Source organism: Lissotriton vulgaris, chromosome 7 (assembly GCF_964263255.1).
Source record: "Lissotriton vulgaris chromosome 7, aLisVul1.2, whole genome shotgun sequence".
NCBI classification, from domain to species: Eukaryota; Metazoa; Chordata; class Amphibia; order Caudata; family Salamandridae; genus Lissotriton; species Lissotriton vulgaris.
The window spans coordinates 461,338,429-461,470,379 of NC_141695.1; the positions used below are offsets into that span (position 1 = coordinate 461,338,429).

The 131,951-nt window shown below is 46.3% G+C and overlaps 1 protein-coding gene and 1 pseudogene across 4 annotated transcripts; one reads left to right on the forward strand and one right to left on the reverse strand.

Moving 5' to 3' along the window:
• Positions 1 to 23,579: 23,579 nt before the first annotated feature.
• Positions 23,580 to 28,129, reverse strand: LOC147701865 (BRCA1-associated RING domain protein 1 pseudogene; annotated as a pseudogene). The gene has a single exon (XR_015297483.1). The product of XR_015297483.1 is annotated as a BRCA1-associated RING domain protein 1 pseudogene (transcript).
• On the forward strand, positions 27,900 to 115,751 carry LOC147701866 (uncharacterized protein ZSWIM9-like). Of its 3 annotated transcripts, none has more exons than XM_086930499.1 (4): positions 27,900 to 27,969; positions 35,984 to 36,338; positions 51,518 to 51,762; positions 111,204 to 115,751. In XM_086930499.1, the coding sequence occupies exons 2-4, from the start codon at positions 36,210 to 36,212 to the stop codon at positions 112,570 to 112,572; spliced, it is 1,743 nt and encodes a 580-aa protein (XP_086786625.1). In that variant the 5' UTR covers positions 27,900 to 27,969; positions 35,984 to 36,209; the 3' UTR covers positions 112,573 to 115,751. The 3 variants fall into 3 exon arrangements, with proteins under 3 accessions (XP_086786625.1, XP_086786627.1, XP_086786626.1); XM_086930501.1 differs by lacking the exon at positions 27,900 to 27,969 and adding an exon at positions 28,114 to 28,181 and having other exon boundaries at positions 111,204 to 113,931; XM_086930500.1 differs by lacking the exon at positions 27,900 to 27,969 and adding an exon at positions 28,159 to 28,474 and having other exon boundaries at positions 111,204 to 113,931.
• The last annotated feature ends 16,200 nt before the right edge of the window (positions 115,752 to 131,951 follow it).

The window sequence follows — 131,951 nt, forward strand, 5'->3', positions numbered from 1 at the left end:
GAAATGGACATAATGCTATTTTCCTGCGCCCAATCAGAGAGCCTCCGCAGTAGAATTCTACCCACTATTTTGACTATGGAATCAATTAATGAAATAGGTCTATAACAATGGGGGCTACCCTTGTCCCCCGTCTTAAAAACTGGGACAATTGTCGATACCCCCCATGATTTCGGGCAGCCGATGTTAGCAGCTGCATTAATGACCAATTCCAGCATTGGTGCCCAAAAACTGGGGTCAGACTTATATAAGTCTGGGGGAATCCCATCAGGTCCTGGTGCCTTCCCAGCTGTAAGCCCCATTATACCCTCAATGACCTCACCTCTATCAAACCTAAGATAATCACCGCTATTGCCTGAAGAGGAATTATAGTTAGCATTCAACGTACCACCGTACAATTGCGAAAAATGTGTTACCCATTCCTCCTTTGTTATGCAGCATTCCAGTCCATCTCCTGGGTCAAAAAAGGTCTTTTTACTACAGCCCAGAATCTAGAGCTGCACTTCAAAGTAGAGGGTTCAAGAATCTCATTCCATGCCTCCTCTCTTAAAAACTCCTTACGTCTGTTAATAACAGTTTTGTATTCCTTTCTGCACTGTTGAATATTTTCCTTAATTCTGGGTTTCATTGACAGGGCTGTCCTTAGATTACGTGAAGCCCTAGAGCAGTCATGATTAAACCATCTTGGTCCCAAGATCTCAGTGCGTTTTACTGGTGCTGACATCAAATGAGACACCTTATCTGTAATACTTTAAAAAGCACTTAAAACCTGACTTGGATCTGGTCCTTCCTGAGTACATTTAGCAATTTCCTCAGTACAGTGTTCCTTAATATCTTTATACAACCGATCTGGTGTCTCCTGCCATCAGTGGTACTCAGTCTGCCATTGATACAGTTCCGTCTCTCTTTGGACACCCAGGGGCCCTTCAAGTGTACAGTCAATGGATTATGATCGCTGAATTCACTGTGTTCAATGATAAAAGAGTCCACAAAAGTCTGTGCCTTATAATTATCAGGCATAGGTATATCCACTGCAGCAAGAGGCGCCTCATCCTGTAGTAGGGGAGCACTACCCCGTCCCAGAGAAGCACTTCTCTCATTATTAATCTGGTTAACCTTTTTCACAAGAAAATTGTTCATGGTACCTATCCCAGAGGTAGCTTTATCTACTTTACCTCTAGACATCACGTTTGCTCACTTTGAATATTAAAAAAACAATTAAATAGTACAAACACCAAACTAAATTGATACAATGCACTTTAAGCAAAAACACCCAGAGTTACAACATTAAAGCTTACTTCTATGATTAATGTCCTTAATAGCGGAGCCAAAGTCTATGGCCCAGTCCAGTCTCCTCCGGCCTCTGAGGGCCCCAAAGGGCCCGCCCTTTGCCCGGGCTTAGCCCGGCGATGCCCGCGCGCGTCCGCGACGCGGAGGAAGCCTCCGTGCTTTAAGCGCCTCCTGGCGCGCTACGGGCGGAAGTGGGCGGTCCAACAAAGCAGCACTGCAACCTGGGAGCTGCAGTCTCCCCCAACTGCGGCCGTACAGCGATGGAGAAACGGCGGCAGAGGAGACCGGCAGCGTCAGGGACCCAGGAGTGGTGCAGCAGGTGAGGCGGTGATGAAATGACCCCAAAATGCCCCAGCGGTAATGCCCCCGCTGTCGGAAGCGTCTCCCCCCTCCACCGAGGGAGCCTCCGTGCTTTAAGCGCCTCCTGGTGCGCTATGGGCGGAAGTGGGCGGTCCAACAAAGCAGCACTGCAACCTGGGAGCTGCAGTCTCCCCCAACTGCGGCCGTACAGCGATGGAGAAACGGCGGCAGAGGAGACCGGCAGCGTCAGGGACCCAGGAGTGGTGCAGCAGGTGAGGCGGTGATGAAATGACGCAAAATGCCCCAGCGGAAGCGACTCAACCGCCCGCGACGACTCATACTGCAAGTGGGCTTCCAATTACTTACCGGCCCTCTCTGCCTCACCCCGCCCAATTTGGTTGGGTGGAGTACAACTGCCAGTTATGGGATCCTGCTGGAACTTTAATCAAGGTTCACGCATCAGGCAATTTTGCAGGTTCAAACACGAATGTTCTCAGTGTGGTGGGAAACATGCCATCATCCAGTGCTTTGCCAATCAGAGGTTTGGGGATCAAGGGAAATCGCCAAGAGGTAGGGGAGCATTTCCACAATTTATTCCAAAGGGCTCATACGCCAATTAAGCGATCGGTCATGACACTGTGGTTGGAAGAGTTGCCTGCTCCTGAATCTGCTTCAAAACTTTATTGGGGTTTTAAGGAAGGTTTCAAGATAGGTTACCAGGGTTCACATCACAATAGATGGTCTGACAATCTAATATTGGCTAAAGAATTTCCTCAAGTGGTTCAGAAAAAGTTGGATGTTGAGATACAAGCGGGTAGGATAGCAGGTCAGTTAAAGCACTGTCCATTGAAGACGGAGATGATATCCCTGTTGGGCTTGGTTCCCCAAAAATTGACAGGTGAATTTAGATTAATTCATTATTTATTGTGGCCGGAAGGCCAATCTATTAATGACTTTATTTCCCCTTAAGATTCTAATGTATCATATACATCTGTGGATGATGCGTTAAGGATGGTACGCATGGTTGGGTATGGTGCTGAACTTGCAAAATGCGATATCCAGTCAGCTTTTTGCTTACTGCCTATTCATCCGTCGGATTTCGAGCTGCTAGGCATGTTTTTCAATTACTCTTTTTACATTGACAGAGTCCTTCCAATGGGTTGTTCAGTGTCATGTGTACCTTTAGAAATGTGCAGTACTTTTCTTTAGTGGTGTTTTTCCGAAAAAAGTGGTCACAAACAAGTTTGTCATTTTTTGGACGATTTTCTGTTTATTGGTAAGACACAGTCACCGAGTTCGAAACATTTTTCAAGAATTGGCTGAGGAGTTTGGCGTTCCGCTGGCTCCAGAGAAAACTGAGGGTCCATGTACCAAACTTACATTTTTAGGCATAAAAATTGACACGGAACTCATGATTGTTGTGTTTCTATCTAGGACCCTAATAATATCCTGATAAAGGCATAAGAATCATATCCATATTCAGTAATAGCACATGCAGTCCAAAGAACAGCACGGCTACTCCCATCGACTCCTAGAAAGCACAACGCGTTCTTTAAACAAACCAAGCCTCCAGCAGCCCGGGAAATCCCCCCTGCTTTTGTTTTGATTTGAACAAGAACTCCTGAAGTCCAGAAAGAACTGTTAGTTCTTAGTGACGTCTTATGTCCAACCTTACGTCAAACCCGGCACCTTTCAGGTATAAATATACCAACAGTTGCCTTAAGCAAACACACGGTGGTTTGGAGCAGAGCGGCCATCTACTTGCCCGAGAGCCCAGCTGATGCGAGAGCCCACGGAAGCTGCCCCTCCCGTTTGACGCACTGAGAGAGACGCTGTCTTTTTCTCCAGCCGAGAAAATCCAGCTCCGGTGTTTCCAGCCTACCCTTACGGGTTGCTGGGAGATCGAGTCCTGAGGAAAGAGATACCAGACCTCCCACATTCTATCACCAAGGTACGGAGCTGACTAAACCCTTAAGAGAATTCTTGATGCAGATTCTTAGCAAAACAATTTTAACCAACTTAACTTAAACTGCTACTTACTTACTCCTTCCCAAGTATTAGGCTTAGGTCAGGTACACCGGGGTAGGCGAAGTTAGAAGCACCAGTTGAGTACGTTAGTCAAATGTTTTTATGTATGTATATATTTTATCCATTTTAAGTATCATATGGCTAAGAAACCATATCAATGCTTTTACAGTACTCACTTTACTTTATGATAAGTATTGCAATTGTGGCAATTCATTTCTCTTGCATGAGAAAGAAGACTGCTCAATAAATAACACCTTTTATTGAAAACGCCCGTCTCTCTATTTCTCTGCACTCTGGTGAAACTAAGTATGCACGGTTGACTGAGTGAAATAGCTGCCTATTGTTTTCACACAACTCTAGAGATACACTCTTATTCTGAGGGAACAAAGTTGTCACGTTTAAACGGTTGTCCGAAACTGAATCCCTTCTTGTCTGAGCCAGGGAAGTTCATCCCTCCCTGTTCATTCAATGGCGCCTTAAAACATAATAATCACATCACCAGGCTCGGTCCTTTAGGTAGACCAGGAGCAACGTGGCCGGTTCTAGCTGTTAAAACCTAGACTGCAGTGTCAACATTATCGGCGCCATCTTGCCCCCTTTTCGAGCCCATTCGTGCGCATAAGCGGCAGCCATTTTAAATACCATGGCCTCTCTGCCCATCGCCAACAGCCAGCTCGTCTCTCTCTCTCTTGACCTCGCAAGCATCCCCCGCGCGCTGACAGCCCCCGCTCTCACATGCCTTGGGCCATAAACCCCTTTTCAGCACAACTCTGCCTCGGAACCCCATCCTGTTCTCAGCTCAGCACCTCCCTCCATTCCTTTCATGATCCCGGGTCCTTTGATAAAACCCCCCTTTTCCTCTGTGCCCGTTTGTCTTACTCGTTCCCAGGCCACCACCTGGCCCTGCGGATACTGTTTGTTGCCCCCCCATACAGTAGGAAGCTTCTCCCATCAAAGGATCCACGAGTTGATTAAAGCCCCCACCCCATGAGATCCGATCAACCTCATACATTCTGTGAATCGGCGGAATGTCCAGCTGCGCGACAATCATCACCTGTTGTAACCGGGGTGGGGACTTCAGCTGTAAATGTGTGTGGGAACGGGCCTGAAGCGGGGATTCCGAGGATGTCCTTCCATACTTCAAAGCATTTGCAAAAATGTGCCACATGCAATAAACTGTGATAGAGATCTTAAACCTGTGTATAAGAGGCTACGCCTCAGAGATGCGGTTAGAGCACCTCGAGAAGATACCCTGTTGTCTGATTTGATGTGTTCTGCTCCGTCGGAATAAAACTTCTGTTTCCTGCCTTCCAGTCTCCAGCGCCTGTCTCTTTGTTTGGTAACTTGATTGGTAATAGAGGCGGTTAACGCCGGGCAACCCTGAAAAAGGTCATCGGCCCTACCTTTTTCCACATAGCCAGCTACACACCACACCCAGACATTGAAAAAATGTCGAACGTTGAACTTTTAGCTCAGCTAGAACTCTTAATTAAAATACATAGACAATTGGTCCAATATGTCATGCGGACTTCAATAGTCCAACCCACAATTAATATTCCACAGCTGACCCCTCATCAGGGGAACAAAAATAAATCACACCACAGAACATACAATCATGTCTTGGTAAAGTACCCACAAAACGGGAACAAATTCCATTCTGGTTAGCACAAAAAATTACTCAAATAGAGGCAGTATTTCTGGATACTACTCCTACTGAGAAACACAGAATTCTGACTATCTGTCTTCCAATGGGGATCGCACCACATGTGGAAGACTGTAACACTTGGGGTACAGTCTTTGCTTCTATCTACACAAAAACACATGGTGTCCCGCCTATGGCGGTCATACCAGATGTACTAAGACAGATTCAAAATGAATACGGTCCAGAATCTGCTTTAACTCTGGGTATGAAATTACTGAAAGACTTCAAGCAGGTCTCGGCTATATTATTAGCCAACATAAAAGGAGAAGCAGCATCTGTGGCGATCCGCCAGAAATTAAAGGAAACAGATATAGCAGACCAACCATTTGAACTCGCCAGAATCATAGAAAAATCCTATGAAGAACTAGGAAGAGATAGTTTGGGTCGGAAACCGGTAAAACCCCAACTAACTGAAAATCCTGAAAAAACATTTATTAAAAATAATGTAAAAACTCCAAAAAAGAGTTGGGATGGTAATAAACAATCCACTCCCAGGGAAAAACATTTGCAGTCCAGAGGAAGGTCTCCTCAGCGGAGATAGAGATCTCCAGGCCGAGAAGACAAGTCTCCCCAAAGGGAGCCCTCTGAAAGAAGATATAACCTTAGAGATAGGGATAAAATAAGAAAACCTGACAGATATCAAGATGTTGATACACGTCCCTCTCGATCCTTCTCACTCAATCTTTCTCGATCTTCCTCACAGAAATCGGAAAGAAGAGGACGGTCAGAACACAGAGAAGAGCACGTCAAGTCCAAAGACAAGGAACCTGCTCATCAAAGTAAAAAATTCCAATTTCCCAGAAAGAAGGTAGCAAGTATTAAAATTAAACATGCCGAGAATTCTGAGGACACAACTGAAAAACGGAGAGTGGGCACAGACAATGCTAGACAGCGCAGCAGAAGTGACAATAGCTCGCAAGATCCTGATGAATCTTCTGGAGACAGTGGACACGAATGAATACATTCAGGTGGAAAATGCAGAAACACGAGTTAGTGTGCCCCATAAACTATATGAAATAACATTACGTATAGAGGGAGATAAAACTAGGAAAATAAAAGGTCTCTTTTGGGAAAAACTTTCTAAAGGCTATGACATCCTGTTAGCTGAGAAAGACTGGCCACCAGAGTTTGTCAGGGAGTGCCCTCATGGCGAAGAAATGATTATGCCTGCCTTCTCAAATCATAATCCGATTAATAAAAAATACACATTGGCAAGAAAATGGGCAGTGGCCCAAGCTCCTGCTTTATACACAAATCATGTAGGATGTGATGAGGATTCTCCTCACCACAAAATCCAGTTAAAAAATCATCCCACTGCACAAAGGCATACCCAGTTAAACAAGAAGCTAAAAAGCAAGTCAGGGAGATCTTAGATCAACTTGAATATCAAGGGGTGATCGAAACATGCACCTCTCAAATGAACAATCCCTTGTTTCCTGTCTCCAAGCCAGACGATTCATATCGTCTAGTTTTGGACTACAGACACCTTACCTCCTGTAGTAAAACATTTGCAGTACAAAACTCACATAGTGCAGCACTAATGAATAACATTGTGCGCAAAAAATATAAAACGACATTAGATATCTCTAATGGATTCTTCTGTCAAAACATTGCACCTGAAAGCAGGTATTTGACCGCTTTCTCAATAATGGGATCGCAAAAACAATTTTGCCGACTCCCACAGGGATTCAATAATAGCCCAGGATTATTCTCAGCAAGGATAACAGAGTTACTACAAATATATGATGATGAGGCATTATCATATGTCGATGACAACTATCTCACAGATGATGACCTGGAGCCTCACTTAAAAAGAGTGAACACCATAATACTTGGGTTCGCATTAGAGGGTTACAAATTCAACTTTAAAAAGTCACGAATTGCCCATCTAACTGTCCTGTTTTTAGGATATGAGTTATCAAGTGAAGGCAAGAGCCTGGCAGACAATTTCTTAGAGAAATGTGCTGTACTCCAAGCACCAAAAACGCTGAAGAATTTACAATCAATACTAGGGTTTCCTGAATTTCGGAAGAACATACATTCTAAATTATGCAGAGAGGGTTAAACCTCTCTATGAATTGATAAGACCTGATTTCAAACCAATAAATTGGACTCAGAAACACACAGAGATCTTGAGATCATTGCAAACAGATATGTTAACTAAAACAAAATTACAAACTCGCCAAAAAAAAATACGCAATCTTGTAATCCGAGTCATCCCAGGAAGATGCAGATTCACATACCTGACCTCTAACGAGGGAGAAACGGTACCTATAGCTTACAAATCGCATTTGTACACTCAAGCTGAAATGAAATTCAGCTCTAGAGAAAAAATTCTGACAGCGGTTAAAACTGCTGTAGCAAAAGAAAGAGCCCTAGCCCAAGGCAAAAGAATATCTGTTTATACAGCAGAATCAGCCCTTGAGGTATTAACAAGTCCACGTAATCTGATTACAGTGGCCTTAGATCCAAAATGGATTGAATGGGAAAATTCTTTTGCTACAGAAGACGTGAAAAACTATTTTGACCCAAAACTGAAAAAACTAGATGATCTAGAATATGAACGAGAATATCCTCTGCCAATCGAAATTCTGCCTCTGGAACAATACACCTGCGTAATCTATATGGACAGATTCCGATGTAGATAAAAAATCCTACAATGCAGCGTGCGCGATTGTTATAGGTCGCTGGCGCTCTGGTAAATTCAAACCGATGATCACCAAAACTGAATCACTCAGAAACTGTTCAGCTCAGCGAGCTGAAATAAGATCTTTAAAGATGGCGCTTGAAAATGCCGATCGCGAATTCCCCACACTAATAGTGTGTGATTCGTATTTCTGCGTCAAATCATACAACAGTGACATGCAGACATGGGGTGAAAACGGTTACAAAGATGACACAGGTCCCACAATAAAGCATAAAACGCTTTGGAAACAAGTAGTTCTTGTAAAGAAAGAACTACGAAAGACTCACGTGATACACGCGCTGAATCATCGACGTGATGGCGTTCACGTTGCAGGGAATTCATTGGCTAACACAGCCACAGCGGAAGCGGTGCAACCGGCTTCCGTAGCCACTAAAAAGCGTTCAGAAAAACAAATAGATGGGGAAACAATGCTGGCAGTAAAAGCCTCATTCAAAGGCGACTATGCAGCATTACCTCTCAACTATCCACTCAGTAATACATACATAATTGATGCAAACTCCGTTCCGTTTGCTCGAATCCCTTTAGTGGGGGATAGAGTAATTCCAAACACGAACCGGAGAGTTTTCTTGATTGAAGACGCACAAATGGGATTGGGTCTGAGGCACCAAGAGATCCTGAAATCTCTGATGGAATTACAATCAGAGTACTGGTGGCTGGGAATGAGCATAGAAATCTACAATTTTGCAAAACATTGTGAGGACTGCAACAGAGATCGCAGTTGTGAACCGGACCAGCCAATAGCCCAGATACCACTATTAGATAGCATCAGACTATCTATAGCGCAGAAATCCAGTCGGAGGAATGCGTCCCCATAATTATTAAGACTGAATTCACTTAAAATGTAGGCCCCAGCACTCGGCTGACGCCAGAACTGTTATAAAAGATTTGGAAGTCTTTATCGGCACATACGCAATTGGCATGCTACATTCTGATCAGGGTCCTGCGTTTAGCTCTCGAGCTTACAAAGAGGCCATGAACAGCATGGGCATTGCATTGCGGTACTCTTCTCCCTTCCATCCTGAGGGAAATGCGGTAGTGGAAAGAAAAAACCGTGACATAAAGCAATCTATAACGGCGAGGGTATTAGGTTCGGGTGTTGGGTGGGTCAAACATTTAACAAGTGTCCAACGTAGTCTTAATAATCTGCCAAGAAATTCTCTAGAAGGTCTCACTCCATACGAACTATTGTTCGGCACTAGAATGCTCATTCAGGACCTTGATTGTCACACTTCAGTGGTAGAAGGAACATCCTTTGATATCAAAGACCGTTTGGCTGTTTTACAGGATTTAAATGAAACAAGAAGAAACCTGAGTAACAAAGTTGAAACAACAGCCGACAGCCACTGAAGAAAAACCACCTTTCCAAGCAAGACCTGTCTGGATTCCAAAGATTGGGCATCTGGTCAGAGAGAAGATCGCGGTGAAGAAGGAATTTGGGCATTCTTACAGAAAAGCAGTACCAGTCTTAGCTATCAACGGAACCAGATCAGTTGTACTACCGCCCCTTGCTGGTAAAAGGAGAACAGAGTTGTATCCATCGACCTGGTAAAACCACAATCTTGTGGCCAATAATAAGTAGTAGGCCCAGTGGACTCCCAAGAAATAGCAGAATATCGAAATTTTCTACAATCCAAGAGGCTCATACTGAGAGACTAATCACATTTGATAAACCCGCAGTGAATAACAAAGGACTATGCAATAATGCCATGGAACTAGTGCCTCTTGAAACCCAAATTGCAACAGTTTGTCAAGAAACACCAGTCTACAATGATGTAGCCTCTGACTATGCTAATGAAACAAAGAAAAATACAAAAGCAAATGAAAATCCAAAAAAAATTCCAACAATTGACAGAACTGCAACTGGCTACTTCATCAATTTCGACGACTTCTCTGAAGATCCAAGCGAGCATGAAGAAACGCCCCCAACAAAAACTTTCAAAGACAAAGTAATTTAACTTTTTCACCAACTAAAAGAAACATATCTGATTTCACTATGGATTGAATTTTGGATTGTGTTAGGTGTACTTACTCTCCTGCTTTGGCTCATCATGGTTCTATGTTTGGGAAAATTAATTAATGGAAAATATAGTACAATGGACACAGCAAGTCAGAACATCAACTTGGTCCTAAAGCCTCACACATCCTCCCACATCGAGAAAAGAGAACTGTCATCAGTAAACATCTCAGCCAATCTAATACCCGGTGGGGTAGCATGGGACAGAACTGATTATGACATTTTTGGCCCGGTTGAGCTCTTGAAATATCCACACCATTTTAAGGTTTCATTAAGTGACTTTGTGACACCAAGTACCTTCTCTGATGATTGGGACTTTGAAAATATTAATAATATGATGTCAGATTTAGTAATGTCAGCCAAATTTACAGAACATGATTACTTACAGGCTTCATCGAATTATGAAGAGTTATACTGTCACAATCATTACGGTGATCACTATTTGCATAAAACTGCTCAGCCTAGAAATGTTTTATCTTATAACCAATGGGAACACTGTCCAACTCCACCAAAAGTCAGTTCGAAAACATTTTATGAGAAATTCCAGTACTTCTCAGGGTTTAATAACAGTGATCCAGAAACGTTTTATTTTAAAAATGTTATTTAAGACAGGAATGAAAACAATGTTGACAAATACTAAATTGATTTATTCAGAAAAATTTTATGACAAAATGTCTACATTTGGTTTCGAATTTTGGAAAAACACCATTGAAACAAAAACGATCTGGGTTTCCAAAGATTGGCAAGTACGAGGCCTAGAAGCATTATTTAGGGCTTGAATGATCCCAGAACAAATGATATTCTTGAATGACACAATTCAACAAACTACTTGTCTTGGCCGAGCTAAGATAAAAGACTTAAATACACTGTCTATTCCGAAACCCATAACTGATAGTGAAAGCACTACAGATGTTGAGATAGACGTATCCCATATTTTACACCAAAACAGAACACATCCTGATTGGAAAAAGTGGTTGATCTGGCCAACAGACATTAATAACTGTCAAGATAGATTCCTGAACAAAACACAGGGGTTCAAAATGACCAGGCCAGACCCAAGATACTCCCAGAGACAACATCCAGGGATAGTTACAACATACAGTGTAGGGAAACTATGCCTTGAGTGGCTAGAGAAATCCACACTGGCTGAAATTAAGCAACACTTGACTTTACTTAAAGATGGTGCTGCCTTGCGTGATTTCATAATGGGACCACGCAAACAGCGTCAAAAACGTTTCATAGCGGCCGGTATATACGCTGCGTACAACGAAGCTTGGAATGTAATGCAAATTGAAACAGCAGAAAAAATACGAGAAATTGATCGTATAAATTTGGAAAAATCACTTTCTGTAGTGGACAATGGGTTAACGACTCTGTCCTCCAGAATATATTCACTGGACAGCATTGGATCATCTGCCTTTGATATAATAGAGCAGGACTTACTAATGTTACAACATGGTCAGTCTCAATTACGTTCTATTGTACAGCTTGGTTGGACGTTGCAAAATCTGCGTTCAGGCTACGTACCATGGCGTTTAATCAACACAACGTCATTATTCGGTATCTTTAACCTTACTGATAAACAAATCAGTTTGGCACAAAAAGGAGCAGACTATACGATTCTGAGCATTGAAAAACTTGAGAGATTACCATTGACAATGTCAGAGAGACCTGTCATTGAATGGATAATACACGGAACGATTACAATTCCAATAACAACTTTCCAGTTTAAATACTGCCAAGAGTATATACCTGCAGGCCAGTATGAAAGGTTGGGTAAAGAATACATCAAATCAACCTGGGATTTACCTTATACACACAGATGTTATAGTGAAGGGAACAAGGAGGTATTTCTTAGTGGTAACAATTCCAAAAAATCACTAAGCGGTACACTTCTGTGTCAAGGTTTTAACTTGCATGGAGCCTGCGAAGGGTCTACGAATAACCTTTCATGTCACCTGCATGGCACGCCTGCAAAACAGATAGAGCCATTTTTTAGACCACTTTCTAACGGCAGTTACGTTTTAATAAGTGACCACCGTTGTTGTGGCATGCTGCCAGGAAAAGCCTATCTGACAACTGTAACTTCCAGGGCTGTTTGTTGTATGTGTTAGACCCGGCCTCGTGGCGTAGTCCTCCATGACCCGTAGCAACACCCTTCCGAGCTGTACACCCCAACAGACCCCTGAGTCCCCCGGCCTAGCCAACCCTTCCCTCCATGTTAACCATAACCGTCCCCGGACTTCCCAGTCCATGCCTCCATCTTTCCGGCCCGTAGGCCCTGTGTACCCACTTCCCGGCACCTAAGATGGCCGCCGAGCCAGCGCGGCCTAGGCCAAGAGGCGCCACCCTGGCTGGAGGACAGAGCGCTCCCCTTGAGTGAGAGAGGGAGGAGCAGTACCTTTCACACCTCCGACCTCCCCTCGAGAAGTGGGTTTCGATCGCCCCTCCGGCCACCCAGAGGGCTGGCTCCACGCCTGCTGTGTGTCTGGGACTCCTCCTGAACCTGAGATGAAAGGATCAAAGGGCCGCGTGGCAGGAAGCCCCAACAAGCGGCCCCCAGGTGCTAAGACCCCTGCAGACCTCCGGAGATCCAAGAGGAGCAGTCCTATAACTGTGTAGTGTGTACGATCCTAGATTTGAGGCTCTCCCCCTGAGAAGTCTCTCGCCGGTGCTCGTCTGCATACCCAGGGAAGTGGGCCCCAGGGTGGTCAGGTACCGTTCCTGCCCTCCCCTGAGGTCGCCTTCTAACAGTATGTAAGTATCGTATCCACACAGCAATCCAGATATGGGGGCTGCGTTATGGCCTTCGTTGAATATCTCTTCTATTCAAATTGATACTTTAAGCAGAATGAAGTCTATTCTTTTACAGACAACTGTGCCTTTAACGTCATCCAAAGAAATGTATGATCTGCAAGTGGCAAGGGCATCGGCAGAGATACATTCCCTTTTAATCGACAAATTGCCCCGTGCATTTCGTAGAACTATTAAGCCAAATCTTAAACATGTCTGATACCAGTGGCATCGCACATGTAATTAAGACAGTTTTTTCGGGACTGTTAGAACCCTTTGAAACAGTTCTGGGCATCTTCCCGAATTTTGTCCATTCTGTCTTTGGCGGCCTACGCTTAATCTTGGGACACGTGGCAGGAATTTTATTTTTGCTCCTTCTGCACCGATATGGCAAGCCAATCCACAGACAAGACTCTAGCAACGATGGAAGAAACGATCCTAGCAATACGATACCAAGACCGTATCACTAAGGTCCTCGGATTGGCCCGGCTAAGAGATCTGAGTACAACCTGGTTTCTTTCCTTCAGACCGATCTGGCAAGATTGCATCTTACCTGTGCTTCGATGTCTGCTATGCGGAGAAGAATGCGTGTTGGACGTCTGTCTTACACTACAATCAGCAGTACCAATGGATATTGATACTTTGCTAGGACCTGTAATGATTCATGCATCGCGTTGTCCCCAGCGACTACCGATTCTGAGGACGGCATTCGACTTCACCACTATGAGTAGGTGGCGGTGAGGTACGAGAGGAAAGCAGCACCAAACAGGTACAACCTTCTGTGAGCATTGCTGATCCAAACATCGATGATAGCAATCACGCAGAAAACTGCACAGTTGCAGTATTTTCGAACTTGGTCGAACTTTCACCTGATGTTGTAGACCAATTTTTTGCGGGTCTGACTGAAATAATGTTCTCTACAGTCAACGAGAATAACTCTTAACCTCATAGATGCGGCGCAAATATCCCTCCCCAGTGCTGCGCTGTCCATTGGAACTAGTGCTGAATGGACGTCCAATGGTCGTGCGCAGCACTGGGGAGGTAGTGCTGCCGTCGGCCAACGCCCCGACGCAGCACTTAAGGGGTGAAAAAAAACAATTTAAAAAAAACAATGAGAACATAGCGTTCCCTGAACTCTGAATTCAGCCTTCAGTTTTGATAAACAAAGTTACAGAAAATATTTGGAACTATTTTTCCCCTGAAAGCGAAATTATTTTTGTCCACTTTCCAAAATATTTACCTTTTTTTGGCACATGGTACTCTGCTTAAAGTAGAACTATTCTTAGAGAATAGAGCTTCTATTTTTGGGATACTAGAGACAATATTTTACCTCAGCCTCTAGCACATATACAGCATTTTGTATACATATGTGATGAAATGGTCTCGACCTTATTTTCTGTATTCAGAGCCATTTCATGTGTAATTTTCGCAATTCATTCAGCTGATATATATATGCATTTATCTGAATGATGACACTGCTTGAAAAGCGTACAGTACCAACACTCATTTTCGTGTATTTACCATATACCATTTCAAATGCGAAATATGTATTTTGGGGTGGGTCGGAAAACACACATGCATCGTTGCATGTCTACTATTCCTTAGTTTTTTAGTAATGATAGACATTAATCCGTGGAGTGGGTGTTGTGTTTCTATCTAGGACCCTAATTCGATATTCCTGATTCTTGCCCTTATGTGGTTATAATCAATAATATCCTGATAAAGGCATAAGAATCATATCCATATTCAGAAATAGCCCAAGCAGTCCAAAGCACAGCACGGCTACTCCCATCGACTCCTAGAAAGCACAATGCGTTCTTTAAACAAACCAAGCCTCCAGCAGCCCGGGAAATCCCCCCTGCTTTTGTTTTGATTTGAACAAGAACTCCTGAAGTCCAGAAAGAACTGTTAGTTCTTAGTGACGTCTTATGTCCAACCTTACATCAAACCCGGCACCTTTCAGGTATAAATATACCAACAGTTGCCTTAAGCAAACACACAGTGGTTTGGAGCAGAGCGGCCATCTACTTGCCCGAGAGCCCAGCTGATGCGAGAGCCCACGGAAGCCGCCCCTCCCGTTTGACGCACTGAGAGAAACGCTGTCTTTTTCTCCAGCCGAGAAAATCCAGCTCGGGAGTTTCCAGCCTACCCTTGCGGGTTTCTGGGAGATCGAGTCCTGAGGAAAGAAATACCAGACCTCCCACATTCTATTACCAAGGTACGGAGCTGACTAAACCCTTAAGAGAATTCTTGATGCAGATTCTTGGCAAAACAATTTTAACCAACTTAACTTAAACTGCTACTTACTTACTCCTTCCCAAGTATTAGGCTTAGGTCAGGTACACCGGGGTAGGCGTAGTTAGAAGCACCAGTTGAGTACGTTAGTCAAATGTTTTTATGTATGTATATATTTTATCCGTTTTAAAGTATCATATGGCTAAGAAACCATATCAATGCTTTTACAGTATTATTTCATAATACTACTTTTACTGTACGCACATTACTTTATGATAAGTATTGCAATTGTGGCAATTCATTTCTCTTGCATGAGAAAGAAGACTGCTCAATAAATAACACCTTTTATTGAAAACGCCTGTCTCTCTATTTCTCTGCACTCTGGTGAAACTAAGTATGCACGGTTGATTGAGTGAAATAGCTGCCAATTGTTTTCACACAACTCTAGAGATACACTCTTATTCTGAGGGAGCAAAGTTGTCATTTTTATGCGGTTGTCAGAAACTGAATCCCTTCTTGTCTGAGCCACCCACTTGTGGGACCCTTGTGGGACACCCCCGCGCCGCACGGCCACCAGCTGCTGCGTGTGCTCCAGTGCCTGCCTCTGCCTCAGCGCCGGCCTCGCTGCCGCCTGATCGCTCCCCTTGGTTTTGACCTACATTTGTGCTTGTTTCTCTGTGTGCCGTATGAGCGTTTGTTATTCTGTTTTTCCTCCGTTTTTGTCCTGCATTTGTGCCTGTTTATTTTCGCCGTTTTTCTTCGTGTTTTGCCCTCCATCGCTGCATTTGTGCTTGTCTCCTTCCTGTTTGCCCGCCTACCTCGCCGCCCCCCGCTCCCGCTTCCCGCCACCGCCATTAGCCCCGCCCCTTTCTCTTCTGTTCCCTCCCCGCTCCCGCCTCCCAGCTGCTCCGCCCACCCGCGCACTTCGCCTTAAATGGCGACCGTGCGAACGCGCAGCGGTCACGTGCAGCGGGCGCGCCGATTGTGCGCCAAAGGCGCGCCAAAGGTAAGCCCGTCTGCGCCCGTCCGCGACCGGATCGCGACCAGCGCCAGGACCCCTGGCCCCCGAAGACCCCGACCGACCCACCTGACGTACTCCGCCGCCACCCTCAACGAACTCAACACCGGCCGACTCCCAGAATGCCACCAAGCCACTCCACGACGTACCCACGGACCTTTCAGCTGCCACGCCTGCAAATTCACCTGCATCCGGACCTGCCTCACACCAGCACCCGCCAAATCGAACACCAACAGCACCCACCTCAAGTGCATCCTGCTCAACACCCGCTCCGTCCACAGACACGCCATCGAACTCTGGAACCTCCTTAACGCCACAGCCCCGGACGTTGCCTTCCTCACGGAGACCTGGATGAACGCCTCTTCAGCTCCCGACATCGCCATCGCTATCCCAGAGGGCTACAAGATCGTCCGGAGGGACCGCAACGCCAACCAGATGGGAGGAGGCATCGCCATCATCCACAGGAACACCATCCGTCTAACGACCAGCACCGACAACACCCTGACCACCGCCGAACACCTGCATTTCCAGATCCACACCAACCCGAACACCACCCTCAGAGGCACCCTGATCTACCGACCCCCTGGACCACGCACACAATTCAGCGAGGACATCGCCGACTTCGTCAGCCCGCTTGCCCTCCCCTCCTCTGACTACATCCTCCTGGGGGACCTCAACTTCCACCTGGAGAACAACAACGACCGCAACACCAGCACCCTGCTCGACAACCTCGCCAACCTTGGACTCAAGCAGCTGGTGAGCACCCCCACCCACCTCGCCGGACACACACTCGACGCAGTCTTCTCTTCCAGCACAGACATCGACGTCAGCCACGCCACAGAGCTTCAATGGACGGACCACAGCTGCGTCCACTTCACCTTCTAGAGAATGACGACCTACCACCACCAGCAACAGACCGCCCGCAGAAGCTGGAACAAGGTCACAGCAGACCAGCTCGCCACCTCCCTGAGCCAGCACCCTCCTGCCAGCTCAGAGGACCCCAGCCAGGCCGCCGACAACCTCACGAAGTGGATCAGCAGCTGCGCGGATGAGCTCGCCCCGCTGAGGACCCCGCCCAGCAGACCCGGCAGCAAGAAAGCCCCATGGTTCACCGACGAACTCAAGAGCTCCAAGAAGAACTGCCGAGCCCTCGAGAAAGTCTGGAGAAGGGAACCTACACCGGACAACAGGACCTCCTTCAAGCTTGCCACCCGGAAGCACCACCAGCTGATCCGCGCCGCCAAGAAAACAGCATTCAAGGAACGGCTGGACAACAACGCACACAACTGCAAGGAACTCTTCAACATCGTGAAAGAGCTTTCCAACCCCAGCGCAGGAAACAACGACATCACCCCATCGCAAGACCTCTGCAACTCACTCGCTTCATACTTCCACAACAAGATCGCGGACATACACAACAGCTTCAACAACCAACCAACGCACACCATGACCGAACAATCACCCCCCACCACCACCCTCCACGCCTGGACCCCGATCAGCACCGAAGACACCATCCGCACGATGAACTCCATCCACTCCGGATCACCGACCGACCCCTGCCCTCACCACGTCTTCAACAAGGCCGACGCTGTCATCGCTCCCCACCTGCGAGACATCATCAACACATCCTTCGACACCGCCACCTTCCCTGAGAGCTGGAAACACGCCGAACTCAGCGCTCTACTCAAGAAACCAACAGCGGACCCCACCGAACTCAAGAACTACCGCCCCATCTCGCTCCTCCCGTTTCCAGCCAAAGTCATCGAGAAGACCGTCAACAAGCAGATGGCCGCCTTCCTCGAGACGAACGGATCCCTCGACCCCTCACAGTCCGGCTTCTGAGCCAATCACAGCACCGAGACCGCCCTCATCGCCGCCACCGATGACATCCGAGCCCTGATGGACAATGGAGAAACAGCGGCCCTCATCCTCCTAGACCTCTCCGCGGCATTCGACACGGTCTGCCACCGCACCCTAGTACAGCGCCTCAGCAACATCGGAATCCAGGACAAGGCGCTGGAATGGATCACGTTCTTCCTCGACGGAAGAACACAGAGAGTCCGCCTACCACCGTACAAGTCAGAGGCCTCCGAAGTCATCTGCGGCGTCCCTCAAGGATCATCTCTGAGCCCCACCCTCTTCAACGTCTACATGAGCCCCCTCGAGGCCATCGTACGCAAACACAACCTCAGCATAATCTCCTACGCCGACGACACCCAGCTGATCCTCTCCCTGACCAACGACCCCGCCTCCGCCAGAGCCAACCTGCACGAAGGGATGAAAGAGGTAGCCGAGTGGATGACGACCAGCCGCCTGAAACTGAACTCAGACAAGACGGAGGTCCTCATCCTGGGCTCTTCCCCCTCCGCCTGGGACGACTCCTGGTGGCCTCCCGCCCTGGGCACCGCACCCAAACCGACAGACCATGCACGCAACCTGGGCTTCATCCTGGACTCCTCCCTCTCCATGACCAGGCAGGTCAACAACGTCTCCTCGGCGTGCTTCAACATCCTACGCATGCTACGGAAGATCTTCCGGTGGATCCCCACCGAGACCAGGAAGACCGTCACCCAGGCCCTTGTCACCAGCCGACTGGACTACGGCAACGCCCTCTACGCCGGTACCACCGCCAAGCTCCAGAAGAGACTCCAGCGGATCCAGAATGCCTCAGCCAGACTCATCCTCGACATCCCACGAACCAGCCACATCACCCGACATCTGAGAGACCTTCACTGGCTCCCCGTCAACAAAAGAATCACCTTCCGCCTCCTCACCCACGCACACAAAGCCCTACACGACCAAGGCCCGCGCTACCTCAACAGCCGGATCAACTTCTACGCTCCCAAACGCCACCTCCGATCAGCCAACCACGCCCTCGCCGCCGTCCCCCGCATCCGAAGAGCGACAACAGGAGGAAGGTCCTTCTCCCACCTGGCCGCCAAGACCTGGAACTCCCTCCCGACCGACCTGCGCCTGACCCAAGACCACCTCTCCTTCAGGAAGAAGCTGAAGACCTGGCTGTTCGAGCAGTAGCGGCACCCCCCCCCCCCCCAGCGCCTTGAGACCCTACGGGTATGTAGCGCGCTCTATAAATGTCATTGATTGATTGATTGAGCCAGGGAAGTTCATCCCTCCCTGTTCATTCAAGAAAATTTCTAGTGACTTCTGAGCTAGCTGGCGCAAACCTAAATTAAGTTTAACATAGTCAGTAGAGACCTAAATGACCTCAGTCCTACGTCTACACTGCTGTTTATGTTATACCAATGCACAGAGCCTATTGGGAAAATAGGAACTACACTACATGATGGCTCGGTTGCCAGCGGCTAAGGTGAGCGAAATCAGATCCTTTTTGATGGAGATTATCGACAGGGAAAACATTCAGCTCAGGCAGGTTCAGCGCTTGTTGGGCTACTTAAATTTTGCTTGCCGGGTGGTACGTGCAGGCAGGACTTTTTGTAGACGTTTGGGGATGGCGATGTTAGGGGCATTCCTTCCTCATCACAGGATTAAACTCACTAAAGCTATTAAGGAAGATTTGTTAATTTGGCTGCAATTTTTTAAGGATTTCAATGGAGCCTCTTTATTTTTTGTGGAGGATGACACCATTTGGCAGTTTCAGATTTTTTCAGACGCTTCTGGGGCACCCGGTTTTGGCATTTTTTGGGAGGGGTGTTGGTGTGCGGAAAAATGGCCTCCTCATTGCCTCAAGCAAGGTCGAAGCATAACATTTCTTGAATTGTTTCCTTTCGTTGTTGCTTTGTTAGTATGGGAGATGAGTTTAAGGACAGGAGTGTTCTTTTCCATACTGATAATATGGCCGTTGTTGAGCTAATTAACAAGCAAAAGGTAAAGGATGTGCAAGTATTACACCTTTTGCGGTTTTTTATGCTGCAGAGCCTTAGATTAAATATTGTGTTTAGAGCGAGGCACATTCCAGGCATTAATAATTCAATTGCGGATGCGTTGTCTCGATTCAATTGGTAGAAATTCTGCAATCTGGCACCGGGGGCAGACAGCTGAAAAACTACGATCCTGCAAGACATCTGGGCGCTGGGGGAATGAGAATTGTTGATCTGGTTGAAAAATCTATAGCCCCTTCTACCAGACGCAGTTATTGTCAGGCCTCGACTGAATTTTTAAGCTATGTTAAGTTGCACAGTTTTGATCGTTATACAGTGGGTAACAAATGTGTTATTTTACAGTTTGGTTTGCATTTGATTAGTTTGGGCTTGTCTCATACAACAATTTCAGGAAAATTGGCTGGCATTTCTTTTTATAGTCAGTTGTGGTGGGGACAGGAATTGGTGGGGGATGTTGTGTTACGACAAATGTTGAAGGGTCTGGGGAAGGAGCGTTCTGTTTCTTCGCCTTTACGCGAGCCAATTACTTTTCCCCTTTTTAAACAACTTTTAAAACAGTTACCAGCTTGTTGCTATGACTTGTGGTAAGTTTTCCATTTTTGACTTTGCATGATTTGGTTGTTTCTGAGCTGTTGGGTTTGTGGGAGCAGAAAGGTATTCAGGCAGAAGATGTTCAGGTAGGGAAGCTGAAGATTATTTTGAGGAAGTCTAAAACCGACCAGCTGGGTAAAGGCACATGGGTACATTTAAATGGTAGTGGAGTTTGAGACTGTTGTCCTTTGGGGGAATTGGAGGCATTTGTCATTTCTGCGGGTCTGCAACATGGAGACATTTGCACATTTATTGGAAGTTTTACGTAAAGCTTTGTTATTGTCTGGGAAAAATACCTCACTTTTTGGGACACACTCTTTTCGCATAGGGGCACCCACTGAAGCGTGTAGATTGGGGTGGGGCTGGGTTGACATTAAAAGGATTGGTAGATGGAAATCTGATTGCTGCACACGTTATATGAGGAAATAAAGCAACGGTTTTACTTAAATAAGGACTACTTTTGTTTTTTCCTGCTCAGGTCGTGTTAACGGTTTAGTATTATCAAAGAGGCGGACATGGATAGTGGGCCATTCTTTCGTTAAATGGTCAGCCAGCTTCGCCCAACAAAATTTACGGCTGATCACTTGGTTTGCCTAGCAAGGGACATGAAGTTTTGTGAGAAGGGAAAGGTGGTATGAGGTGGGAGAGGTTATTTCCTATGCTTTCTGAGCTGTCTTCTGCGAGAGGTTCCCCGGATTTATTAATTATTCATTGGGTAGGTAAAACTTTGGTTTGGACTGATTTTATTAACAGGCACCATTGTAGGGGAGCTCGCAATCACACAGCGGTAGAAAGAGCTCACAGGAAACTCAACCGGGAAATGAAAATTTTTTGTTCTGCAATGGGGATAAAGATTTTGTCTCATGACAATATCACAGGTGCGGAATATTATCTATTTAGGGAAGATGGGGTACACCTATCGCAAATGGGCCAGGCAAACTATTTAATGGAGTGGAGGGATTTGTTGGCATGATTTTTGGTGTGAAAATCTTTGGTGTTCGGTTAATACAAATTATCTGTTTTACTGCTAAAAAATTTAATTGGGGGGGAGGGCAGGAAAACTCTTTGGTTTTCCTGGGTGGCTTTTTTTCTTGGGGGTTTGGATAGTCTGGAGCGGGCTTATCCTTCCCTCTGGGGTGTGGGAGAGGGGTTCGAAAGCTTGATTGGGATTGTGTAGTTCATGGGGTATTTTGATGAAAAGTCTTGTGGGAATATTTGGTTGTCTATCAAAAGTTTCAAAGCGTAATGACAATGTGGTATTTATTTCAACAATGTTTATTCTAGGGAAATTCTACTTTCTGTTGCCTGGCTTAATAAAGTGATCTTTTCTGCTAAGTGATATAATGGTGTGTGGTTTGTTCTTATTCAAAGGGTAACATTTATATCATAAAGAGTCACGTATTCCTGTTGAAAATTCTTCTTTTATTGATACTTTTTTTTCAGCTTTACAAAACGTTTATTCAAGATACAAAAGAGAAGAGTCTTCAGTAGTAGCATTGCTGGGAAAAGTACATATACACAAACTTCAACAAGGGTGTTGTAATAGTTGTTAATATAACTTCCTCTTGCATAATGTTGTGAATAGGTACATAATTTACTTTGTATATGGTTTTTTGCTCTTCTCGCTTCAAACAACAGTATTTTTTCACCCAGACACTAAACTAAAAATGCACCTCTACGCTTAGTCCCATCATCTGTGAAAAAGAACACTTTATAATTAAACCTTAAATGCTTTTGAAGCAAAGTTACGATATTGCTCATCAATATTTTAGCTTTTATACTTTTGACGAAATTCTTAACATGTGACTGCCAACACCACAACCCTGTTTTCACCTCTACTACATTTAGTGGCCACACCACTATTAACATTGTGGCCCCGAACTCCTCTCGTCAAAAGTCTACAAAATCTTTAAAGGATGTTGCCATATTTCACATAGTGGATTCCAAATCTGCACTTCGATTATTGAGGAGGACCAGGTATACTTGCAAAAGTTATCTTCAATTAGACCAGTTATCACTCCGGAAGCAACACCTCTTCCAGGACCGAAAGATCTCAAGCACAATGCATCACTTTTGTACAATTATTTATCTCCAGCTTTCATACAGGGACATGCTCTCTGAGTTTTTCTTTCAAAATAAAGGATGCAATCTCAGCTGTCACTTTTGAAATCTTCATTGCCCTTGGCTGTGCCACTATGCTTTGATTTGCAGTGCTTTCATGTATCGGCTGCATCTGAGGTGGCGAGGCTTAGAGATTTCCTAAAAACTAATGTTCCCAAAAAAAAGCTGGAAGATCAAAGCTAAAGAAGTATCTAACCCACTAGGAAGCAGCAAAATGCAGCTAGGGGAAATCACATTCTTACATCCTTTAGCGGTTCCTAAGGCAACCCAAGCAATATAGTCGGTTATCACAGTCCAAGGTCCTATCAGAAACAGCAGACGACAAAATCCTTAGCAAGCTGCTATTTCTAGTCATATGACATGGCACTATGCGATGTGGACACTAAAGTGACGGATCGACCCAAAGTTGTGTTCTTATGCCAAGTGGAATCTTAAGCATTTTGGGGCCCTGGGCAAAATATATTGTGGGGTTCTTTTTTTGGATCAACCTCTCTTTTAATTATTAATTTCCTGCTCATTGAAGCCCAAATAGCACCAAAGATAACTGAATTATAGTTACATTTTCTAAAATAGGGTGACAAAAACAATGACAATATATGACAGTGTGTTACAAATCCTTAAGATGGCACTATATAGAAATTGCACTTTCCCCTGGGGCCCCCTGGAAGGTGGGAGACCTGGGCAATTGCCCACGCCTTAAAACATCTCTGATTATGCCCAAGTCGACATAGTCCAACATTCAGCCAGAAACTTTGGAACAGTAGCAATGATAGACTTTAGCACCCTGGCCCCTGCAAATGAAATGTCCACCCTTGATCATGAACTTACACCCTCAACAGATGAGCCTTAAAATCATCAAACTTTTTCATCTATTACAATTTTTGGTTCTAATCAACCACTGAAGGCAAAAGAAGTTACACCAATAGAAGAACAATTTAATAGTAACAACCATTTTTCCGTACAATTGTGAAACACACAAAAGATATTCAAGTGGGAGACTTTCAATACTGAAAAATACAAATAGGTACATTTATTTTATAAAGATTCAATTTCAGAAGCCAGCAAAACACAGGCTTCTTTAGCAAAAGTAAAAATCAGAAAGAGTTAGAAAATTTCACTTCCTGGCTGGAGGGTCCAAGCAGATAAATTGATCCATTAAAAGTTAACAGAAAATGTGTACATATTTTTCTATGTGTCAAAGATGGGCAATAGTTTAATTTACCCACTTCCTGTCCCAAATTTTCTCACCTGCACATTCCCTCTAGTAGCCTCTTGTTTTATTCAAGCTACCAAAACACAGAAAAATGCCACATTTGTATGCCCTTCGCAAATGACCTCCTCTTTCTTTAACTGCCACCTTGCAGCGAATCTCACCCAGTAACTTTTCTGTGGTGGTATACACTGCTGGACAGAAACAGGGAGTTGCTTGGCATCTATAAAGTGACAAACAAAAAACACCCACAGTGCCAAAGACGTGGATTTTTTCTTGCCTTGGGTTGAGGCCCCAAGGCAGGGAAGCAAATTCTGCATCTGTGGTTTTCAGTTTTCTTTGCACTGCAAACGGCTAAACTCTATAAGCAATGAAAAATTATTTTTGACTGTTCTGCAGTGGTTGCCTATGTACAGTTCAATAATCCCTTCCAAAAGACCATACTTCACAAACACCTCACACTCTCTTTAAGTCAATAGCAAAAGTGATGGTGGTCTTCAAGGAAAGGCCATTTGCCGGCACTGTGACAGACGGAGCTGCACTTGGACCAAAGGGTGGCTGTCCATTAAAGCTTCTGAAGGGCTCGAGTTTCTTGTTCCCTCAGTAGTGAAAGAGGTTGTGGGATGTGCCTTGTGACACTATGAAGTCTCTCAGACTACCACGGACAAACAGTACATTACTATAAATCCTAACCATCATTATCAAGTGAATGACAAATGAAGTCCGACTTCACAAGAAAACATCTAAAGAAACAATGAGTAATGAGCGAGCAAAAAGCACGCCTTTGCTATGACAATCAGCAATTGACATTCATGACCTACACAGGGCAATCACTAGAGCCCTGATTTGTTTAAACACCGACATCGGTAATTTCTAATAAAAAATATGCAATTATCTGAACATTGAGTCGAGCCAAATAAGGCGCTTTTGTCAAAAACGTTCGGTATCTTATAAATGGTGGCAGTTTTCAGGGTATTAAGTTTGAGAAATGCTCAACTCAGTAGCTATCAACTGGCATTGCTGTGCGACAAAGGCCTTATTTTTAATAAGTTTAGCTGGTAAATGTTACAGCACAGAATCCAGCAGGCAAATCCAGCTATAATTAGAACTGTAATCATCAGAAATGAGTCGCCAATGGCTCTCCTACCTTTCTAGAGGCCTCCAAGTGGGTCACAATCAAGGCCATATTAATCCCGTTGGGATCAGAATCAACTTAGGGAGCAGATCACTTCTGCAAAGATTTCATTTACATTCTCTACAATACGACTGTATGAGTCCTACAAACCTCAAAGCACGTGCTATACCACAGTCCAGCATGTCTATGAACTCACAGCAGCTCGGTATTACCCAGCTTTCAAGCAGCAGGAAATATGCTCAGCCTGGATGGGGTCTGGTAGGTTACAGAACTGTCAATCTCTGTCCAACTACACTATGTCCTAATTTACACATTATCAATAGGCACTGGAAGCAGCTGAAAGGAGGTGATACAATCTACAAGCCAGCTGGAAGGTGCTTTCCAGACTTTGCCCTGACGGACACGTGTCGGGCAATAGTTGGTGGACTTGTCGTAGATGATGTACTGGGTGCAGAAGCTCTGGTCTGAGCTGGCTTCTGCATGATAGGCAACTGTGTTGACCGTCTGCGTTACATCACTGTCTGGCTTTGGTTGCCGTGCCAGAACCTGTCCCCCAGCTGCCTTCACCAGCTCCATCAGGTCTTCCTTGCAGTGAGTCTTAAACCATCCCAGAAAGAAGAAGTAGCAACCATCAAGCAGGTTGGGCAGCAGATGTTCCTTGTTGAGTCGACCTCTTATGGGTCCACCGGGTACTTCATAGGGCTCCTCCTGTTCTCTTAATCTGCTCTTCAGACAGACTTGAACCCACTGAAACCTTACGATCCAGCAGCCAGCTAGAATGCCCAGCATCCCTTTCATGGTGCTCACCACGCCCTCATCTGGTACAATGACATGCGTTACGGTGGTGTTAAACTCAGTACACCTCCCCGCCTTAAGGACTCCACCAAGCTTGCTTAGAACTTTCTGTTGAGCAAAACTGAGGCCACTTCCCATTACGACAACAGGACCCTCGCGCTGCTGGCTCAAGATCACCGGAGCAGGGCCCTGGCCATCTGAAAGGGACTCCTCATTATGTCTTGACTGTAACAGCAGTACTGACTTCATCTCCTCCGTCTCCGCATAGTCCAGAGGCCGCAGACCGAATATATTGACAGCTTCCCGCGAGGCTCCATGCGCCAGAAGTAGCTTCACTATGGCGGTGTGTCCGTTCTTGACTGCGTCATGTAAAGGAGAGTCATTCTGGTAACCAGTTGTGTTCACCAATGCCCGGTGCTGCAGCAACAGCTCCACGACTGCCACATGTCCGTGGTTGCAGGCCTCGTGCAGAGGTGTCCAGCCTGCATTATCTTTAACATTGGGGTCCCCACCATTTTTCAAGAGGTCTTCCACCGCCAAAAGGTCGCCCTTAATGGATGTGATATGCATCAAAGTCTCCCCCTTATAATTCCGCTTGGCACTCTGTCTGGAAGGGCTTAGGAAGGAGGTCTCTGCATGCTTACGGGTGCAGGAAGATGGAGTATTGGGTGTCTCAATGGGTGACTTGTGAGGCGAGCAGGCGCCCTTTTCATCTCCAGATAGCTGATATTTCACTGGCTTTGGAGACTCTGCAACAGCGGATGAGATCTGTGCGATAGTGATGTGATTGTTTCTCAGTGAGACACGCTCTGGCGAACACATCTGGGAAGGGTCTGGAGAACCGCCAACATTGCCAAAGCCTACACTCGGTATTACACGCTGTGGTCTTTTTGAAGCAGGTGATGGAGTGGAAAAAGAATAAGACAGCTTCCTCCCCCTCTTAGGTTTACTTTCTATAGAGGGTGAATCCACAGGTGGAATGTCCTCATTTTCAGCTCTTTTCTCAACAGGGTTCACCTGTATAGACAGCTGTACGTGGCACACACTGCCATTCTGGGAAGGGCCTGATTCTGTAGCCAGTCCTAGCTCCAAGGATGCCTCCTCAAGAGGGCAGCGTTCTGGGCTGCACAGGACAATTGGCTGACTACAAAAAGAGACTGTTCTTTCTTCCTGGGGTTGAATCGCATCTTCATTGCTCCACTTGCCAGAGCCTCCCCTTGGTTGTTTCTGCCCAAAACCCCACTGCTGGTTTATGACATCCAGTCGTCTTTTCTTAGATTTTGTGGGCTTGGTGGATGATTTCTTCAGTTTTTTTGCAGTCCCTTTGTTTGGTGGAGAGGGTAAAAATGCAAATGTAGAACAAGCAGCCTGATATATGGCGCCGCCGCTATCAAGGGGCTGATCTGGCATTAGCGGCTTGTCCAAGACACATTTCACCTTCCCACTTCGAGGGCTGAACCACATTCGGATCTGTTTTTTCTTTGTATCAGCTTTGGGCATGTTTGCTTTCATGGACGTAAACACTTTTTTCTTTTCATCAGGCCTGTGGGAACCATCAAGCACGTTGTGAAGTTTGCTACAGAGATGAATCATATTGGCCAATTGCCGGTTGATCTGCACATCTTTCACCCATGCTGGAGTGTGGCAGACAGGACATTCGCTGCCAATGGATGAGCCCACACATTTTCTGCAGAAAACATGTTCGCATCCACCCAGACACACAGGCTCCTCCAGCATGCCATCACATTGTGAGCACAGCAGCCTCTTCTCCAAAAGTTCAAGTGCGGCACGTGTGTGTACCCAGTCCCGCCGGGCGGACTCCGGGTTATTCTCGAGCTCGATAGACATATCTTTGTGTCTTCTGCTGGGATTCGTCACACGGTTCCCACTGCGGACTCCCAGCGGCGGTGCCATCTGTGTGCGCAAACCAACTTCTGTGCAAGGCGTGCGCGGCAAGCCGACTTCCAATCATCCGCGGCACCGGAGAATTGTATGGCAGATGGTGGTGGCACGTAAGCCCGGGCTTGTTACTCAGTCCTATCAAACCTTTCTCCCATTGGTCCGGCCGTTTTAGTCCTTCGTTAGTTTCACCTACTTTCCTGCACCACTCGTGAAAGGATCCTCCCCCCTGGACCCGACGAGCGTTGCTGCCAGACGCTGTTTTCGAGTTGAGGTGAGTGGCGCGTTCTCCTCAGCTTCCCTCTCCCTGTCCTGGTCCTCGCTTGCTGTGTGCTGCCTGAGGAGGTGCGGGGGGCGGGCCGCGGTCACGGGGCTAGGGGCCGGGGCGGTGGTGAGCCACCCCCGCCCCGCGACAGCCGGCCAAAGTAGGTGAAACTAACGAAGGACTAAAAACGGCCGGACCAATGGGAGAAAGGTTTGATAGGAGTAAGTAACAAGCCCCGGCGTTGCTATTGTTGCGCTTGTGTTGAAGGCACACCGTGCACTACCAAACTCAGGTGCAAGTTGGGAACAAAATAATGAAAGGGAAATCGAAAGTCCGGGGCATTATTTATTCGAAAGCCATTATACAGCCACCTCCCATCGCTCCGGGAAGCAGGACAGGGAGTGAAGGGTGTCCAAAATTTGGTCATCTGTGCACTTGAGCGTACTGTTGTCGCGCATTTCGTCCTTTCATATATCGCTCTCCCCTTGCCATGAGAGCCTACTGCCGAGTTGAGGTGAGTGGCCCGGTCTCCTCCGCTCCCATCTCACTGTCCTGGCCCTCGCTTGCTGTGTGCTGCCTGAGGAGGTGCGGGGCGAGGTGGGCCAGGGAGCCTTCGCGGGTGTCTCGTGTTGCGGGGAGGGGTGTTGCACCTTTTGTACTGGGGTTGCCTCGGCTGGCGGGGAGGGGCGATGGGCTGCTGGTGCTGGTGCTGGCGCTGCCTCGTGTGGCAGGGGGGTGGGGGGCAGGAGCTCTCGGCCAGTTGAGCTGCTGCCAGGGGGCACGGAGGACGCCACCCGCAGGCCTGGCTGTGTTTCTGGGATTGCAGCATGTATGTACATTGTAGAACACGCTTTTAAATGTATAGGTTTACGTTCCTGGTGCATCAGAATTGTAACACTATACGCATTTAAATGGAATTTGCGTCTGCTATGTTCATTTGGGTTAGATTTCGAGTTCTTCTCTTCCATAATTATCTTAAAGCTTTATCTGGCTTGATTCTGAGAAATAAGCAGGGTCTGTGTGCAACCCTTTAGAAGTAGAGCCGCCTTCCAGTTACCACAGCTGGTTCCGCGCCATCCTTCTACAGCACCACTGCGCCGTCCTTCTACAGCACCACTGCGCCGTCCTTCTACAGCACCACTGCGCCGTCCTTCTACAGCACCACTGCGCCGTCCTTCTACAGCACCACTGCGCCGTCCTTCTACAGCACCACTGCGCCGTCCTTCCACAGCACCACTGCGCCGTCCTTCCACAGCACCACCGCGCCGTCCTTCCACAGCACCACCGCGCCGTCCTTCCACAGCACCACCGCGCCGTCCTTCCACAGCACCACCGCGCCATCCTTCCACAGCACCACCGCGCCATCCTTCCACAGCACCACCGCGCCATCCTTCCACAGCACCACCGCGCCATCCTTCTACAGCACCACCGCGCCATCCTTCTACAGCACCACCGCGCCATCCTTCTACAGCACCACCGCGCCATCCTTCTACAGCACCACCGCGCCATCCTTCTACAGCACCACCGCGCCATCCTTCTACAGCACCACCGCGCCATCCTTCTACAGCACCACCGCGCCATCCTTCTACAGCACCACTGCGCTGCGCTGTCCACTACAGCACCACTGCGCCATCTTTCCACAGTACCACCGCGCCATCCTTCTACAGCACCACCGCGCCATCCTTCTACAGCACCACCGCGCCATCCTTCTACAGCACCACCGCGCCATCCTTCTACAGCACCACCGCGCCATCCTTCTACAGCACCACCGCGCCATCCTTCTACAGCACCACCGCGCCATCCTTCTACAGCACCACTGCGCCATCCTTCCACAGCACCACTGCGCCATCCTTCCACAGCACCACCGCGCCCATCCTTCCACAGCACCACCGCGCCCATCTTTCCACAGCACCACCGCGCCCATCCTTCCACAGCACCACCGCGCCCATCCTTCCACAGCACCACCGCGCCCATCCTTCCACAGCACCACCGCGCCCATCCTTCCACAGCACCACCGCGCCATCCTTCCACAGCACCACCGCGCCATCCTTCCACCGCGCCATGCTTCCACAGCACCACTCGCCCATGCTTCCACAGCACCACTCCATGCTTCCATACCACCACTCCATGCTTCCATACCACCACCACTCTATCCTTCCACAGCACCATCCTTCCACAGCACCAGCGCACCATCCTTCTACACCACCACTCCCCCTACACCACCACTCCCCCATGCTTCCACAGCACCACCACTCCCCCATGCTTCTACAGCACCACCGCGCCATCCTTCCACAGCACCACCGCGCCATCCTTCCACAGCACCACCGCGCCATCCTTCCACAGCACCACCGCGCCATCCTTCCACAGCACCACCGCGCCATCCTTCCACAGCACCACTCCCCCAGGCTTCCATACCACCACCACCACTCCATGCTTCCATACCACCACCACTCTATCCTTCCACAGCACCATCCTTCCACAGCACCACCGCACCATCCTTCTACAGCACCACTCCCCCATGCTTCCACAGCACCACCACTTCCCCATGCTTCCACAGCACCACTCCACCATTACATTTCCTAATTGGCCATTATGTGATTAGCCACAATTAGGTAATGCTATGTAATCCAGTTATCGAATCGCAAATAGGAAATCCCTATTTGAGATTTCCTATTTTGCAAATCGCAAAATGTGAATTTTCCTGGGTAGAAATCGCGTTTTGCAACGCCGTATGCCTTTCATACACACCAAAAGGCAGTTTTTGCCCGAAATAGCAATTTGAACACCTAAGAAATGCAAAATTGGTCCCTAACCTCTTCTTTCCTGGTCTAGTGATGATGCTTATTTGATTATGCTGCTTTGCATGTTATAGTGCAAAAGGCTGTCAAATGTTTGGGCTATTGACCATTCAGATAGAATGTTTACTCTGTAGAATGCCATGTTTAGATGACCTAGATCACCACTTTCTCACCCAATACAGTTTGGGTTTTATGTGAGCATAAGAAGCATGCTGGGTACATCATGTGAATTTACTGTTAGCGCAGCTGACACTCAGAATAGAAGTAGAACTACAGTGAAAATATCAAAAAACATGGAAGGGTGTGCGGGTCAACTTGTGTGTAGGGCACTTTCACTTGAAGCCTTTAAATATGTTGGGGACCTTGTTAAGTGTTTATTCATTCTGGCCAGATGAGTGATATTGGAACTCCGATGTATTAGGGCTTGCTCGCCTAGGGGAGTTTTGAAGGTCTTTTTTGTGTGGCAGTTTCCTGTAAGTTGGTATGAGTTTGGCAGACTGGTTCAAGAAGTCAACTTTACAGGCATTCTGTTTCAAACCAATACGAACTGTGTGGCCTTTGACACGTCACACAAGCTTTCAACTTGCATAATACTAGCCCATAGGTCCTTATAGGCACTATTACATTTCTTAGTTATGATGTAGGAAAGTTAAGATTCTGTTAAGGACAAGGAGATGAGGGTTATCACTCCCAACAGTGGTCACTTGATCCTCGCAAGTAAGTTAAGAGCTGGAATATATTGTGCCGTTAGATGTCGTATCAATAAGTTTTATCTCAAACGAGCTTGGAAATTGTACATTTTCTCCTTGACATTCTCCTTGAAGTCTCCAGACGGACAGTTAATTGGATGTGATGAGTTACTTGGTGGACTGCAGTAAGTCTTCTACACATCTGTAGAGGGCAATACTGCAGTTAATACATGGCCAGTAAGCAAATCAAACTGATTTAAGTATCAGTTTGAGTGACTTGTGGTCGAGTAGGTGTGGTAAGCTTACTTAGTGTCTTGTAGCAATGTCTAAAAACTGGTGAGTTGTATGGTTACATACTGTATGTTTCTCCAGTTAAGCTGAAATGTTATGGTTTCTTGCTGAGTGGGAGTTGGTATGTGTCAGTTCGGGAGGGATGTCTAAACACCTAATGTTCTGGAATAATGTGGTTAACCATTTGTCTCTTTATTAAATGCGTCTAGACTGCTTGTCTGAGGTATGCATCCTAGTTAATTAAAAAAAAGAAAGCGAAAATAGGGATACATCTTTCCCTTCAATGTCAAAGAGGTTCTCAGAATTACTGCGAATGAATGAGCAGGGGAGGCCTAAATAGTTTGGAAGTATGGGAAAGATCCAAAAACCAGGACTAGCCGAGGCGTACAAACAATAGTTCATTCATAAACTAGGTTGCAATTCGACGAAAGGTCTTCTGAGGAGCAACTTCTACCCTCTCAGCCAGCCTCTCTAGAGTGATAAGTAATTTCTCACAATGGCACACATCCGGCATTTTCTCACCAGTTCAGGCTGAGCACCTTGTATCCACATTCTTGCCCTCCTTACATTTTAATGAAACAGAAGTGTGATAAGAACATTCATTAGAATCCCCTGAGCAGAAAATATATACCTCGTTCATCACACAAGCCCAAGACTCCATCACATGAAACCTACACTTCAGCAACATGTCGCTAAACCTTTCTCGGGCACAACTGGTATTCAGAATCCAAGCCATATCTTCACATTAAATTACAATAATTCCAGGTCACCAGAGTTCAGTCTTGTCATGAAAAAATAGATAATGGGCCAATGCACCCACGCCTTACTTAAGCAGTGGGAAACTTTCTAAAAAGGTCGGAATATCACTTTTCACATAACATATTGTACAAAGCAAATTACAATGTGTTGTTGTAAGCACCACACTCACCCAATCAGTGCACCTCTCATACAGACAAGCACTGTGCGGCAGACACCATGCTCACTCATCAAGGTAACAATCGTGCCAGTAACATAAAATGTTCCAAGCACCAACACCGTAATTATACCACACTAGCGCCCGTCCCGACGTTGTCCGGGTATGAATTTCTGCCGGCCAGTAGTATATTGTTTTGTAGGATTTCGTTTTGATAGCATTTCTTATCTGTGACAGGCCTGTGAAACGCTCCGATTCACAGTGCACTGCTGATGCACTTAAGAGTGCGCTTTCAGTAGTGTGTGAACTCTAGTTTCCCTACTTTATTTTTCCTTGCAATATTATTTAGCGCGAACTCGACAACATGGCATGAGCACAATTTACATTACAGAAGAACACATTCATTTGTGGTAGGCACTGGGAGACAAAGCGGTTTGCCTGGAATCACAGGATGTTGAGCTGATGCCGAGATTCGAACGTAGCTCCCCAGCTCTAAAGTTCGCAATTCTAGAACTTGTGGCAGGAGGTGTGTCTAAAAGTGTATGTCGGTGCTGTCCATCAATGTGAGAGACCTGTGCATTTTTCAAATGGGTGATGAAAAAATATGAGTATGTTGCTGGAGATGTGGGCCACCGTGCCACCAATGTACTTACCGGGGGAGGGTAAACACCCAATATTCCGCAACTTTCTTTCCCCATAGCATCACTCCGCATACTTTCATTACGAAAGTACCATGACTCCGCAATGCCATTATAACCCATGGCATTACATTTTATATGCATTTACCACGCATATATTTACAATGAAATTTGTTGTAAATGCATGAATGGTAAAAGCATGTTTTTTTTCAAAGTTTGGATAAGGTAAGTATGGGTATAGGGGTATATGTTTTGGGCTACTGAGGTATATGTTTTGGGGTGTTTGGGTATTTTAAGGGTTCAGATATAGTTTTGGGTTATTGGGTACAGGGGTAGTTTTAGGGTTTAGGGATAGGTATGGGTTTTGGGGTACAGGGGTATTTTTAGTGTTCAGGGCTAGGTTAGCGTTTTGGGGTATAGGGGTATTTTTAGGTTTCAGGGGTAGGTTTGGGGGTACAGGGGTATTTTAAGGGTTCAGGGCTAGGTTTGGGGTACAGGGGTAGTTTTAAGGTTCAGGGCTAGGTTTGGGGTACAGGGGTATTTTAGGGCTCAGGGGTAGGTTTGGGTTTTGGGGGTACATGGTTATTTTCAGGGTTAGGTTTGGGTTTTGGGGTACAGGGGTATTTTTAGGGTAGGTTTGGTGTACAGGGGTATTTTAAGGGTTCAGGGCTAGGTTTAGGGGTATTTTAGGGTTCAGGGCTAGGTTTGGGTTTTGTGGTACAGTGGTATTTTTAGGGTTCAGGGCTAGGTTTGGGTTTTGGGGTACAGGGGTATTTTTAGGGTTCAGGGCTAGGTTTGGGTTTTGAGGTACAGGGTATTTATAGGGTTCAGGGCTAGGTTTGGGTTTTTGGGTACAGGGGTATTTTTAGGGTTAAGATTGGTTAGTGTTTAAGGGTGTTGGGGTATTTTAAGGAGTAAGGGTGGGTTATGATTATGGAGTGCAGGGGTATTTAAAGGGAGCAGGGTGGGATTAGCACACGATATGAGACATGGCATGAAGGGCGGAATGTACCACACGCCCCAGCGTTTGTCACGCCCCCAGCACACGCCCACAGCACAACGCAGACACGCCCACAAGGGACTACTTTGCTGGCACGGTTCTTTTACCTTTTAAATGTATATGGTGGGCGTCTGCATAGCCTATGTCCTTCTGCTGCAACTGCCCTTTCCAACGCTTTATTGGGTGTTGTGATTGATGCTGTGGTTCCTGGGATCACCCGCCTCAAAGGTTTGGGCTCTCTCTTTATTATATTAGTATGGATTAACTAAAAGGCATAATGCACTTACCTAAAGATCACTAAACAGCCGCTACTGAAGGTAGACCGCAATCTAGAAATTAGCACCAAAAACTCGCTGTGGGAGACAATTTGGACTAACCCCAAGATTAAATATAGGCAGAAAACACTAGACATGAACACATGGAAGAAGGTAGGAATTCAGTTCCCAGCACAACTGGAAACGGAAGGAAAGCCATACACTTTCAACAATCTGGAAAAAAATCATAACCTCCCGGATATAGAACTCTACAATTTCCTAGCTATCAAAACAGCTGTAACAAAATCGAAACTACACAGGCAAATACCGTCCATCTTTCAATTTATGGATCACATAAACAAGACAGGACACAGTCTCACTTCTATACAAATTACTCCGTCCCGTCACATCCAAACTTAACGCCAAAAAAACGGCCTACTGGGAAACCCAGACAAACCACAAACTTACAGAACAAGAACTACAAAAACTGTGGGCATCCCTATCCAAAAACATGATATCCCCCGTACTAGCTCAGACCAAATTCCGGCTACTTCACCAAGCTCACTGGACACCTGCACGCCTAGCCTCTATAGGTCTAAAGGACACCGACACCTGCTGGAACTGCGGAATAGAGAGTGGGGACCTAGAACACCTCATCTTCAGTTGCACAAAAGTAAAACAATTCTGGAAACAGGTGCTAGACTTCACAAACAGGACGCTAAGCTGCAGCCTTAGGCAAACATTCGCCACAATCGTCACAGCACATAGCACACCAGACATCTCCACACACAAAGACAAAAATCTCCTTGACTTCCTCCTCACTTCAGCAGCAATAATAGTACTCACGAACTGGAAGGACACAACAAAGGCCCCATTTAAAGGGTGGCTGAACTGGGTGATCTTCCTCAGAGGGGCAGACTACTCCATCTCAGAAACACACCAGGGAGACACCCCAACAGAGAGATGTGGTCTAAACTAGATAATCTGACAAACTCCTTCAAACCACCATAGACTAAGAATAACCAAATTTCTAAGAGGGACGGTTTTCTGTCACAAACAAACCACCACCACTCCATGTTCTATGTTTTATGTTCTAACTAAGAACCAACCGACGGCGATAATAAGAACGTCAAGTCTATATGTTTTGTTGATATCTGTAACCTATAAATACCAATAAAAAAATAAAATAAAAAAAAGAACGCACCAATAATGTCATAGCATACGACTTGGGGCCTAACCTCCAGCGGCCACAGCCCCTCACACCACCATGAGCCACAATTGAGAAAGAAAGCACATTAATGCCACACGTGTCCTGTACCCTACTACTTACCACAGCCTCTTCCGACTGCACTTAACAGTTGGCATAGCCCCATTCCACCCCCAGAGAACATTTGTCTAGCACTAATTAAACTGTCTTTTTTTTATTTCTTTTTTTTACAGACCAGCGACTTCAAGCTGACCGAGGTCATGCCGAGGAATACCTTCTCATCACCAAAGGCAAACCATAATCTCAGTAGCAATCTCCTTCACTTGCTCCCGATCTGAAAAGCGGTGGGATCGTCTAGAAACAATTAGTTGAAGGGCCTTATCATAAAAGCAGTTCATCAGTTGTTTCTGTGGTGCACAAACGGAAGGCCACGCCACCCAGACGTTACCACTTGCGCTAATGGCGAATATGAATCCTGTGCCCCATGTGCAGAACACAGTCTCTCAGAGACTGCATGAAACTCATGACATCCTTGCTGAAGAAAAGAAGTTAATTGCCCTCTCCAGAACACGCGTGACAGCTGATCTCGTAAGTTACTTATTTTACAGCTAAATACAAGCCAGATTCTGCTAGTTTCAGTTCAAATAATCACACTGACAACCAGCCAGTGAAAAATGGGCAAATATGATAATTATACACGTGTGCGCTTCCCAAACAACAGTTATAAATATGTATTTCTTCAAACATGTTCCTTTCATAGCCTACCTCCGCTGAGGATACTTGTTCGAAGAATTGCTTTGAGCAGCATTTCTCACTCACTCACTAACAGTGAAACATCAATCCACAAATCATAACTCCCCACCCTGCTTTCTCTTGCACCTAGACGTGACCCTCCTCCTTTCAGCACAAATAAATTATTTGCCTGTCACCACTAGTGTTACTGTGGAGTGTGTCGGATTTGTAGCTTCTGGGTACTTGTGTGTGGAAATGGTATGTGCTTTATTCAAAAACCCTAGAGGATGAAGTTAGAATGTCTCATAGAGTGTAGCATCTGCCCTGCATATTCAGTCTATCTCTGCTGATCTGTCAGTCCTCATAGCGACTACTTCAGCACAATACATTATATCGTCTACCCAGGCTGAGCAGCACCTTTAATACCATACTAGTCTATAGTGTAACACACATTTTCTTACAAAAAAGGGATCTCTTTGAATGTATGTATATTGAAAATTTCAAAAGATGAAGGATGAGCAAAGGTATCATTTATTTCAGAGGTGTGAATGGTTCCACCACTGGGCAGCAGACTATTGCTCATAGGCCCACTAATTCGTATTATGTAGTTACACATTCCATAGTCTCGGTTTTCATTTTTTGTGGCCTACACATGTAATGGGTGTTAATTTAGCAGATAAGTTATGAGAGATTTTAAAACATTATAGTTTAAGAATACAGTTTGAAAGCGACATATTGCCTGTGACTAACTTGCATTCGAGTTTGCCGCATCACAGTGAATTTGTGTGGTTGCAAGAGCAGCTGAAATCCCCAAGGAGTACACATTTTCTCAGTTCTGTGAGTATGTTAATCTACCGAGTTACAGTAAGACCTCTAACAGAATGGGAGTTCTCGCTTTTTTTGTTGTTTTGTTTATTGGCATTTTTAAGACTTACAAAATCAACAACAATAAGCAAACTGACCGTTGCACAACAACATCCATCCTCCAGCTTAAGTACAGTATATTAGACTTCAGAAAATATACATTTGATCATATAGATTAGTACATGCATTTAGTCAATCTGGTACACTTTAACCCCTTAAGTGCTGCGTCGGTGCGTTGGCCGACAGCAGCACTACCTCCCCAGTGCTGCGCACGACCATTGGACGTCCATTCAGCACTGGTTCCAATGGACAGCGCAGCACTGGGGAGGGATGTTTACTAGCATCTATGAGGTTAAGATATTCAATTAAATACTTCCAATAATCTCTGGGCCTGGAATTCGCAGGTAGTTCCTCTTCATATGTTAACAAAGTGTCTTTACAATACGTCAGGTCTACAATCCATTGTTTGATTGTCGGGGCTCTTTTGCCATTCCATCCAATTGATATCCTACGTTTCGCCAGAAGCAATACTACCACCCAGAACTTTCGCTTGGTAGCCCGCACCTCAGGCACCAGCCCTAGTAAACCTGTGCCAACTGTAGTCAATCGGAATTCCCCCCATAGCGCTCAACATTTTAGTTACTTGTACCCAATAGTCTGCTACCTTCGGTGTATAAAATCTGCACCATGTGAGTGACACCGTTTACATTTTGAATCCGTGCTCAGCCCATATCTATGGAGTCAGTCAGGTGCAAAATAGGACTGATGTAGGTATTTATAATGTAGTATACGTAGGTTTCCGTTGGGTGTCAGCAGACCCGTAAGTGTGCAGGTTGTGGTCCACTCCACTATCGTTAGTGAAATGTCTAAACTAGCATTCCATTTTTCGAGGGCACGTAGCGTGTTTCCCACTATGTCCTCTTGCAATTTAATATACAGTGAGTTGCTTTGGGAATCGTAAGCAACAGTTGCAGAGAGGACAGTTGCTGCGGTTCCGTGGGGTAAGAGGGATACAATTTCTGTATCGCTCTCTGCAACCTGTAATATGTAAATTTAAAATGCAAGGTCGGATTGCTTATGAATCATAGGTCCTCAAGGGTCCTAAATTGACCATCCTGATACAGGTCTCCTATAGTATCTATACCAACTTGTCGAAGTAAACCCATTCTTACCTTCTCCTGAGTGACCAAGAGCACCGGATGGTGATGTAACGGTAGTGCAGCTGCGTATAGTGGTAATTTGTTTGCTTTTTTCCCCATTATATACCAGGCTTTGTTTGTCGCATCTATTGTATTAATATCGCGGGCATGTAAAGGGGGCTTCCGATGTCTTATAGCTGTCAATGGTATGTGAAGTGCGTCACCCTCTTCTATGGTCACGTGCGTAAGGTATGGGATCCCATGATACCAGAAATGTGCGTACTGTGCTTGCGCACAAAAATAATATTGAAAAAAATCCGGTACCTTGAACCCTCCCCGTGAATATGGCAATGTTAAAGGGCGCATCTCTATTCTCGCTTGTTTGCCTGCCCATATCAGGTTTAGCACCATAGTTGATATTCTACGAAACACTGCCATTGGCGGCTTAATGGGGATATTATTAAATAAATTCAGAAATGAAGGTAGGATTACCATTTTTACTATGGCCGTACGGTCAGCTAGTGATAGTGGCAAACAGTTCCATCTCTTGATTTTTGTCCTCTAGAGCACTAACCATTCGACTGTAATTTGTACGGATAACAATGTCCGGGTCTCTATGGAACCAGACTCCCAAATACCGTATTCGTTCTGATTGCCATTCTAAGGGGTAGTCCAAAGGTTGCGGGCACGTAGTATCAGTCAACTGAATTATCTGCGATTTAGCCCAGTTGATGGTGAGCCCCGAGTGCTGACCGAATTTAATATATTCACGCAATAGAGGGTTTAAATTTTGCACTGGGTACCGGACATACAGCATCATGTCGTCTGCGTATAATGAAATGTGTAATGGTCGTTGTGGGAATTGAATAGCTGAATGTAAAGCCCCTGCCTAATTTTGCATGCCAATGGCTCAAGCGCTAGTGCAAATAGTAAGGAAGACCGGGGACAGCCTTGTCGTGTCCCTCTGGCAGTTGGGATTAGATCCGATATATAGTTATTAATCTTGATGCGTGCTGTTGGGGCAGTATACAACATTGATGCCCATTGTGAAAAAATGGGAGGGAAACCTATTCTACTTAGAACTGTGTGCAAGTATGACCATTCGATGGAATCAAAGGCTTTGGCCGCGTCTAGTAAGACTGCTGCTGCCTTGATGTCGGGAACTAAGTAATGTGATAATGCAAACAATGTTCTCGTGTTATGTGTCGTGGACCGTGACAGGATAAAGCCCGATAATTCCGGTAGGACCAATAGTGGCATCAATGGTTGAAGACGAGTGGCAATCAGTTTGGTAATCTTCGTATCAACATTTATAAGGGAAAGGGGTCTGTAGGAATCGCAATATTCCGGATCCTTGTCCAGTTTCAACAGGGCGATCAACATAGCTTCCCGTAAAGTTGGCGGGAGCTTTTGTTTATCATGTGCGTCACCATACATTTGAAACAGATGAAGAGCTAATAAATCTGCAAACGATTTATAAAATTCACATGTCAAGCCGTCTGGGCCCGGTGCCTTACCGTTCGGTAGTGATTTAATAACAGCTGTTACTTCCTCAACGCTGTCAGGCAGTGAGAGGTATTCTCTTTGTGCATCCGATAGCCATGCTATCGACACGTCGGCCAAGTATTCCATAATTTCCTCTGCATTTGTAGTGGGGTGGGATGTGTACAGTGTCCCGAATGCTAGCATGAATTCCCTCTGTATACTTTGTGCATCATACCATGGGGTGCCCTCAGAGTCTCTAATCACCTGGATTGGTTGTGGGGCTCGAGCCGTACATATTTTGGTCGCCAAGATTCTGCCGGGCCTGCCTCCCTCACCATAGGAACGCGCAATGTGGGGTTTTGTGATCTATTTTAGTTCGTCATTAGCATATGATTGATACTCTGTTAGGACAGTTCTGATTTCCCCTAACAATTTGGTATTTCGTGTGTGCTCATAGTCCCGCTCTAGGTCACGTAGCTTATTTTCTCATGTGAAAAGCCTGATGCCTTATATCTTTAAGAATGCCTGCAGTGGTGCTAATGCAAATGCCCCTAATCGTCGCTTTAAAAGCCTCCCATAGCAGCACTGGGTCCTCAGTCGTTGGGGCGTTCAGCTCAAAATACTCAGTTATAGCAGTGTGTATAGTGTCAGTGTATACTGAGTCCAGTAAAGCAGTAGCATTAAATCTCCAACTAAAAGGAGGGGGAGTATAGTGTGCTATGGTTAATGAAAGTAGTACCGGGTTATGATCGGACAGTGTTCTGGGTAAATGTCTAATCCTATTTGTCCAGAGCGACATGTCCTCTATACCTAGCCAGTAGTCAATATGTGACCAACTATTGTGCGCTGCAGTTGTGTGAGTGGCTTCTCTATGTGCTGAATAGCGTGCCCTCCATTTGTTAGTAAGTCGCATATCAGACATAATATCTTTTCGTGTAGCTAAGGCACGTTTGTGCGGCTCGGTTGTGTTCCCAGATCTGTCCAGACCCTCCTGTAAAGCGATATTGAAATCCCCACCCCACAGAAACTGAACATCTCGCAGCTCATACAGTGTACGCCACACTCTATGATCAAAGTTAGGGTCATCTACATTAGGGCCATAGGTGTTTACTAAAGCCAGCCGTTGCCCTCTCAAGACCCCTACCACTATGACATATCATCCCTCTTCATCCTTTAGGACCTCCGTGATATTGAAATTCAGACCTTTCCTGATTAAAATGAGGACCCCCCTAGAGTAGGAGGAGTAATTCGAGCCATGTATTGATTCTGCCCATCTACGGCCAATATTATTAACTGTGTGAGGAGCGATGTGTGTCTCCTGAAGAAGGGCAATATACACTTTCTGCCTATCAAAATATGCAAAGATTTGTCAAATCTTCTTCGGATTTTTTAACCCTCTAATGTTCCAACTCAGTAAATTTATATGCTTTGGTTGTAGTGTTTCAGCGAACATCTGCGGACCTAAACATCATACAGAAAATAGAGTGACAGTTGTAGCATGTATAACCTTTAAATGCTGTTGTCTTGAAGTCATAGCGTTACATAGTGCAGTAGAATACTGGAAATCTGCAATGCTTCTCAAGTGCATTGGTCTGTAGAACAAAACCCAACATCCCCACCCCCTCCCACCACCCACTTCAGCATCCTAACTATGCCAAAGACCTACCCATAGAGAAGCAACCTTGAAACAAAACAGTGGTTGGGGAGCACCCACTCGGGGGGGTCCGCCTGGTGCACATATCAACATCCATCATAATGGATGTGACCAGGCACTAGTTAGCTACACGGATGTGGGATAATCTAAGTGTGGTTAGAGAACAACGCAGACATTAGGAATGCATAGGTGAGAACATCTGCATTTAAAAACCCAATATAAGTCACAGCTCTATAACAGCACCTATTAATGAAACACATTGTAGGTTTTAACACGGGGACCGGTAAGTAATGATTCTGATAAAAAAGAAAGTTCCATTTGAGGTGCTACATGAGGAGGTGGATCAGGAGGGTAGATATATTGTGGTGCAGGGTAAACTGTGTGGCAAGCTGATCACTCTTCTCAATGTCTACGGTCCTAATATAGATGACCCTGATTTTTTCATTGCACTTTGGAACAAATTGTATAACCTACCACCGTCGGCCATCCTCTGTGGGGGGGACTGGAATGTTACATTGGACCCTGTATTGGATAGGAGACACGATCGGCCTTGTGAACGGAAAAAAGGGCTGGATGCGGTGCGCGAGGGTGTGACTGAGTTGCAACTGTTGGATATTTGGCGCCTGCAGAATCCTGGCAGGCGGGAGGGTACTTGCTATACATCAGCGCACAATACGTGGTCAAGATTAGATTATTGGTTACTGACCCGGGATATGAGTGGATGTGTGCTGAATGTAGAGCATCTGCCCCGAACGCTTTCGGACCATGCCCCTGTTGCACTGCAGCTACGGATACCTACACATGCTCCTGCCCCGTTTACCTGGCGACTCTCCCCTGGAGTGTTGACGGATCAAGTGTTGTGTGAGCGTCTGCGGCAAATTATTGAGGAGTTCTTCGAGACCAATGTGGGCTCCGTCGATAATATGACCACGGTGTGGGAGGCCTTTAAGGTTTCGGTGAGGGGTGCATGCATTGGGTTGCGGTCTGGAGTCCTCACATCCATCAGAGACTCTATGTCCAAACTGGAGAGGGAGTTGTTGGCTTTAGAACGCCGGATGGAGGAAGGGGCCGATAACACATTGCTAGCGGATGTCAGGACAAAGGTCACAGAATATAATGAATTGGCAGACCAGGAGGTAAAATTTTTATCCAAACGCGCCACAGCCAGGTATTATGGAGAGGGGGGTAGGCCAGGCAGAGGACTAGCTGAAAGGATTCGCGACCCTTGGGCTAGGCACTGTACTGTAGTGGAAATTGAGGATCAGGAGACTGTGGTGACTACGACGGATGGCATACTTGCCTGCTTTTCGAGACATTATGCGCAACTCTATGAACATAGAGTAACAGCGGATGAGGCGGAAATATCGCGGTATTTGGAGGACGTAGCGCTAGTGTGGCTCTCTAGGGGGCAACAGGAATTCCTAATGCATCATGTTACTGAGGCGGAATTCAGGGACGCAATAGCTGCCCTACCGAATGGAAAGGCGGCTGGTACGGATGGCCTGCCCGCCGAATTTTATAAGACGTATGCTGATTTGCTTATTCCGCGTCTGGCCATGGTCCTAGAGGAAGCTTTTGAATGCGGGCAACTTCCGGGATCTATGAGAGAGGCACTCTTGGTGGCGCTTCCTAAGCCTGGAAAGCCTTTAAATAGGTGCGAGTCATATCGTCCCCTTTCCCTGATAAACACTGATGTAAAAATAATAGCCAAAGTGCTGGCCACGAGACTGCGTCTCCTTCTGCCAGTTATGGTATTACCCGATCAATCGGGGTTTATCCCCCTTCGGTCTACCACACACAACTTGAGGACCCTGTTCGCCGTATTACATCTCCTTAAACCAGATCTAGCTGCGGTGGCAGTCATGCTAGACGCCGCCAAGGCTTTTGATTCAGTGGCATGGGAGTATATGATGGCTGTCCTGCATCGGATGGGAGTGCCTTTTTTTTTTACGTCGCTAATTGCCCTGCTGTACAATGCACCCACGGCGAGAGTAAGGATTAATGGTCAGGTCTCTGCCCCCTTTCCAATACAGCGGGGGACAAGGCAGGGCTGCCCTCTGTCGCCCCTACTTTTTGCAATCATGATGGAACCATTGGCCTGTGTCTTGCGTCAGAGATATGCGGAAGCAGCACTGAAGTTCCCTCTCAGATCGCTGGCCGTGTCAATGTATGCCGACGACTTGGTCCTATATGTCAGAGACCCGGCACTTCACCTGGAGCGCATACTCCGTGAGTTCATTAAATTTGGCCAGCACTCAGGTCTAACAATAAATTGGGACAAGTCAGTGGTGATGCCTCTTACGGATGTCACTCACCAAGTACCATTGGAATTCCCGCTGGAGTGGGCGACGGAATCAGTCAGATACCTGGGCGTCTGGGTGCACAGGGATTATCAAGAAGTTATACGTGCCAACTACGGCGTTGCCATTTCCAATCTGGAAGACCAGGTGGCACGGTGGATTCGTCTCCCATTGACCCTGGCGGATCGCGTGTCATTGATCAAAATGGTAGTGCTGCCGAAATTCCTTTACCTATTCGTCAACATCCCGGTCCCGCTAAGACAGCACTTCTTTGCGAGACTGCGTTCCTTGCTGATAGCTCTCACCTGGGCCGGCAAGAAGCCACGAGTGACGTGGGAGGTACTGACCAAGCCATACGATCTGGGTGGTTTTGCCCTGCCGGATATGCGACTCTATTATCTTTGCGCGCAGGCACACTTTGCGAGTTATTGGATACACTCTCCGCCTTACACTCCACACGTAGCATTGGAGGCAAGTGCAGTTCTGCCCTATCCACTGAGGGCTATGATAGTAAATAAGCACTCGGTGTTTGAGAAGGGGGAGATTGATACTGTGCGCCTCACAGCGACTGCATGGACTACCCTGGGTAAACGGGCTGGTAAGCTGCCGCTCTACGCTCCGGCCATGCCACTACTTTACCACTCGGACGTTTCTGTCTCGGGCGAGCCGGGAGGGCTCCTGATCCTACGGGAGGCTGGACTACAGACTATGGGGGACCTATTTCCGGGAGCATCGTTCATCTCCTCTCGGGAGATGACCACCCGCTCGACGAACGCTACTATGTCCACCTTTGTGTACGTCAGACTGCGAGCTGCAGTGCGTGACCTGTACCCAATGTATCCGGAGGAACCACCGGCCCTAGGTGCATTGCAATTGCTCTATACGGTTAAGGACAGGACTAAATTGCTATCTAAATTATATAAGGCTGCGCAGGAAGATGAGGGGGGAGGGGCGATCCTGGCCAGAGCAAGGTGGGATAGAAGTCTCCCGGAACCGCTGAGTGATGACGACTGGAATGAATGTTGTGCTATGACTGGTGGATATGTGATCAATGGCAACTTTCGCCTTCTACATTATAAATTTCTACAGCAGTGGTACTATACGCCAGCCCAACTGGTACGATACGGGCTTAGGTCCACAGCTCAATGTGTCCGTTGCGGAGCTGACGGCGCTGACTTTGTACACCTGGCCTGGGGGTGCCCACGCGTCTACGACTACTGGAAGGAGGTGACTGAAAGACTAACTGTCATGGCCTCTACTGAGGTAAAGATGGATGTACGCCTGTGTCTGTTGGGCATTGCCTCTGGGGTTGCTGCGCCGTCGCGGCGGCTTGTGGTGTTGGCACTTCAATTGGCCAGAAGGAGGGTTGCTATGGTCTGGGGAGGACGGAGAGCGCCTGAGGTGCAAATGTGGCTGAAAGATATGGCCTATTCCAGGGACCAGTTGAACTGTTACTATGACGAGCTACCTGAGGCATCTCGCCCGAGGGATGTATGGGCCCCATTTACACTCTATATGCTCTCTCTCACAGACACTAATAGCGGCGAGAATACGACTGTTGCTTCATCAGACTGCGAGGAAGGAGCGATTGGCAGGCTTTAGGGCGGATGCGGTTGCTTCACCATGTATGTGGTGTGAATGTCTGTGTGACGGTCAAGGCAGTGAGAACGTGGCGGGAAGTGAGGACTGGCTTGGTGCCCATAGTTATTGATCCTCACTGTGGCCTCTGGATGGTTCTGGGAGGGGAACGAATGACTCCTACCTAGGAAGTGCTGGTCGACACGTATTGTATTAGCTGCTCTGCTACATCACGCCTGCTAGACTTGGACTGCTCACTGAAACCAGGATGGGACGGGGGGGTGGGGTTGGGATTTGTTGAAGTTACCTTTCTTTATAAAACCTGAAAAATAGACCGAGATCACATGGGGGCTTACGTCCGCATTCAATAGGTGTGCTATCAATACCACATCTGGATTAACTGTGAGTGCCTACATGGGCTGAGACTTTTGGACTCCTGTAAACGTACTTCTGGTGTTTGATATTGAGCTTGTATAATAATTGCGGTACACCGATTGCGGCCGGCCCTAACAGTGGGTTGTAGGCACACCGCTGTGTATATGAATAATGTGCAATAAAGGTCTGCCAAAAAAAAAAAAAAAAAAAAAAAAAAAAACACGGGGACCGGTAGGTGAACTCCACATATATTGCTAAGTACAGGTTATATATTCAACAAATCGTCGACATAAAAGTGTCAATGGAGGTGCTACCATTTATGTACAATATATGTCAGCAATAGTGAGGGAGCTCTGGATACAGTTCGGTTGACCTCACAGCGCGGACAGCAACAGTTTTCTGATAGAGCGTAGATAGAGAATTTAACCTTAGATAGATGGGTACGACAGCCAGCACAAGTGTCACGTCAGTGCGCACAGGACATCTCTAGATTGAAGCATGTCCCCAGCGATCCACATCAGAGCAGTGCAGTTGGTGCTAGGAATGTTTCTAGAAAGTGGGGGTCTCCGAACATGTCCAAGTCCTGTAATCTACCACTGAGAAGCAAGAAAGATGGCAATCTAATATATAAACAGTAGCGTGTGCGTGTGGCTTACCAGACATTAGGCGCTGGAACTTGTTCCCTCTTACCATACCAGTGATTGCTCAGTCTGAGTCTTGGTGCTGCTCTTCCGGGTGTTTCTCTTTGCACCTGCGGTTGAGCTTTTTCAGAAAGTCCTGTGGAGTTTGGAGAATGATAGAGCGGCCATCTTGTGTCACTTTAAGTCGTGCTGGGTAGAGCATGGCATATTCAATTCCCAGTTTGCGCAATTTCTTCTTCGCCGGGTTGTACTCTTTGTGTGCAAGTTGGACCGCTACTGTGAAATCAGGGTAGAATTCCAACGCATTACCTTGGTAGTTGATGTCACGGTTCTCACAAGCCAGCCTCAAAATGGCATCCCTGTCTCTGTAATTAAGAATACAGGCGACAATGGGTCGTGGGGGAGCGCCGGGTTTCGGCCTTGGGGCAAGGGATCGATGCGCGCGCTCCACCAGCAGGACGGTCGAAAAGGGCTCCATGCCGAACACGCTACGGATCAACTCCTCCACATATGTTTCCATTCTGCCGGTATTGGTGGATTCTGGTACGCCTGTGATGCGGACGTTGTTCCGGCGTGTTCTCGCTTCCAAATCCTCTGTCTTATTACGGATGACCTCCAATATCTTTTCCATGTCCGAACATTTTGTGGTAGTAGCATGAGATTCGTCCTCCACTGCAGAGAGTCTAGTTTCAGCTTCAATCAGGCTCTCCCCATGCTTATCCAATTTGGCCACCATGTTGTCGACGCGTTGTGTAATGGTGTCTAGTTTCCCTTTTTTATGTCCTGGAGACTCTGTTGAATAGCTTGCAATACTTGTTCCATACCTCCCTTTCCCTTTCCCATGTTTGCACTTAGCGACACAGTCAGATATGCCAATGACGCACTATGGCAGGTGGAAAGACCTTTAACACAGGGTACTCAAACACCCGGAGCTTGCAGGGTCGTCGCTATAGTATGGATGGGTCCCTACCAATGTTCATGGACAGCCAACAGCAGAGGCAATAGTACAGATCCAACAGGTTATCAGGTCGGTTATGGATAATCAACAATACCAAAATCCTGGTCCCTTAGATGAAGAAATGTCGGTATTCTTTTTAGCAGTAGGGAAGCCAACCATCAATTTCTACTACTGCAACACCCTGTCTTACTAGAATTTTTCTTAGGGTGTATACCGCACCTCATCCAAATTTGTTATTTTTAAAAAAAGGATTACTTGGTAAACCTCAAATGAGTCAGACAGATCACACAAGATGTCTGGACCAGTAATCTGCACAGTACATCGAAACAAATGTGAAAAAATGTGTGGAGAACAAAATGACACCTCACGGGCGCACCACCCTCGGGGTAACTGGTAGGTACTCACCAGATTAGGCCCCTTTTCTCATCATAGGTAGTCATTTTGTTCAAAATAAAAAGTGTCCAAAACAAAAAGTGTATAAAGTGTATAAAGTGCAATGGAGCAATGAGCTTTTGCTCCAATCGTGACAAACAGTGATTAAAATCAACAGGCACACCTCTGTCACACCTTTATTTTTGATTATTAGCGTGATCTGTTGAATTAAAAAGGCTGGTAGCTAACTTTGCATACCATTACCTATTGCCAACATGTTTCTCTGCCTCTGAATATTTCGGCAAATTCGTCAGGGCTAGACACCTTGTCACCGCACCGATGTTGGACACTGTGTTCTCTATGACCTCTGCCAGCACACTTTTCATACCAGCTGTAGAGGGGAATATTTACTTTCACAGGCTCCTCATGTGAGTCTTCTTATATTGTGTTTGTTTGCCCCCGCGATTGTCTCATCAATCGGACAGAGCCGCTCAGAGCTCTTCGTCTCCTCCTCAGTTATGGATAATGCCAAGCAATATGATCCCTGGATACGTTTACTGCCCACAGTGTGTTAGCAAGGGGAGCCCGCAATCAGTAGCGTCGCCACGTTAAGATATATCCACATACCAGACCTTGGTAGGCAGGGCAGGCTGACAGTCAGCGTAGGAATCGCGCCATGCGACAACCACCTCGACAGCTAGTATTGCCCACCAGATCATCCAACATAGTTACTTCGCAATACTTCAGACGATCACCGCATGTCCCTCGCATAGCTCCCAAAGAAACATATGGTGCTGTGTCTGTGCGCAGCAACAGGAGCTCGTGCGCATATAAGGAGCGGGGAGACGCCGCCCAGCATGTACCACAGCTGTCTTCACCATAGGGGGAATAGAAAGATACCGGAGACGTCTGTTAGGATAGGAGGTCACAGGGCAGTGCCTGCCAGTATTGTTGTTGTGTCGTGGCTGCAGGGTGCGTTACACGTTAGTCGCCAGCTATCGGCAGTGCGAGGCGCCATCTTGTTTCAGCCCCGCAAATCAATATAGGTTTTCACCACAATCCATGCGGTCAGCGCTTTACAACAGTTCAGATAGGCTTAGCGCCGCGCATAGTGCCCACCTAGTGTCGCAAGTTGTTTTGTCCGACCTGGTTTACACTGGAAACGTTACCATAAACGCTCCGACCGAAGAATGCCATAGGGCACCGCCATCTTGCACAGCACACAGTCCGCCCAATGCCGCCGTCGTTACCCCTTGGTTTTCTTGCCGCAGTGGTGTCAAAGCAGCTTGGTGGTACACTCACGTCCCAGTCCGCGCATTCCGACACCCGTGCCTGTCTCTGAGCGCTCGCTGGATATCCGTTAAACGCACTTACAGATCGCGGAATGGACCTGGTCGGTGGAGCTGTCTTATCAGGCAGCCATTCCGCTGTGCACCCTCAGTGCCCCCCGGAGTTCCCGCTTTCCCCTTACTGGACTCTTCAATATTCACTTTTATTTTCTACAATCTGTTGTCCCAGTTTCAGAAATCGTTATAATTTCTTGGGCTTGCTTGGTTTTCGAAAGATATTTAACTGAAGGAAGTTCTCTTCCAGCTTGACTTGTTTTTATCAGTCTTATGTGGATTCCTATTTTGGGGCTCCGCAGGTTGTTGCACATTTAGGCTAACCTGGTAAAGTGATCTTCTCTCCTTGCTTCTTGACCTTTCACACCAACTCCTAAAATCCTTCATGTAAAGTTGCTTATTTCCCATTCTTCACTTGGCATCTGTCCGGATTGTCTATTCTTTCTCAGATATCTCCATCAAATTGCCATCCATGCTTTGATTCAAATTTCCCATCCAAGAATGATCTCTCCGTAGTTTACTCCGTGTCCTTGTGATGAACTTGCTGAGTCTGATTCTAGGCATTAATCAACGTCCCTGTATTCTAGGGGCACTGCTTCCGGTGTGTTCAAAGAAGGATTGCTGCTTCATACGTTGTATTGTCTGCTATTGTATATGTTTCAGGATTGTAATGGTTTGATCTGAACTTACGTGAGTATGCTTTTTTTTAAAGTGATTTCCGTCCAGAACACTACCTAGGTTAGACGTTCTGTTTGGAATACTCTCTAGAACATTTTGCTTGGAATTTAGTCTTCTGACGTTAAAGATAAAACATTGAATAGTGCACTTGTTTCTCACTTTGTTCCACCTGTTATTCATAGCCCTTTCTTACCTTGAGAACAATTATATCCATGGGATTCACTCTATGCCCTAAACTCAAACTATTTTTTTATCAATAACTAAAGTAATTCTCTACCATGACCTAACATATATTATAGAAAGAACAAATATATGTACAACTCAGTTTCTGAAGCTCAATATGCACTGATACTAACAGCGACACTAGTCTTTCTTGAACTTTCGTCCACTCAGCCCTTCCTTCAGATAAACCATGAACTGGGTAATGATCTGTGCCGCCAGCTCTCACTTTTGTTGTACATTATATCTTGCCTTAAACTTTCTTAATGTGTAAAGTTCAATGCCCAGTGGAAACCTGTGGCACGGCCAGCACCAGGCCCAAGAGAGTCAATCTCCATATCCAGTCATAATTTTTTTCTCTCATGATCCTCTTTTGTCAAGACTTTGTCGCGCCATTTGCCACTGTTCTTTTAAAGGCCTGTGCAAGCCATATTGTTCTTGATTAGGGGACAAGGCTGCATTTTCCTCTTCCTCGAGACTTGTGAGCAACAACCCATCAAAAATGATACACCAAGATGAGTTTCATATTCCATCTGAAAATGAACTCAAGACTTTATAGAGTTCTTGCCAGGTTCTTCTGTAATCTACTCAAATGACTCCCGTTTTGCTAAGGTAAAGGGTAACGGTTTGAAGCATCAGATCATGGAACTCTTTAACCAGGGTTCCCAGACATTTTGTCCACTGTGTCTAGCAGGCAGTTGCTTTTGCCCTTTCTTTGGGGGATGACTCTGTATACTATTTAAGTATGGACCTCTATGCCTACCTTCACGTCTAGGACCCAAGAAAAAACCATGCTGTCTTCTGCGGTGCTCCTTGTTTAATCTACATCAAGGGTACTGCTGCTTTTCAGGCTTGACAATTTAGGGCTTCCTGACTCCTAGCATCAAGTCAAGATATGGGCTGATCAAGCTGTTGTGGCCCAGAGCCTCACAAAGTCCTGTCTGCATCTGTGTGTTGACCACATCCCATCCATCCCCAAGAGTCTGTTTTAAATGGACCAGTGTACAGATGTTAGCGTCTCCCATGCAATTCACATTCCAAGCATTATACACAATAAAGAGGCTATCCTTTCTTGTACAGTTTGTATGTCCTTGATATATGATTACTATAAGAGAGCTAGAATGGGTCAGAGTGACGATGGAGTAAGCATCTTTAGAAAAGTACATTTCTGAATAAGGTAAGTAATGGTGAAGGACACATTGAGAGTGTGGGACTCTGGAAGGGACAGTGATGTTGGAAATATACTGGTGGTGACAGTCTTGGAGGAGAATTGAAGTATATGTCTGGAGAGACTAGGAGAAATAGTCCGAAAGTGAGGAGCATAGAGAATATTGAGAGACAGCCATATTGTTAATTTCTGAATGGTAGGGAAAAACGCCATCTTACTTTGTTAGTATCCTGAAGTTTTAACCTTTTATTTTCTTTCTAGTGGTGTCCCACGATGGAAGAGAAAAGCTTGCTTGGCAAGCAATTCTACTCCCTGGAAGAGTTTAGCAAATTTTTCGACAAGTTGTGCATGGATACTAAAGCCCTGTTCTTCGTCAAGAACTCCTCCTCCCTTAGCAAGTGCAAATGGGCGAGTAACCCACCGTCGCCTGAAGTGGTGGAAGCCTTGAAGTACAACTTTCTGCGGGTTGCTTGCAAGGAATTAAACGCCAACATCAGGGTGGACACGTAAGTGCGTTTTTCTCAGATGCTTAAATTGATGTCCCCTGTGGGAAAGTAGAGGGGTAGTCATGCTGCTCAGACCAGTAGAGGCAAATAATATGTCCATGGAGAGTGATGGGTAATAGTCTATCCATGAAATTCGGAGATGAGAATGGGGGTTGGGGAGCCATAGGGGTTTTCCGTGGGTATGGATTCATGGGCTATCCATGAAAGGTAAGAGGATAAAAAAAGCTAACATTGGGTACCAATTGTTTAAAATAATCTGGCCAGTGGAAGATCCAAAGATTTTCTACATATTTATATATTAAACACAGTATCCTAAATAAGTACTGGTTCTAGAGTGCTGGTGTAATGTCCCTGAATGCATCTTGAATAGTGTAATGCAGAATGACCTTTTTCATGGATCCTGCTAACTAGTGGTGGGATTTAAAAAAATCAAACACCCTGCTTACAAGTTTTAATATTTCTTGCACCAAGTCTGTGTCAACCCAAACCCCTCCGTTTCTTAGACTGCAGATACCATCTTCCGGTTTTCGTCGCTCCCCACCGCCACCTCCCCATGCCCCTCAAAACTTCCCCCCCAGTCATCGGAAACAATCATTGGCAAACTCGGTAGGTGTCACCTAAGCGGGACAGGAGGGTTTGGAGGGGAAGCGATAATAATGGCAACCAACTCTGTGGTAATGTTGGTGAGAGGGGACAAGCAGCAATGCTAAACCAGGTTGGAGGAGGCAAGCAACAACAACCAGAGCAAGAGGATGGGGGGGGGGGAAAGCAGCATGGGGCCGGTCAGGAGGAAGCAAGCAACAACACTGGGAGATATCCATCTCAAGGCATGCGTTTGCATCGCGTGCACTTACAACGCACGCGACGTTACGACGCGTGAGTTGTCTACGCACGCCATTACATCGCATGCGCTTTCAGAACGCATGCATTCCCAACCCATGGGATGTAATGGAGGTGCGCCGAGATGGGCTACGGGGGGGCGTCGAGACAACGCTGGAGCAACGACAAGAGCGAGGTAAGGAGGCAGCTCGTATTTAGGGCTTTGGGGATTAGGGCTTAGGGCTAATGGTAGTATAGGTGCTGTTTTTGGCTTCAGGCATTAGGGCCTAGGGGTACTAGCAGTATAGGTGCTGTTTTGGGGTTGCGTTAGGGCTTAGGGCTAGATGCAGTATAGGTACTGTTTTGACCTTTGGGGATAAGGGCTTAGGGTTGAGGTCGTAGTGTAGGCTTGCTTTACAGCCTTTAATGTTTAGGGCTTGGGGTTTAGGGAAGTGTTAGCGTGCCATATTGTAGGGTACTTTATGATTCAAAGATTATGGTCTAGGGTCGGGTGAAGGGAAATGCGCATACAGGTAAAAATTGCAATTTAAAAGCATGCGGGGTGTCTGTATGCGGTGTGAATGTATTTTGCATGCATTGCTATACAAATGCAACGTAATGGTATGCGTTGTGATTACTCGCGATCTAAGGGAACATGCCATGTAACAATTACGATGTTATGGCATACAATGTAAGCGTTTGTGATGTACCATCATATATCGAACAACACTGAGTGGGACAAAGTGGTGAGATGGCCTTCAACCACATGCACTAATACATGGGGGGTGGAGGGGGGTTGCAACAAAAAAAAGGAGCTCTGAAAGCGCCAGCAATGGAAAGAAACTGGACAAAGAAGAATTTCTCTGGCCATGCTCCAGGGGAGGGACAAACGCACAAAGCGGAATTGAAGCCGGCACACGCTCTCCCCTGTAACTAAACAAAATGACTTGGAAGCGACAACGCTTGCGCTGTCTCAGGCAAGACCAAAAAAGAGAACTAAACCCGTTGGAAATCAGAGCTCTTCTGCTTGATGACTGATGGTTTTGGACTTAAGAGGTCAGCTGACATTTCCAGGTTTCATAAACTGATCCCATTTGTCATCAATTTGTGACTGTTACCCACTTCTCAAAGTCAGAAATAGACACAATGTCGATCTGCTTATAACTCATCCTATACATGTGGAAAGACTCCATGTGGCAATCTGCTACTAACTAGTAAAAAGTACTCTCCTGGCTGAGCTTGACTTTTAAAGGTTTTGACTTCGGTTACCCTCCCTTGAGTAAAACTAAGTGTATGTATACATATGCCTATTTTTCTGATCTGAGCTTCCTCATCTAAGATAGGTCTGGACTACTGAGTCAAGTTCAACCTTTGGTCTTCCAACTTGTTCTGTATGTGAAAAGAGAAAAAGCTTTTTTTTCTGCAGCACAATCAAAATTGACAGTAAACAGTATGAAATATTATCTTGGTATTCCCAGTAACAAGAAGGTCAAAACAAAATTGTGACAGAACAGAAATGGTGAAGAAACAATAAGGGAGCCAAACTAGAATATAAAAAGAAATCACAAATTATACGAACCAAATTAACACTAGACTAATATGTCATTCAAACACAATTTCTGCAAAAAATCCACTAAAACATTCTTTCCAAACAGTACATAAATGACCTTCTCAAGCGCTCTGTGAACAACTAAAGAACAATTTTTCTGGGGAAATATCTCTCCTAAGAGGAGGTTGAGTAAGGCCAATTTCTTTAGCCATCAGTGAACTTGTTCCTAATACAGCAGTGCTTATAGATTTCTCCCTTTCTTCTTTTTAAAAAAAGTATTTATTTATTTACAGATGTTTTAATAGCAGAAATAGTACACCGAACAAAAAGAAGAACCCTGGTGGGGGTGGGGGAGGGGGGCGTGGCGTAGCAAGTCAGCATGGCAGATGCTTGCAATTATCCTACCTCTACGATGTCGCACGGACCAAAGCAACGACCCTGTGGTCCCGTGGTGTCCACAGCATCGCCCTGAGTGACTTTGGGACGCCCGTGGCCAGATGGCCTGCGGGGGGTGATCCCGAGAATGGTCGCCCCACAAGGCTGCACTCCTTCATGACGGGACTTGATTGGGTTGATGTATGGCGGCGACTTCGCAAGGATAGTCCGGAATTTACCTACTTGTCTGCGGTTCATGATTCATACTCCAGAATTGACTATCTCTTTGTTCCCAGAGTGGCGGTAGGCAGGGTAGTGTTGGTGGAGACTCTGCCCCGGGGCCTGTCCGACCATTCCCTGGTGGCTCTCACAGTCCAGATAGGTCGGGGACAGCAGCCGTTTAAGTGGTGCCTCTCAGTATGGCACCTGCAGAATATCGACTATAAAGATCCCATGAGTGAAGCTATTGATCACTACCTGACGGTTAATGTGGGGTCTGTATCTAGTGCCAAGACACTGTGGGAGGCCCTGCAGCTCACACTGAGGGGGGTGAATATATCCTGGTGTGCAGCGGCACGTAGGAAGCGCAGGGCAGAGCTGCTGCGAGCAGAAGCAGAAATCGAGGAACTCGAACGCAAGACCAGTCCAGGAGGCATTTATTGATGGCTCAACAGAATTATGCGACTCTTCTGATGGACGAGGCCCGCCAAGCTTGTCTGGCGACGCTTAGCAGAGTATATCAATGGGGCGACAAGTCCAGCAAGATGCTGCACCGTCTTTGTCAAGGTACCTTCCATTCCCAGACCCTGCCGGAAGTCTTGGGCCCGGAGAGAGAGTTGCTTACAGACCCCCCTGGCCATAGCCGAAAGCTTTGCCGCCTACTATGCAGAGCTGTATGCTCTCCGAGAATGCCTATCGGCCGCCGTGATTGATAAATTCATAACTGACCACCCACCTAAAACTGTGTCAGATGAGGTGCGGGAACAATTGGAGCTACCACTGACGGATGAAGAATTGGGCACGGCCCTGGGGGAGCTCCACCCCTGGGTAGGCACCGGGACCCAATGGATTCCCCAGTGAATTTTTTCAACATTATTTTACACAGCTGGCCCCCCATTTTCGACCTGTGGAGGAGGAGGCTCGGGAGCGGAACCCCCTACCACCAGACTGGAGACATGTGGAGGTGGTGGTGTGCCACAAACCAGGCAGGACCCCGGAGCAACATGCTTCGTATCATCCGATTTCCCTCTTAAATGTAGAGGCAAAGGTTCTGGCCAAAGCCTTGGCCAATTGCCGCTTGCCCCACAACTCCACTCTGCGCTCACCTAATATTGTGCCTGGTCGCCATCGTGAGGCATGAACCCAGCCTGGTCAGGGTGTACCAGAGTGGAAATGTGGGGCAAGATGCGATTGGCCCCTGTCCCCATACTTATTTGCGTTCGCTATGGAGCCTCTGGCTGCTTGGGTGGGTATTGATGCGTAGGTCCGGGGATTCCAGTAGGCGCTGGGCCTGTCCGATAGAATCGCATTATATGCGGAAAATGTCTTATTTTTTCTGACAGATCTAGACAGGACGGGGCCGCGGCTATTGCGCACTATGCAGATCTTCAGGGAGACCTCGGGACTCTATATGAACCCTCGTAAGCCGACATTATGGGCTCTGGGGGAGCAGTCTGAAATGGGCGAATGGGTATCCTCGGTTCAGTTGGCGGCTGGGGGACTGAAATATCTGGATGTGTTCTTATCGGATGTACCCGCAGACTCCTGGGAGTGTAATTTGGTTCTGCAAAGATCTCAAGTCCTGGTCTCGCATGCCCCTATCTTTCTATGGCAGATCAGCGATATTGAAGATGGTGGCGCTCCCTCTGCTTCTCTATCAGCTGCAAAACCATCCATATCGGATCCCGCCCCGATGGTTCCGCCAGGTGATTGCGGCGCTTGGGCAGTTTTTGTGGGAGGAGGAAAGGTGCTTGTAGCTCTACACCATGCTTTCTGTCCACCTACTGCGGGGGATTAGTGTCCTCCGATGTTCTTTCCTATTACCAGGCATCCCATCTGCTGGTCCTCAACGAGAAGTGGTACGGCGATAGGGGAGACCTGGCATATGCAGTTGAGCGGCAACTCATGGGGCACCACTCACTACATGCTATTTATTTATTTATTTTATTATGAAAGTTTTATATAGCGCGGACAAGATCTTTGCAGATATCAGAGCGCTTTACATAGAGGGGTACATGAGGGAGCAAAGTCAGACATATAAATCAATAAATCGAACAGTACAAATAGGTGGCTGCAAAGCCAGTCATGCGAATAATAAGACAACTCATACAAATAAGCAGAGGGGTCAAACATGTAGTACAGATTGGTGCAGAGTATTAAGAGAGTTCGAGATAATAGTTCAAGTGTATTTAGCCATGAGGATAGCTTTTACTTCTTTTTTAAAGAGTGTAGTGGAGGAGATGAGCCTGGTTTCGGGAGGGAGTGAGTTCCAGATCCTAGGCGCCATTCCTGAGAAGGAGCGCTTATATGTTTTTTTCCTTCCGGAATCTTCGAGGTTTCAGCAGAAGATTGTTTGTGCCTCTAGTGTTTCTCGCTCCGCCCGAGATTGTCAGTTTCTGAGCGAGGTAGCAGGGTGAGTTTAGGTGTACCGCCTTGTGTGTCATGCAGGCGATTTTCAGATGTATTCTGGCTTCAAAAGGCAGCCAGTTCAGGGATTTCAAGTCAGGGGTAATATGGTAGTGCTTTTTTGACGCAGTGATGAGTCTCGCTGCAGCGTTTAGAGAAGCTCTCAGTGGTGCGGTTGTAGTTAGGGGGAGTCCGCAGAGGGCGGTGCTGCCGTATTCAATTTGAGGGATGACTAGAGCTTGCACTGCGGTTTGGAAGTCTTTGGCTGGGAGGAAGGGTTTAAGTTTCCTCAGGGTATTGATCTGGAAGTTCGCTCCCTTTGTTGCCTTGCTGATATGTTGCTGCATGTTGAGATTGGTGTCGAGTGTTATGCCCAAAGATTTTGCTGAGTCCACGATGGTGGGTTGTACATTGAGTGCAGTTAGGTGTTTAAGCCAAATTTGCGTAGTGGAGATCTTCGCTGGTGGTGAGATCAGAAGGAACTCTGTTTTCAGGGCATTGAGTTTGAGATGATTGTCGGCAAGCCAGGATTGGGTGCATCTGATCGTTGAGTTCAGGAGCAAGATGTCTTTGGGGGATTGTAATTTGAGATAAAGTTGAGTGTCATCGGCGTACATGTGAAAGTGTACATTGGATGCTTGTAGCAGGGTGGTGAGAGGTTCCATGACTAGGTTGAACAAAATTTGGGATAGAGAGGATCCTTGGGGGACGCCTAGCGTTACAGGTATTGGCGAGGACATCAGGTTGTTGCTCTTGAATTTCTGCGACCTGTTAAGAAAGGAAGTGAACCACTTGAGAACAGTTCCAGATAAACCCATTCTTGTCTTTAGTAGATCTAGTAAATTCTCATGTTTAACGGTGTCGAATGCTGAAGAGAGATCAAGAAGGATGAGGAGGCAGGTGTCGTTTTGGTCCAGCATTTGAAGTGCGTCGTCAATTATGTGAGTCATAGCAGTTTCTGTACTGTGTCCTGCTCGGAAGCCTGACTGGTGAGGGTTGAGGAGATCAAATTGTTCAATGTGTTTAGTCAATTGTAGTTGTGCGCATTTTTCCAGCAGTTTGGCGAGAGTGGGAATATTGGTAATGGGACGGTAATTGTTGAGATCAGAGGGGTCGGCTGTAGGTTTCTTTAGTAGAGGTGTGACTTGACCAACTTTGAGGGAGTCGGGTATGCTTCCTTGTTGGAGAGAGCTGTTGATAATTTTAGTCCAGAGAGGGAGAAGCAAAGGGGTAAAGTCTTTTACTGCGGCAGCAGGAAGGGGGTCTGTGAGGTGATTGGATGGTTTCAGGGTGCTGAGCAGTTTGCCAATTTCTTCTTCCGAGTATGTGCCAAAAGTTGACCATGTAGCATTGTTTTTTGGTTCAATGGGTGCTAGGCACTGGGGTTTGGAGTAGAGGCTTGCGTCAATGAGGAGATCGCTCTTTATGTTGTCAGTTTTTTGGATGAAGAAAGCAGCGAAGTCTTCACAGGAGGGAGCCTCACGCACCGTGTTGAATGGTTGGGGTTGATCCTTGGATTGTGATCTGATTAGCTCAAACAGTTTTCTCGGGCGGTTTTTCGCTTGGTCGAGCTGGAGGCTGAAGAAGTCTGATTTTGAGCGTTTTATTTTCCTGAAGTAGGCGTTTCTCTTTTTCTTCAGATCTTCTAGGTGCATTGCAGAGGGAGCTGATCTCCAGGTGCGCTCTGCCATTCGCATGTCTCGTCTATCCTCATTGAGACTCCCGTCGTACCATGGATTGGAGCTTTTTGTAGAGACTCTTTTTAGCTGCATAGGTGCAGCCTCATTAATTATCATGGTCATAGCTTTGAGATAGTGGTCAGTCAAGGTTTGAACGTCCGTATCGCCTGTCGGTGGAAGTAGGAGATTGCAACTGTTAGGGGGTAGGGAGTTTGGGTTGAGTTTCTTCATGTCTCTTTTCCAGACTTTGGGCTTGGAGAATTGAGCCGGGTTAACTTTAACTTTTTCATTGATGAAGAATGTGATAATATGATGATCTGACCAGTCACAGGGTTGGATGGACTCGAGTTGGATAGATTCCTCTTTGGAGATGATCAGGTCAAGGATAGAACCTTTCTCGTGGGTCGGGCTGTTGCATATTTGGGTAAGGTTAAGGGCATCGAGGAAGTTTTTAAGACTATTTACTACCGCGTCATTGCGGTCGTTCCAGTGGAGGTTGAAGTCACCAAGGTATATTTGGGTGAGCTGCCGTCCGGAATTGCTTGAGATCATATCCATGATTTGTTGGGAAAAGGTGAAGTTGTCCCTGGGTGGGTGGTAGATGCTGTGAAGAGAGCATATCGGTTTGCCCTCACTGATAATGTCAAGGCAGATGTATTCCCAGGATGTTGGGGATGGTAGGGTGGTGGAATTGACTTTCAGAACAGAGAGGTTGTTCCTGTAGATGCATGCGATTCCACCACCAATTTTGCCTGATCTGTCGAGCCTGATAATGTGATAGTTTGGAGGAACTAGAATGTCTATTATAGGTGTCGAGGATTCAGTTAGCCAGGTTTCAGTCAGGATGATTAGGTCAAGGTCCAGCGACAATTATTTTAGACTCTGCGCCCGTACGGGGTCGCTTCCGTTGGTTACGCAAGTGGTGTTCCAGATTTGGAGGCAGGCACTGCGACGCACGGGGTGGTGGAACACACTGACCTGGGAAACCCCCCTCTGGGACAATGGGCGTTTACCCCAGCTGGCAGCCCTGCAGGGGTTCAGGGCGTGGGACAGCATAGGCATCTCAGTCCTGGGCGATGTTATGAGGGGCCAGACGCTCAAATCTTTGCAAGATCTTCAGAAAGAATTCCACATGCCCCGGTCCCAGTTTTATTGCTATCTTCAATTTCGACATGCCCTGTTCACCGGCTTGGAGGGTCTGGAGTCATTGCCCGAATTTAGTCTACTGGAGGCAAAAGTCTTCATGGGAGATCTAACTGACTGGAATATTTCCCGGACATACCAGTCCCTGGTTACACATTGCTCCCCCACACTACAGAAGCTTCGGGGGGATTGGGAGGAAGACTTAGGCACACTGGAGTAGGAGGACTGGACCGAGGCCCTGGTGGCCTCGCGGGGGGCAGCCATATCAATGCGACTTTGCCTAGTCCAGTTCATGAATTTATTCAGGGTTTACTTTACTTGTGCGTCTGTGGAGGGCAGGGTTGATCGCTTCTCCTATGTGTCTTCTCTACAGTCGAGAGGAGGGTACATTAATTCATACAGTCTGGCTTTGTCTCTCCCTTGACCGCTTTTGAAGGGGGGTGTTTGCCTGCCTTTTAGAGGTCGTGGGGTGGAAGCTCCCACGCACACCCTAGCCAGATTCATGAATGAAGTGTTGTCAGATCTCTTAAATCAGATTGTTGTAATATATTTGGATGACATTCTGCTTTATTCAGCTGCTCCTGAGATGCATTATGCACATGTCGCTCATGTCCTGGAAAGACTACTTCAAAATAGTCTTTTCTGTAAGCCTGAGAAGTGTAAGTTCGACAAATCTGAAGTGGAATATTTGCGTTACCGGATCATCAAGAAAGGGATTGCCATGGATCCTCAAAAAGTAAAGGCTATTTTAGATTGGCAATCTCCTTCAACCATCATAGAAACCCAATGTTTCTTAGGTTTGACAAACTTATATCGCCAATTCATCTATTTGCTCACCATACACTTTATATCTCCTAAAACCTAAAGAAGGAAAATCTCTGACTAGGATCCACATGGACCAAAGCTGCTGAAAGAACTTTTCAGTCGTTGAAACAGGCATTCGCTCAAGTTCCCCTTTTATGTCATCCAGATACGACAAGGAAGTTTATTGTAAAAACAGACGCTTCAGACAGAGCAATAGGTGCTGTGCTTCTCCAAAAGAGCTGTTGTCCATGAAGTTGGCCTGTCGTTAATAGAGATAGTTCCTAATGGTTACCAAGCAAACTGTTTGAAATCAGAACAGATCATGGGAGTCTACAATGTCTTCGCAACATTCACTGTCAGAATAGTCGTCGGGTCCAATGAGCTTACTTTTTTAGCCAATACAATTTTGCCATTACTTGTATACCAGGGACTCTGAACAGTCTAGCAGATGCCTTATCCTGTCGATATCCAGAAGGTCTAATGCCTCCACAACAAAACATAATTGAGCCATAACGAATCATTGACACGGTTCAATCATTCATAGACCGAGTCCAATCCGAGTTGAACTCCCTAAACCAAGAAGAATGGAAGAAGCTGAATGACCAGATTAAGTGACAAGATAGATACTATTACTATGGTAAAGCATTGTTCTTCCCAACCCAAAAAGTACAACTTGAAGCCTTACAGATGTAATGATTCTCCCGGCCATCGTGGTTTAAAAAATAATCTAGAGTTATTACTTCGCTCCTTTTTGATGGCCATCAATAAGAAAAGATACTGAGATCCAAGTATCCTCTTGTCCTGCCTGTGCCCAAGCCAAAACACCTCACACTAAACCTGTGGGGTTACTCCAGTCCCTACCTGTTCAAACCGCACCATGGCATACAGTGTCCACTGATTTAATTTCCTCTCTACCTCCTTCTGCAGGTAACGGAGTCATTATGGTGACACTAGACTCCTTTTCCAAAATGGCACATTTCACTGCTTTAACGAAACTGTCTACCACAAAAGAACTTGGAAAAATCTTCATACAGGAGATTTACCACCTTAATGGTCTTCCGCAGATCATTATATCCGAACGAGGCCCTCCGTATATATATCCTGGTTTTGGAAACACTTTTGCAAATCCCTTTATATTGAAGTAGCCCTATCCTCAGGGTTTCATCCCCTGACAGATAGTCAAACTGAATGTTTAAATCCGGGGCTAGAACAAGTCCTTTGTTGCTTTTACAACTCCACCCAAAGTGATTGGTTATCATATCTTATCTACTCTTAACAGAATATTCCTATAACAACACTGTCCATGTTCGAGGGCTTGACACTATGCAAAGGCGACATAAGGTGCATGCTTACTTGGTGCGCCGAGGGGTGCATATAGCTCTCTTGCAAGAGAGACACCTTACCCGAACTGAGAGGGCGGCCTTGAAAAAGAGATGGAAGGGGCAATTATTTTACACAACCTACTCAGCGTTTTCCAGGGGCGCTTTGGTGTGGATCAGGGCGGGTGTCCCTTTTCGGTCCAGGCTGCACCTGGTTGACCCAGAGGGACGATTTGTAGCGGTACTGGGGCAGCTTAATGGAGTAGATGTAACTTTGTGCAGTGTGTATGCCCCCAATGTAGATCAAATGTCATTCTTGGAGAGGTTGTCAGGGAGCCTAGCGTCATATTTAACTCAATAACTGACGTGGAGAGTGACCGGTCCCACCCCCGCTATCTGGTGCCCCAGCGCATAAGATCTCTAAGGCGAGAAGTGCTTGGCAAACTGATTGACACATGGAGCGCCCAGCCTCTAGGAGAGAGGGACTACTCTTATTACTCCGGCCTCCATGATTACATGTGAGGATAGACTCAATATTATGTGCCCCCGAGATACACTCCAAGGTGACGGGTAGCGAGTATTTGGAAAGAACGATATCGGACCCTAACCTGCTGCTAGTGCGAATACCCTGGAGCCAAGAGAGAGCGGCCATACCGACATGGAGCCTCGGACCTGAAGCATTGGAAGATCCGGTCTTTAGCGAGGGGCTGGGGACGGGCATTGAACGTTACTTTGCGGAGAATGCAGGGACGGCGACGTCAGTGGCGATTGAGTGGGATGCATTTAAGGTTGTGACCAGGGGTATATGTATTAGCAAGATGGCGGGAGTAAATGTAAATGTATTGCGATTTATATAGCGCACGTATCACCCGAAGGCATCAAGGCGCTTGCCTTGGGAACCCGTCCTGGTATTCCCCTGTGAGATAACCCCAGCAGGGTATCCACAAGGTGAAAGCCAGGCATCCCGCCGCGAGGGGCCGTAGTGGAGATTAAGCAAGCTATTGCCCAGAGTCGCAGAGTGTGAACCCGTGAGTCGAGTAGGCACCGGAACGAGAATTATCGAGTCCGTGGAATTTTTGAGCCCAAGACCCACCGAGGCGGGGAATTGAACCCTGGTCCAGGACCGATCTCAGCTTCCGGGTCTGCCGCCTCTAACCCCTGAGCCACACTTCTCCACCTGAGGAGAACAATCTTGACTGATCTAGAGGAAGCGGAAGGCAGCGTGCGGGACGCGGAGAGGAACCAACCTGGGAACCCGGGAGTGCAGGCTGAGGTCTCTGAAGCTAGGGAGGCAGTGGCGGTTCAGGTGGAGAGATGACGTTCCTTTGATTATAAGAGTTACAGAGCAAGGATGCATGCAGAGGGGGGCAAATCGAGCACGCTGCGGCGTGCCTGGCTAACCCGATCCCCAGGGGAGATGGTGAACACACAACAGAGAGCAACAGACTGTTTCTAGAGTATTATACAGGGCTATATAGTAGCCAACTGCCGCAGGTACTTGATGGCATACAGGAGGAGGTGGCTCTACCGAGCTTGAGCAAAGAGCAGGGGAATCTGCTGGGAAGTGAGATTACGGTTGGTAAGATAAGGAGCGTGTAGTAGGCTGGCCCGCCTCGCGCTGCCAGCGCGTGGGTGCCCTTGGCTGAGGTCTCGTGCCTCCCATTGGTAAGCACGTTATGACGGTTGGCGGGTGTCTGCGGCCATGTTAAGCGGACCCTGCAGAGGTGTATGTCATGCTTGTGGGAACCTGAAATAAAGATCTTACTGTTTAACCGAGTTGTGCCTTCGAGTTACTACACTCGTTTATGGCGACGAGGCACTACGATTCCCACTAAGAACCCACGAAAAGATTGTGAAAAGAGTGTGTACCTGTGTAGAGGAAGAAGTTACCGACGAGTCAAGAGCCAAGCCAGCGCGGTGTGTGGAAGAAGCGGAGGAGCAGTGCTGTCGGAGGGCTGTTGCAGGTGTCGTCCATTTCGGAACGGAGGCTGTGAGGAGCAGAAGGCATGGGGGTGGCTGACAGGTACAGCGCTCTGCTACGTGCGCCGAAGGAGCTGAGGTGAGGAGGCGGGCTAATGAGTTCTGGGAAAAGGAAGCCAGCGAGAAGAGACTCCGCCCGTTCGTGAAATTAACTCCTCCTTGGCCAGTTCGTCACATAGAAATCTAAATAAAAGGGATATAAGGGGACTTAAAGCCTTTTTTATTCAAACTTTATCTTCTGCAAAGGAATAGAAAGTGAAAAGGATACCAAATGGTTGGCTTATTAGAAGAAAAAACGTATCACACACACTTACTGAAGCAAAATAGCACGACTAGAGCTGCGTGCCAATGTGCATTTCCATGAACGAAGACTCTAGGTAAAGGTTTTGCACAAGAAAGATATCGTTGGGGCACAAACCAATTAAAAATTGGGAGGAAGAGCTAAAGCATGTCAGAAATGATAACTAAAAATTAAAAATAACACTTTGGTGATTACTACTCAAGTAACGCTGGGTTGAGTACATACATTCCAAGCCATGCTTTGGGAAGAAATGTTCTAGGGAACAATTGAAGGTGTCTTTTCCTGTTTTTGGGAAGACCATTGGTGATTTGCGAATAAACTTTTATACATACTGGAAGTTGAAGAAAAAAAAACGCTCTGAGGGGGATGTAAAATAAAATCGGTTCCATTAATAAAAATAAAAAAATTATACCTGTGAGTAATGATGCAGTCAATTCATCCTCCGCCTCCCTTCTTAGATACACCAGGGGAACCACCAGTACCATGGAGAAAATGGTGTGATGCATTCGAAAATTATTTGGGTGCATTTGGAGCGCACAGGTTCAGAGCAGAAAGAAAAAGGTTCTTACTACCTCACTCGTTGGGGTTTGAAGGAAGAGAAACACTCAAACATCTACCTGATGTAGTTGATGAAGGTGGTGAAGAAACGGATGAATACCAAAACACTGTTAAACAGTTGAAAATAAGATATGACAAGCAACCCAGTGTCGTCGTATCAAGACGCAAATTCTTCAAAAGAGCGCAAAAGATAGAGGAAGATGTTGACACGTACATTACCGCTTTGAGGAAAATGGTGGCAGAATGCGAATTTGAAAATTTCAGTGAACAATTGGTATGCGACCAATTCTTAAGTAAATGTCTTGACTAAACAATAAGACAAAAGTTGCTGTCCTTGGAAAATCCTTCTCTAGATGAATCCATCCGTATAGCTAAGAGCATTGAAACTTCACAATCCTCTATCAAAGAGCTAGAAAGTAAAAACGCAGAAATGGTAACACCTGTGCGCATAAAAAATGTTGTGAAGAGGAAAGATTTTCAACAGAACAATTTTTTCAAAAGAACGGACATCTGCTTCAGGTGTGGTTATCCTTCTCACGCAAAAAGTGGAAGACCATGTCCTGCGAGGAATGCTACATGTCGTAAATGTGGGAAAATAGGGCATTTTGACAAAGTATGCCAAACTCATTAAAAAAATACAACCAAGTTGCATGTGTAAAGGACTCAAGTGGTAGTGACAGTGATGACACTCTCAGTGAACTAAAAGACATGGTTCTGGTGGTCAATGAAGGTAACATAAAAAGTGGTGATCCTAATGACTGTGTAGATCCCTACGCGATCATTGGAGTTGGTGAAGAGAATCTGAGACTTTTGGTAGACTCTGGAGCAAGGATCACAATGATCAATGAATCATTATTCAGGGAAAAATGGGGGAATAGACCCCTGCAACCACCAGAACGTGAGCCTGTATCCTATGAAGGGAGGAGTAAAGACCTTCTAGGGTATTTTGAAGAAGTCTTGGTTTTCAAGAACAGACACATATATGGGAAAATATATGTAGCCGTGCATGGTTTGGACATATTAGGATGGTTCCATCAAGGTTTGTTCAGTATGATGCTATGCCCGGGAGCTAAAGAACAAATATTGGTTATTCGCGACCAGACACATGTGTAAGAATTGCTCAATAAATACCCAAGAGTTTTTTCAGGAGAATTGGGAAAGATCAAAGGGTTCAAGCACAAAATAAAGATTAAGAGTGATGCTGTGCCTGTCAAACACAAAATAAGAAGTATACCTTTCAGCATAAGAGGAGATTTGGAAAAAGAACTCTTGTCAATGCTGAAAAGAGGAGTTATTGAACCCATTGAGTCGTCGGACTTATCTTCGGCTTTAGTGGTAGCTCGGAAGAAAAACAACGAACTCAGAATCTGCATTGATCTGCACAGTCTAAACAAAGTTATTTGGGTGGATTCGCACCCATTACCACATATTTCGGAAATGTTGGGGGTAGTTGCAGGGGCAAAGGTTTTCACTTAACTGGATTTGGCCTCTGCGTATCACCAAATCGAACTTGACAAGGATTCACGCCACTTCACTGCGTTCAACTCTCCTTCAGGATTGTTTCAATTCTGTCGTATGCCTTTTGGCCTGGCTTCGGCAGCCTCTGTCTTTCAGAGAGTAATGGTCAATCTGCTCAAGGGAATAAAAAACGTGGCTATATTCCAAGATTAAGTCCTGTTATTTGCTAAGGATCAACAGGAACATGACCTGGTGCTGAGCAAAATGTTGTCAATTTTTCAAGAACATGGGGTGGTACTAAAAAGGGACAAGTGTGTGTTCTCTAAAGACAGTGTAGAATATCTTGGTCACACCATCTCAAGCGAAGGAGTCACACCAAAGCCGAGTTTAGTTCAAGCCATTGTCGATGCATCTGCACCAAAAGACAAAGCTGGAGTCAAATCACTATTGGGTCTCACTGAATTTTATGCCCGCTTTATCCAAGACTATGCTACTAATATACGCCCCATTTCAAGGTTGTTACAGGACAAAAGTGAATTTGTGCGGGATGAAGAGTGCAAGCTAGCGTTCAAATGGATCAAAGAACAACTGAGTACTGTCAAAGCTTTGAAACCTTTTGTGCAGGATGTCCCGTGCAGCCTGACTGTGGATGCTAGTAACTATGGGTTAGGGGCCGTCTTGACACAGGTGGTTGGCCCTAATGAACACACGGTGAGTTTTGCGTCCAGAGTACTTAGAGCGGCAGAAACGCATTACTCGGTTATCGAAAAAGAACTCCTTGCATGTTGGTGGGGCATAGAAAATTCAAAAATTATCTGTGGGGGCGTAAGTTCACACTTCAAACAGATCATAAACCTTTGGTGGCAATCTTAGGTAATACAAATAATCACAATGCCACACCTCGAATAGCCCGTCTTGCATCGAGACTTCTACAATTCAACTTTGAAGTGGTTCACATTGCAGGAGGCAATAATGTGAGGGCAGACTCGTTGTCACGTTTACCTGTCACCACAAGTCAGGATGTGCAATGCAATGACTAATGTGATTGGGATGAAAAAGAAGATTGTGTCATAGCCAGCGTTTAGTTGATGAATGTTTGTTCGGTGGTGCAAGAAAGTTGGAGAGCGGCAATGGAAAGAGACGAAGCATTAAAAGAGGTGAAGAAGTATATCACCCAAGGGTGGCCAAGAGAAAAGAATGTGAGCGTGTTTTTACAACCTTTTGTGAAAGTGTGCGAAGAGCTTTCAATTGAGGATGGTTTGATATTCAGGCTAGATAAGCTTATACCTCCTGAGAGTATCAGACCCACTCTATTAGTAAAGGCCCATGAGGGACACCTTGGTGCCACACTCACCAACCGTAGGGTTAGAGAATATTTCTGGTGGCCTCAGATGGACAAGGATATCGATGCAATAGTACAAGAATGCACTGTTTGCTCTTCCAGTGACAAATGTCTTCGCACAGCCAATCCCCCCCCTCACTCCAATACTTCTCCCTGGGGCTCCATGGGAAAAACTTGGCATTGATGTTTTAGGGCCCTTTCACGGTTTACCTTACCAAAGCAAGTTTGCCATTATAATGATGGATTATTACTCAAAGTGGCCAGAGGTCAAGTTTGTGTCAAAAGTAGATTCAAATGAGGTTCTTGACTTTATGAAAGAAGTCTTCATGAGAGAAGGGTTCCCATTGTCTATCGTTTCCGACAATGGGGTACAGTTTGTGTCAGCTGATGTTGAAGAGTTTCTAAAAGAGTCTGCCATTACTCACCTTAAAAGCTCTCTTTACCACCCACAAACTAATGGTTTGGTGGAGAGGCTTAATAGAGTAATAGGAGACTGCATCAAATGGGCTATAGAACACACCAAGGCCATACCCCAGAGTGTGAGAACAATGCTATGGTTTTACAGGACCACTCCCCATTCATCCACGGGTGAATCCCCTTTTGAACTTTTGAGAGGCAGGAAACCTTGTACCGAATTGAGACCCGCATTGATGTCAAAATGGTTTAAATCCAACTCCACTCCCCAAGAACTTGATGAAAGTCAGAAACAAAATTGATAAGGTCCAGTCTAAGCAGAAAGAATACTTTGATGAGGAAGCGTGTAAAATATAGAGAGTTTGTGGTTGGCGATTGTGTCAGAATTAAGAAACAAGGCTTTGTAAAGAAAGGTGAATCTAAGTTCAGTAAAATTCTAGTTGTAGACAAAGTGTGTGGTAGTGCTGTTCGTGTCAATGGACAAAACTGGTGGAATGTTAAGTCGCAAAAGTGAAAAAAGTAAAGGACGTTACGTTGAACTCTAATGATGTTACTGATGTGTCACATATCAATCCTCATAGAGGCAGCAGTGAACAAGGCTCTTTTCGGTTTCCGTCCATGTTGAGGAGAAGCACAAGAGCGATTAGGATTCCGTTCAGATTTCGGCGTTAGTGCCACTGTACTTCTCTTTCGTACTCTTTCCTTTCTACTTGTGTTCTCCTTGCCCTTCTACTCTCTACTCAACTGTTCTCTCTCCTCTTTTCTTCTCTCTTTAAGGAAAGGAGATATGTAGTAGGCTCGCCTGCCTCGCGCTGCCAGCTCGTGGGTGCCCTTGGCTGAGGTCTCGTGCCGCCCGTTGATAAGCACGTTATAATGACGGTTGGCGGGTGTCTGCGGCCATGTTAAGCGGACCCGGCATAGGTGTATGTCATGCTTGTAGGAACCTGAAATAAAGATCTTACTGTTTAACCGAGTTGTACCTTCGAGTTACTACAGAGCGCGATTAAGCACATGTCCCGTAATAAGACACCTGGGGTGGATGGTCTCCATATAGAGTTCTATTCCAAATACGCAGATTGTTTAGTTCCACGTTTGCAGATGATTTATCGGGAGGCGTATAAAGCAGGGAGGCTGCCTAAAACCAATAGGGAAGCTATTATTATTCCTTTTCTGAAGCCGGGAAGGGAAGCTACAGATATGAAAGCTTCTCGCCCGCTATCAATGCTGGCAGCTGACTACAAAATCTTGAGCAAGGTATTGGCGTTCCGCTTACTCCCCTATATGTCGCAATTAATACACCAAGATCAGTCGGGTTTCATACCTAACCGTAACACGTCTAATAATGTGAGACGCCTATTACAAATTCTGGAGAACTGCCAGGGCCTGAGGCCGTCTGCCCTGATTCTCTCGGTGGACATAGAGAAGGCATTTGATAGCCTAGAATGCCCATTTCTCTTTCAGGTTATGCTCAAAATGGGACTGGGGAGGAGTTTGCGAGGTGGACTCAAATATACCATAACCCCGCGACGGTCCGGGTGTGAACAGGGGGGACCGTGTCGACACCTTGCTCAGTGGGACGAGGGACACGACAGGGCTGCTCGCTTTCTCCGCTGCTGTTCGCATTGGCGATTGCGCCCCTAGTGGTACGAGCCAGAACGGAGAGCCACTACACTGGGCTAGAGATGCGGAGAGCAATGCATTATAAATCGCTCTATGCGGATGATCTGCTGATGTTTCTGGCAGCCCCTGGTGAGGACTTAGTGGGAGCGACGGTCCTGTTGAGGGAGTTTGGGGCGGCTTCAGGGCTGTGCGTGAACTGGGAGAAGACAAGCCTCTTCCCGGCGCACCGAGCAACTGAATAGAATAAGATGGGAGCACTGTTGTGTGCCATATTTGGGAACTAACATTTATCATGAACGGATCTGTTGGAGGGCAATGTGAATAGAGCAGTGCGAGGGATCAGGGGGAGCATCGCGTTCTGGCATACACTGCCGCTTTCGGTAGCAGGAAGGGTGGCGCTTCTGAAGATAGTGGCACTACCAAGACTGCTATATTACTTCAGGACCTCCTGTGAAAGGTAGGCCCGCATTACTATCGATGCCCAGGCTGCTGGCGCAGGCCGCCTCTTAGTTTCCATTCTGAATAGTTTGTCAAATAAAGAGACGGGCGCTGGAAGCAGGAATCAAGAGAACAGAATTTATTTCTCATGAGGAGAGCCTGTCATTTCGGACACGAAACACGGTGTCTTTCGGGAGGTGCTCTAACAAGTGAGCTGAGACTCCGTCTTTTATACTTTACAAAACACTTGGCATTACAATCACGATATTGTGAAACAAGGAAAAGACATCCCCATAAACCTCGTGTCAATCCTACCCCACATGTGTTCACAATAGGGACCCTTGACCTGCTGATAAGAGGGGAGGGCAATCACGCAGCTGAGTGTTCCGTCAACTGTTTAGGATGTGTGCGCCTGATCATAGCCCAGGGGGTGGGGTGGCCAGGATCAATAGTGGGTCCTTTGAAGAGGAGTGACTCCATACAATAAGCAGTAAACAGCATCTCCTGGCTTAGGCGATGACCTCAGACATGTGTGGACAGTCAATCGCGGAGGGAGGGTTTACTAACAGAGGGGTTATTCATGAAAGGAGAGGAGGTGCTGGTCAGGCGCGGCCGTGACTCCCACGGACAGGGTCTTGCAGAAGAGGAAGGTTTATGACCTGTCCATGTGAGGGAGGAGGGGGGAGCCAGGGTGCGCACAGGGACAGAGTCGCACAGAGAGAAAGGTCTTATGACCCGTACATGAGAGAGCGGGGGCAGTCAGGTGCAGCTGGTGAGGGCTATGTCAGCTGAGGCGAAGGATGCCTCTTCAAGAGGGGAGGGTTTGCGCGGGTCAAGCAGAAGGGTTGCTTTTCATAGCAGGGTCGCGCAGAGGGAGAGGGTCTCATGGTCTATGCATGAGAGAGGGGGTGTAAGATACGCGCAGGAGGGAAGCCGGGGATTCCAATGGGTAAAAGGCCATGGTGCCTAGAATGGCTGTACATATGGGTACGGGTTTTTACTGGCGGAGTGATGCGGTCAATATTTTATGGTATTCATGGTGCTTACAGGGAGAGGAGTGGGAAAAGAAGGGAAATGAATGCTGTTTATGTACATCAATTTCTTCAATTTCCACAGTCGCCCCTTTTTACATTACAGCGTTCATTTTTGTAATTGATGGGGTTACAGATAGACAGGCATCGTTGAAGAATTAGCATTTGTCGATACTAACATTTGGCATACAATCATGGACAGTTGATGTGATGGGCAGAATGCAGCACATAGGAAATTGCATTTCGTTGAGTTCCTAACAATTAAACGCACTACATAGCATAAATGTTTCTGACTTAAAAATGTGACCAATGAACAGTTTTGACCAAGTAGTTGAGGGCGGAATTCAGTTCAATACACAAGATTTCTTCGACACAGTGTCTTTTTAGCAGTGAGCCATCACTGGTAGGCTGTAGTCCGTGTCCTTTCGTTGGCGCTGTTGAGCACCGGCGGTGGAGCTATAGGTCCAGCTCGGGTCCATCCTTACGCGTTGCAGGGTGCGGTCAGTCCTCTGCTGTTAGACCACAGTCCTGTTCCCTAACCAATCCTTTTAGTGGCGCCTTATGCTCGGCACCCATATTCCTGCGGCGCACCCCATTTCCACCTGGATGCTGTTCTTCCTTTCGACAAGAAGTCACGTGGAAAAAAGGGTGTGTGGTTTCGATAGTCGATGGGAGTGAAAGGGCGGAGTGGGGGGCAGATTTTCCTGGGACACACCAAAGGGACCAAGGGAGCAAATGATAACAAGCAGGCAGGCCCATCAATCGGGCCCAAAGAAGGGGGACGGAGACTTCAGGCACACGTGGGTTAGCAGACGGAGGGCTTCAGGGCGGGCCGTCATTTCTCATTTTCCACGTTGAAATTGCTGTCTCGTCCCGTATCTTGTTGCTCTGCAGCTCCACCTTTGGTCGAGGTCACACGTGTCTCAAGATCTGCAGCCAGGCTGTACGTTACGTCCGACCCTTCTCCTTCGGTGATCGTGAATCTTTGAATAGGTATAAAACAAGTTTTTAGAGAACTGGCAGAAGAAGACATCTATGCATGTGAATTCCTCCCTGTAGCCGGGGCAGGGGGGCTAGGAATACTCACAGTGGTAACAACAGGCTCAACAGACACTTGACCAGTATACCGTTTTAAACTGGGTTTTATTTTTAAAGTTCTCTTTGTGCGAAACGTAAGTCTCTCCCTCGCAAACTCAATTTTATCCGTGGTGGTGGTCTTCGGGACACGCAGTTTTACAGCTTGGAGTTTCCAGGGCACGCAAGATGGTTCAGCGTCGGGACCACTCCAGGTAGATTACGGGCTGTAAGTTGGGTCTCGTCTCTCGGTCCGGTAACATGGAAGAGAATGGACAGAGGGAGGCCGTTAGTCGCTATATCTGATAAGTGTTTGCACCCAAAGGATTCCCGTGGTTGTGAGGGACACCGGTGTATTTACAAACACTCTTGTGCGAATACGTGATAACACTTAGGGTAGGAGTGCGGTAAGGAAGAAGGTATGGTAAGAGTAGTGGGGAGATGGAAGAGAAGGTAGGAAGGATACACAGGGAGCAGAACGTACAAGGGCTTTTTACACTATTCACTCGGGGCACTCTTTCTCCCCACCCAGGCTGCCCAACGCCGCCGTACCTGGTTAAGCCATACTCCTCCCCCGGGAGTATGGCACGGCGACTCGCAGGAACGTTGGCCTCCTGGCTTTCCGTCTGCTTCTCGTCCTCGGCTTTCTCCCAGCTTTCCGTCTGCTTCTCGTCCTCGGTTTTCTCCTACGTCTTCTTCCTTCCGTCGGTGTGCTTCGCGTCCTCCGTCCGTTGGCTCTCCGATGACGTCACACGCTGCGTACAGGGCTTCCCCTGTTTTCAACCATTCCGGACTGTCGACGTCAGCAGAAGGCGGTTCTTCTTGGTAGTCGTCGCCCTCCCACTTAAAGGGACTTGAGTACGCTTCTTCAGGCTGCTCTACCTCCCAATCGTTCTTCAGAGTCGCAGTCTGTAGATTAGAAGAGTCACAGTCATAGACACAGTCAGGGTTCCACCATTCCTCACTATCACGCAGCCCGACCCTGTTACACTGCTCCCCCCTAGGATTCTCCCGATCGGGGAGAATAGGAGTCCTCGATAGGAAGTCTGCATTACCATTCAGGACCCCCTTCCGGTGTACTATATGGAACGAGAACGGCTGAAGGAACAGAAACCACCTCAACACCCTGGAGTTCTGCGACATGTTTCTCTGCATCCACTGTAGCGGAGCATGGTCTGAAAAGAGAGTGAAAGGCTTCCCTTCAAGATAATACCTCAACTTGTCCACAGACCACCGGATCGCCAAACATTCCTTTTCCACCGTTGGATACTTGCATTCCCTCTGGTGTAATTTTCGACTGATGAAGAGAATGGGGTGTTCAATCCCATCGTCGTCTGTTTGCGACAACACCGCACCTATACCTACATCAGAGGCATCGGTAGCCAACGAGAAGGGTTTTTCAAAATCCGGTGGAATCAGGACTGGACTTGAGGTAATGGCTGTTGTTAAGTTTTCAAAAGCTTCTTTCGCCTCTTTGGAAGGGCAGTTCCCTAGGTTGTTTTTGGAGGAATGTTTCAGAAGATCCGTCAAAGGAGCTGCAGTCTCTGCAAAATTCATTATGAACCTCCTATAGTAGCCTATCAATCCCAGGAAAGCACGAAGTTCTTTTTTTGTAGAAGGGAAAGGGGTACCTGTGATGGCTTTTATCTTCTCCTCTTGGGGAGCGATGACCCCCTCTCCTAGCATGAACCCCAAATACTTCACTCTGGGAAAGGCTGCACGAGATTTTTTTGAATTTACGTGCAGTCCTGCATTTTGTAGATCTTGGAGAATTTTGGTAAAATGTTCCAGATGCTCTTTCCATGTCTTGCTGAAAATGACAATGTCATCTAGATATACCGAGCTATACTTGGTATGTGGGGCTAATACTGTGTTCATGAGTCTCTGGAAAGTGGCCGGAGCTCCATGGAGCCCGAATGGTAACACAGTAAATTCGAATAGCCCATCATCTGTGGCAAAAGCTGTTTTGTGCCTGTCTTTTTCTCGTAACGGTACCTGCCAATACCCTTTGGTCAGGTCTAGCGTTGTTATATACCTGGACTCTCCAATTCTCTCAATCAATTCATCAACTCTGGGTATTGGGAAGGCATCAAAAGAAGAAATAGCATTTAATGCGCGAAAATCCATGCAAAACCGGGTCGACCCATCTGGTTTTGGAACCATTACTATGGGCGAAGCCCAGTTGCTACGGGACGGTCTGATGACTCCTAGTCGTAGCATGTCTGATACTTCTTTTTTTACATCGGCTCTCCTGGCAGCCGGTATACGGTAGGCCCTCTGCTTCACTACCTTGCCTGGTTCAGTGTCGATACAGTGTTCAGCTAGATGGGTGCGTCCCGGGACATCCGAAAACATAGGTGCGAACTTTTGTAGTGTATGCAAAAGTTCATTTTTTTCGGGTTCTGTAAGATCAGGGTTTATAGGTAGTTTGTCCAGTGTAGAACTTGTGTCTTTGGATGGTAAGGCTAGATTAGCCGATTTGGGTGGTGGACCTAACCATTTTTTCAAAAGGTTTATATGGAAGGTTTGTTGTCTTCCCTGGGTGATCTGTAACCTATAGGTTGTTTTACCAATAGTTTCCACTACCTCATAAGGTCCCTTCCACTCGCTCCTGAACTTCTGGCTGGATGACGGCAGGAGCACTAGTGCCCAGTCACCTTTGTTCAGCACCCTCCATTTTTTCCCTTTATCGTATTGGTGTCTCTGATTCACTTGGGCTCTTTCAAGATTGGAATACGCTAGGTCCCTGAGTTTACCTAGCCGGGATTTCAACTGGTTGGTATATTCCAGTAGTGATCTCTGTTCTGTCTCTTCTTCCTTTTCCCAGGCCTCTTTAGTAATCTCTAACAGAGATCTCGGTTGTCGTCCATATAACAACTCGAACGGGGAGTACCCTAAGCTACTCTGTACTTGGGCCCGTAACACATAGAGGGCCAGGGGTAACAATTTGTCCCAGTCTTTGTGTTCGGCAGTTAACATTTTTTTCAGTGTGGACTTGAGAGTTCGATTGTATCTCTCAACCAATCCATCCGTCTGTGGGTGGTATACTGAGGTGCGTATGTGTCCCAGTTCTAGAGTCCTGCATACTTCCGCCATCATTTTTTAAACAAAGGGCGTCCCTTGATCCGTGAGGATCTCCCTAGGAAACCCCACCCTCGAGAACAATTCGATAAGTTTGTCGGCTACATTTCGTGTTGTTGGAGCACTGAGAGCAAAGGCCTCAGGAAACCTGGTGTTGTAGTCCACCACAACGAGTGCATAAGTATGTCCTCTAGATGTGCGGGGAAGGGGGCCAATAAGATCCATCCCTACTCTTTCGAAGGGATTACCAATGATAGGTAAAGGTTGGAGGGGCACTGCTGATGGTCTGACCATATGTTTCTTTTGACAGACCTCACACTGTCGACAATATTCCTCTGAGGTTTTATATATTCCTGGCCAAAAGAATAGTTTAGTTATGTTCTGTAGTGTCTTTTCAGATCCACTATGACCTGCCGTGAGATGAGTATGGGCATAGAACAGTATCTGCTCTCTGAAGTCTTTTGGAACGACTAACTGTGGTGGGTCGCCAGCTTTTCCTTCCCTATACAACAGATCATTTATGATTCTAAACTTAGGGTACACTGTGGTTGGCGTGGTTTCGTTTACATGGGCCGCCTCCCATGCGTTCAATAGTGTCGGGTCATTACTCTGGGCAAACTTGAAACTCCTGTCTAACACCCAGGGTTCTGTAGTAAGTAATGCCTCTTTTGGACGTTCTAATTGTTTTCGGAACAGCCTCAGGAAGTCAGGATTATCCACCCCCAAAATCAGATCCTCGGGTAAAGATTCTACTACCCCCACCCTCACTACACAGGGTTCCCCACCCAAGGGCTTGATAGCAAGTTGGGCTACTGGGTATGGTTTCACATCCCCATGTACACATCGTATGTGTACGATTGCATCAGGGCCCATCTGGGATGGAAGAACGTGTTGTTCTTTTATGACCGACTGTTTACAACCAGAGTCCAAAAGAGCTTTTATACATTTACTGTTCACAAGTACCCTGGCGTAGAAGGACGGGCCCATCTCCGCTGTGTACATCACGGCCTTTGGGATGTAGCCAACCTCCATCGGTTCATCAGGTGGACGTTTCCGGGGGCACATTCTTGATATGTGGCCCCACTCTCCACAGTCAAAGCACTGCGGACCTCTTTGTGATGGAGGTTCGAATCTTAATGGCCGTGTTTTCACCTGCTCCGCGGCTGGTTTAAATTTCTTTTCTTGTTTCAACAACCCTGTGGGACCTCTATTGCCTTTGTCCGAGTCCCAAGGAAAGGAACGAGGCATGGCTCTATTAAAGTTCGAAGCCATTTCAATTGCTTGTTCGGCAGTGAGACCGGAATGCTGTCTTAGCCAACGCTGAGTATTGTAAGGCAGCGCCTCCATAAATTGTTCCAGATATATACTGTTCATTACTTCTTCTTTGGTTCTACTCTCTGGTTTTAACCACTTATCGGCGGCCATCTTTAGCCTCAAGTACAACGTTTTAGGGTGTTCCCCCGCTATACCCTTTTCTTTCCTGAATCGTAGTCTATAGGCCTCTGTATCTAGTCCGAGATGGTCCAATATTACCGCTTTGATAGTAGCATAAGGCGTTACTCCTGCATGGTTAGCTACTTGGTACGCTGCTTGGGCCTCCCCGGAAAGCAATGGAGCCAAAAAAAATGGCCACTTGTCCTCGGGCCAACCGCAAGCTCTGGCCGCTCGTTCAAAGTTGAGAAGGAATGCATCGGGATCTTCCCCCGGTACGTATTTCTGGAGTTGCATTCCAGATGGGTGAGGTCCGAAAGCTCTTCTCTCGCTTCCGGAGGATACCCCTGGGTTTTGTACTACTTTGTTTAGTCCTTCGAGCTGGGCCGTGATGGTGTTTTTAAACATGTCCCTGTCAGCGTCTGCAGCCGACATTTGTTGGCTGATAGCCCACTCTAATTTCTGTTGGCCTTCAATAAGTTGTTGTACCACTTGTTCCATGACTGCTGTTGGTATGGAGGGATTTGATCCCACTTCTGACACCACTGTAGCCGGGGCAGGGGGGCTAGGAATACTCACAGTGGTAACAACAGGCTCAACAGACACTTGACCAGTATACCGTTTTAAACTGGGTTTTATTTTTAAAGTTCTCTTTGTGCGAAACGTAAGTCTCTCCCTCGCAAACTCAATTTTATCCGTGGTGGTGGTCTTCGGGACACGCAGTTTTACAGCTTGGAGTTTCCAGGGCACGCAAGATGGTTCAGCGTCGGGACCACTCCAGGTAGATTACGGGCTGTAAGTTGGGTCTCGTCTCTCGGTCCGGTAACATGGAAGAGAATGGACAGAGGGAGGCCGTTAGTCGCTATATCTGATAAGTGTTTGCACCCAAAGGATTCCCGTGGTTGTGAGGGACACCGGTGTATTTACAAACACTCTTGTGCGAATACGTGATAACACTTAGGGTAGGAGTGCGGTAAGGAAGAAGGTATGGTAAGAGTAGTGGGGAGATGGAAGAGAAGGTAGGAAGGATACACAGGGAGCAGAACGTACAAGGGCTTTTTACACTATTCACTCGGGGCACTCTTTCTCCCCACCCAGGCTGCCCAACGCCGCCGTACCTGGTTAAGCCATACTCCTCCCCCGGGAGTATGGCACGGCGACTCGCAGGAACGTTGGCCTCCTGGCTTTCCGTCTGCTTCTCGTCCTCGGCTTTCTCCCAGCTTTCCGTCTGCTTCTCGTCCTCGGTTTTCTCCTACGTCTTCTTCCTTCCGTCGGTGTGCTTCGCGTCCTCCGTCCGTTGGCTCTCCGATGACGTCACACGCTGCATACAGGGCTTCCCCTGTTTTCAACCATTCCGGACTGTCGACGTCAGCAGAAGGCGGTTCTTCTTGGTAGTCGTCGCCCTCCCACTTAAAGGGACTTGAGTACGCTTCTTCAGGCTGCTCTACCTCCCAATCGTTCTTCAGAGTCGCAGTCTGTAGATTAGAAGAGTCACAGTCATAGACACAGTCAGGGTTCCACCATTCCTCACTATCACGCAGCCCGACCCTGTTACACTCCCGTACTTGGGAGATACGCTCATTGGTCACAGTCAGAGGTTTATTACCAAGCAGTGCATATGTCGGCATTCTTATTGGGTTCATGCCAGGTTTATTCATCGTCCCATTTATAACTCAAATGGTGGAAAAATAAGATTCCCATCAACTGTGCATTTCATCAAATTCAATATTTCGGAACATTTCCCTTCAAGGCTGGCTAACCTTTCCAAACAGGGCAGGGGCGCTATCATCAAGTGTCAGGTAAAACAGGCTTTTCTCGAGGGACGACAGTTACTCATGGTCATCATGTTTATATCCGGGACAGCAGCTGGGGTCTATCAAATGGGGCGGGGATGCTTCGGGTGCTCGCGCTTGGGTGCAAAAAGGGGGTGGGGCAATCTGGGCATTGGGGGTCAATCTAGACGTTGGCGTTCGTCTCTGATGAACAGAAATAAGGTGCCATTGACATACAGTTCCCCTATAAATGGCCAGATTGGGGGACCTTAGTCGTCTTACCTGTCCTTTCCTTCTCAGCCAATTCAAGTTCATTCATTTTGCAGAAAGGAGAGGTAGTAATATGGCGAGATACAATCATTTTTGATTTTCGGTCAATTTCGCTGAACACCTTCGCGTTCAATAAGTATCCAATCAGACTGGTGCCAGCGAGGCACGGTTTTACCATAAAAAGGGAAGAGGAAATAGGGAGACTCTCATAGAGAGTGAGAGTCGTCCGTAATCTAAACGAGCCATTTGGTACACGTATGACATGTAGAGGGAGAGATAGAGACAGACAGACAGAGACAGGTATAGGAAAAAGGGAGAAAGATAGAGAAAGAGTGAGACGTGTACAAAAAATAGGTCATTTAGTGCGTTCATAACACAGAACAGCAGGGGGTCAGGTATCGGAGAGACGCAACAAAGGGAGAACATAAACCCCTACGGTTCACACACACTCAGACGAAGGAAGACAGTACATGTATTACATATATAAGACATTCAAGACAAAACATAAAACAATTGTTGGCCAACAAGATCTATTTTTATATCCCACGTATCTTTACTATCCTATTTATCTACGTGCTTAGCTCTTTTTACCCTTCCCTCCTTTTCCCTCTCGCTTGTTATCTCTGCGAGCGTTCTCAATTGCCAATACTTACACCTCGGTTAGTCGATCAGAAATTAACCTGGTCGCGCTATTTACCCATGGTTGGATCTTAAACCATTTTTTTTTTTTCAGTTTCTTCCTTTGGTGGGAAGTTCTCCAGGCTGAGGCAACGGCAAGTATTGATCGGGAGAACAGTCGGACAGCTTGGCTATATCTATAAGAGTGTGAGAAGGGGGGCAGTGCATTTTGAACATCAGCAACATTTCTAACTTCCCAGACGGGTGGTGCCGTGGTAACCCTTACCCACACACTTTTCTTTGTCCTTTCCCTACCTAGTCAAACGTCTAGTTACATTATCTAACGTGTTATTTCTAGTCAATTTTCGTCATACAGTACCCGTCAAGTTTCTATGTCAGTCCATCCTCCCAGTCGCTTTGTTCTAAGGAGGAACAGTCATGTTTAAGTCTACGTCTTTTGAAAACTTATCGTCATAAGGACTATGCACATATTCCCTCCCTCCCTTTTCGTCGGTGGTTCGACCATCGCTCTCCCACACTTCAGCCGACGTTCTGACGTGACCTGCAGAAGGGAGGAGAAAGAAGGGGTGGGGGGGCAGCATTCAAAGCACATCAGCATGCAGTAGTCCGAAAATGTTTTTACCTACCACATACTCGACCTATCTCCACGTACTGCATTTCTTTACCATCTCGGCGTTTAAGCCCAGAGGGACCAGTAATGTCAGATAGATAATCATTGACGATCCGCGTATCTACATGAGTTACTTGGTCGCAACCCCTTTGTTGGGTGCAAGGGTGGCGGTCAGGTGGCATTTCTGTGGTGTCGTTTTAAGGGCGTCTAAAACACTTTTCCGGCTGCTTGTGACACATAATGTAGCTGCTAAATATCTGGTCCTTTTTAACCTTCAGTTTTCATCATACTTATTACTTCGCTCACAGTAGCAAAACGTCCAAAACTCATTAATGCAACCGCTACAACTATGCTTTCTTTTTCAAAATACTTTTAATAAAAAAAGTGTTGGTGTATAAATACAGGCCTACAACCCAGTGGACCGGCCACGGAGCAGATTGAAACTGTACATAAGAAGAGCGAAGTTGGTGGCAGTTCATTGCATAAAGTGCAGCAGTGCAATAAAATCGTATTAAACTTCCCTACAGAGCAAGCATGATGCATGTCAAGAATTCAGTTTTTCAATTGATTCATTAATTCATTATCCAAATGCTCATTCGCTGTCTAAATTACACCAATTCATTTTCCAAATCATAATTAGTACCCACCCTAAGTCAGTTCATTGTCCAAACATATGATCAATATCTGTATTGCTTTCTTCTCTAAGCACATAATCACTATCCATCTTATCAACTTTCATTGTCCAAAAACGCACACGTATCTCAGAGCATCAAGATTCGAGCAATCCGGGTGAACAGGGAGTTTGAAAGTTTTGTTTCGCGTATCGGCGCCATTTTGGGCGAGGTCAGGCAGGTTCCAGCATAGTCAGAATGTCTCCAATGACTCGTGGTTGGAGCGGAACCTTCCGTTGGTAGTTCAAAAAGTCTTGCACAATGTGGTAACAGTCTAACAATATGGATTATCAGTCAAAAAGTGGGGAGGGCGGCAACAATTTTTCCTACCGGGTCATTCTGGTGTTCCTCCGGAACTGAATAAGTCTGTGCCTTGGCTGTATTGTAGCCTATTTCCAAACTGAGGCTGGCGCTGGCAGGAGTGCGCCGATGTCGCGGTTCCCAGTGAGGGGGGAGGGGGCGCCCATGCGGAGGGATCGGGGTGCCCCCCGGCTCTCATAGAATCTTCAAAGTTGAGGAGAGAAGGCATGGGGCGTGTGCCCGTCCTGGGCAAAAGACCGCTTTTCGATGTTGACCCTCTTTAAGTAAGAGCATTGGGGTGTCGCTGGAAGCCTCCACCTGGAGGGAGGTGGGGTAGGCTCGTTCGCGCCGCCTCCCCCTTCCAGCGACCCCGCGCCGTTCTCCGGCTCCAGGGTTTCGGTGAGGCCGTGCCAGGCGATGAAGATGGGGGGGGGGGTGGGGGGGGTCGGTGGCTGAGGCAAGACATCCCCCCCCTTTTTGACATGTGGCGGGACTACCTGTAATTGTCCAGGCGCTGACATGTGGCGGGACTACCTGTAATTGTCCAGGCGCTGACATGTGGCGGGACTACCTACAATTGTCCAGGTGTCGACATGTGGCGGGACTTCCTGTAAGCGCCGCCGTCCTTGCTTCAGCTTCGGCCTTCTTTGCGGGACGGATCAGGCGAGAGTGAGAGGGAGGGGGTGGTCGGTGGCTGAGGCAAGACAGCCCCCTCCCCGTGGCCTGCAGGGCAGCAGAAGAGGAGAGGCCATCACGGTTTTCTGGGCCGTCCGCTCCACAGCCTCTCCTTCCAACTGCGGCCAGGCGAGCCCCGCATGCCTCGAGGTCTCGCCTTCCGGATGGGCGTAACCGCGGACCTGTTGTACTTCGGGAGCTTCCGGAATGGGGGTAGGTACCTATTGAATTGTTTCTATTTCATGTGACCGTTATTTGGGCGTGGTGGGCAATGAGGCAGACATGTTGGGAGCAGGAATAGGCAGTGGAGCCTAGCTACCTCGTGGCTATTTGCTGTTGATTTTTTGGCCATTTTATATTTCTTATTACGAACTGTTTCTAATGTTTCTTATTTTTAGTGAAGTCGAAAGCTCATCAGGGAGTTACTGACTTAGCCCGATTTCTTTTTCTTTTTCCTTCTTTTCCTTAGCGTGTTTCGAGCTAAAGTTTTCTGTTAGTAGGGTACGGTGATCACTTCATTTTTATGTGTCCTTTTACTGGGGGGGGGGAGGTACTCCTGGACGGACCAGGTGAGTTACCTCCAATAAATGGTCCGGGTGGAACTAGATTATCAATCAAAGGGGGACATATATTCCTTCATTAGGGTATCATCCTGGACGGACCAAGCGATGTACTTCCATTTTACTAGGGTAGCCTCCTGGACGGACCAGGTGGTCTACTTCCACTAAATGGCCCATGAGTGGGGAGCATATGTCCTCCATAAGGGTAGTCTCCTGGGCGGACCATGCGAGCTACCCCCCAAATAAACAATCAGTGGGGAGTGGGTAGGACTGACGAATTCACAAAGGGGCATAACCTACCCTTTACTACTTGCAAAGACTAGATAGAATATTTCTATTCCACGTTGTTTGCAGGTAGAAAATACCTCAAACTAAACAATTCCTGGAACAACAATGTCCAGGCAACCAATCAATCAGTGGGGAGAAAAACAGGCATGACGGATTACAATGGGGACAAATGTCTGCATTACCTGCCCTTCGCTATCTGCAAAGGGAAACAGAATATTCCTATTCGTCTCTGTTTGTGGACAGGGAAGATCTCAAAGAGCAACAATCGATTATTAATCGATTTCAAACAATCAGTGGGAAGAAAAGTAGGCATGACGGATTACAACGGGGACAAAAGTCTGCATTACCTACCCTTCTCTATCTGCAAAGAGGGACGAACGTTCCTATTCGCCGCCGTTTGCAAACAGAGAATGTCTCGTTCTCAAGAAGAGAACCAATATTTCAAGTAGCATCCAAAGCTAAATGAACCAATACCAACAATATCAGTATACAAATACCGATTCCAATACAATCAATCAATCAATCAGGTGGATAGAACCACCCTACCAATCAGGCGTAAAAACACCCTACTTAATCTTACCCGGACCGGACCATACGGATAGTTCTTCGTGTTCCTCCTCCAGCGCCCGATCGTTCTCTTACTCCGTGTAGCATTCCTGTGGGATTCCAGTCAGGACAATAGGTCACTCGAGAGAGGTCCGTTCAGAATTGGTGAAGTTCTTTCGATCGGCAGCCGGGCGAGGGCCCTCTCAAGGCAGGTATACTCCGATCATTTAGATGTTCACTTCTTCGTCTGGATCTCTCTTACCGGACCTTATGTCACTGATGGGCCCCGCGTTGGGCGCCAATTGTGAAAGGTAGGCCCGCATTACTATCGATGCCCAGGCTGCTGGCGCAGGCCGCCTCTTAGTTTCCATTCTGAATAGTTTGTCAAATAAAGAGACGGGCGCTGGAAGCAGGAATCAAGAGAACAGAATTTATTTCTCATGAGGAGAGCCTGTCATTTCGGACACGAAACACGGTGTCTTTCGGGAGGTGCTCTAACAAGTGAGCTGAGACTCCGTCTTTTATACTTTACAAAACACTTGGCATTACAATCACGATATTGTGAAACAAGGAAAAGACATCCCCATAAACCTCGTGTCAATCCTACCCCACATGTGTTCACAATAGGGACCCTTGACCTGCTGATAAGAGGGGAGGGCAATCACGCAGCTGAGTGTTCCGTCAACTGTTTAGGATGTGTGCGCCTGATCATAGCCCAGGGGGTGGGGTGGCCAGGATCAATAGTGGATCCTTTGAAGAGGAGTGACTCCATACAATAAGCAGTAAACAGCATCTCCTGGCTTAGGCGATGACCTCAGACATGTGTGGACAGTCAATCGCGGAGGGAGGGTTTACTAACAGAGGGGTTATTCATGAAAGGAGAGGAGGTGCTGGTCAGGCGCGGCCGTGACTCCCACGGACAGGGTCTTGCAGAAGAGGAAGGTTTATGACCTGTCCATGTGAGGGAGGAGGGGGGAGCCAGGGTGCGCACAGGGACAGAGTCGCACAGAGAGAAAGGTCTTATGACCCGTACATGAGAGAGCGGGGGCAGTCAGGTGCAGCTGGGGAGGGCTATGTCAGCTGAGGCGAAGGATGCCTCTTCAAGAGGGGAGGGTTTGCGCGGGTCAAGCAGAAGGGTTGCTTTTCATAGCAGGGTCGCGCAGAGGGAGAGGGTCTCATGGTCTATGCATGAGAGAGGGGGTGTAAGATACGCGCAGGAGGGAAGCCGGGGATTCCAATGGGTAAAAGGCCATGGTGCCTAGAATGGCTGTACATATGGGTACGGGTTTTTACTGGCGGAGTGATGCGGTCAATATTTTATGGTATTCATGGTGCTTACAGGGAGAGGAGTGGGAAAAGAAGGGAAATGAATGCTGTTTATGTACATCAATTTCTTCAATTTCCACACTCCTCAAGAATATGTAATTCCTACCAAAAAGAGAAAACGGGTGGATAAAGCCACGAGTCCACTTAAGATTACTCCTCCTCCAATACAACATACACCTTCACCTCAACAGTCTCCAGACTATGAAGATATACACTCAGAAGGGTCAATACACTCTTTTACAGGGGATTGGAGTGATGATGATTATCAACACACATTGCCCCCACAAGATGATTGGGATACATTTGACACACATCCGCCTGATGTCGCGGATCCAGACCTTTATCCCTCTAAACCCTTTTCACCAGATGATATTACTACATATTATGACCTTATAAATATAGCAGCACATTTTCATAAGGTACCTTTGCATACTGAGGAAAAATAGAGGATGACTTTTTAGTTTAAACACTTTCCTCCAGATAAAAATCAACCTTGCAGGGTTAAAGGGTATGATTGGACATGCTACTAATATTTTTAAAGAGCCCTTAAAATCTAGAATTATTAATTTAAGAGTGGACAAGAAAATATATATAAACGTTTCACAACAGAGCCTACCTATACTCAGACTCTATTTACACCCGATTCCTTAGTAGTTGCAACATAATAGAGTGAACTCTCAAGTACCTTGATGCTCCACCGCTTGATAAAGAGAGCAAACGTATAGACGCAGCAGGGAAAAGGGTTGCAACACAATCTTCTAATCACTGGAGAATTTTTCAAACTCTATAGGTATGTTATCACGGTATGGTAGGTCACACTGGGACAAAATGGAAGACATTTTACAACATCTCCCAGAACAATACAAAAAATAGGCTTACAAAATTACATTACAGGGTAAAATTGTATCAAGCACAAACATAAGGTATCAAACATGTACATAAGGTGTGCTCTTGATGCAGCCGATACAGCAGCTGGGGAAATAAATATCAGCCTTATGCTAAGAAAGCATGCATGGCTAAGGGTATCTGGTTTTAAACCATAAGTACAACAAAATATTATTGGTCTTCTTTTGATGGTGAACACCTTTTTGGTCCACAAGTGGAACCTTTGCTAGAAAATAATTTTTAAAAAAGACAATACGACTGCAAAGTTAATGGGAGCACTACAAACACAGTCTCAAAGGGGCACTTTTCGGCACTCTGCATATCACAGAGGATGTAAATCAACCTCCACAGGCATCCACCCCTTTTAACAAAACTCAAACAAGTCCCCAAAGAGGATATTATAGAGGATCCTACAGAGGGAATAATAGCAGGGGCTTGGAGGTTTTAACAAAAACACTTCCTCTCCTACAACTAAACAGTGACTCGACTACCATTCTTCCGATCACATAATACCTGTCGGGGAAAGACTACAACAGTTCTTTCCACAATGGTTTAACATCAAATCAATGGGTGTTTAATTTTATCCCACATAGTTATTGTCTGGAGCTAACCTCAACTCCTTTAAACCTACCACCCTGTTTTCACAAAATATCTACACAACATCAAAACCTGTTAAAAGAAGAAATTCAAGCTCTAGTAAAACAAGCATTTACAATGCAACGGTCTCGCCTTTGCAAAAGTTAGAGCTATTGGCATTGTAAATAACAAACTTTTTATTTATGTGTTGGGTTTGAAAACAGATAAATAAATGGCATTGTCATTTACATTGCCAATAGCTAAATCTCTCACAAATGCAAGACCTATTGCATTTGCACACACACGCACGCACACACACAGAGCCACACACACACACAGAGCCACACACACACAGAGCCACACACACACAGAGCCACACACACACAGAGCCACACACACACAGAGCCACACACACACAGAGCCACACACACACACACACAGCCACACACACACACAGAGCCACACACACACACAGAGCCACACACACACACAGAGCCACACACACACACAGAGCCACACACACACAGAGCCACACACACACAGAGCCACACACACACAGAGCCACACACACACAGAGCCACACACACACACCGAGCCACACACACACCGAGCCACACACACACAGAGCCACACACACAGAGCCACACACACACAGAGCCACACACACAGAGCCACACACACAGAGCCACACACACAGCCACACACACACACAGCCACACACACACACAGCCACACACACACAGCCACACACACACAGCCACACACACACACAGCCACACACACACAGAGCCACACACACACAGAGCCACACACACAGAGCCACACACACAGAGCCACACACACAGAGCCACACACACACAGAGCCACACACACACAGAGCCACACACACAGAGCCACACACACACAGAGCCACACACACACAGAGCCACACACACACACAGCCACACACACACACAGCCACACACACACACAGCCACACACACACACACAGCCACACACACAGAGCCACACACACAGAGCCACACACACAGAGCCACACACACAGAGCCACACACAGAGCCACACACACACACAGAGCCACACACACACACAGAGCCACACACACACACACAGCCACACACACACACAGAGCCACACACACACAGAGCCACACACACACAGAGCCACACACACACAGAGCCACACACACACAGCCACACACACAGAGCCACACACACACACAGAGCCACACACACACGCAGAGCCACACACACACGCAGAGCCACACACACACGCAGAGACACACGCAGAGCCGCACACACGCAGAGCCGCACACACCGAGCCACACACACCGAGCCACACACACGCACACAGAGCCACACACGCGCACACAGAGCCACACACGCGCACACAGAGCCACACACGCGCACACAGAGCCACACACGCGCACACAGAGCCACACACGCGCAGACAGAGCCACACACGCGCAGACAGAGCCACACACGCGCACACAGAGCCACACACGCGCACACAGAGCCCCACACGCGCACACAGAGCCCCACACGCGCACACAGAGCCCCACACGCGCACACAGAGCCCCACACGCGCACACAGAGCCCCACACGTGCACACAGAGCCCCACACGCACACACAGAGCCCCACACGCGCACACACAGAGCCCCACAGACACACACACACAGCATAATTCCAAGAGCCAATGTAGTTAAAAAATTACTTGTGAAGAAGCACCGCCTTGTATTCATACTGTAGGCTTCTGGCAGTAACATCCGCCATGGCTGTAGTAATGTGGTAAACTGGTCCACCTTTCGGCGCTACATCCATGAGCAACTAAATGAACATCTACACAGGCAGGGTTAATTAAATATTCCATCATTTTAAAGGACTGGTAGTAGATCGCCGAAAATAAGATTTATAAACCAGATATATATTATGTAGTACAAACACCGTTTCAAGGTAAAAACTATGATTTTGCCGTCACGGGTCTGTCTTTTCTTTTGTGAACAGCCTCTTAAGCTGTTGCGGACTACACTGCATGTCTCGCGCACCTCTCAGCTCGGCATAATGGTAACACTGCCAAAATGTCCTCCCCCCACCACCCCTCTCCGCTGTAGACTGCAAGAAACACTGCACACTTCCCTCCTAGCTTTCCAATACATTTCACATTTATTATCTCCCTTTCTTTTTGAGCTTCACACATCAAGGTTATGGGTCCGATTGCGCATATCTACCCTCAGATAGCACAGTTTATACCGATTGGGCAATTTGTGCTGCTAGCAGCGCCTCTATAGTTCTTCTGGGGCTTTGTTCTGACTGCTGTCAAACGAGAAGCTTATCATATGAGGGGGATACAAGTGTCTGGCAGCCAGCCTCTCTTCCCCCTCCTGATTACTGCGTCTCAAACACTCCCAGGTTTGCCGGGTCAGTGCTTGGGTATTGAATGTGGTCCAAGGATGGTTTTTATAGGCATTGTGGTATTTGTAGTCCTGTTAAAAAAACAGGTGCACATCAGAATTCAAACTAATAAATAAAAAGGTACTAATGGAGGGGCGTAAACGTGGACTTGGAAAACTTGAGGGTCGTGTCTGGTCCGGCAGAAAGGATGCATCGTGTCTAAATGCACTAAGCAATGGCGAAAAGCGGCATTACAATTTGCTGTTACATTTTGCTAAGAGCTTCCCGGTACAATGTGGATAAAGATTGGGCAGTCTTTTTAGGAAGGTAGTGCAAGGAACATGTACCATGTCTACCAGTCGTAGCCACTGCCTGGTCACTCAGCCAACAAGAAGCATGCTGGGACTTGTATACCCGAGCCTGTCATGTAAAAAAACAAACTACAATTTCTCTTATAGTAGGTGGTGATGGTTGTAAAGACAGGGCATGATAAAAGTCGCACTCACCACAGCTAAGAGAAACAGAATAATTAACATAAGACAACGAACAGCATTACTGATATGCGTGTGCCCCGCAAACTGGCCATGGGGTAAGAAGAGAACACGAGAATAAAGGCATGGGAACCACCTCAAATAAAAGCACGACGGAGAAGGGCGAACAAAACAACCAACGCCTCCATTTGTTGTGAAGGAGCCGGATTCAGATGCATGCAGCTCCGTCTGAGAAACACACAGCTCAATGCCCTCCGGCCTCCAACTGCTACAACGAGGGAACTTTCAGTCCATTCATTTAAATGAGCCAATTCCGTAAATATATTTCCTACTTTGTAAATACACACAGTAGCAAGCACTGGGTTTTCCACCTTCTCGGATTCTGCCCCGCATATACCCCGGAGTGCCGGTGTGCACCGAGTGAACCCACCGACACGGACAGTGCTTTCTCCTGTCATCCAAGGCTAGGCTTGCACGGACGGGCACTGCGCCCTCCACGCAGGCAATCTACGTGAACATCTGCAGACTGCCGACATCTGCGATTGTAAGTGGCCCTTTAATGACTACTGTAAACAAACAAATAGAGCAAACACTTTTTTGAACTTGAGGTACAAGCAAAGGGAACCGAATCTGTCGTAAGCAGCAGCGACAACGCAATTCTTGGTGAAAAACATTATGCCCACAGCCCCGTCACCGGGAAGCAGCGTCATTCACCGGGGCCACGAAATAAATGCATGCTGTAGGGGCTTGTGGAAAACATGAGTACAGAGCGGAGTTGGCCTAACTGCTAGGGTAGAGTGCATTTGACACTCGCTGCACGTAATTGTGCACACACAATCCAACATGCCCGAATCAGTCGGGAAACTCCCGACGTTTGAAGCAAAAACATAGCTTTATTTGGTCTCCCGCCTAAAATCACCTCTTCTTCAATATACGTTAATAGGGAAAATACGTTCTTAGATATCTTTTCAAAATCTCCCAACAGTCTTACAATATTGGCATGTATGCCAACTTGGACTCACCGCCTTGTATTCATACTGTAGGCTTCTGGCAGTAACATCCGCCATGGCTGTAGTAATGTGCATTAAAAATCCCCGCTTTACAGAAAGCATGCAGGAAGAACCAACCAGCCCTCGCCGGAGCGCTGCGCCGCAGAAGGCTCCGAGGCAGCGCTATACGGAGCGAGGTTTCCAGGGAAGGCAGCTCCGGCAGCAGCGGGCGGGGAAGGAAGCCGGAAAGGAGGCAGCAGCAGCGGCGGAGGGGGGCGCACTGTTCAGCGAGTCCTCGGCACGGCGGCCATTTTAAGAGTGGCGGAGAGTCCGGGAACAGCTGCCGTCTGTGTCTTGTTTCGTCTGCCTGGGTAAAACTCTTAACATTACAAGGAAACTTTTTTCCATTGTCCACACAGTGTTTCAAATGGACAACAAGCGTTGTCAGAGCCGCCCCCGTGGGAGCACAGGGAGGAGACTGCGAGCGAGCGTGGAGCTGGCACAGACTGACGAAAAAACAGCCCTGGCAAAAAAAAAAAAGGAAACAACCGCAATGGGCCACCTCTTCATGACGAAACAAAGGGGGCGGGGATTAAAAAAACACAAACGCCCACGAATCTGCTCCAATAATGAGTGGCCTTATTCTCTTCCAATGGCTAGCCCCCATTTATGGAGAGAGAGGCGGGTTCAACCCCAGTAAGTGAAAAACAAAATTTCTCAAGCTGCGCAGTGTACGTCAGTCAAGACCTAAAAAAAGGAGCAATAGAATCTGTGCCAGTACAACAGGGAAAGGGGGTTTTCTCCCTTTACTTTCTAATTCCCAAAAAGGATGGAACTCTAAGACCTATGTTAGATCTTAGACTTTGAAACAATTGTATCCTATCAAAATATGTCCATAAGGTCACTCTTCACAATATAATCCCACTTCTCCAAATAGGAGATTTTATAACGGCATTGGATCTAAAGGATGCATACTCCCACATTCCAATTCATCCAGCACACAAGCAATATCTCAGATTTCTCTTAAATGGACAGCACTTTCAGTTCAAAGTGCTACAGTTCGGGGTCACCACATCCCTTAGAGTATTTACCAAATGTCTGACAGTAATAGCAGCCCATTTCAGGAGACCAAATATACATGTATTTCCGTATCTAGACGATTGGCTCATCAAAGCAACACATATTTACAAAGCACCCCGACAACAATCATTCTACTGCAAATCTAGGTTTCACAGTAGATGCAGTAAAATCGCACCTACAACCACTACAAGTACAACCCTACTTGGGAGCAATCCTAAATTGTCAAACAGTTGTAGCTTACCCAAATGCAGACAGAATTCCGACTTTCAAAAATCTGGTGCCACTATTTCAGACCCAGAAACAAATGTCTGTGAGAGCAGTTATGAGTCTCCTAGGAACCGTGGCCTCATGCATAGCCATAGTACCTCATGTTGGACTAAATATGCGTCCTCTGCAACAATGCCTGGCGTAACAATGGTCTCAAGCGGAGGGTCATTTGGACAATTTAGTGTTGTCCAGCTGTCAAGTTTGCCCAATTCTGTAATGGTGAAACTCCAACAAACTAGTTGAGGGCCAGCCTTTTATAGACCCAATACCGCAAACGACCATTACAACGGACGCATCAATGATAGGTTTGGGAGCACATTTACAGGACATAACTGCAAGGGCACTGGACACACAGCCAGTCTCTTCTACAAAGATCAATCAACTAGAACTCTTAACAGTACATCTGAAGATGAAAGCATTCCTGCCTCACCTAAAAGGCAAGGTAGTGTTGATCAAAACAGACAACAGGAGAACCATATATTATCTGCAAAAAAGAGAAGGGACAACATCTCCACAATTGTCTCTGCTAGCACAAAATATTTGGAACTTCGCTCTACAACACAATACAACATTCAGTTGATTTCAGAGTACATACCAGGAGTAGACAATCATCTGGAGGATCTTCTCAGCAGAACACGCCAACAGATCCACGAGTGGTAAATAAATGTACAAGTCCTACAACCATTATTCAAACAATGGGGACAACCAGTCATAGATCTATTTGCAACACCACAAAACGCAAAATGCCAAAACTTCGCCTCCAGATTCCAACATCCACAATCCAAGAGCAATGCACTATGGATCAATTGGTTAGGGATATTTGCTCACGCTATTCCACCTCTCACCCTGCTTCCATTTGTCCTGCTAATTGTTCCAACATGGGTCAGAAAACCATGGTACCCAACACCGCTGGAGATGTAGGTAGTACCACATCAAATGTTACCCAACCTACAAGATCTTTTATAGTAGAACAAAGGATTAATGCTACATCCAAATCCCAGATCTCTCAATCTTTGGCTCCTGAAGTCTTAGAATTTGGATACCTAAACTTAACAAAAGAGTGTATGGATATCCTGAAAGAGGCAAGAAGACCCACAACAAGAGCGTGCTATGCAGCAAAGTGTAAACGTTTTGTTTATTACTGCCATTCAAAAGACATTCATCCTATACAAGCATCACCTCAAAACATTATAGGGTAGAAGATTAATTTACAAAATTCTTGTGTGGCTTTCACCTCCATTAAAATACATCTTTCAGAACAAGCTGCATATCTTCAGAATAGAGAACAAACCTCTATTTAGAATTCTTGTAATTGAAGCCTTTTTGCAAGGACCTAAGAGTTCTTCCACCTTGAGCACTACCTACATCAATGTGGAATTTAAATATTGAGCTAACCAGGTTAATGGGTACACCTTTTGAACCATTGCGTGCATGCCAACTGCAGTTTCTATCATGGAAACTCACAATTACCTCACTTAAAAGAGTAGGGGAAATTCAAGCATTGACTTTAGAAGAACTATTCTTTCAAGTACATATAGATAAAGTGATTTGAAGAACTAACCCTAAATTCTTACCTAAAGTAATATCACATTTTCACATGACACTATCCATAGAGTTACTTGTACTCTTCCATCAACCAGAATCAGTAGCTGAAAGCGCGTTACATGCATTAGATGTCAAAGGAGCATCAATCTTCTATATAGATAGAACACCATCTTTCGGTAAAACACAACTGTCATTTTCAAACCTCATAAGGGTAAAGCAATTTCTAAATCGGGTATTGCTCATGGGATAGTTAAATGTATCCCAACATGTTATTCTAAAGCAAAGAGAACACTACCTATTCCACCAAGAGACCATTCTACTTGCAAAAAAAGGGCTTCTATGGCATTTATTGGGAATATTCCCATAACTGGCATATGTAAATCAACTACATGGAATACTCCACATACATTTACAAAACATTATTGTGTAGAGGTTATGTCAAGACAACAAGGAAATATTGGGCAGCAGTATTACGTACTTTATTTCAACCAAGCACAAGTTAATCACTGCTTAAAGGGAGAACTGTTTTTTAGTCTACACAAAGCCACCCATACCTTCAAACGGTGAATGTTACTTACCCAGTAAGCATCTGTTTGTAGTGCTATAGATCACATGTGCCCATCCTCCTCGCTGATGACTTGTGCTCTTTGAGTTTATTTACATATATCATACATTCACTACATGTTCATCTCTATTGCATACGCTATTTTTTCACTCCGTCCTCACCCGCCAAACGGAAAATAATCCAACAATGAGTCAATGACCATGCGCAATGCAAGTAAGAGGAGGAGTCACTATAACTCGTGACTCGAAGAACTTCTTCCAAGAAAAACAACTTGCACTCTTCCGAGCCCAACACTAGATGAGATTATCTTATTTTACGAAGTGTTTTTTCCAAGGTAGGAAGGGCGTTTTCCCTGACTTTATCCGGGTGTTTTCACCCTCTTTGGCACACCTGCTGACTCTTCAACAGGTGGCTAAACTTTGGTGAGAAAATGTCTCACCAGGATGGTCAGAATGTGTGTATGTGTGTGCTGTTTTTATTTTAAATTTTTATCTTACACCATTAAGTGATGTGATATTTGCCAAGAGGTGTGTTTATGAGGCTGGTAAATACTGATCGCCCACTTCTTCAGTGTCCTTTTAGTAAGAAGGGGGCAACGTGCCATCATTACTTCTGATGCATCTGATACCTTTTCCATTTACTTTATGGGTTTCTGTAGCCAAGAAGTATACTACCCTGAAACACTGATGCACACTAAACCAAACAAGCATTTGCAATGCAGTAGGTCTCGCATTAGGAAAGTTTGAGCTATTGGTCTTGTAAATGACAATTCTTTTATTTATGTGTTGGTTTTGAAAATAGCTAAATTAATAGCTTTGTTATTTACAATGCCAATAGTTCTACATTTCGCAAATGTGACACCTATAACCTGTGGTTGCACTGAGTGATGCTGTGGTGGTGCTGTGGTGGTGCTGTGGTGGTGCTGTGGTGGTGCTGTGGTGGTGCTGTAGTGGTGCTGGAGTGGTGCTGTGGTGGTGCTGAGTGGTGCTGTGGTGGTGCTGTGGTGGTGCTGTGGTGGTGCTGTGGTGGTGCTGTGGTGGTGCTGAGTGGTGCTGCTGAGTGGTGCTGTGGTGGTGCTGAGTGGTGCTGTGGTGGTGCTGAAAAAATGCATCCAGCACCCGAGCTTAATGTTGTCTGCCGTCTTTAGTTATTTCAATAATACTCGCTATTAAAATGGGATCATAGGGGGTACAGTTCCAATGTTTATAAACATAAAACAATATCCTGTGTTGGACAACTGTAGGGTTTGCAGCGTCGTGCCAGAGGACAGAAATAATTACCCACAGTCAAAGTATAACAGATGAACAGTTGGCAAAGGTCCATCAGAGCTCACATAACTGTAGAATGACTTGAAGCTCCCAGGGCCGCCAAGGAATGAGTTGTTAGGATCAGCAAGTGAGAAAGGGTTTCGCAGGCTTTACTACACGGGGAGGCTGCACCACACCAGCATGAAATGAACAGGGAAAACATTTTCCAGAACAGCAAAAAACAAGTGTTGGACACATTATTTTAGCTCGGTGGAAAAACTGAACTTACATATACCGTATGCAGTGGAAGATAATAGGAGCGAACGTTTGTGCCACACAACATTTTAACTATATAGTCAAAAATAAGTCTAAAAGTGTATAACAATTCCAAATCGGAAACAACCTGGTCAAACTCGCTTCCTACATATGTACAGGTCGGTCCATATTTAGCTTACATGGAGTACAGCCAACAGACACCAACCACGTGTGGCAGAGAATGAAGGCGAGAATGTGGTAGCATAACATGCTCTTGGCATTGCTGTGGGGAGGGGTAAGGGGAGGGGAAATGCGAGACACGGCTTCCAAGACAGGATGTGGCATAACGGCTAGAGCGGTCGCTTTTGAAGCTGGGGAACAGAGTTTGAGTCTCGGCGGGAGGGTCAAGATCCTGTGAATCTGGGCAAATCACTTAATCTCTCCATGCATAAAAAAAAAAGAATCTGTGTGTGTGCACTGCAACTGGCTCATCATGTAAAGCGCTCCGATACCATCAAGCCGAGTTTGCGTTATATTAAAGTGAAGAAAAAACACAGGAGACTGAGTTCAAACACATGCACCTGTATTGAGTGTGGGGGCAAAAGGACGGCCGTATGTGCTAGCATAACATGCTCTTGGCATTGCTGTGGGGAGGGGGAGGGGAAATGCGTGACACGGCCGCCAAGACAGGATGCGGCATAACAGCTAGAGTGGTTGCTTTTGAAGCTGGGGAACAGAGTTTGAGTCTCGGCGGGAGGGTCAAGATCCTGTGAATCTGGGCAAATCGCAGAAAGGGCGCAAATTAAGTGACCATGGAGGAGGGATAATAGTGTCGGATTGCAGGGTAAAGGAGGGATGAGAAGTGTTGGGGGAGGGGTCCGTCCAGGACAATGAATGCAGAGAGATACGCATATGGGGGAGGGACTTTTTGTTACCATTCCGAGATTTGTTTATCCGTTTTGATATAGTGCGGACTTTACCAGAAGGTGTCATGCCTCCAAAAGAAATGGAACGGAAGTGAGATACAAAAGACTTGCCTGGGTGGGAACGGGTAATCGGTGGCAGGATGAAGCCTCAAGCCTGCTTAGAGGAGAAAAACAGATGGCCTGAGAAGCATCCGTGAAGCAGGGGGCGGGGAGCCGAACCCTTTGATGTAGCGCAGCCGTGAAAACAAGCAATTAAGGGGTGGAGAAGGGAAGCCAGCACGCACTGCGCACGCTGGGGAAGCCTGTGGGAGGGAGGCTGATGGCTTTGAGGTGGGGAAATGTGCGTGCTTGTGGTCACGTGATTTCACTTGAACTGGTAAAAATCCGCACTCGGTGAAACATTCTGGTTTCACTGCAATAGGTCTCTCTACGAGAACTAAAAACCCTGGTTAACATGGCTATTAGACGGATCAGGCAAAGATTCCAATTTCATGTAAAACAAAGATTTTTAATGTTTTTCAAAAACGTATAGGAACGCCAGGCAGTCCCAGACATTGCAGGAGACGCTGTATGGGGAGCGTTTATGACGTTTTAAGGCTCCAGATGTTAGTCGAATAGGAATTTACCCTAAAACAAATGAAAAGACAACAGGTGTTTGGCAAAACAGGAACAATCTGGTTTAATGAAATGCCGCGGAGAGTATCGACAGAGTATAGTCTGAAGAAAGGCTCTCATTGTACAGATATTTTGACTGACTATGTATACCATTCATGAGGTACAATAAACTGGTCTGGCATTCTTGGCCTGGTCATAAACCAGAAGTACAACCTTCTGATAAGCTGTCATATGATAGCGCTTGACCTCGGGGAGAGCTAATATGGGCCAGTGTATATGTGCCTAGATGTGGATGGTGGGGTGCGCGAGATCACTTCGTGTGGTGTGCATGCTGTGTTCTGAATGGCTAAGTGTTCCTAACTGCAAGTGGCATCTATCTTTGTGGTATTTTGGGAATGGGTGCCTGTGGTCAAACATGTTTTGTTGGAGCCAATTTCCTCTGAACTGTTTGTTGTATAACTGCCTATGTGTGGGATTGGTAAGGGTTTTCCCTGGGTGCACCTTTGTCTTTGGGTTCAGTGTAATCCCACCTGTGACCTGTCAATCAGTAGGATCTGGTTTGGGTCACAGGTCCTGGCTGACCATGTATCACTGGCTCTGGGTTGATGGGAAAGTCACTTTGGGTGAATCAGACTGCAATGATATGAGTTCACCAAATTGTGTACAATTAACATGGCAGTTATTGCTATCATCTTTACTGACATACTCAGTATTATGCCTGCAGTTGTTATAGCGTATATTAATACATTGATATCTATACTGACGATATGCAGTGTATTTTCTCCATCAATGATTACACAATCTCCAAGGAGTTTCTCAGGACCATCATGTTGTTCATCAGCAATTGGATGAGCAAAAATCAATTAAAATTAAACTCTGAAAAAACTGAAATAGTCTTTCCTAACAACAAATTATCGTCTTGCACTGACTCCTAAGAACTCGATTAAAAGCCTAGGCATTCAAATCGACTCTGAACTCCCCATGAACTCGCAGATTGGTCCGATCACCTCTGCCTGTTTTTTCCAACTTCGGAAACTGCGACAATTCAGAAGGTTTTTCAGCAGCGAGCCCAGCATTCCAATCATCATTGCCCTGATCTTATCAAAAATGTATTATGCATATGCAATTTATCTTGGCCCCCTGTGTAACCAGAAACACCGTCTGCAGCTGATACAAAATCAAGCAGCCAGAATTATCGATCAACAAGACAGACAATGCCATGTCAAGCCACTGCTGAAGGAGCTCCACTGGATTCCAATGGAGCAGCTTTCCATGTTCAAAACAGGAAGAATACTGTTCAAAGCTATACATGGTACTGGTCCGAAGTATATATCTTCAAGAATTCATAGATACTCTCCACAGCGCACTCTAAGATCTATGCATATGCATCTAATGGTGGTTCCTAGATTCAAATGTAAACGGACAGGAGGGTCGCGGTTCTCAACACAGGGACCCCAATTCTGGAACCCTCTGTCCTCATCATTGAGACTAGAAACAGACTATATGCGCTTTAGGAAAAAGCTGAAGACTTAGCTTTTAATTCAAGCCTACAGCTAGACATGGCCTTTTCTGATTCAGTGACTCCAAAGAATAACCCAGCGCCAAGAGACCTGTTTGGGGAACATGCGCTCCACAAATTTTCAATAACATATACGTGCATAGATGACGACATACATTGACTTTGTTTCTACTGGTAAGGACATTGTTATGCAGGCAAATTTTACGATGTGCTTCGACATTGCATTTATTGGTATTGCCATGGTTGGGCCTGCATATATCATGGTCTGTATTGACATCGCATTTACTGATATTAACACAGATAAATAACTTTTTTGGGCTGCTTTATGTTTCATCCGGCTAGTCTCTAACTAATCTTCAACTATGTCAACACACCAGTTAAGGTAGCTATATTTTTCCTTCAGATCATATATGAGGAAATACATTTGTGCGTCATATGCAGGGGAAACAAACTTAAGTCTTTTAAATTTATCAGCTCTACAGGGGGCATTAGATCGGTTATTACTTTAAAAAAAAGAAACTGTGAATTAATTCAGGCTTCCGCACGATCAATCTAGTAAATCGCTCTGTGTGTTCCTGGTCATCCACCTGCAGTATGTTCCATTTGTTTCTCTAGACTTCTGTTGATGAATATTCAGTACTGGAGAATTATTTCCTCCTTCCCTCTTTTGGACGCCAAACCCCGCTCCCCAGGGTCCAGACGGGAAAATACATGACCCCTCCTCCCTGTTCACGTAATGTTTCTTTCTTTCGTTTGGTGTTGATTGTTGACATGTACCATCTTCTCTATGACCTGTTGCACACTTGGTCTACTTGTTGTGAATCTTTGTATGGGTAATCGCATTTACCTATATATGCGGGGCCAAGGGTCTATACTTTATTTCGTACCAATAAAATGTATCAATAAAAATATTTGCAAAAATACATTTTTTTTAAAGTAATTGTATCTGTAGCAAACAGCACTATTACCTTGCTGTTCCCAACACTTAGCTTCATGTTGCTTCAAACTGTGGTATTGTACTGAGCGCATGTGCAGCTGAAAGAATGGAAACACATTACCCATGTATCTTATCAATACCAGTCACTGATTATGAGGGATCATCCAAACTTTGAAAAGAACATGTGTGATATTCAATATAGTAGTCAAATAATCTTTTTCTTTTCTTCTGACAGTCCAGAAAAAAATGGTCGTTATTTTAAAATGCTGAAACAGTGATGGTTTCAACTTTATCAACATAAACACAAAGGTGCTGGCTGGAATGCTTGCAAAACAAAGCATCTCTCTCCAAGTTTCTAAATCTTCTCCACCTTCTTGTCTCACCTGCATGCCTGATATACACTTCAGCAGCTGTTGCCCATTCTAACAAATCCTTTTATCATTGTTTCACCACTGGGGGGGCGTGGCCAAGCCATCCAAAATGGCGAACACCCCTCTGTGGTGCTCCGCACGGCTGCCCACACGCGCCCGTCATTGCCTTGCTGAAAATGTCTACACATCGGCGAAACCTAATGCAGTAAGTACTGCTACCTGCAGAGATCCCCGCAAAGCCGAAAATCACGGCCCAGCCATTGCGGGTGCCGCGAAACTGAGCCGGACCACTGATCCCAGCACCAGCTTAAAATGGCGGCGCCCAGCAGCCAGTAATAGGTAACGGGGGAGTCCGTGCTCCAGCAAAGTGGTGGTGTCGATGCGGCGGGGGCACAGGGACGAGAGTGATCAACCAGAGACACAGTGAGTACTCTTGAGGGAGCACTGGGACCCATCTGCACTCTCCCGCTCCGATGCAGCCAGATACCAGGGCCGGGTACCCCCCGCTAAGGTGCGAGCCCTAGGTCGCCTGAACACGACTGACACCCCCCACCCCTTTTGATTGGTGCCAGGACTCGAGGCGCGGGGGGGGGGGGGAGAGAGTCCTGTGGGGCGCGTGGCTGAAGTTCACCGGAGCGGGGCTGGGGTGTGAGGAGGGCCCCCCCTGCCGCAAGGGAGCGCTGGCGATTCCTAGGTCCCGTACCATCCGAAGACCCCACAGCGACACAAGCCCAATGAGATGATCCCCACCGAGACTAACACTGCGGGACCTGCCCACTGATGACGGCAAAGTACTGGGGGAGCACCTCGATTACCCCTGAGGACCCAGGAACGCGATCCCAGCACCCGCACAAAATGGCGGCGGCCGTTAGCCAGCAATAGATAGGTGGGGGAAGGAGGCCAGAAGAGTCCGCAACCCATCAATAAAGCGGCGGCCGCGGCGTTGCTGCGGAAGGGACACCCGGACGGGAGTCCGTGACAGGCTAGGAATGTAGTGGGTGCTTCAGGCCAGACCAGTCTACACTCTTCCGTGCCCCCGAGACACCCGAACATCAGGGTCGAGATCCCCCCGCTGGGGTGTGAGCCCCAGGCCGCCTATAGGTGACGGACGCCCCTCCCCCCCACCCCCCTGATCAGTGCCAAGATCCGAGGCGCAATGGGAGGAGAGGTGTGCAGGGTGCGTGGCTGGAGTTCACAGTTGCGGGCCGGGGCGTGAGGAGCCCCCCCGCCACAAAAGAGCACTGGTGATTCTCCCCCCAGTCCCAGACCATCCGAAGGACACCCACAGTGCCACGAGTCCAGTAGGACGATCCCCATCTGAGACCAAAATGACGGGACCTGCTCACTAATGACGGCGGGGTAACGGGGGGAATATCTGGTTTGCCCCTGGAGCACTAGGAGCGTAAGCCCTGGGACATCTGCAGCACAAGCAGGATCAAATACCCTGGTCTACCCTCTATCCAGTTAGGTGGCCCTCAACTGCCACAAAGGTACACTGCGTGAGAACAGAGTCAGACCCAGGAGCCATCACTGCGTGGGGCGAGAGAAACGTTGAGCCAGAGTCCCCCAGCACGATCTCAGACCTTGCAAGTACAGCAACACAGCATCCGCCGGGGAAGGACAGGGAAGGCGTGGCAGAGGGACGCCTGCAGGAGGCTACGGACTTGACTAGACACCCCTAAACCCAGGGACCTGGCCCGGGAATAACAAGACCCAGTAAAGAACTGAAGCGACACACATCATTGTGATGGGTCTCCTTGATACATCTGGAAGCAATTCGGAGACAGCGGGAGGGACCACAAGATGGTTCTCGCCGCCGCCCTCAGCAGAATAACCCCACTTCCCCCCCAATGCCGCATCTCTGAAGTCTACCATATCCCAGCCCCTATGGCGCTGGAAGCAATCTTAGTGAGCCAATACTGCTCATCCCGATTACCTTCAGCGGTGGTCATAGCCCACAACCCAGTGTTTACTGAGGTGGCCTCGCAGCCCATGAACAGCAAAATTCATAAGGCGAGGAGGGAGGGGCGGACTGCATTACCCCTAGAGAGACCATCACAGTGTCGCTGCATAGAAAACGCAGCAAGTGACCAACACACAACCGAGACGTACATGGGAAGACAAGGGATCGCCAGTGCAACGCCAGGCCCAGTGGCAGGGAGGCCACCCTCCCTGGGTCCCTCTGAGGTGAAGCAGAAGGGAGAACCCCCGCAATCTGACTCAATGTCTGCTAAATTAGACAAAGTCCTAGCGGCAATAGAGCAGTCCCGGATGACCATGGAGTGAAAATTCGGCGAACTCGCCGCGTACCTCAACCTGCTGCGGGATGACCATAGAAAACTGGCAGGGAGAAAGAACACTACAAACAGTAAAACCACAAATCCAATCGCATCATGTGGCCATCAAAGATTTACAGACCAAAGTGAAATTCCTAGAACGTAAGACAGATGACCTGGAGGGGCACTCCCGCCGGAGCAACATCAAAGTTCTAAATCTGCCGGAGGAAGTTGAGGAGGCTGACCCCATTCAGTACGTGGAAACATGGAAAACTTTCACCCCGGCAAAAGACCTAGTGCCATTTTTCTCAGTAGAGGGGGGGCGCAGGGCTCCGGCCCGGAAGCCACCTCCAGGTTCTCCACCCAGACCGTTCCTGCTAAAACTGCTTCACTATCAAGATAGAGATACAGTTCTGTGAGCAGCCAGGCAGGCGAAAATACTCCGCGTCGAGGACAAAGAAGTTATGCTGTTCCCGGACTACTCCCAAGCAGTTCAGTGATAACGAGCCACATTTCTCGCGGTGAAACGCACCTTACACCAAAAAAACATACAATATGCACTCCTATACCCTGCTCGCCTCAAGATCATCCACGAAAGATCCACACACTTCTTCGCGGGTCCGGCAGAGGCAAGGGACTGGGTGGAACAACACATAGGAGAACTGACCGAATGCAAAACCACACAAAACCAACGACCCCACAGTGGGCGAAGATAGCAGCATAAACAAATCGCTGTCACACAGTTGAGTCACCAATCGGTCGCCAACACCAGGAGTTCCCCTGATCTGGAACAAATCATAGCGGAGCGTAGAAGAGCCTTAAAAGCAGCGGCAGTGACACAGTGGACAGGAGGAAGTTCAGATGGAGAACGTGGCCCACCCCTCTTCACGTCAGTAGAGGAAATCAGCGATGTGCAAACCTCCCATTACGGCTTGGTCACACCACCACTACTGACCCCACAAACAGCCGAAACACCGATATGACAATCACGATGAACTGGGAAAATACAGAGGGGATGGGGTAGAGGGAGGGCCCCCCCCTCCCTCCCCCGTGGTCCACACCACCCCGTCAGACACAAGATTCAAGAGGACACATCACAACAGCAACCAGAACATCCAGCGGCGACATCTGCCACCGAGCCACCTGCCAGTCAGCATAGAAGTACAGACATCAGCAGGTATCCACAATTCTACACCATGGAGTGGGCAGCTACGGCACTGCCCCCAACGACGAAGCCTAGTCACCCCCCTCACGTAACGAACTAGAAACAGTACGAGATGTACAGTTTGGACTTGTTGTTTCGAGCAATAGGCCCCTTTAGTTGGGAATGTTTCCCGAAGTTTGGTTACAGGTTCCCCCTTTTAGATTATTTCCCTAGAACCCCTACAGGAGTGAAAGGACGAGGCGACACAAGGTACGTGGAGGGCGACTTTACTACCAGGAGGGACCTCGAGGGCGGACCAGAACAACGCGTAAGCCACCTCTACACAGACAACCGCAGACATGACCGCGAGACTCCCTATTACTGACGTCAAACTTATCACATTAAATGTTCGGGCATGCATACGGTGAGCAAACGCTATGCAGTATATGCCTACATAAAGAGACAGCAAGCACACATAGCCCTCCTGCAGGAGACCCATCTGACAGCGACGGAGGTAGAGCCTGCGTAAAAAATGGAGGGGTACCATTTGCGCCACAACGTATTCGGCGTTCGTCAGGGGTACTAACCCCCTTTAAAGAATGGACACGAATACTAGATAAGGAAGGGCGATACGCAATGATAGAGGAATTATTAGAAGGGCAAACCATACTGATGGGGAGTATTACAATTGCACCCTAGACACTAAACTGGACAGATCCCACCCCCCACTAGCACATTCACCAGCATACAGGCAAACCGAACTCTTTAATATATGGGTGAAATCCTGGGCACTGACAGACACGTGGAGAGCACGAAACCCCACCACCAAACTATACTTTTTTCACTCCATTCCACATAATCTAAGAGTGCGCCTTGACAGATTTTTATGCTCTGCTAACGTACATCCCAAAGTACAACACTCGGATTATCTAGGAAAGGTGCTATCTGATCATGACGCACCTCGCCAACTCACCCCCCCATACCCACCTGGAAATTACAGCGAGAATGCCTCACAGATCAGGTATTGAGGCAGGAACACGGGGACCATATTCAGTAACACTTCACATGGGATGCATGCAAGTTAGTAGCGAGGGGGCATTGTATACAGCAAATAGTAGGGGTGCACAGAATACTAGAGAAGGCACTACATGGGGCAGAGCACACCTTGGCAGACCTCTCGAAAAAAGCGGACAGAGGCGACGCCACCTCCGAACAAGTGGCCATGGCCAAGACCGCTTACGCGGAAACGTTGAGAGACCTACGCAAGTATAATTTTAGGGTTTATGCCACCAGGGTTCATCGGGAGGGCAATAGGGGAGAAACACTCCTGGCCTGGCTAGCCAAACTGGACCCAGAGGTGAAACCAATCACAGAGTTAAGAGACCAGACAGGCACACTCCGGCACTCACAACCCAACATCTTGCACATCTGCCACAATTATTATTCTATACATCTACCAAGCCCCAAGGCAGAGCGATCCTCAAGCTGCCACTGGATTTCTGCATTCATTACCTCTACCTCCGGTCCCACAAGCAGACACAAAAGAGTTGGAAAAGAAGATTAAATATGCGGATGTAACGCAAGTGATCCGAGCGCTGGCATGGAACAAGGCGCTTGGAATAGATGGCTTTGGCTCACTTGAAGATTATAGCACATTCTCAGCCCAATTGAACCCGCATATGTTCACTATGTACAAATTACGCACTAGACTGAGGTGAACTCCCAGGGTCCCTTAGGGAATCGATCATAGTCACATTCCTAAAACCTCATAGAGATCCGACGCTCCCCTCTTCCTACAGACCAACTACCCTTCTCAGCGCATACTGTAAGTTACTAGGCAAAATATTGGCAGAAAGAATTGCCCAAATTCTGGTACCATTTATCCAGCGGCGTAACACATCGCAAAACGTACGTAGGCTCTTTCACATACACGACAGAACGGGTATGCAGTTCCCCAAAGCGGCGTGTTTAATATTAGAAAAGGCATTCGATACACTACTATGGCCGTATTTATTCGAGGTCCTCAGAAAAATTAACATTGGACCGGTCCTGCTGGCATACACAAAGCTCCTTTACACACACCTCACCTCTCAATTCAGAATATGCAAATACATCTCACCGGGGTTTGCAGTAGAAAGGGGAACCATACAGGGTTGCCCGCCGTCTCCTCTCCTATTCGCCTTGGCAGTGGAACCCCATGCGATACGCCTGAGACAAGAGGGTGAAGAGTGGAGAACTCCTCTAGCAGACACAATGCACTGCGTGTCTCTATGCGCAGATGACCTATTAATCTATGTTCGTGATGCCACCCAAGATCTGGCACCTATATGGAAGGCGCTTGGGGACTTCGCGAACGCCTCGGGCCTCAAAGTGAACTGGGAGAAATCCACAATATACCCGCTGAGCCCTCAGTTCGCCCCATTCCAAGTGCAGATCAGGCCTCAGTCGATCGCGTGGAATGCTGAGGCTCCCAGATATCTGGGAGTGAGGTTGTACCATACTCCCGAGGACCTATATGAAGGGAACCATCGTAAGATGTTGGCAGGGATTAGATCGGCAGTGGGATTCTGGAAAACATAACTCCTAACCCCTATAGGACGAGTGGTGCTGGCGAAAATGATAATGGTCCCACGACTACTATACCACTTCACTAACCTCCCGATTATACCGCCACGTTCCTTCTTTAAGGAGCTAGGAACCCTTCTCACGAGCTGATCTGAGGAGGAAGCCGACACAGGGTGGCGCTATCAACATTATACTTGCCACAACAGAGTGATGATTGGGAGCACCATCATTCGAGGCATACTTCCTAGCGGCCCAGCTACAGTGGCTGTCATACTGGTAGACAGGGCGCCATACAGGGGAGACCACCACCACAGAGGGCCATACACCACTGCCAGCAATCCATAGGTTGTTGCTACCGGGCACTAAGCCCATGCGTACTCTGCTGCTGCAGGTGTCTATAGCCCACACTTGTATGCTAAGAATACATTGCATGTCTAAGGGTAGACCTCCGTACTCACCCCTACTCCCACTGGTGGGTTTCCCCAGAGCAGAGAAATACTGCACAGCAAGCACACTCCAAGTATTGTCCGACCGGGCAGTCACGGAAGTAGAGTCCTTGTTTGAGGAAAGCCAACTCAAAACATATGCCCAGATGACTGAACAATACGACCTCCCGCCCGGACAATTCTTAAACCACAGACAACTCCTAGACAGTAGCTGCCGGTACTGGAACCCGAAAGAAGGGGAACCCCCGACACACCCAGTGATGTATTCTATTCGTCCCACACATGGGAGTGGGACGACATCTGGTCACGTGGCTTTACAAAGCTGTGCGGGAGCTAATTCTACCCTCACTGCAGCCCCTGCGTCAAAAATGGGAAACAGACATATGAATAGTAGTCAATGACAAAGAATGGAACATGGCCTTGGATTACTCCAAAAAGGTTTCCAGGAACGCGCGGTTTCAGAATATACAGTTCAATATCCTCCACAGAGCGTACCTCACACCACGCTGTCTTCATCAGTTCTACCCAGACACGCCCTTTGCATGCCCCCGATGTCAAACCCCCGAAGCGGACTTCAAAAATGTTCTGGGACTGCCTTATTATCCACAATTATTGAGACCGGATCCATCGGATGCTCAGGACCACAACTGGCATTGCGACTTGTCCACTTGGGAAGCATGTGCTCTCGTGATCTTCCGCAGGCAGAGGACCGAAAAAGTACAATACCGCTTTATGTCTCTGGACATACTACTAGCGAAAAGGGGAATGGCCATGCACTGGCGGTCCCCAACAGGACCCCCAGAAGCAGCCTGGATAGGAGCTGTGAAAAAATGGGGGAAGGCAGAGGAAGAGACACTGAGGGTGGAAGAGATAAAAGGGACTCGTAAGCATTCTAGCTCCTTAGAATGGGTGCAATTACTACATACATTCACACAAGAAACGAACCTACTGAGGACACCTGCAGACTCCCAACCCCTGATCCCGCTGGCTCCTCCTCCCAGCTCCGACGCAGCAACACCGCGAGAGAACCCGCCACTCCAGAACCAGCCCTGGGTAGACTATATGAAAAGAGCCCCCCCCACCCCCATAGTGTACACCGGACCACCACGTGGATGAGGCTCATATCCCGACCCTCCCCCTCCACACACATATTACCTCGTCTCCACACATCGCAAAAGGAAAGTCGCCAGCGACACTATCGATCCTATAGATATTAGGTCCTTTAGCCCCCCCTCCCTCTTTTTCCCCCACAGTTTACCCCAACTGTTGACAGTTCACAAGTTTGCGCTTGCGGATAACTCCGCCAACAGTTTGTTGGGAACGTATTTAGGCAAGAATAGACATGACAACATCGGGAAGTCTACACAACAGCGAAACACTCCTACACGCCCATTGGTGAACAGCTCCATCCGAACATGAGACATTCGCTGATGAATTCAGAACAACGAGAAGACTCCTCCCTAACAGTCTCTTACCACAGACTCGACAGGCCTACCATTGTGAAATAACTAAATGTATGTTGATGATCACAAGTACTTCACACCCACTTGTACCTGTGTTTTCATGCATTGATATGTTGTACAAAGTCAAGAAGCAATAACGAATGTAAAAACCCAATAAACAAATTTAAACAAAAAATCATTGTTTCACCACTGGGGGCCATGTCGCCACCCAGTGAATCAGCTATACACCACCTCGCAAACACCACTCCCAATGCAAACATCCTGGCTTCCATCTTTGTCTGTTGTCTCTTCGGCATGCACAATGCCCAAGAGGCACAATTTCACCAACCCCTCATGTGTCAGTCCCGTAATTCTTGTCAAGTGCAGTACTGCCTCCCTCCAGTACGCCACTATATATGGACCCCCACATCCCCAAAGTCATGTGTAAAAAGTTCCCTGCGATATGGCCACATCGCCTACATGCCACCGGAGACTCCAGATATATTTTAGAAAGCTACTTTATGTTAATGTAAATCCTGCGTAAATAGCGGGAATGTATAATCTTAAATGGGGCATTAGGTGGCACCTGTTTAACCTGGGCACAGGCTGTGCTCCAGTTCGTCAACCTCAGGTCTTCAGACAATCTCATTCCCACCACTCCCATGCCCGTTCCATAGTTCCCACTCTGTCTGCCACCAAGGCGGCATACAGTTGAGTTATCAACTGCCTACACTCAACCAGTTCCAACAGCTGCTGCATTGTGACATGCTCCTGCGGCTTTGCGGGAAATGAGGGCCATATTGTTCATGCCCTATGCACCATCCTGGAAAAAAGCAGGAACTGTCCATGTCCCCGCCCCCCCCCCCCACACCCCCCCCAAACAGCGCTTGGGTGAAACATACAAAATGGTTGTTGAACAGATCCCAGACCCTCTTTCTTCCCCCTTCCGCCTTGCCGCACATGAAAGGACCTTAATCATCTTGTAAAAGGGCCTCAGCACCGACAAAGGGAGATTCTGTGCGAAGGGGCCCTGTGGAAGACCTTAATAACCAGTTTAAACCTCGTTGTCGCCCCTTGCCGAATTAAGTACGGGAGCTCCCTCGAATATCCCTCTCCATGAAGAACAACTCCGGGAGTGTGTATAGACCATGTGTGTCTGCCAGGAGGGCTTTTTCCCAGTTCGGGCCATCATCTAGTCTATGTACTGTAGGTTGCAGTTGCATTCCAGCATAGTATAGTAACAAATCTGGCACCCCCATCCCACCTGCGAACATTGGAAGTTTCAGCGTGGACAAGGACACCTGGCTCCTCCTGCCAGCCCATGCCAAGTCCATCAACAACCTATCTAGCCGAGCAAACGTCACCGCCGGGGCCAGACACGTTACTTTTTGTTGGACATACAAACACTGTGGCAGGAACACCGTCTTAGTTGGGGCCCCCCTCCCCATCAGCGACAGCAGGAGCATCTTCCAGAAATCATCAGACCTGATAAACCCGTCTATCACCCTTCCCACATTCAAGTTGTACTTCTCCTGGTAGTCCCAGGTCAGCGATATTGCCAAATAGCGTAACGTATCACATACCTAGCTGAGCCCAAGTCCTTCTGGCAGGGGGGGCTTCCCCTCTTCCCAATCAACCCAGTGGGAACAATTTAGATTTTTCTTTGATGGTCCTTAGCCCAGACACCTCAACAATTTCCTATAGCACCTTTTACTACGGGGGCACTAAATGCACGGGGTCTTGAAGATAAATCAATGTATCATTCGCCTACATAGAGGCTACGTGGGCAGTGTTCACTGTCCATATGCCCCACGGTTATAGGGACTCCCAAAAATGGCAGGCCAGGGGTTACACCGCTAGCGCAAAGAGCACCGGGATAATGGGTGACTCTGCCTAGTCCCCCTTCCCACAGGCCAAGGTTCAGATATTAAATTAGCAGGACGGACTCCCCTCCGGTTTAGTATACAATAGCTTAACCCATTAAATAAACCCTGGACTGAACCCCATATGGTGCATAATTTCCTCACTTATAGCTCCAGCCCAGCGTGTCAAAAGCATGCTCCAAGTCCAACGTGGCCAATGCCAGGTCCACCCGAGTCTGCAGCCTTGTGCGGGACATGAGACAACTGCCTAATATTGTACATTGTAATCCTTCCTGGGATAAAACCTGTGTGGTTGGGGTGGACCAGCAGCAGCCTATTCTCCTGTACCTTGCATAGGAGCTTAACATCCACATTTAGCATGGATAATGGCCTATAAGAGATAAGTTGCGTTGGGCCCCTTTCCTTTTGAGAATCAGAACCATCACCTCTTCCCTCATAGTCTAAGGGATCACTCCCCTCTCCAGTGTCTCCATAAATACCCCTAGGAGCGTCTCAAGGACTGAATCGGGTAGGGCCTGGTACAGCTCTGCTGGCAAACCATCTGTTTCCAGCGTTTCACCTCGTAGCATCTTTGAATTGACCCACCTCAAAAGGACGGTCAAGGCTGCACATTTGTTCCTCTGTGAGCCTCACCAGCTCCTTCCAAGGCACTCTTTGGTAGCTCCCGTGCATGGGAAATCCCTCCTGCAGGTAAGTGAGACATGCATCATTTATCCGATCGGAGCATGCTCTTTTGATGTGGTTATGCTTTCGTCACACATCCTTGTGACCCTCAAGATCAATCGTTGTTTTGCATTTCTAGCCACATTTAATGCTTATGGACTCTTGTTTGCTCGCATAAAGCTTCAAACACTAGGTTTAGCGGAGTACTGAGTGATAAAACACAGCTTAATGATTAGTTCAAAATATTTTTCCACAGTGAGCTTCTGAAACGCACACCACAATTCCAGTAACCCTTTGTTACAGCCTTTTTTGCACCTAGTATTCATTAGTTTGAAATTGAATTTCTAAAAAAATCGACATTTTTGTTTGATAAGGTCTATGGTTTCCCTTTGGAATAAGTTTTTATATGTAGGGTGTTGAATGTCTGTGTGCACATCTGGTCCATGCCAAATGATCGTGATCTCATCCTTACCACAATTCCAAGTACAATGATTTTAATGCCAGCCCACAATGAGGTTGGCATAATTGGGCTCACACCTACTATCCCCTGCCATGCCGTGTGATTATACGTCCATATCCTCATGCTAGGACCTTAAATTAACTTGATTCAATTAGCACTTCAGTGTGTCCCTCCAGAACAACAAAGCATGAAAATAAATGTCTGGTGCATTTATCAGTAAATAGTCTATATGTCCATGATGTTCAAATATAACTGTATTTGGTGGCCCAGAGAAGGACAGATGTTTTTACGTACTTGGAGGCAAATAAGGTATTGATAGCACAGGATAACTATATTAGTTGCGATAAATGTAAGTAACTCTGATCGTCCAATTAAGGACTCTCTTCTGCATCACTCATGAAAATGTTAAACAGTCTGGCATTTGTGAACTGGGTTCTAACTTAGTCTTTATATAAAGTTGCATATTCCACATAATAGTTTTGGCACATCAAAATATCTGGCCATCTGAAAAGGTAATATGAATGTCTGAAATGGTCGGATGGAATACATTAGTTAAAGGCCTTTTTGTGTTTGTAGTGGATGATGCAAATCAGACATCTGAAAGGATGTACTTAAAAATAGGACTTTCTTACAGGGTTAGAGACCTGACAGCTCATTCATTATTTTATTTGGTCACCCCCAGATGATGTGAACATGTGTGGATTGAGGTATAGCACAAACGATTGTACAAACGTAATATGGTCTTTTTGCTCTCCTTTGTCATCTTCTCTTGTATCTTTAGTTTAGTTACCCAGTAAAGCTTTAGCTGTACAGACCTAGAGTGAAAAGGCATTGTCCATCTCTCAGTGATTGTTCAATAATAAAGCACCTGAGGTTGATGCATTGAACAACAGTCATCTTATTGCAGAGGGTGTAGGACTGTGAAAGTTAATTTTGGAGAGTTTTGTGTGGCGGTGGCAACGGAAAGAAAGAACAACGTTGACTGTTACTGCTAGTCATAAAAGTAGCCATACAATATTGATCTGGGATAGCACTGTTGAGTACCTTTTTAAATACAAAGAATTATGATGAGCAAATTGTGCTGATGATGTTGATCAAAGGGGCTTAGGCCTGTGTTTTGGTACTTGCTTCCAGTTCTGAAATGTTGAGTTGCCTTTGGAAAATGATGTAAGATAACTGACTTCTTTTTCCTGATCTTCTTCCAGGAATAAGAAAGACCCAAAGATGATTACTGGCTGCAAGGCCCACATCGTCCTCCGGATGAGTGAAAACAAAGACTGTCTCCTTATCACTGAATGCCACTTGACCCACAACCATGTGCTGTGCCCCATTGAGTTTGACTACTACTTCAAGAAGGGATACCTGCTTGCAAATTCCTGCCTACCTGTACGCACCACTAACAAGATCTCTAAGCAATTTATCTGTGGAGAAGAAGTCAAACGTTTACTGTCCTACTGCAAAAACCGAGACAATGGTGTCTTGGAAACCCTCCATTCTTTAGATGCCCTCTTCACTAATGACCCTGGAGCCAAAGTCAAGTTAGTGTTCATGGATGACCAAGTCGTCATCAAGACCATCTTCTTTCTCACCTCTGTAATGAAGTCTCTCTGCCAGAGGTACCCCTTCACACTCATCTTTGACCGAATGATGCATGTGAACGATGACTTCAATCTCTACACTGTTCTTTGTATAGATTCTAAGGGCCAGGGAAGGGAATGTGCTTACTGCTTGACACGAGAGATGCCTGACCTGCTACGCTTCACCCTGGTGTCACTAGTACAAAGTGTGCCAGATATGAAGCTTAAGGTGACTTGCTTGATACTTGGTGTGGCAATGGAGGACAAAGCTGTGGTAAGAGATTTGCTGCCACATGCCAAGGTCCAGATCTGCCAAACCCAAGTTGAACGCCTACTCTTGCTAAAGGCACAAGAGATGGGGTCCACAGAAGTTGAGAAGATTTGGCCTCTTTTTGTGGAGCTGACGTCAGCCACCTCAAAAAATGCCTACAAACAGGCAGTGAAAAATATGGATGCCATGCTGCCAAAGTCCTTTATGAATTTCTTCAGGGAGCATTGGCACTCATGTCATGAGATGTGGGTACCGCTCTGGGCTCCCAGGAACACAAAGAAAGTTGATTGCAGTGAATTGATCACAGAACACCAGCAGAAACTGAAACTGGCCCTCAAGTCTTCCTCGACAGTAGCTCATTGTGTCTTAGTCCTGGTGCTTATGCACAACCCCAAAGGAGAGAATGAAAGCCTTACTGAGGATGAGGTGGCCACACGCTACCATGCCATCTGTAAACCAGAGCCAGCCAGTCTGATTGAAGAAGAGCTTGGATTTGCCCGGCACAGTGCTTACACCATCACAGAGGCTAAGGAAGGCTTTACATTGAACGATGGTGTCTCTGAATTCTTCATGGACCACAGCTTGACCTCTTGCAACTGTACTATCCATACCTCCAGCCTCTTGCCCTGTCGACACCTTTTTGCCACCCGTCTCCGAACCAAAAGTCCTTTATTTGACATGCAGCTTCTCAAAAAGAACATGACTGTCTTGCTAAAGAGTCACTAGTCATGAGGATTTTCAGCTGGTAATTGCAAACCTCTATGTGAACTTACAATGCAAGTTCAAGTATCGGTATCAGAGTGAAGTACTGATTGAGAAACTTCTCAGCAGCAGAAGAAGATCTTTCAAAAACAGGAAGTATTAAGTGCGTCTGAAAGATTTACCCAATTAGAGAAGACTGCTGTTGCCCAAATAGAGCATGATGGTACATTGTGTTCTGCAAGATGTTGTACTCTGCAGTTTGAGACTAGGAATACTATATTTGTGTTTGATTGCAAACTAAAGAGTATGTGGCTAAACTGGCCTAAACTTCCTCATGTTTTGAATGTTGTCATAGTCGTTTTACCACTTCTGTTTTAATAGAAACCTTGATGATCTGTTTCCCCTACTAGTGGTTAACGATTCCAATGTGGCGCATGACAAAGCTCCCTAATACCTCTTTGACTGATAGCATAAAGAAGACACTACCATTACACATTGGTGTATGTGGAGAATAACCCATGTTATAACCTTTAAATAATGCAAACTAAATACACCAAGGAAGATACCAAATGAAACTGATAGGCACACAATGCTCTATCCAGCTGAGAAACCAATTAGAAAGACGCTACAAAATTCCTAAAGAATGCCTGAGAATATAAATATTTAGGTCTTGGAGAGTGAGTGGAGTAGTTCGGGAGAATTATAGTTTTATGAAGGTTGTGATTTGACCAAGATGGAGGCCATGCCACCAGTCTGTAGCATCGGTCTCACATTTGCCACTACCATCTCAGCTAGGACATGGGGAAGATACCTTGTGATTGATTGTGCTGAGAGGTATCTGTCCTTATTGCTCAAGGTGATGGGCCTGCTGGTCGCATACAGCTTTTGTATTGTGGAAGTCTGGCAGGTGCTTCTTGGGTGATAATGAGGCTATAGAAAGCAGTATGTTGTAGGGGTGGTGGACACCAAGGCTGCAGCAGGGAGCCATTTTGTTGCTGTGCTGCAGATGCACTTTCTGAGGCAGTAGTGTAGTACCCGAGTCATTGTTGGCAGTATGCGCTAAGCAGCAGAAGATAGCTTTGAGATATCATGACTGGAGAGAGTATCATTGTGTTAAATACTCAAATTGTACTTCTCCCTGACCAGTGCCTCTTCCACAGTCCCTCACTAGGAAGTACTGCTCTAAAAGTACTGGATCTAAAAGTGTCCTTGTAGTTTGATGCCTTGTTATCTGGATTAAAGGTGAGTTGAGATTAATCACTAATCCTCCTTTTTAAAGCCAAAATTGAAGTTTTTTCTTTTTAGCTTTGAATTGCTGTGAGATATAAGGTTATGGTATGATGATTTGCAAACCAGGTTATTCCGTATAAAACAAAATAAAAATATTCTTTACTTGTGTTGTCAAACACTGTTATGGCTGTATAGTAATTATACAACGTTGCAGCTTTGTAAGCAAACATATAAAATTACACAAAGGGCAGTTATGGCGCACAAAAGGTTGCCCACAAAGGACCCATGTGTGGTTCAAGAATGGGCAACAAACGAAAATTGTTTTAATCAGGCTTTTGCTTTCAAGTTGAGGAAAATAGATACGGCAGAGGCAGTGGTTGGTTTTTCCTTGCTGGTAAACATATATAACGAAGGTATATTTTTTTTGTATGAGCAATAGCAGAAATTCCATGTTTGGAGGCAGTTGTGAAATAGCTTCTCTGGTTCACCTCAAGTCTTTGGAACTTTTTTATTTTTTCTTGGGATGCCTTCTGTTGATCTTACAGAAGTTGTTGAGTTCTCGCCATGCCCGTGCTTGGTTGCATGTTATGGGTTTTTATTTATCTTGGTGCCAGAATCTAGTTTTTGAAATTATCTGGGAGCCAGACATGTGCATATCTGTCCATACTCACTGCCCTTTAAGCTTAATGATATATATGTTTCTTCATGCACATTCTTCTTCTGAGAATGTATCTTTGGTTGATAAATGGTGGTCTAAGGACAGCAGGAGTGGAAGGGTATCTATTGTGACAGCAGCTTGTGGGCTTAGCTTCAAATGAATTTTCAGCTGCTTACTGACTCCCAGAGTGAGCCTGGACAATTAATTTGGTTGATCAATAGTATGTTTAATTGGTCATGCAATACCAGCAGTATTATGTAAGTGCTATATCTACCAAGGCCTCAGTATGCCCAACTTGTGTAATGTGTGATAGCCCTGCTGTCTGAGGACTGAGTCTGTCATTTCTAGGTCATCCAGTAGGTGTATTCTATCCAAGGCCTCTGCTTTATATTATGCTCAGTCTCAGATGGCTGTACTCTGTTTACAAATCCTTCGGGCCTGTATCACCTTAGTGATAACTTCTATCTTAAGTCTCTGCCTTTTTTGTATATCTCTTTACAGACAGCTGTGCCATTTGAGGCTGAACTTTTAAGGAATAGTAAAACTGAGCTGCTGCTCTGTTTAAAAGCTAGTGTCTATGTAATCTCAGACAACTGAAAGATACCTCTGCTGTACGAGGTTTGAGCCTGCACGTTGTGACACTTGAGGGATAGGTCTGTTTAGAACTAGTAACTCTGGGATCTGTATAATCTGTGGTAATACAGAACCTATTCAATCAATCATTTTAACGTTTTTGGGGGCTGCATAGGTAACTTGAAATCTCTATAACCCCATTCATCGGGGTGGGTAATAGAGCTATTAGACTGTGGTGTAGACATATTTAGCTTCAATCCTTGGAAGGACTGAGCGTATGGATGACTGTGATTCCCCTGAAATGCTAAGGTATCTCTATTTGTGTAGAGGCTGATGATAAGAAGGGTGTGTTCAGTTTCCCCATCGTTCCTATGTAGTGAAGTGCCTCATTGGAACAGTAGCCAACAAATAACTGTTAAATAATAAAGTGGTCCTATGGGGGAAGTGTATCCCATGACTTCCAATGCAATAGTGTTATACTGGGAATAGAAGAAAACCTCTCAAATGAGTAAGTTTCAATTGTGCTTTTAATGCATTTATTCATACATATCTCATTTAGAAATATATGAATCAATTCAAGGTGCTTCTAACAGATGACCGTGCTGTGAAAGTGATATATGGGAATAAAAAGTACTTGTACACACAACAGGAGGGGAGAAGTTAACAAACTCACCTACTCCGAACGCCCAGTCAATACTTTTATACACCAAAAGGAGTAGGGAGCAATAAAAATTCTGTCTTGTGGTGGCATGTGTTGTGTGTCTCAATACTGCCCTCACTCACACCATTTGTGTGACATGCTTCATCATAGGCTGCTACAAAACACCCCGGCGCAGCCGACGCCTGCGGTGGAGCAATAGGGGTGGGGAAGATAATACAACACAAAAGAGAAACAATATTTTCAAAGGTGACTGGAAACACCGGATGTGAAAAGTGTAGTGTAGGTTAAAACTAGCTCGGAGGTGTCGATGTACCTAAATTTTATTCCTGGACCCTCCGGCCATTGTTAAAAACGTGAAGTATGGTGGTGATTGGTAGATGCAAGGTGCTCCTCATACCCCTTCTTACTGCCAGGTTGTCGACATGTTTTGGCCTTGTGTGTGTGCCCCTCGTTTGGGATAACGCCGGCCTTCTTCAGGACTCTACCGGTCCCAATGTAAATGTGCAACCTTCTCGCCTCTGTTCGGGATGAGAGGGTGTCAGAAACCCTAAATCAGTATCCGAGGGAATTCCTCAAAAATAGTTGTGGAATTTACGATTTTCACCCTAATTCAAGTTAGAACTGGTGGTAGGCAAGGAGAGCACCCCTATAGTCACACTTACTCCAAGGTGGTGCTCCTCTAGTCAATGCTCGCCTGCTCCCGCCGTGTAGACCTGCATAAGAAGTGCATTCATGCTATGTACAAAAATGTATACATGTGGCTGATGGGGACAATAGAATGTTTGAAGTCAACACCCGTGATACAAGTGTTGATATCCTCCATCAAATTCTTAAAAACACAGTCCTCATATGTTTCTTTGTCCACGTATTGACCCCTGAGCTTAGGTATTTAGAGTTGGGTCATCATCAGGACGCAAACTATGAATCAAAAACACCAAAGGATTAGGGCAGAATTTCCCATGAGCAAGAAAATGTCAGACAATATATCCTGGACAAACTTCAAAGTGGATAGTGGCATGAATAGTGGCATGCAAAGGATTGTGGCAAAAAGAATCTCGTAGATGTAAAAGTGCCACAAATTACTTCCAAGGACAACTTCACAAAAATGGATTAGCATGCATATGGGAATCTCTCAGGTAAACCTGGATATTTATAAAACTCCATAAATGAATAAACTCAAAATTGATATGCATTTTTAAAAGTGCACCAAATTACTTCAGGTGAGCCCGCACGGAGTGGTATCCGGACCAAAATTCAAACCAGTTTGTTAAACGGATGCATTAGTCATTCAAAACAAAGTTAGAAGCCTTCTGTCAAGATGTTACCTATTGAATTTTTGTAAACAAACTGGTATGTTAAATTTATTTATTTATAAAGTTTTATAAAGCGCAAACAAGATCCCGAAGGATATCGGAGTGCTTTACAATAGGGTGGAAGGAAGGACATAAATGCAATATCGACAAAGTAAGAATAAGAAACGAGAATGATCGCATAATTACAGGACAATTGAGTCACGGAGAGCAATACAATAAACATGTATATAGCAGACTGCGAAGGGGGGCACACTATACTGTAAAGACGAGCAGCATCAAATGATGGTAGAATGGTTGTAGGATGATTGACTTCAAGCAGATGAACCTAGCCAAATTAAGGTAAGAATGTATTTATTAGGAATCTTTTGGCTTCCAGTTTGAAAGCAGTCTTTGAGATTCTGCGTACTTCTGGAGGAAGAGAGCTCCCTATCTTTGGGGCAGCGCCGGAGAAGGCTCGGTGACAAGTTCTCTTTTTGCTAAGGATGAGTGGTTTCAAGAGGAAAGTGTTAGCGCTGCTTGAGGCACTACTTCACAGGACAATTCAAGCTTTTGCGCTAGGTACCTTGGAGTTTTGAAGTGAAGGGCTCTGTGCGCCAGAACGGCAATCTTTAACTGAATTCGAGCTTCGTAGGGCAGATTTTAGGACTTGGGATATGTGCTCATTTCTTTTAGTGCCTGTAACCAACCTAGCCGCCGTATTCAGTGATGCCCTTAGTGGAGCCAGGGTGTATTTGGGAAGGCCACAGAGCGTTGTGCTGCCGTAGTCTAGCCTTGGTAAGACAAGCGCTTGGACCACTTGCTTGAAATAAGTTTGTGGAGGGAATGGTTTGGATGCATTAGGCATCCTAAACTAAGCCAGAGCCTTCTGTCAAGATTCATTATCTATTCAGTTTCTGTAAATGTTTATGGAACGCACTGCCCGTGCTTGTCCCCCGAGTACCAGGTAACCAATGCATCCAAAATTGTTACATCCATAATTTATCTTTTGCGACGATGGTAACAGAAGGGTTAAGAGCTGACTGAATGGTGGCCCAGTGAGAGTGGGGTGTAACAAACTGCATTGTTCTCAGAGTGTAAATCTAGGATTGGGCTTTCATCTCACACATTCATGGTGCTTTTCTGGTATGCCCAGAGTACAAGGTTTCCATGAAAGATAGGAGTCAAAGCTATTTAAAGGAGGTGATATGATGAGTTTCTCAAAATGACCACTCCAATGAGGAGGAAGTTGAAATCAGTGAACTGAACCTCACTACATAGGAGGGGGCAGAAACTCATTCTCCAGTCACTGGAGATTTTAATAGCGCATTTCACCTATGAGAAGAGAATTGTGGGAATCTAGAAGAAATGTTCATCTAGGGTTATCTGGTTAATTGGCCACGAAACAGTGACTAAGGGGCAGATACATTTGTTCTTGTTAAACTATAAAAGACACGTTGAAAAAAAAGACTGCCCTGGCTTCTAATGTTTCCAAAGCAGTTGCAGCCAGGCTGGTTAATAAAAGTGTTATCATGGCAGCTGAAGGCAGGTGGCACTCCAGGTGGAGCAGAAGAGTTATTATCCATGCACCACAAGTGATTTATGTGGGTAAGCAAGATAGGGGATGGGTGTTGTTGGAAGGGCTAAAATGTATAATTATAGATGCCTCACTAGTTACAGCTGGGGTGTTGCTTTGTCTGAGTGGCTGGACACTTTGAGTAATATCATTAGCTGTGCTGGCAGGTCCAAAGGCTAATGGAGTCCCTTGGTTCTAGACATAGTAGGTTTAAGGGTACTGATTGACTACATTTTTGCCTTTCGTTCTATCCTATGAGGTCTCTTTGTGCAAGTCTATTATGATACCTTTATGGCTTCCAGCAAATCGGGTTTTCATTGTGAAGCAGTGTGTTGCTGCAGTTGGATGATAAAGAATCTGCCACTTCTTATTCATCAGAGGCATTAACTGTTAGGCCAGTCTAGATCCATGGGCAGTCCATGCTTTTTTTGCATTTTAAATTGGTATCCCACCATCACCAGTATTGATTTGGGTAGTTAACTCTCCATGGTTGGCGAAGTTGAGCGGTGCAACCTCTTTCAATAAGAATGAAGGAGTTTACAGGCCTGTTTCCTACTTGAATTCCCCAAAACATCCAACACACTAATTAGGCCTTCTGCCTTGCTTCTGCAATCTGGATTAATCTACGTGAAGTACTTGGAATTTCTCTTAAGAACTTCTGAATGGCTAGATAATTAAAACATCAACTTTTTAACCTGCACCAATCCGGCTAAGGCTGCTCTTCCTTTCTCTGTAAATACTCACTGTTATTGCTCTAGTTTGCTGTATCTTCTGATTTATGAATTGCTTCACCGCCTGTGTGATTAGGTTTATGCTATACAAATGTCATTAATTTTATCACTCTCACATAGTATGTGACATTGCAAATAGAACACAACTTGGTGTCTAGTCAGTGCTATATCTTCCATGAAGAGTTGCTCTTTATTTCTGTGGGTGGAAAAAATTGTATGTTAAATGAGCAAAACCCTGCCTCGCCTCTGTGCTAAATGTCTGCTTACTATTGAACTCTATGGGCAATGTTGTCCTGCGGTACAGTGTTCAGGTTGTTTGGGAAAATTTGGCAGCTTGTCTCGAAGGGTTTAACACTAACATCAGTTATTTGAGGTTGGTTGGGCTAGACAAATTAACTTGTTTATGAGTTGTATAGTCCACTGTTCTGTTGTTTTAGGGACCCTGGGCGCAAGGTTATGCAACTTGAGGGGGGCAGATGTATCCCAGCAAAACAGTCCCAAAGATCGATTAACATTTCAAAGTCAAACAGCCAACTCTGGAATAAGATTCCTACGAAAGATTTAAAAAAAGTTGTGAGCACTTCTATGTATCATTCAATACAACTTCGAGGAGTCCAGTAGTCTGTTTCTAATTGGGTGCAGTTCAAGACTGAGCTGGATATAGGTGGTCTGTATTTAAAGTTTTTGCAAACAAGGACCTCAGATATGAGTTAAAAGTAAGGCATCCCCAAGGGGAGCCAAACATCCCCTGCCTGTATCTCAGAGTGGGCTGCAGTTACGATTTCTGGGTGGCAGGGTTAATGTGGGACTGGAGAGGCTGCCTGTTCCTAGAGGTTTGAACAGTCTGAACTGGACTCAAGTATAGGGTCAGGGTCTAACCACATGTTTGAGAAGCCATAGCTCAGGGACTTTAAGGGTTGAAGAGAATTAACAGTTCCCAACTGAAGGAGAATGGCTCTAACTAAACCAACACAATTCTAAGATCTATCATAATAATAACTCAGTCCTCAGGCACTGGGAGGGTGCAGAAATGGCTATCCTTTGATTTTAAAACCGTGCAGGCTCATTTCTAATATCTTAAAGTGTGTCTGCAGTTACTTGACGTTTGTGTTTCCTTCACCTTGTCGTTCTTTAACTCCTGGATGGTGATAATGGCCAGTTGTAGTGGCAGTGTTGTGGGGTCTGTGAAAGTTCATCTAGGCAACTCTAATCTGGCTCTTTTCTAATGTTTCTTTAGTCTGGGGCCCACTCTTTACAATGCAGTTCAGTTCATCTTCCTCTGAAGTCCAAGCAGCAAGTTGTTCTCCATAATCCCTGTCTTCTTACTAGTTAGATGCAACACAGCCCTATCTTTTTCAGATGTCTCTCAGCATAGTTGTGCAGTCTCCTCAAAGTGCAAAAGCTTAGCCTGAGAGTGCCACTATTTAATCTACTTTTGAACCATTGGTCGAAAGGCAATACACTTTTTCAGCACATTCATTCTCTTTTATAGGCAAGAGGACGTTTTTCTAATCTCATATATATGAACACTCAATCGACATGTACTGAAGGGAAAAAAAACAGCCATGAGGGAGTGTTTTACTTTAACTGGGGAGGGCCCATATGCAGGCTGTTCTCCTAGCGGAAGTAGGAATGTCTTTATCCCCGAAATGTAGAAATCTGGTACTGACCAACAGTCACATTGTGGCGTAGTATTACAATCAATGGTTGAGATAGCACTGTGTGTGCACCCCTATTCAGCAGCACGTAAAGCTCCGTTTTCTTACATTCCATTGAAATTAGATGCACCTTGTTTGGTTTTGTAGATTGAGTTCAGTGAAGGGAAACTTTGTATCACAGGTATTCCAACCCTTGCTTAGGACTTTCTTCCCAGTGCCTTCAGGTAGACTAATAAGTTAAGGATTCAGATTTTGCTGTATTTTTCTCTTTACGCTGCCTGTGCTTCTCTTTTATCCTTGGATCTGAGGAGTGTATTGCAGTTTGCAAGTCACACATAAAGCGTGTTTTATAACATAATTACCACATGCTTGTTCTGTTATGCGCGCGTGCATTTGGGAGGATAGTTATATTTATGTTCAAGTTATAATTATATAATGCTTATGTGTTTCTTTTCTTGCCAGTGAAAGAATGCAACAAACAAACCCTCAATTTCCTCCATTTGATACCTTATATACAGTATTATAAAGATATTAGACTGTCAGAAGGTGCTATATAAAAACATATCAGTCTGGCAGTGCAGTAGGCAGTTGTTCCTGCTCCTTGACTTTCCATATTACAAAAAACACCTGCAAAGAGAGATTTAAACTGGTTCACATATGTACAGAGGTTTATATAATAAGTCACTTAGTGCTGTAGCAGATGCCATCTAGAAATGTGATTCTGTAACACATAGCAGATGCTGCTAATAAGGGCTTCTGTTCATATGTCCAACACAATGGCTGCAGTACAGTCACTGGCCTCCGTAATTGGAGAAAGTCCCTAAATCCAGTTGTATGGAGTTCAAGGACCCTGGTGGCAACTACACCGCAGCTGGCTCTGCCTTCAGTAAGTTGCCCTCCCTTTATCCCTCTTGATCACAGTGGGACACAGCTCTCAAAGATTTCTCCTTTGAAAATGGAACGGATTTCATGACACACGAGTCAGAGATTTATTGAATATTGTTAGATAAACATGTTAGAGGATTGTTTGATAAACACACATAGCCGAATATTTACTTTAACTCCTCTTTTTACAAAAATGATCTTTCTAAAATAAACTGTTTATTTCCCTTTCAAATGTGATCTTTGTTATTCCTTGCCAATGTATTGTTCGAATATTCTTGTTGGAACTTCTTAGGATTGTGAGGGAACATAGTTAAATGGACAGGTAAACAGGTAGCGTCAAATGGAGCATTCCTCATGCTCCTATGGTGCGGAAGCTTAGCATTTAGAATCTTGGGTATATCCGTGGTGTGCTTTAATGCTTGTCTCCAAAGGAAATGTTTTCTTCCAGGTGCCTGATCGGCTATTTTTAGGACTGGACAAAACTGCTTTAGCTGTTCTTCACTGACTCGGAGGTGATCTATAAAGAAATAGAAAAGATGGGTCAGCCACTCTTTGAACGTATTTTGAACTTTAATTCAGGGTGTTGCATGAGCCCAGAATACTGCAGCAGCAAAATCAGCCTGCCTAAGGAGAGCTTTATTGCAAGGCATGAATGAATATTCTCCAGTATTATTGGTGTCTTTCATAGATTCACATGCTTGAATATTCCCCGTCGTCGAAGTGGGAGTCCCACGGTACATAAAATAGCAGTAATATATGCATATATAAGAAATTATTATAATTATAAAAAATACATATACATATATATAAAATACAGTAAACTCAAAAGTACCATAGAACTGAATAGGCCCATAGAAAGCCTAAGGGAGAAAACTCAACTTGGTAACATATCAGTGTCATTATGCTTTGGTCCAAATTCCAGCCAATCATGCTGCAGTTCCCTCTAGAACCTTCTCCTCAGAAGCCCAAGACCTCAGATTTTCTACCGCACGTCGTGTGAAGGGAGTCTCCCTGAGCTCTGCTCAGTTTTTCTTCAACTCTAGCTGTTATTTCTTCAAAAATGTCTTCAAATAAGAAATATTTGTTTAAAGCCTGCCCTTCCTGTGGTAACTGCGTCTTTTCCATGAGGATCCTCACAGTAAATGCATTTACTGTCTCTACCCAGACCACGAGGTTAAGAACTGTAAGTACTGTCGCACTTTTCCTCCCAAGACTCTGAGGGATAGAGAGGCCCGTCTCCTTCTGTGGCTACAGAAGTTGAAGACTTCAGAGTCTGTGGTTTCTGATGTGGAGAGTTTTTCTTCAGGCATTTCTAGATCCTCTCAGAAGCATGGGTCTGAAACTGAGGTTCTATCTCCTTTTCTTAAGAAGAGTAGACTGTTGGAATCCTCCAGGATTTTCTCCCCACAGGATTTGCTTCAGGGCACGTCTATGGGACCTGGTTCTCTGACGTCTGCGCCCAAAGCCTTGCCTTCCTCTCAGAAATCCGGAATAGGCTCGTCAACGTCTTCAGCGACGACGAAGTCTGTTACCTCTACGTCGACGACGACATGTTCCATGTCATCCACTGCTGCGTCAGTGACCATTACCTCGTCGATGACAGCCCAGGAGACGAGACCCATTTCGTCTATTGTTAAGATCTCGTCGACGAGTTTCAAGTCGATGCCGTCGACGAAGAAATCATCGTCGACGCTCCCATCGCCGACGCGAACACCGTCGACGGTCCCGTCGTCGAAGCAAATACCGACGACTAAGACCAAATCATCTAAAAGAAGCTCGTCGACGGGCCCATCAACGTCGACAACAGCCTCGTCGACGGCCATCGCATCAGCGACGACGACTCCATCTACGGCTAGCTCGTCGACGGTTACGTCGTCGACGGCCAAACCTTCAATACCGTCAACGGACAAGAAATCTTCGTCGCCGACGAAAAAATCTTCAATTTCTGCGCCTCAGGTTGGCCATACGACTACTGCTGTTACATCAACAAGCTCGTCGGCATCTCATCCTCCTCCGGCCTCAGCTACCACTTTTACAGTGATTACCGCTTCTACCTTGAGGACTGTGCCTCTCATTCAAATAAGTCCAACAAGGAGTGGAGCACGTCTTCCTGAAAAATTGTATGTCAGGTGGAGAAGAATCCGACCATGAATCGGAGGTGGAACAAATGTTCGGACAAGCATCTAGTCCATCTGACTTGAACATTAAGTGCCAAGAGTACAGTGATGAGGGTGACTAAGAGGAATACGTCGAAACTGGTAATGATTTATTTCCTGTCGACAAAGCAGAGACAGTAACTTCAGAACCTGTTACACAAATACCTTTATCTTTAGTCAAAAATGTACAGCACATGCTTGATGACTATAACCGCAGGTTCCCTCCATCTACACCTGCCTCCTCAGTATCACAACCTCCTCCCCAGCCTCAACCTCAACCCCTACAAGCACCTGCTCCGGTTCCACCTGCGTCACCGGAAAGAACTCGACCTGACACTGACAATGAGGATCATGCTCCTCACGACACTGATGACGACGATGATGTCGATATGAATGAGTGGGACAATTCCAGGGCTCAAACACCTTCCACTCCGCCCACCTCACCTCTTGCATCGCCTCCAGTGGACATTGCAAACTTCCATAATTTAATGGTCCGTGCAGCGAAACGCTTTCATCTCACTGTCGAGAAACAGCAACATGAAAGTGAATGCTTCCTGTATGATTTTAAGGACGTTTCACAAAGACAATCTCACACAATTCCAATTATTGACTTTATTTGGTCAGAAGGACTTAAACTCATTGAACATCCTAACTCGGTATCTGCAGTCTCCTCCAGACCATACCAATGGAAAACAACTTATAGAGGTGGCGCAAACAACAAAAAACAGTGACAGTCTCCAGCCTGTTTAGTGTCACAGCCAAAAGCAGAGTCGGTTATTACTCAGGCAGCACAGAAAAGATCTCGTAATCCGGCTACACCACTCACGTCTCCTCCTGATCAGGAAGGCCGGAAGTTGGACTCTATAGGGAAAAAGTTCACTACAATGGCGGCCACTACTGTCAGAGCGGCAAATACCTTGGCAATTTTGGGCCGTTACGACCGCCAAATGTGGTCCGAGATTGCTGCACTGCTTTCTCAAATGCCTTAGGCCATCCGTGCAGAAGCACAGGCTTTTATCCAGGAGGGAGAGGTAATTTCGTCTGAAATTATCGAATGTGCGCTCGACATTTCATCCACAGGCTTTCACCAATTAGCTGGGGCTGGAGTCTTGAGGCGTCAAGGCTGGCGAAAATCTACAACATTTCGCCCAGAAGTGCAAGCAAAAGTCCTCGACTTACCGTACGATGGAGAGTCTTTATTTGGCAAGCATGTAGATGATGCTCTTGAGGCGATCAGAAAGGACACTGACACCGCAAAGTCCTTGGCTACTCTCCAATATAAGAAACGGCCCTTTCGGGGGGCACGAGGTAGAGGCGGTGGCTCCTCTACTTTTCGTGGATCAGGCCAGTATCGCTCATACAATACCTACAGCGATAACCGACAGAGAGGTTCTTACCAAAACCAAAATCGTCCGTCTTCACCCAGTTCCTTTTGTCTGCCGACTGTGCATCTTGGAGGTCGCATCTCAAAGTACTTTTGCAAATGGTCCGAAATTACCTCCGACCAATGGGTCCTGGACGTTATCTCCAAAGGCCATACCCTGGAGTTCACAAAATTCCCTCCCACTCGTCCACCTTCGGGGCCACCCTCCCCCCACCTCAAAGAACTCTTGGCCCAGGTAAAAATAATGATCCAAAAAGGGGCCATTGAGGTGGTGCCGCTAGGTCAACGTGGCAAGGGATTCTATTCCCGGTTTTTCTTACTAAAGAAAAAGTCGGGAGAATGGCGCCCAATTTTGGATCTACGGGCCCTAAACAAATTCATCATTTGCAAAACTTTTCAGATGTTAACTTTGCTTCAAATCCTGAATTACCTCAATCCAGGGGAATTCTTCTCAACAATCGACCTCCAGGACGCATATTTCCATGTGCCAATTCACCCAGACACAGGAAGTATCTACGCTTCACAGTCGGACACCTGCACTTCCAATTCAAGGTCCTACCATTTGGCCTCCGTTTAGCACCGAAGGTCTTTACCAAGATCATGGCCCCGGTAGCTGCCTTTCTATGCCTACGAGGCATACAATTTTATCCATACCTGGACGATTGTCTCATAAAGGCTCTGAATCTTCAACTGGCAATCCAGCATACACAGTCTTGCCGCTCCCTGTTTCAAGACTTGGGCCTTTCCATCAATTGCCAGAAGTCACACTTTCGCCCATCTCAACGGCGAGATTTTCTAGGAGCCTCTCTAGATTCTCATCTGGCAATGGTTTTTGTCTCCCAAGAACGGCAAGACCCTATGCTCCAGATGGTACGATCCCTCCAGTCAAAACTGTACGTTTCAGTCCGGATGTTGAAATCCTTCCTCGGCATGGCTTTTTCTGCCATACAATTGATTCCCCACTGCAGACTACTTATGAGGGCCATCCAAGAGGAGTTAGACAAGCAGTGGAAGCAGATTTCAGGATCGTTTAACAACAAGATCCTTCTGACGCCCCGCATCCAAAAGGCTCTAGAGTGGTGGGCTCACCCTCCAAACATTTCAAAAGGTCGGTTTTTTCAAGACCCTACTCCAACTCTGACGCTTACAACCGATGCATCCCTGGAGGGCTGGGGAGCACATCTTGAAGGCCTGTCAGTACAAGGAAAAGGGACCGCGGTCCAACGCACTTGGCATATAAATCGCCTGGAGCTTCTGGCGATCTTCCTGGCCCTGAAGTCTTTTCAACGAATCGTTCAAGGTCATACTCTGCTGGTGAGAACAGACAACACCACCAGCATGCATTACCTGAACAAGCAGGGCGGCACCAGGTCCCTTTTGCTTTCCCAACAAGCACAGGAGATATGGACTTGGGCAATTCATCACCAGATTCATCTCACTGCCATACATATGCCGGGTGTTTCCAATGTTCTGGCGGACACACTCAGCAGGTCTTTCTCGGACAACAACGAGTGGGAACTCAATCAACCAACTCTGGAGTTCATTTTCCGCCAGTGGGGCCATCCGCAGATGGATCTTTTTGCGACCATCACCAACAAGAAATGCCAACGCTTTGCAAGTCTTCATCCCCACAAAGAGTCGAGCGGAAATGCATTTTCGATCAGCAGGTTGAACGCATTCAGCTACGCTTTTCCTCCGCTTCCTCTAATTCCACGCTTGTTGCACAGAATGAGGCTTCAACCCTGTCAAGTCATCTTGATCGCACCCAAGTGGCCGAGGCGCCCATGGTTCCCGGACCTTCTCTTGTTCTCCCAGAGCGAGCCAATTCCGCTCCATCCGTTGCCTCACCTCCTCACGATGCAGCAGGGGCGGATTTGCCATCCGGATCCAGCATACCTCCAACTTCATGCCTGGAACCTGAGCACCATGAATTTGCGCATTTGAACATCGACGCAGACTGTAGAAAGGTGTTAGCGCACGCCCGTGCTCCTTCCACCATTAAAACCTATCAGTTGAAGTGGATGCGTTTCTGTGTCTGGTGCCACACCAAAGCCTTGGATCCGATGACCGCTAAACCAGAACAGATTCTGCCTTTCTTCTTATCCCTTGCGAAGTCAGGACTTTCCCACTCCACTCTGAAGGTCTTTCTAGCGGCTCTATCGCGCTTCCGTCATGATGGCTCTTCCTCACTATATTCGTCTAGAATTATTAAACAGTTTTTCAAAGGTCTCTTTCGAATGTTTCCACCCATTTGACGTCCTCCGCCTACTTGGCGCTTAAACCTGGTCTTGTCTCGGCTCCTCCTACCTCCTTTTGAACCCTTCCATTCAGCAAGCTTAAAGTTCCTCACGTGGAAAGTTGCCCTATTGCTCGCCTTGACGTCGTCTAGGTGTGTCAGTGACGTTCAGGCATTCACAATTCAACCTCCTTTTCTCCAGTTCTCAAAGGAGGCTGTTACACTACGTACTAATCCTACATTTATTCCGAAAGTTCCCAGTGATTTTCATCTCAATGAACCGGTCATTTTAAAGACTTTCTTTCCGAATCCACAAACTCCTGCGGAACGTTCATTACATTCCCTGGATATAAAACGTTGCCTCAAGTTTTATATTCAGCGCACTGCATCCTTCAGGAAATCTGATCAACTGTTCGTGGCCTATGGCCCGGTCTCTAAAGGACAACCTGTTACCAAACAAACTATTACTAGGTGGATTTCTTCCACTATTGCCTTTTGTCATCAGCGAGCTGGCAAGCCTCTTCCAGCTCCAGTACGTGCTCATTCAACTAGAGCTGTGTCAGCTTCTACTGCCCTTTTTGCAGGGGTACCTCTGCGACACATCTGCAGAGCTGCTACGTGGTCGAGCAGCCACACTTTTACGAAGCACTACTGTCTGCAGTCAACAGATGCAGCAGTAGGACAAGCGGTGCTGCGGAATCTTTTCCATTAAAGATGAGCCTCTGTTGCTACCCGCCTCCTGTCATAAAGGTTATCTCTCTTAATATATGTCTATTATATGCTTGAAACTACTGTTACCTTTATGACTAATATGGTGATTACTGCTTTCTACTCTTATTCCAGCATGTGAATCTATGAAAGACACCCCTAATACTGGAGAAGAACATAAGTTACTTACCTGTAAACTGTGGTTCTCCAGTATTGGTGTCTTTCATAGATTCACATGCGATCCTCCCCTCAGAGGCTCTCTTCTCCTCAGGTACTTGGGTTACTCTGTGCTACGAAAATCTGAGGTCTTGGGCTTCTGAGGAGAAGGTTCTAGAGGGAACTGCAGCCTGATTGGCTGGAATTTGGACCAAAACATAATGACACTGATATGTTACCAAGTTGAGTTTTCTCCCTTAGGATTACTATGGGCCTATTCAGTTCTATGGTACTTTTGAGTTTACTGTATTTTATATATATGTATATGTATTTTTTATAATTATAATAATTTTACTTGTATATGCATATATTACTGCTATTTTATGTACCGTGGGACTCCCACTTCGACGACGGGGAATATTCAAGCATGTGAATCTATGAAAGACACCAATACTGGAGAACCACAGTTTACAGGTAAGTAACGTATGTTCATCTCTATTTCCAAATTAATTAAAATATTTACAATAGATATTTATTCAATTTAAAAAACCAATTGATAACATCCATAAATCATTCCTGAAAACACCCCCTATGGTTAAAGACTTCCCAATTATCATTTGAACAGAGAAACGGCAGCATAAATTACTAGTACCTGTAAAGGAAACTACCGTTCAGGTAAAGTGCATATTTTTGGAATAACTTGTTCTAACATATGCAGGCACAATATTGCTAGGAGATAATAAAAAAATAACGTAATGATATTAAACCTCTCTCTCTCTTTTTTAAAGTGCTTATGTGCAAACAACTTATTTCAGCATTTGAGTACTCGATGTTGAAGAGACCATGGCGGTTTCTCCTACTAAAAGTCCCTTGAGTTAGATTATTATATTGATGGCTATGGTTGGACTAATGAAGAAAAAGAGCCCAGTGTCTGGGTTCGGAGACCTGTCTCGTGTGGTGGCTAACTACCAAATAAAGTCTCAGTGTAGCCAAAAAAGTAAGAAAAAATGTCTTTCTTTTAGTCCCCTCACTCACCTGAGTTTCCTCACGGTGACATGCTTCATCATTGGGGCCATCCAAGTTCTCTACGAAAAGGGGCGTGCTGCGACTTGCGAACTACGTAGGAGAACTGTAGTAGTGAAGGACTATGTGTGGTGTAGAAAAAGGTGGAGTGGGTGAGTGTGTAAGTTAAAAATACCGTGCTAGTGGGCCTCAATGTTTTATTCTGCTCCTAGACTGGTATGTTAAAAATGGGGTTATACTGTGCACCGACCAATAATGTAGGTAGGTTCAGTATATGTTATGTTATGTTATGTTATTTGGGTTCTTCTATAGCGCAACGGCTACTCCAGTAGGAGTGTCCCGGCGCCTTAGCGAAGAGGTCCTTGAGAAGAGGAAACATAACTCAGAATAAAAGGAACAGCGAAGTTAACTGGTAAACAGCCAGGTTTTTAATGCCTTTCTGAACGACATCAGACTAGGGGCCTGTCTGAGAGAAATGGGAAGCTCATTCCAGGCGCGCGGGGCCAGGTAATGAAAAGAGCGCCCCCCTTGTCTGGTTCGCTTGATGGACGGAACAACCATTTTAGACAAGGAGGCAGATCGCAAGGTTCTGCTCGGCTTGTAAAGAGCAAGGCGCTTCCTAATGTACCTAGGGCCTGAGTCATGAAGGGCCTTGTAGGTCAGCGTCAGGCTTTTAAAGAGAGCCCTCTTGGCTATAGGAAGCCAGTGCAATTCCTTCAACAAGTCTGAAGCACTAGCTCGTCTAGGGAGTCCATGAATAGCCCTGGCAGCTGAATTTTGGACTACTTGAAGTCTCCTCACGAGATATTTAGGGAGTCCTAGATAGAGGGCATTTGCATAGTCCAAACGCGACCCGACAAGTGCTTGGACAATGTTTCACGCTAACTCTAGCGTTTCGTCAGGATCATACAGGGACCAGCCCTGTATTGTGCCACTCCTAGAAACCTAAAATTAGGGTTAAGGAATTTATTAGTGAAAAAGTATTTACAGTGAATGACGCTGTTCCTCTTAGGTACATGCGTGGTTCAGAATACATACGCGTGACCTTTAGGGCAAATGTATTGCTCACTGATGAACCTGCAAAAGAAATGAATAAAGCAAAGTTAAAAAACACCTCGCCCCTATCTCAGCAGAGATGGGGGGCATTTGCGTCCTTCCAGATGCACGTTTCTAATCTACGTACATATATATGCACACTCTATATGGTGTTGTTTTCACCATATTGGTGCGTGCACGCTTTCAGGTCCGGTGTCTGCTAGATAAATTACACGTGAGGTGAAAGTAACGTGAAATATCTTATACAAACATCCAGAAGTGACTTAACAAGACAAAGACAGTGAACACACATTTAACACATAACCAGAGAAAATGCCAGATATTTACATTTGTAGGTGCTTAATAGCACATCATGGTCTCTGAGGGGGGCGGTATCGCCTCGGTGGAAACAATGCTGAAAATTACGGGATTGTAAAAAACGTGGTTAATTATCAAAATACCCGAGAGTTTTTTGGCCGTAGTTATGTCAGAGACTCGTTCTTCTTTTCTCTGTCATAGGAAACGAGATGGTTACACTTACTTCCTATTCAGCAATGCCGCGCAGTACTACCTAGCTGCTTCCCCTCGGACTGCATCTTAGAATGCGATCCGCGGGCTCGGTTTTTGTTTACTCCGGTTTCCTGGTTGGAACTAGACTGTATCGCTCCGGCGGCCATCTTAGGTGGATGCAAAAGAGCCTAGCAAAAAGGTCTTTCTTCTGTTTCATTCGATTCAGCTCTTGCAAGTTAACAGAAACAAGTATAATAATATCGATAGAAAAGGCATTGTGGTGGACCTCGTTTTTACACTTCCTCATACAGATGTTGGGGCAAAATTCTAAATCTTCCTAAAGAAACGCTCTCAGGGTTATGCAATTCAAGGCATAGATACCAAAAAAATTCTGAACAAATAGCTGAAAGTACAGGATTATTTCAGTTACGATTTTCGTATCCGGTTATTCCAAAAAACCGGGCAGGTTTTATTTGTATCTGCTTAAGGCACATTTCAGTTCTAGTATATATCGTGTTAGGGTACCAGCGGTTGAAGGCACCCCATGGTATATCATCGTTCAGCCCATTTACATCTGTCTGCAATCTGAAAACCCAACGTTCATGTTCATGGAGGGTTTTTTCAAGGTTGTCTTTGTTCTTTACACATTCTAAAACCACCCATCTCAAGTCGTTTGGTTTGTGTTTTTTTCGATAAAGTGGTTAGTCATGCGTGTGGTGGATTTCTTGCAGCGTATATTGCTCCTGTGCTCCACAATTCGAGTGCTGACTTTTCTTGAGGTCATGCCTACATAATGTAAATTGCAGGTACAAGTGATCAGATACACCACCCCACTTGTATTGTAGTTAGAAAAATGTTTGAGTTGCCATGTAGTAGTATTGTTAAACGTGACCGACTTGGTCACTGAAGTTAGGTGGAGAAGAAGAAATTCCTG

Bases quoted from the DNA above. Each gene is read 5' to 3' on its own strand.
- LOC147701866 (XM_086930499.1), top strand. From the start codon at position 36,210: ATGGCGAATATGAATCCTGTGCCCCATGTGCAGAACACAGTCTCTCAG. The intron at 36,339-51,517 runs GTAAGTTACTTA...TTTTCTTTCTAG, and splicing joins CACGCGTGACAGCTGATCTC to TGGTGTCCCACGATGGAAGA. The intron at 51,763-111,203 runs GTAAGTGCGTTT...ATCTTCTTCCAG, and splicing joins GCCAACATCAGGGTGGACAC to GAATAAGAAAGACCCAAAGA.